Source organism: Choloepus didactylus, chromosome 13 (assembly GCF_015220235.1).
Source record: "Choloepus didactylus isolate mChoDid1 chromosome 13, mChoDid1.pri, whole genome shotgun sequence".
Lineage (NCBI taxonomy): Eukaryota > Metazoa > Chordata > Mammalia > Pilosa > Megalonychidae > Choloepus > Choloepus didactylus.
This window is the reverse complement of record NC_051319.1, coordinates 33,718,579-33,862,757: the sequence shown is the minus strand read 5'-3', so window position 1 is coordinate 33,862,757 and position 144,179 is coordinate 33,718,579. Positions and strand designations below refer to the sequence as shown.

The 144,179-nt window shown below is 39.7% G+C and overlaps 2 protein-coding genes across 4 annotated transcripts; one reads left to right on the top strand and one right to left on the bottom strand.

Moving 5' to 3' along the window:
- The first annotated feature begins 28,120 nt into the window (after positions 1-28,120).
- Positions 28,121-86,120, top strand: GLRX (glutaredoxin). Of its 3 annotated transcripts, none has more exons than XM_037802228.1 (3): positions 28,121-28,463; positions 34,966-35,085; positions 80,530-86,120. In XM_037802228.1, exons 1-2 carry the CDS (start codon positions 28,257-28,259, stop codon positions 35,077-35,079), a joined length of 321 nt encoding a protein of 106 aa, XP_037658156.1. In that variant the 5' UTR covers positions 28,121-28,256; the 3' UTR covers positions 35,080-35,085; positions 80,530-86,120. The 3 variants fall into 3 exon arrangements, with proteins under 3 accessions (XP_037658156.1, XP_037658155.1, XP_037658154.1); XM_037802227.1 differs by lacking the exon at positions 80,530-86,120 and adding an exon at positions 37,351-38,614 and having other exon boundaries at positions 28,125-28,463; XM_037802226.1 differs by lacking the exon at positions 80,530-86,120 and adding an exon at positions 37,354-38,614 and having other exon boundaries at positions 28,127-28,463.
- On the bottom strand, positions 60,748-132,075 carry RHOBTB3 (Rho related BTB domain containing 3). Its single transcript, XM_037802229.1, is given in 15 exon segments — positions 60,748-60,988; positions 68,355-68,451; positions 80,512-80,678; positions 82,644-82,817; positions 91,598-91,718; positions 97,965-98,077; positions 111,137-111,190; positions 111,193-111,442; positions 111,444-111,505; positions 113,264-113,329; positions 113,332-113,371; positions 116,873-117,027; positions 126,206-126,392; positions 131,060-131,285; positions 131,494-132,075. Coding segments are annotated over 15 exon segments (1,830 nt in total). The 5' UTR covers positions 131,496-132,075; the 3' UTR covers positions 60,748-60,872.
- Positions 132,076-144,179: the final 12,104 nt, after the last annotated feature.

The following is a 144,179-nucleotide window of genomic DNA, read 5'->3' as shown; positions in this document are numbered from 1 at the left end:
ACATTACCTCACGTGCCAATCCTTGAACATATTTCTTTGATCCTGATTTGTCAACCTGAATCACATGCTTACCCCTGGCAATGGGATTTGAGAACTTTCAGAGGTCACATGCCAGGAGAACTGAGTCTTTAATGATGGAAACCAAAACAAGGAAAACATGGATTCTGATGCATGAAGAAGGGGTGTCTGGAGCAGGCAAAAGCCACAGCTGTCTATCCTTTCACCTGCCCAGCTCTGTTGCATTCTGGGCTAATCAGATAATGCACACCTGATACCCGTGGAGGACTGTAGAGTAGCTTAATAATAGAAATTATTAGCTAAGCTAGTCTGCCCATTCAATTGTTTATTTATTAAGCAAATATTTATTTGTATTAAGCTACCTTAGACTAGTACATGCAGTGTTATTGTAAACTGACTTCCGGGAGCCACTGTGTTTGAAAGTAGCACAGGCTTCCCCAGAGTCACGTTTTGAGCCATGCTAGTTGTCAACTACTTTTTCTTCCTTCCCACAGGCTCTAGAGTACCAGCATTTCATTTTGTTTCTACTCTGTTCACTGGGAGTTTTCTCTCCCCCTAACTTTGGCTAGGCATAGAACACAGATTTCCAGCTACCTCTGACACTCTTGGAAACAAGGATGATTTCATTATTCATCAGGACTGAAGATACACTGGCAACTGGGGAAAGTCCAGCGATTTGAAAGTCTTATAGTTTTCCTATGGTCATTATTCCTGTTCATAGCCTTTTTCAGGTTTCCAACCTTAGGGGGTTCCTGAACCCACATGGCATTTCAGTTTTCTCTTCTATTCCTGAAGTGGAACCGACAGAAGCTCCTCCCCTCCCCTGCATAATAGCAGTACCAGCTACCATTTATTGAACATTTACTCTGGGCCAGGCCCTATGGAAAGCACTATAGTCTACTGTCTCATATACTCCTCACCTCTCCTCTGAGAAACGTTCTAGTAGCATCACCAAAGGGGGAACTGAGAGCCAAGAGAATTCACTTGCCTGAATTCACACGCAGCGGCAGCCCACAGACTGGCTCTGCCTGACCCTGGAGCCATGCTCGTGGCCACTGCACTCTGTGAACCTCTGCATCAGGAAGCCCTTTTCCAGCACGGAAATCTGAAGTCACACATGTCAAGAGCAAACAAGGGTGAGCTGAAAGACCAATCATAAGCCCCCAAAGACTCAGGAAGTATATTTATACCTCCGATGACCACAAGACTGGATTTCAGTCTCAATTTCTGGCAATCCACCCCCATCCCCAAGCCAAAACATGCAAGAAAGATCAAAATAGGGGCTTTTCTCATGCCTTGCCCCAGCCGATGCTTAACCAGAACCCCTTTATTTTTTGTAGTTGAGTGTCTCTCAACCTTATTTTATCCATGTGTCCTTATGACAAGTGCAAAATTCTTACTACCACCACCCCAAATGGGCATGTTCCCCAGCACTTTCTCCCCTCCCATTCTGTCCTTTTCATTTCCCTACCAGCCTTTAGATTTTGCTGAGCTTCACTCTATACTTCGAATTACAAAAGTAGTTCTCTGTTCTTATTTTCCGTATTTAAAATTATCATGCAATGTTATCAACAGATAAATGTATAAATGAAATGTGGTATATCCATACAATGGACTGTTATTCAGCTGTTATTCACTTTAAAAGAAGTGAAGTGCTGGTACATGCAACAACATGGGTGAACTTCGAAGACATCATGTTGAGTGAAATAAGCCAGACACAAAGGAACATACTGTATGATTTTTCTTAAATGAAATACTTAGAATAAGCAAATTCATAGAGACTGAAAGCAGAATAGTGGTTACCAGAGGTGAAGGGAGCAGAGGATGGGGAATTACTGCTAAATGAGAATGAGTTTTGGTTTAGGATGATGAAAATATCTGGAAACAGTGTAAAACATTATACTGTATTGTCAATGTTCTTAATGTCAAAGAATTGTCCACTTAAAATGGCTAAAATGAGTTTTATGTTATGTACATATTACCATAAAAAAATAAATTTTTTAAATGTCAAAAATGATTTTCAAAATATGCCCAGAGAGGTTTAAAACATTTAACCACTCAAATGGCTTGGGCCCCAACAAAGCAGAACTGCTGCAAATCCTTACAACACACTGGTGACTACAAACAGAAATTAGCCCTGCATACACCCAGCCAGGAGCACTGCAATACTTCCTGTGGGCTCTTCTCCCACCACCATACCTGAGAATAACCTGAAGTAGGCCCTAGTGCTTCTGCTAATGTTGCCACAGAACCCCACAAAGTGAAGAAGAAACACAAGTAGAGATTGCTTAAAACTTTCTCCTCTCTTTTACATAAACCTTCCTCACAACCAACTTCATCATGGTGGGTTGATCCTTCTCTCAACACAAGGGAGATAATTATCAAAGACAAGTGAACAACAGCCAGTGTATTAGCATATGTTAGAATGAGGTCCTACTGTCCATTAACTTGCAATCAGGAAGCATTGCCTACCACTCCTCTCAAAATTCAACTATTAGGAATCTCAGCAGGTCTCTATACAGCAGCCACCCACTTTTTACTCCCAAGGGAATTCCATTCACTGTTCAAGTCATGAGGGGTTGAGGCACTTGGTTTCAAAATCCCTGAACGTCAACCCACTCCTGGAAGAAGTCAACACACAAACTTGAGCATTTGCACTCCTGCATGAGTGGGAAGAGGATTACATCACAGAGGACTGAAAGTACCTGTACTTCTTTTGTGAACCAGTGCTCACAGTATAGAGCCTTAAATCCAACACAGAAAATGAGAAACGATAGTACTCATCCCAGCAAAACAACAGCAGGACCCAAAGAGATGAGGCTGGGTCTAGAGGAAGATAAAAAAAAAAAAAAATTCTAGACATGATTCATTCACTAAAATGATTTATTATTAAGCACATGTGAAACACTCTGTTGACCCCCAGAAATAACTGGAAGATATTTGCAGGGGACTGCAGTTTTCCACTGGAAGATTCAGATACAAAATAGTGAAATACGGGATTATATTTTTGTTTGCAAAATAATAACAATAACAATAATAAGGTATATTCAATTCAATCAGATTTCACTGAGGGCTTGTTTTTATGTGCTACAGGGAATATAAAGGTGAGTCTTTCTCCTCAAGGCCCTAATGCAATTAGGAGAGGTAAACCAAGGTATTTCTGGGATTCCATGGAGGGAGAAAACTGAAATATCAAACAACTGATTTCTCTTTATGATTACCCCAAATCTACAATTCCTTGGCTGGAGAAGCCCCACATTCCCCCAATACTGGAACACTTCCCTGAGGTTTAATCTCTTGTGGTCCCCTGACTTCAAGCTCCTGAGGCCCCTCCTGGTCTGTCCACACAACCTCAGCACCCACCACTCAAATTCTCCAAAATAATACACTCGCTGTAGCATTATTGCCAGACTAGAAACAACCAAAACCTCCAACAAAAGGAAACCAGTTAAATGTATTATGGTACATTAATAAAATGGAATACTAGGTAGCATTTTAAAGAATGAGTTAGAGCAACATATACTCAAGATAAATTGTTAAATGACAAAAGCAAGAGTAGAACGGGGGTAGATAAGTTACTATTTATGAAAAAAAAAAAATGCATAAAGAACATCTCCAGACAGAGGCATAAGAAACTGGTCACAGTGGTAGCATTTAGAGAGGAATTTGAGGCTAAGGGTCAGGAATGAGAGAAAGTATATCTTTTTATATGATTTTTTTTTTTTTTTTTTTTTTTTTTTTTTTGTAACAATGAACCAGAGTTACTTAAACACATTTCTAATGAGAAGGGTTGGGGAGGAGAAGCCACTCACACAAAAGAATTAGGGAGTAAGTTTAAACTGTGTTGAAGATGTCCTGGAGCAAGCAGAAGAGGACCTAATATCCTCCAATTCCCAGCAAACTTCAGTGATTTCTGTCCCCAAAGTCCTTTTTGGAACACCTGCTACGAGAAGCTCCCTTCTTGGCCTCCCCAGCACACATTTGGCTCTGCAGGGTGTCTTCATGCATTCTCATGTCCCCACACAACAAACTTCAATTCTGCCCCTCTCTCTTTTTTTTTTTATCATAATTTTATTGAGATATATTCACATACCACGCAGTCATACAAAACAAATTGTACTTTCGATTGTTTACAGTACCATTACATAGTTGTACATTCATCACCTAAATCAATCCCTGACACCTTCATTAGCACACACACAAAAATAACAAGAATAATAATTAGAGTGAAAAAGAGCAATTGAAGTAAAAAAGAACACTGGGTACCTTTGTCTGTTTGTTTCCTTCCCCTACTTTTCTACACATCCATCCATAAACTAGACAAAGTGGAGTTTGGTCCTTATGGCTTTCCCAATCCCATTGTCACTCCTCATAAGCTACATTTTTATACAACTGTCTTCGAGATTCATGGGTTCTGGGTTGTAGTTTGATAGTTTCAGGTATCCACCACCAGCTACCCCCAATTCTTTAGAACCTAAAAAGGGTTGTCTAAAGTGTGCGTAAGAGTGCCCACCAGAGTGATCTCTCGGCTCGTTTTGGAATCTCTCTGCCACTGAAGCTTATTTCATTTCCTTTCACATCCCCCTTTTGGTCAAGAAGATGTTCTCCGTCCCACGATGCCGGGTCTACATTCCTCCCCGGGAGTCATATTCCACGTTGCCAGGGAGATTCACTCCCCTGGGTGTCTGATCCCACATAGGGGGGAGGGCAGTGATTTCACCTTTCAAGTTGGCTTAGCCAGAGAGAGAGGGCCACATCTGAGCAACAAAGAGGCATTCAGGAGGAGACTCTTAGGCACAAATATAGGGAGGCCTAGCCTCTCCTTTGCAGCAACCGTCTTCCCAAGGGTAAAACTTACGGTAGAGGGCTCAACCCATCAAACCACGAGTCCCCTATGTCTGTGGTCATGTTAGCAACCATCGAGGTGGGGTAGGCGAATACCCCTGCATTCTCCACAGGCTCCTCAAGGGGGCACTACATCTTTTTTTTTTTCCTTGTTTTTCTTTTTTTTTTTTTTTTAACTTTCCCTTCTTTTTTAAATCAACTGTATGAAAAAAAAGTTAAAAAGAAAACAAACATACAATAAAAGAACATTTCAAAGAGACCATAACAAGGGAGTAAGAAAAAGACAACTAACCTAAGATAACTGCTTAACTTCCAACATGTTCCTACTTTACCCCAAGAAAGTTACATAATATAGCAACATTTCTGTGAACTTGTTCCTACTATATCCATCAGAAATTAACAGACCATAGTCATTTCTGGGCATCCCCAGAACGTTAAATAGCTTATCTGTTCTTCTTGGATTATTGTTCCCCCTTCCTTAATTGCTCTCTACTGCTAGTTCCCCTACATTCTACATTATAAACCATTTGTTTTACATTTTTCCAAAGTTCACATTAGTGGTAGCATATAATATTTCTCTTTTTGTGCCTGGCTTATTTCGCTCAGCATTATGTCTTCAAGGTTCATCCATGTTGTCATATGTTTCACCAGATCGTTCCTTCTTACTGCCGCGTAGTATTCCATCGTGTGTATATACCACATTTTATTTATCCACTCATCTGTTGAAGGACATTTGGGTTGTTTCCATCTCTTGGCAATTGTGAATAATGCTGCTATGAACATTGGCGTGCAGATATCTGTTCGTGTCACTGCTTTCCGATCTTCCGGGTATATACCGAGAAGTGCAATCGCTGGATCGAATGGTAGCTCTATATCTAGTTTTCTAAGGAACTGCCAGACTGACTTCCAGAGTGGCTGAACCATTATACAGTCCCACCAACAATGAATAAGAGTTCCAATTTCTCCACATCCCCTCCAGCATTTGTAGTTTCCTGTTTGTTTCATGGCAGCCATTCTAACCGGTGTTAGATGGTATCTCATTGTGGTCTTAATTTGCATCTCTCTAATAGCTAGTGAAGCTGAACATTTTTTCATGTGTTTCTTGGCCATTTGTATTTCCTCTTCAGAGAACTGTCTTTTCATATCTTTTGCCCATTTTATAATTGGGCTGTCTGTACTATTGTCATTGAGTTGTAGGATTTCTTTATATATGCAAGATATCAGTCTTTTGTCACATACATGGTTTCCAAAAATTTTTTCCCATTGAGTTGGCTGCCTCTTTACCTTTTTGAGAAATTCCTTTGAGGTGCAGAAACTTCTAAGCTTGAGGAGTTCCCATTTATCTATTTTCTCTTTTGTTGCTTGTGCTTTGGGTGTAAAGTCTAAGAAGTGGCCGCCTAATACAAGGTCTTGAAGATGTTTTCCTACATTATCTTCTAGGAGTTTTATGGTACTTTCTTTTATATTGAGATCTTTGGTCCATTTTGAGTTAATTTTTGTGTAGGGGGTGAGGTAGGGGTCCTCTTTCATTCTTTTGGATATGGATATCCAACTCTCCCAGCCCCATTTGTTGAAAAGACCATTATGGCTCAGTTCAGTGACTTTGGGGGCCTTATCAAAGATCAGTCGGCCATAGATCTGAGGGTCTATCTCTGAATTCTCAATTCGATTCCATTGATCTATATGTCTATCTTTGTGCCAGTACCATGCTGTTTTGGCAACTGTGGCTTTATAATAAGCTTCAAAGTCAGGGAGTGTAAGTCCTCCCACTTCGTTTTTCTTTTTTAGAGTGTCTTTAGCAATTCGAGGCATCTTCCCTTTCCAAATAAATTTGATAACTAGCTTTTCCAAGTCTGCAAAGTAGGTTGTTGGAATTTTGATTGGGATTGCATTGAATCTGTAGATGAGTTTGGGTAGAATTGACATCTTAATGACATTTAGCCTTCCTATCCATGAACATGGAATATTTTTCCATCTTTTAAGGTCCCCTTCTATTTCTTTTAGTAGAGTTATGTAGTTTTCTTTGTATAGGTCTTTTACATCTTTGGTTAAGTTTATTCCTAGGTACTTGATTTTTTTAGTTGCTATTGAAAATGGTATCTTTTTCTTGAGTGTCTCTTCAGTTTGTTCCTTTCTAGCATATAGAAACATTACTGACTTATGTGCATTAATCTTGTATCCCGCTACTTTGCTAAATTTGTTTATTAGCTCTAGTAGGTGTATCGTCGATTTCTCAGGGTTTTCTAGATATAAGATCATATCATCTGCAAACAATGACAGTTTTACTTCTTCTTTTCCAATTTGGATGCCTTTTATTTCTTTGTCTTGCCAGATTGCCCTGGCTAGCACTTCCAGCACAATGTTGAATAACAGTGGTGACAGCGGGCATCCTTGTCTTGTTCCTGATCTTAGAGGGAAGGCTTTCAGTCTCTCACCATTGAGTACTATGCTGGCTGTGGGTTTTTCATATATGCTCTTTATCATGTTGAGGAAGTTTCCTTCAATTCCTACCTTTTGAAGTGTTTTTATCAAAAAGGGATGTTGGATTTTGTCAAATGCTTTTCAGCATCTATTGAGATGATCAATTGATTTTTCCCTTTTGACTTGTTAATGTGTTGTAATACATTGATTGATTTTCTTATGTTGAACCATCCTTGCATGCCTGGAATGAACCCCACTTGGTCATGGTGTATGATTTTTTTAATGAGTCTTTGGATTCTATTTGCAAGTATTTTGTTGAGGATTTTTGCATCTATATTCATTAGGGAGATTGGCCGGTAGTTTTCCTTTTTTGTAGCATCTTTGCCTGGTTTTGGTATTAGATTGATGTTAGCTTCATAAAATGAGTTAGGTGGTGTTCCATTTTTTTCAATGTTTTGAAAGAGTTTGAGTAAGATTGGTGTCAGTTCTTTCTGGAAAGTTTGGTAGAATTCCCCTGTGAAGCCATCTGGCCGTGGGCATTTATTTGTGGGAAGATTTTTGATGACTGATTGGATCTCTTTGCTTGTGATGGGTTGGTTGAGGTCTTCTATTTCTTCTCTGGTCAGTCTAGGTTGTTCATATGTTTCCAGGAAATTGTCCATTTCTTCTACATTGTCCAGTTTGTTGCCATACAGTTGTTCATAATATCCTCTTATAATTTTTTTAATTTCTTCAGGATCTGCAGTTATGTCACCTTTTTCATTCATTATTTTGTTTATATGGGTCTTCTCTCTTTTTGATTTTGTCAGTCTAGCTAGGGGCTTGTCAATCTTGTTGATCTTCTCAAAGAACCAACTTTTGGTGATATTTATCCTCTCTATTGTTTTTTTGTTCTCTATGTCATTTATTTCTGCTTTAATCCTTGTTATTTCTTTTCTTCTACTTGGTTTAGGATTGGTTTGCTGTTCATTTTCTAGCTTCTTCAGTTGATCCATTAGTTCTTTGATTTTGGCTCTTTCTTCCTTTTTAATACATGCGTTTAGTGCTATAAATTTCCCCCTTAGCACTGCTTTTGCTGCATCCCATAGGTTTTGGTATGTTGTGTTCTCATTTTCATTCATCTCTATATATTTAGCAATTTCTCTTGCTGTTTCTTCTTTAACCCACTGATTGTTTAGGAGTGTGTTGTTTAACCTCCAGGTATTTGTGAATTTTCTAAGTCTCTGATGGTTATTGACTTCTAATTGTATTCCATTGTGGTCAGAGAATGTGCTTTGAATAATTTCAATCTTTTTAAATTTATTGAGGCTTGTTTTATGTCCCAGCATATGATCTATTCTGGAGAAAGTTCCGTGAGCACTAGAAAAGTATGTGTATCCTGGTGATTTGGGATGTAATGTCCTGTATATGTCTGTTAAATCTAATTCATTTATCAGATTGTTTAGGTTTTCAATTTCCTTATTGGTCTTCTGTCTGGTTGATCTATCTATAGGAGAGAGTGATGTGTTGAAGTCTCCCACAATTATTGTGGAAACATCAATTGCTTCCTTTAGTTTTGCCAGTGTTTCTCTCATGTATTTTGTGGCACCTTGATTGGGTGCATAGACATTTACGATTGTTATTTCTTCTTGCTGAATTGCCCCTTTTATTAGTATGTAGTGGCCTTCTTTGTCTCTCAAAACATCCCTGCATTTGAAGTCTATTTTATCTGAGATTAATATTGCTACACCTGCTTTCTTTTGGCTGTAGCTTGCATGAAATATTTTTTTCCATCCTTTCACTTTCAGTTTCTTTGTGTCCCTGTGTCTAAGATGAGTCTCTTGTATGCAACATATTGATGGTTCATTTTTTTTGATCCATTCTACGAATCTATATCTTTTAATTGGGGAGTTTAATCCATTTACATTCAACGTTATAACCGTGAAGGCATTTCTTGAATCGGCCATCTTATCCTTTGGTTTATGTTTGCCATATTTTTCCCTCTCTCTATTAATATCCTTTATTGTACCCATACCGAATCTCTTTAGTACTGAACCTTTCTCCAAGTCTCTCTGTCCTGTCTTTGTTTCTCTGTCTGTAGGGCTCCCTTTAGTATCTCCAGTAGGGCAGGTCTCTTGTTAGCAAATTCTCTCAGCATTTCTTTGTCTGTGAAAAATTTAAGCTCTCCCTCAAATTTGAAGGAGAGCTTTGCTGGATAAAGTATTCTTGGCTGGAAATGTTTCTCACTCAGAATTTTAAATATATCGTGCCACTGCCTTCTTGCCTCCATGGTGGCTGCTGAGTAGTCACTACTTAGTCTTATGCTGTTTCCTTTGTATGTGGTGAATTGCTTTTCTCTTGCTGCTTTCAGAACTTGCTCCTTCTCTTCTGTGTTTGACAGTGTGATCAGTATATGTCTCGGAGTGGGTTTATTTGGATTTATTCTATTTGGAGTTCGCTGAGCATTTATGATTTGTGTATTTATGTTGTTTAGAAGATTTGGGAAGTTTTCCCCAACAATTTCTTTGAATACTCTTCCTAGACCTTTACCCTTTTCTTCCCCTTCTGGGACACCAATGAGTCTTATATTTGGACGTTTCATATTATGTATCATATCCCTGAGGTCCGTTTCGATTTTTTCAATTTTTTTCCCCATTCTTTCTTTTATGCTTTCATTTTCCATTCTGTCATCTTCCAGGTCACTGATTCGTTGTTCAACTTCCTCTAGTCTTGTACTATGAGTGTCCAGAATCTTTTTAATTTGGTCAACAGTTTCTTTAATTTCCATAAGATCATCCATTTTTTTATTTAGTCTTGCAATGTCTTCTTTATGCTCCTCTAGAGTCTTCTTGATTTCCTTCATATCCCGTACTATGGTCTCATTGTTCATCTTTAGTTCTTTGAGTAGCTGCTCTAGGTGCTGTGTCTCTTCTGGTCTTTTGATTTGGGTGCTTGGGCTTGGGTTATCCATATCGTCTGGTTTTTTCATATGCTTTATAATTTTCTGTTGTTTTTGGCCTCGTGGCATTTGCTGAACTTGATAGGGTTCTTTGAGGGTTTGTAGACCTATTGAAGTCCTTATCTCTAATTTATCAGATCTACAGCTTCGTGGAGTACACTTTCTCTAACTAACCAGCAGGTGGCGTCCACGAGCCACCTGTTCTCCACGAGCCAGTTCTCCCCTGCTTAGCCTTTTTGGTGAGTGGGGGAGTGAGTCTTGTGTGGACCAATTGGTGTACCAAGCTTGCGTGTGTAGTTGGTGTTGCCTGCCCTGTATGTGGGGCGTGTTTCTGGGCAGTCGGGGAGGGGGGGTGGCCCTAACAATCAAATCTCCCTGATGATCCTAGAGTTTTAAAGCTGCTGCAATAGTCTAATCCTTCAGTTCAGTCCTGCCACAGTTTGTCTCTGCCACTGACCCACAAGTCTTTGGTATTGGCATATGGCTCCTGAGACTTGCAAGTGGGCCCCTCTTCCAGGCTGTGCACCCCGGGTCCTCTGTTGAGGGATGACTGTGCTATGTCACAGGTGAGTGCCGTCCCCCCAGGGCAGTTCTGGGCTGCTGGGCTGTGTAGGGAGGCTCCCAGTCTGCTCAAATGATGGCTGAATGGGGCTTTGTTAATTCACACTGCTCCGCCTTCCCAGCTCTGGGACAATCAGCTGAGGTTGCAGGGAAGGCTAATGTCCACGCCCAGTTTTGTGGTGTGTGCCAGTTATTTGAAGCACTTCCGTCACACTGGGTTGTCTGGGGCAGCTCTGGGCTATGGGGCTGGCGATGGGCAGGAGTGTTTCCTGTCCACCAGGATGGTGGCTGTGAGCGGACACCCCCCTTTTCCTGGGAAGTTGTGGTGTTTAGTGAATTTTCTCAGCCACTGGATTATTGCCTTTTGTCTCAGAGCTCTCTTATTTCTGCTCTTGACTTGACGTGCCCAAATTGCAATTCTTTGAAGCTTTCTGTATTGGGCTTCTTAGAGTAATTGTTTTAGAAAAAGAAAAAAGGATTAAAAAAAAAAAAAAAAAAAAGGGCCCTCCTCAGAGATCTAATGGGTTATTGAAATGCTAATAGACAAAGCAACCAGGGCCATTAAGGAAAGGTCCACAGGGCAGAGAGATCAGCTTTTCTTCGGGATTTGCATATGCGCCTCAAGGCCTGAGCTCCGCCCTTCCCCTTTCTGTGTTCACCAGAACTCCAAAAATCCTCTGCTTTTATTTTGGAGTTTTTCGTGTTATTTTTTTTTTTCTATGCCTGTCTCCTCTCTGCTGGGCTGGCAGCTCTCAGATTCTCTGGTGTCTGGTCTCAGTCTATCTATGGTTGGAGTCTGGATCAGTAGAATGAGTTTCCGAGAAGGGCTACCACTGCAGTTCTCCCTTCTCCTTCCCGGAGCTGGCAGCCCCTCCTCCCACGGGACTGAGCCTGGCAGGGAGGGGCGCGGGTCCCCTGGCCGCAAAAACTTACAGATTTCGCTGATCTCAGCAGTTCGACATTTTCATGAGTGTTGTATGAAGTATGCCCAAAGACAGATTGCTCTGTAGTGTCCAGTCCACGCAGTTCCTGGCTTTTTACCTACTTTCCTGGAGGAGTAACTAAAACTTACAGCTCACCAGTCCTCCATCTTGCCCCGCCTCTGCCCCTCTCTTTTAAAGCAGTTGGATGGAAATGCTCTCTCTCACTTATCTGCTCTCAACTAAACCAACAAATCTGTATTCCTGGTGTGAGTCGTTCCACTACCCAGAGCATAAGAATTGCCACTTGCCTTAATTTCTCTAAAGACAATTAAAACTGGCTCAGTCCGCAGCCACCCTATCCCACCCCTCCCTGGAGATCATTCAAGAACTCCAGAGTCTGCACGATCCAGGAACATTGTGTGGGGGCCTTTGGTCCATCCTGGTAGCCAGTGAGATGCTTGTGGTCCAGCCCGTGGGCCCCTTCTGAAGGCGCTTCTGGTGGCCTCTGCCACCTCCAGGGCTGGGACTTTCACCTGGCCACCAAGCCCGGAGACACAGGTGCTCATCCCGGGGTATCTATGAGCCTCGGTGCACCACCTCAGGGTGCTGAAAGGCTGAGGAGCACACAAGACCTCGCCTTTCAAGACCTGCCCCCTCCCTCTGCCATTGGAGCCCCCTTCTTCCCTTTGAAGCCCAGTTCCTATCCTTTTCCTCTCTCAGGCAGCTCCTTCCAAGTCAAAACCAACATTTCCATTCCAAAATGCAGAAGAGCTTACTGCTCGTCCATTCTCCACCCAGGACAAGGGAATCCAGAACTCAGAACACAAAGGTCTGTCTGTCCTTCCCATAGTGGGGAAGGGGAGGTTATCTGCCCAACAGAAACTGCACACAGAAATTGTCAGCCACATGCTCTGTCACACCCTCTTTCAAAACATTCCTGTGCTTAATACAGAAGTCACTCCCTGTGAATAACTAGGAATTCTCACAAAGGCAGGCAAGAGCAGATATTAGCCAGGGTACTGCCTCCCAGCTTCCTGGATTTAATGTCTCAGCAGAGCAACTCTCACAGGTAAAACAGCGCTTCATGGGGTAGTAAACTTTCGAAGGTTTGGCAGATGAACCTGAGGGCAAGGTGAATTTCCTGCCTCTGAGCGAGGAAGAAAAGGCATCTCTGGGCAGATCTTCCTCTTAGGGAAGTTTTTTGGGGTGAGCATTAAATCCAAGGGGCACCACCCCCCAGAGGTTCTGATTTAATTGGTTCAGATGGGGCCCAGGCAGGTATTTATTTTTTATTGCAATAAAATTCACATAATATAAAATTCACCATTTTAACCATTTTAAAGAACATAATTCAGTGGTTTTTAGCACATTCACAATGTTGTGCAACCATCACTACTATGTAATTCCAGGACATTTTCATCACCCCAAGAAGAAACAGTCACACGGTCACTCCCCATTCCTCTCCCCTCCAGTCCCTGGCAGCTATGAATCTACTTTCTGTCTCTATGTATCTGCCTCTTCTGGACATTTCATATAAATGGAATCACACAATATGTGGCCTTCTGTGTCCAGAGAGGAAATTTTTTAAAGCTTCTCAGATAGGATTAAAAGTTGCTCACGTAGAGGCCTAAGGATTTACATTTCACCAGTCCAATGGGTTGATCTCCCAGCCCCAATCTCCACACAAACCCATCGTACATGCCTAGATAGACACCCTGCCATGTGTTCTGAGTTTTCATGCTCCCCACTGTCTCCAGGCCCCACACATTTGGATGCTGAAGTCCCTACTCTGTTTAGGGCCCTTTTTCTCCCCAGGCTCTCCCCTGTGATATTCCTCTCAATTCATTTCCTAAACCCTCCTGGTGGCGTTGATCAATAGTTGCTATTAGCTCAGATCTTTATTTTCTAGTTGTAGCTTCTTTTAGTTTTGCCTCAAGCAATTCCAAATGACAGCTCCAGCTACACACATGTCAGTGACTGTTTCTGTTCTAATTAAACATGCTTTGTCCCTGGGTGATTCATTTCCTTTAAGCATCTTGGCTCATATTAAAGGTTTGGGTTTTTCTCTTTTCACAACAAATTTTGCATGAATGTGGTTGTTACTACCTTATAAGACAGGTGCTACATATCTGATGATCTAAAAATATTAATTTAACATTTTGCTGCATTGGCAAAGTTATTGGCCTAGGCTGTTTGCTTTTCCCTGGAAGTACTGCCTCCTTGGTCAAATGGAACTTATTTAGTTGTGTTTCCCGAGAAAGAGTTGAAACTGCTTTGTTTGTTTTGGGTTTTTTTTTGTTGTTTTTTTTTTAACTTTTATTGTTTTGTTTTGTTTCAGCATTTCTGAACTTGTTATTCAAATTTTGTCATGCAGCCAAGCATCCACCAGGTGTTTGAATTTCCTGTCACTGGGCATAACGTCCTTTTTTTTTTCAAAAAAAAAAAAATTCCCTGCCACTGAGCCACTTTTCCATCTTCATTGTGACTTTAACCCCTCCTTGTCCCACTCTTTCATCTTCTCCTGACTCCACTTGCCTCCCCTCTAGTCTGGAACCTATGGTTGGCTGTTCTGGCCATGAGTCCTGAGTCTAGAACCCCTTACCCCCTCGGGCTTTCACAGTGGTCACTTGGCTTGCCCATCCTCAGCCCTGGGAGCCTGGTACTTAACCTGCAACACTTCACTAGGGAAAGTTTTTTAAAAAAATTGGCTTCTGGAACCACAGACATCCCTCCTTTTTAACTTCAACTGGCTACGAAGCTCTCATTCTCACCTTAGGATTCCTTATCTAGTTCCCAAACAGCAACTTATTCAGGCTTCCCAGTCCTTCTTCAGGGCCGGGCCTCACCTGGTCTGCCCAGATGAAGCAGAGTCTTCCTCCTAATCCACTGAGACTCACTTCCTTGACAGGAACTTCTGCAACTCTTTTACCTCAACAGATGTGTCCCTCCTCTTGCCAAGGTTAACCACACCGCCTGGTCCTTTGTCCCTTACCCTCTAACACCGTCTGTGGCTTTTTTCCCTCAAGCGTCTTCCCTCTCACACTCATATTTTGCCCCCTCAACCGGTTGTTCCCATATGCAAACAACAACAACAACAAAAAGAAACAAAAACATACCAAAGTCTCCCTCATAGTAAAAATACTTTTTTCTCAATTCTGCTTGTCCCTTAAGCTATTGCCGTATCTCCTCCCCTTCTCTTGCCAAAGCTCTTTAAAAACTAGTCTGCACTGTTTTTCTCAACTTCCTTATCTCCTGATCACTAATTTGAATTAAAAAAAAATAATAAGCATGCACATGGTAAATATTCAATGGGGAAAGTATAAAATGGAAGATAAAAATCCCCTACCCTATCTAACTGCTAGTCACTTTCCCTAAAGAAGATCACTAATAATAGGTCCTGAGTCTCTTTTCAGAAAAACAATTTACATATGTGTATATATATGCTTTGAAATTTTACACAAAAGCAATCACTCACTGCTTTGACCTTACCGTATTTTTTAATTAAATAATATATCCTAGCACAAGAATCTGGGGACAATGATTGCCCCAGGTGAAAGGATCTGAGTAGCTGAGGTGCAGGGGTGAAAGAGCAACTTGGCTCTTACCATATACCCTTTTGTATGGTTAGATTGTTGTAATATGCTCATATATTGCCTATTAAATACATAAATTACTTAAAAATTATACCTCTTGAAGATTTTTCCATATGAGTGTATACAGATCTAACTCATTATTTTTAACAATTTCAAAGTAGTCAATTACATAGATATACCATGATTTATAAAATTAATTCCCTATTAATGGACAGTTGAGTCATTCTCAGATCTTGGGGTTATTATTATTACTACTGTTATTATTATTACTATTACTATTACAAACAATACCACAAGAAGAATCTTTGTACATACTCTTTGTAGTACTTCAGTGGCATTTCTTCTCTTATTGCTCCCAGAATCCTTTCTCTTGCACTATTTACACATAAATGTCATGCCGGTTCTTTTGATTACTCATCATTAAATCAGACTTTGCAGGAAGTCTGGGTGGGAAGAAGGCCAAGGTCTGTTTCCAAGCCTTCCGGAATGTCCTCATGCCCCAGGATATAGGTGAGTGGAAGTTCCTTTAGCAGGAGGTGGAGGGCTGTGTGCAGGGCAGGCTCCCTTCTGCCCCTGCCAGCAGGACGGGCAGGCTGGGTCCAGTACATGGCTTGTCTGGGAGCGTTCTTCATTCATCCTCACTTCCCCTGCTTTTCAGAACCAAATTGGGTGCAGGTAGCTCCCTACCACCTCTGACCTCCGCTCCTGCTGGGATTTGCTCCACAGCATGAGCCTATTGTCCTAAAGAGGTGAACTTGGCTGGATTTTTCTGAGATCTATAAGTGTCCTGTCCCCACTTCATCCATCATATCTTTTCCATCTCACTGCCTCCGGCGTGCCTTCTGTCTACCTTGTGTAATACATATACTGTATAGGGTGACAAGCAAACAAAAACCAACACACAAAGTACGCACACTAGTCTTCCTCTCAGCCGTGATCTGTGTTCATTTCCCATCATCCCCCAAAAGTCCATCTCTGCTTGTCATACCTGATGTGTCCTACAAGAGACTGTCTACATCTATCCAAATATATGAAGCTGTGAGAAACTAACCTGAAACAGTTTTATTTTTCACTAATCACTACTCACTAATTGTGCTCTGTACAATCTCTCTTCTGCACTGGGTAGGCAGAAAATGGGCAAGTCCCATAGCTTTCCATCCATTTTCAGTTATTACAAGTCATCTCTTCTAGTTTAAAAGTCCACTCTCTCATCAATTCAAAGCTTGCCCCCTGCTCCAGCCTGTGACTGAGGGACCTGCGGTGAGTGGGCAGGGGGCATATCTGCTCTTTCATTCTTGCCCCTACTCCAGCTCATGGACCGGGGGTGGGGGGTGTCATGAGCAGGTTCTACGATACCTCCTCACCCTCCTTTCTCAAGGTGGGGGACTGGGAGGGGCAATGGGAGAGAGGGCAAATGTCTCTTACTGCCCACATTGGTCCTCTCTCTGTCTGTGTGGTCACGGTTTCCCTGGTCCTGGGAAATGCCCTCTGAGGGGCTGGCCTCCTACCATGGGCTCTTTAGGGCTCACAGGTCAGTTCTTCAGTGAGGGTCCCTCCCACACATTTTCCCCAAGATGGGCGATCCAGATATAGATTGACCTCTTCCAACCTCCTCAGCCACTCTCCCATGCACACCCCATGGCCTCCTGCTGCTGGGGTCTCCTTGCCAGTGTCAAGCCACAAGACATTCAAGGCTATCATCACTCTCCATGGGTCCACTTTCCCCATGGGAAACTCACACACCGCTTCCAAGCCAGACCTGCCATGTCTTCCGGTGCTCTTCTTCCCTGCTCAACAGGTACAGGGAAGATCAGTGCATCAACTACCTGAGCAGCTGAGCAACTTGGGAATGAGACAGCATTCCCTCCTTCTTGCCGGTATACCCCAATCTTTAAGAATGTTTTTCTTGGGATCCTTCTGTTCTGGTTTGCTAATGCTGCCATTTGCAAAATACCAGAAAATGGATTGGCTTCACTGAAGGATGGCCAATGGCGTCCAAAAACCTCCGTTAACTCAGAAGGCACGTGGCTGGCATCTGCTTGCTCCCAGGTTGTGTTTCAAAATGGCGTTCTCCAAAATGTTGCTCTTGGGGTGTTTTGTCCTCTCTTAGCTGCAGCTCCTCTTCAAAATGTCACTCTCAGTTGTTCTGAGGTCCTTCTGTCTGTGAACTCCTTTATATGACTCCAGTGATCCAATTAACACCCAACCTGAATAGGCGGGGTAACATCTCCATGGAAATTATCCAATCAAACATTTCACTCACAGTTGATTGAGTCACATCTCCATGGAAACAATCAAAGGATTCCAATCTAATCAACACTAATACATCTGCCCAAACAAGATTACATCAAAGAACATGGCATTTTGAGAGACAGGATACATCCAAACAGGCACACCTTCTCACTTGGCTTGGGGGAGGAAAGGGAAAACCTCAACACCTCTTACCAGGCCAACTGGGGTGGAGGGTGGGGGCAGGGAGTGCTGTGCTGATGGTCATAGAGTCGGCTTTATCACTTTTAGCAAGCCCTAGAAGGGAAGCCTGGCCAGATGGTGGCACTTTGTAGAGATTGTGGTATTTGTCCTTCTTTGCCATAGCTTTGGCCTCCCAATTCTACTACAGCAAGAAAGTCCTAATCAGCATACCATGACAGCATGTGATACCCACTGTGCTGCATCTTACTATCATATCTTAGAGATTGTTCCGTATTAATGAACCCATAGATCTCTTTATAAAAACATTGCATAATGTTCCATCAAATTGATGTATCATCACTAAACTACTGCATCTGTGATGGATGTTTAAGTTGAGCATTTGTCAGTGTTTTATTTTGGGTTTACAACAAGGAAATTAGCAAGAAAGAAAACCAGTTCATAGATTGTTTTGGGGAATGCATGTATGTAGACAAAAAGGGATATCCAGATAAAAGTTAGACTAGGAACTAGATGCTAACAGCAATGTCTAATGATAGTCAAGGGTTAATTTGACACAGGCCTAGTTAAGCTTTGCCTTCACCAGCTGTGAGGAGTGAAACCTAGTTTGAAAGATGGCGCTGTCACTAGGTACACCTGGTAGAAACATAAATGGGGTTGTCCTTCAAACAGAAATATGCTCAGGTGTGTATATGGAAGAGCCTAACAATGTGATTTTATCTTCACTCACATTTGTGACCATTAGTTTTCTTCCTCACAAGCAAGGCTGATGATATTTCATATGATGTCATTACACACATGTGCTGTTCTCTTCCTGATTCTGGAAGTATAAAACTGAAATCGTAAATGAAAGTACAAAAATGTTCCCTCTCATTTGAAAGTCCTTGTTTGCTTTGGGAGTGGGCATTCCGTCCAGGAACAGGCAGTGCCCTCCTGGAGGGACACTTGGTGTTCCTTTTATTGATTTGAATTCCTGCCTGAGGGGTTCAAGGGCAGGCTGAGCAAGCACCCATCAGAAAAAATGTCATCACAGGGATGCAGGCACTAATGGGGATAGAGTAGATGGCCTTTGAGACCCCTTGCAGCCTCTGAGATCTTGGAATTCTGTAGTGCAGTGGAGAGAGCACCTGCTTTGGATTCAGACACACCTGGGTTTGACTCCCACATCTATAGCTTTCTGATTGTGAGGCTCTTGACATGTTTCCTAACCTCCCTGAGTCTAAGTTTTACTGCAATTGGCAGGTATTGCTCCTACTTTATCTTTTGACAATCTTGCCTTGGGAAAAGAGGATGTGACAGCTATAAAACTGCTGAAATATTTAGGTTTAGGAGGCACTGCATTTAAAAAATGGGTAAAACCTTCTACTCCATGGAAGCCGCCATCTTTTGTTTTCATGTTTCCAGCTTTGTTTGACTATTGGTGGCTCACTGCTTCTAAGAAGTGTGTCCTAGGGGTTGCCTATCCTGCATCCATTTCCCTCTTCCTCGTTCCTAACAGAAATCTGGGTTTACTTAGGAATCCATTCCTCTCCAACATAGCCCTTACCCTCAGGAGAAAACCGTATCCTCACCTCAGGGGTGGGCTTGATTTTCTCTAAAAGGGGCCATTCTATTCCTTTTGCTAGTCTTTGGGTCTGGAATGAGCTGTGAGGCAATTTGGACCAATAACACAAGGTGAGGTTTTCTGTGGGAAAACTTCAGAAGGGGACCTATTCTCTCATTTCCTCTGGGCACTATTGTTCAGAGAAATGGGACATCTCGCCCATCTCACCACAAGCAGAGGGTTCTGCTTGTGCCACCCTCTGACTCCTACCTATGAACACAGTTTTGTGGAGACCAGATGCTCAGAGCTGCTGCAGTTAACTTGCAATCATGAGGGGAGGACCAAGAGAACCAATTCAGAGCCCTCGGATCACTGAGCCTCTGAATCAACTTCCTACCTCTGGACTTCCAGATATACAAGGAAAATAAGGAGAGTGAGTGAAATCCACTTTTAGCTGGGTATTCTGTTACTCTCCACCAAAAATTCCCTTGCTGATAAACCTGGTTAGAGGCTGGCCCCACAAAAGCTTGAGTATTATATTCTGCTTGGTCAGATGATGCCCCGAAATCTGAATCTATCTCCTTCCCCCAGACAAGTGCACTCGAATCTGTTGGAGGGGATCCAAGCCACAGTCACTAACCCTCCATCTGTCCCCAGCTACATCCATCTCAAAGGATACAGGGATGAGATCCCGTGAAAGGACCCTTCCTTGGCACCAAGGGCTGGGAAAAGGAAGGAACAGTAATACCACTTTCTTCTTGGGGTCCCTAATAAAGAGATTCTTGCTGTAGAAAGGCCTGGTTTTGTTTGCTCCACATGGTTAGGTTGGGAAAGGGGCAATTGTCTCCCATGTGAGTAAAACTTAAGTGTGACAAACACCTGGAAGGTCAAGGATGCAGAGGCTTGAGTTTAAGTAAGAACAAGAAAACTCACTAGGACCCAGGCTCACCAGTATCAATAGGTGAGACTCCATCCCTAAACTGAGACTGGATCTTAGAAAATGTGGCAACAAGACAAAGATTCACCAGATTTGTGGTGCATCCTGTACACAGCTCATTGGGAAGCAGCCTGTACCCCTGACCTGGGTTGAACTTCAAGTCCTCCAAGTCAAGGACCCTCTCTTTATTCCTCTAGTCACTTTGGGGTCCCAAATCGTTACCTTTCAAAGCTGCTCTGAGGATTGGAGATGACGCATGTAAAGCCCTTAGCACCGAGCCTGGCATGCAGTAGACACATAATTAGTAGCTGTCAGTGTTACAGAGTTCAGCACCAAGCAGCCCCACATAGTGGTGGAAGGTGAGAAAACAGTCCAGCCGTAGGGACAGTCAGGGTGGTCCTCTGTGGTCAAATCTGGTGAGGTTCAGAGAAAGAGCTTCACTCTGAAAACAGGGCACAGTCACAAACCAGAATCATCATGAGTCTGAGGTTGGAAAGCCCTGCTGGGTACACAGCTCACTCTTGGGTCACACCTGAACCCCTAAAGCAGCAAATCCAAAGGGTCAAGGGCAGTGGAGATTAGTCTTGACGGTGGCACAGAGCAGTGGCCCACCACCCGCTGAGCAGCCCCTTTGCACCATTTCAAGCGTCATGGGAGCCAAGAAGGGTCCCAGGTTGAGCTTTGAGGGACCCTGAAAGGCTTGTCTGCCCCAAAGCATTCCTGATGCTCCTTAGAATCCTTCTGCGATTGAGCTACATTTAGGCACTTGTTGTGCTCCTTAGGAGATGTGACACGGCCATTAATTCATCAAACCTTTAATTGCAAATCTATCCATGCTTAAAATTTGGCTATATGGCCCTCACTACCTATGTGCAAAGCTCTCACTCTTTAGCAGGGTAAAGGAGCCCAGGTTCTGCCTGCTTTTCTACTTGCTGTCTCCCCTCACCCCATCTCGAACTCCCAATGCTCTATCCCCACTCAACTGCACTCAACATTGACTGATCACTGTTTATGTTCTTTTGCTTTTCCTGCTCCCTCTGCCTGCAATCCTGTTTCCTACCTTGTAGACCCACGAGCATCTTCTCACCTCTCAAGATTCAGCTTAGCTCACCTCTGTCATGACCCTTTTCCTCAGCACTCCCCAGGTGGGAACGTAACCGAGAAGTTAGGATTTAAGAAATTATTTTGATTACTGAATCTATCATCTATCTATCTATCCATGTATACATAATATATATATTTCTTTTTACTTTCTAGTGTATTAGAATAGCTGGAAGGAAAAGCCTGAAATTGCTGAACTGTAATCCAGTTGCCTTGATCTTCGATAATGATTGTGTAACTATTTAGCCTTTATCCTGTGAACTTGTGAGCGTAAAAACCTTGTAACTTGTACCACCTTTGTCTGGTTTTCTTTTTTTTCAACTTCAGAGTCTTATAATCACAAAGACAACCCCCTAATGTTAATGAAGGAACTTAAACCAGCTCAGAACTAACCACTGACTAGTTCTTGTAATGGTTAGCTTAGTTCTAGCCTATCTCCACTCCTTTACATTTGTAAATTGTTTCTGCTTATACTTGCTATTGAAATGGTAACAACTCCATCTCCCCTCTTTTGAATCCATAAAACCTTGAACTCCTTTGACTCTGGGAGACAGATCAGGCTGTCTGATCTCCTGCTTCCTGCCTAGTAATAAACCCTTTCTTTGAAACCCTGGTGTCATGGATTGGCCATTCTGCAAATCTCTGCCAGTAGAGATCCCACTACTTTTGTCCGGTATCAGGAATTGTAACTGAGAACTTAGGATTTAAGGACTGATTATGATTACTGAATCATTATTTAGATATTTCTATTTTTCATTTCTAATATACCAGAAATATTAGAGTAGATGGAGGGAAACACCTGAAACCTGAACTGTAATCCAGCTGCCCTGATCTCTGATAAGGATTGTATAGCCTTTATCTTGTGCCCTTGTAATTGTAAAAATCTTGTGACTGACTTTCACTCCTACCCATTTATCCAGTTTTTTTACTTCAAAGTTTTATAACCACTGTAGACAGCCACTAATGTTTACTAATGGAGGGTCTTGGGTCAGCCCAGAGCTAACCCACCCCAAGTCCAAAGTTTTCTTGATAACTGAAGCTGTATCTAACTGAAATTGGCCCACCTGACATGTGTAGTAGCTTGGACTTTAACCTGCAAGTCACCTACACCTCATTATAATACTAAAAATCACACCCATCATCAAATCAAGGCCACCGTTTTCTTACATACATTCTGTGACCAAGCATGTAATCAGTCTGCACATGCTCAATAATTAGATCACCTCTAATTACATCATCATCCTAAAACCTGCGCATCTTTTTGTTTAATTCAATTTTATTGAGATATATTCACATACCATACAATCACTCAAAGTGTACAATTGTTCACAGTACCATCATATAGTTGTGCATTCATCACCCCAAACTATTTTTTGAACATTTTCCTTGTACCAGAAAAAGTGAAAATAAGAATAAAAAATAAAAGTAAAAAAAATACCCAAATCACCCCCCCCCAACCCACCCTATTTTTCATTTAGTTTTTTGTCCCCATTTTTCTACTCAGCTATCCATACCCTGGATAAAAGGACTGTGATCCACAAGGCTTTCACAATCACACTGTCACCCCTTGTAAGCTGCATTGCTCTACAATCATCTTCAAGAGTCGAGGCTACTGGGTTGTAGTTTGATAGCTTCAGGTATTTATTTCTAGCTATTCCAATGCAATAAAACCTAAAAAGGTTATCAATATAGTGCATAAGAATGTCCACCAGAGTGACCTCTCAACTCCATTTGGAATCTCTCAGCCACTGAAACTTTATTTCATTTCATTTTGCATCCCCCTTTTGGTCAAGAAGATGTTCTCACTCCCACGGTATCGGGTCCAGATTCATCCCCGCTGCCCATCTTTTAATGCTATAAAACTATCAGAATTATTGCAGTTCGGGGAGACAGATTTTGGACCAATAGGCCATCTGTTTTCCTGCTTCACGCCGAGCGATAAAACTCCTTTTTTCTTTGAAACCAGTGTCTCAGGAATTGGTCATTTGAGTGCATCAGGCCTTGGTCCTGTAACAGAATCACAACTCTCTTTTGGTACCCTAATGCCCATATATACTTCTATTATGTCACCTAAAATACTTTATAATTCTCGTGCCCATTTTCCTGCCTGTATCCCCCACCAGACTATAAACTCCTTGAAAAATGGGGCTGCATGGGCCCAAAGTAGTTGATAAATGTTTGTGGGATGAATACATAGATGGATGGATAAGGGCCCATATGTATTGGTTAATCTGTTGGGCTTTGGTAATACAGAGATGAAAGACGTTTCCCTGCTCTCAAGGAATTCACTGTGGATGACAGAAAAATTGATAAAAAAAGAACAATGAAATGTGATGGGTCAGGGCACAGCACATTGTGTGAGCTCAGAAGATGGACACCTGATCTGGGGGGAAAGAGGTGTGTTCCAGTTTGTTAGTGCTGCCCTTTTGCAAAACACCAGAAATGGATTGGCTTTTATAAAGGAGGTTTATTTGGTTACAAAGTTATAGCCTCAAGGCCATAAAGTGTCCAAGGTAAGGCATCAACAATAGGGTACCTTCACTGAAGGATGGCCAATGGCGTCCAGAAAACCTCTGTTAGCTTGGAAGGCACTTGGCTGGCATCTGCTTGCTCCCAGGTTGTGTTTCAAAATGACGTTCTCCAAAATGTTGCTCTTGGGGCATTTTGTCCTCTCTTAACTGTAGCTCCTCTTCAAAATGTCACTCTAAGTTGCTCCGAGGTCCCTCTGTTTGTGAGCTCTTTTTACAAGACTCCAGTGAACTAATCAAAACCCACCCTGAATGGGCAGGGCCACGTTTCCATGGAACATTCAATCAACAGGTCGCACCCTAATCAAAGGTGTCACTCACAGTTGGGTGGGTCACATCTCCATGGAAACAACTTAATCCAGAGGTTCCAACCTAATCAACACTAATACATCTGCCCCCACAAGATTGCATTAAAGAATATGGCTTTTTCTGGGGGACATAATATATACAAACCAGCACAAGAGGGGTGCTGAGTGGTGCTTCCTACTGGAGCTAATGGTCCCTCAAGATGCCCTTGAAGCAGTAGGAGTCAGCCCCACCCAGACAGGAGGGAGGGACACCCTGGGCAGGGAGAGCAGCAGGAACAAAGGAACGAACACAGGAGCAGAAGAAGTGTCAGAATGGCTCAGGCTCCATGCAGCTGTAGTGAAGAGGCCGTGGGGGAAAGGCAGAGATGTGGCTAGAGAGGCAGGAAGGGGCAAACCATGCCAGGCCACATCCCCGCTAAGGAATCTGGATTTTATTCTGGAGAAACGTGGAAGGATTTTAAGGAAAGGAAAGAACATGATCGGATTTGCATTGAGAAAGTGATGCCAGCAGCAGGTGGAGTGGGACAGTGGGACTGAGGGGAGGCTCAAACAGGGAAGAACCACTGAGGGCTAGACCAAAGTGGAGCGGTTGGGTGTTCTGACAGGGGAGAAAGTTAGGATGCAAATTTGTGAGGGTTTGGCCGAGCTGTGTGAATAAAAGCAGGTTCATGGCGCGCGGGGGGTGGGGGGGGTGGGGGGGGTGGGGGGTGGTAACAAAGGTGCCCCCTGTTTCTGCCTTGGCTGACTCGGTAGAAGATGGGGCATGCAGAAGGGAGAGAAGCTGTGGAAAGGACAGGAGGGTCAATTCAGTTTGGGTCACGTGGAGGCTGAGATGCCTGAGAAGCCCCCAATGGTCTTGCTGGCAGGCAATTAGATATTCATTTCTGAGGCTTAGGAGAGAGACCCAGATGGGAAAAATAAATGCTGTGCTCATTGGCAAAAAGAGAGAGGGCTGCAGCCATGAGTGGAGATAAAATTTTTCGAGGACGGTATATGTACACAGACTGAGAAGAGGGTAAAACCCTGGGGAATACCACGGGTGTAGGAGGGAAAATTCTGGAGAAAGAGGCTGGGTTCGGATACCCGGATATAGAGGAATTTTTAAAAGATCATGTTGCAAATGCTGTTGGGAAAGACCTTCAAGAGGGGGGCAGTGATCCACCAGGTTGAGTCCTACAAAGTGGGCAAGTAAGGAAGAAAGCCTGAAAAATGTACATTTGTGGCCAAATTTCTCCAGCCCTCATTAGCCTATGATGAGGTACAAATGCAATCACATTAATAATTATAGGTCATATTTCACATATAGCATTGGCTTGTTGCCAACAACACAAACAGCAAGACGTCTGCTCCCTGGAAAACACCCCTGCTTCCCACTAAGTTTATCTGGGCTGCCTGGGGTGTCTCCCACAAGCCCAGGAGAGTCCTCCGTGCTGTTCCACCCATACACCCCCTCTTGATGTCCCCTGCCACCTGAAGACAGGACTTCCCTGCAGCCCCACTGGGATCCCCCCTAGAATGCCTATGAGTTCCACGTGGGGTCCATCTCCTGATGTGCCAAAGCTACAAACCTTCATGGTGCCGAAGCAGCATAGTTTTCTATTACCTTAGTTCCTCAGTGAGCTGAAGCCACATCATTCTCTGAAAAATGGAGAGAAAAGCCCTATTTGCTATCTGTTCATGTTCCATGTCTCACAGAGTCCCCTCGTGAAAATACCCACTTCAACTTGTGCCCTGTGGCTGACTGTTCTAAAGCTTCAGGCACCAGCCCTTGGAGCTGAGCCATAGGCAGGGAATAGAGTGCCCTGCACGCCAGCCTCTGCCCCAGGTACACAAACCACCGCCCTCCTCAGTCCCCAGGTAACCCAGTGCAAATGGATCCTTGGGAGATCCATCTCCCCAGTTTACCAAGAACTCCACAATCACACTTCTGTGTCAGGCTCATCAGGACCCCTAGCTACAAGGTGATTTCGCAACTTAGAGGTCATGGCTGACAATGGCTGAGGGAGTTTCAGTACAATGGTGAAAAAGGAGGTCAGATGGCAATGAGATGAGGAGAGAATGGGAGGTGAATAGAGTACAGATAACAAACATAACAGCAAGTTTCCTGAGGCTTGGCTGTTAAGGAACATGTGGAGGCAGGACAGCAGCGTCAAAGGAGATGGAAGGTGGTGGTGGGTGCTGGTAGTAGCAGTGGTGGTTTTTAACATGGGAGAGACTTGAACATAATCAGGTGCTGAGGAAAAAGAGACAGCAGAGAGGGAGAGGTTAGAACCAGACCCTGAGGAGAAAAGGCTCTGAGGGAATAGCTGGGGACAAGACGTGCCAATGAACTATTGGTCACTTGAACCTGAGGTTTTTTGTTTTTGATAAATAACAACATAAGCATTTTATTTATTTATTTTTCATTAAGTATCTTAGTTTCTATCACAATAGAATGATGAGAAGACAAGAACAACAAAACATGAGTCTTTGCAAATCTGACAGAGATTTCAAGGCAATGTGGGGGGTGGGGTGGGAAGAGCCCCCTCAGGGAGGGGACTGGCCACAGGAGTCTGAGCTAAAGGAATAAAAAGAAGAGATGAGACACAGGCTCCGCAGCTGGGCTATTCAGGAGGGAAGAAAAGCTGTGGGTCAGGTAGCCCCAAACCCTGACCAGGACAAGCTGCCACCAGCCTTGCAGCCTAGCACATTCTTTTTGTTGACATAGCTCTCACTTGGTTCCCTCTCTGTGACTCAGAAGCTGGAATTTTTATTTTGCCATTTTAATTTTAGTAACATCAGCGTCACAGCAAGAAGCTGCTTCCAAGAGTCCATTTCCTTCCCTTGTCTTACTCGTTATATGCTTGGGATTCCACCGAGATGACAGGTGGTGTCCAGTGCTGGTCCTGGCTCCACCTCTCTGAGATAATCCAGTTTCACGTAAAACCTCCTGGGGAAATGGATGAGTCATTTTTAAAGGAGATGGTTTTTACTTTCCTCTGATGGTTCACCCCATAGAGAAGGGAGCGAGGACCAGACCTAAGAATAGAAAACTGCTCTATCATTAAAGCGAATGGGCACCATGGGGAAGAACATCAGATTTCCTAGTCCTACTTCGTGGCTCATAAAATTTGAGGTCAATACGGTACCTGAATTATTCTATTACTTCCACTCACAAATGGTGAAAATGGAGGCTCACAAACAGAGGGTCAAACTGAAAAAGACCCTCATTGAAACTATAGTTTGAGATCAGGGTTTACGCTGGAATTTGCTTCTGGACTAAACTGCTGCTCAAGGGTCACAGACTCAAATACTTACAGGGCGAAGCAGGTGTCTCAAAGGCAGGGGCCGGCCAAGTGGGGCATGTGGCAACGGGAGACAACCATGTGCCCTGCGCAAGGCGGGGGCAGGGGCTGCTCCGCCCCAGCACACCGGCTCCGTGTTGTCAGAGCTGCCTTTTCAGGAAGAAGGCGCCCGTTCTCCACCACGGCTGAACAAAGCCTTCTGTTTCTATGTCTAGTTCTCTCCCCCTCTTGTATGGAGAAAGTTAAATAAACAATTAACTCAAATCCAGATTCTTTCAAGAAATCTCCGGATTTTTACACGTAGGGAACTAATTCTGTTAAAACAACAGCAACATCAATAATACCCACTGTAAGGGAACAGAAAGCCATGGTGGGAACAGCCTCAACCCTGGCGCAGGGTCACCATTGCAATCTCACTTCCTCTAAAGAGATTTCAAAGCGTTCTGTTTCTTGAATGATTCTTTGTGTGTTTTTAAAACATTTTGCCCGAGGAGGTCACTGCCCCCTCAGCCCCTTCCCTGAGGCTGGTCTGGGCTCTTTGTGCTTCCCCAGAGGGCAATTTAACTCTGATCTCTGCAAAGGGCAGGCGCTCAGGAAAGGTCTGATTAAATAGCAAGCATGCCTTCTTGGGCATGTCTCACTTGTGACTCAGGGCAGACTGGAATGACTTTGGGGCTGTCCCTTTAAAACTCGAGCACGCTACCAAGCAAACTCCTCCTCCAGGGAGGTTCCTTTAAAAGGGAGCCAACTGTCCCGGCCGCTGCTTTACACCCGGAGCAATAACCCCAGTCGAGGATTCCTCCCGGGAAGACGGCTGCCTGCCAGCATGGCTCAGGAATTTGTGAACAGCAAAATCCACCCCGGGAAGGTGGTTGTGTTCATCAAGCCCACCTGCCCCTACTGCAGAAAGACCCAAGAGATCCTCTGTCAAATGCCCTTCAAACAAGGACTTCTGGAATTCGTCGATATCACAGGTACCAGTGACACAAACGCGATTCAGGATTATTTCCAGCAGCTCACGGGGGCAAGAACGGTGAGTCTGGGGTTTAGCTTTAAAAGACTCTGGGGGAAAAGGCTCCCAGATTCCCTTTTCTTGTCAGGGTCATGAATGGGTGGGCACGCCGGTGCCTTTTTCTAGGACGCTGCTAGTGCTTCATCAGTCAGGGGTCTGGGGGCGGTGGGGGAGGGAGTTTGAGCGAAGACAGAGCTTCCTTGAATGGGCGGCCAGACTGTGGCCACAGTTCCCCTTGAGTCAGGGGAGGGAGCGCAGCTGAGTGTCCTCTGTGCCCAGAGTCATTTCAGGAGTTATCTGGAGTCCTCGTGGTAAGTCCTGCCATACAATGACACTTTTCAGCTTGCAGGGCTGGGAGTGCAAAGTGGAGGTGATGGTCCGGGGGTGATCTGTATATTTCTGTTTTTCAACACGGGAATCATGTATGCTGTTCCTCCGGTTCTCACTTGATTTGCTGTCCTTGAGTCTTTCCTCCAGTTTTCCCTTAACCATAATCTAATTTGCTCATCCTTCCTTATCTTACCTAATTCCTCTCACTGGAGAAATAATGGCCCATTATTTCCCCCTTGTTCTAAATTATGAGATGTCTCCAGGCCTGTCATAGTAGAAAGGGGCACTCTGGGGTCAGAGGCCAGAGTCCCCTCTGCTACAAATGGACCGTGTGACCCCTAAGGACTCTCCTGCATAGGAAGACATCTCTTCTTCAGAGCCTACAGGTCCTTGGATGATGCCAGCAGGATCACCGTATGCCTGGTGGTGATGAATGGGGTGCAAGATGTCCCACCAGCTCACCCAGGATTGACACTCTAAAACATAGTGTTTGCAGAAACACGTATCCTATTACAGCTTCATTTTGACTTAAAGAGTTTTCTCTGGGTTCTGAGTATAAAGCTTGGTGGTTGTTTCTCCCCTCCTCCCCAATCAGAAATCAGCATTGTGGTGCAGACTAAGGCTAAATGCTGTTAGTCCTATTTGCTGTCAGGAACCCAGCTGTGAGCTGAGGAGTCTCATCTCTGGTAGGTCCTGGAACAGAAGACAGTGGTGAGAGAGGCCCCTGCTGCTTAGCAGCCAGGTACCGAGAGAGAAAGGGCAGTGCCATTTTGGGGCCCCGCTCCTGCTGGCACCAGGGATCCCCTCTTAGCAAGTGGTTCCCAAACCTGGCTGCACATCAGAATCACCTACAGAGCCCTTTAAAAATCCTATTGCTGAAGTCACACCCCATACTAATTAAATCAGAATGCCTGGGGGTGGGAGCCAGGCTTAGGTATTTTCAAAGATCCCCAGGTGATTCCAATGTGTAACAAAGTCTGGGAACCGGTGCTCTCAGTCTGGCAGCATTCTGTTCTCTAGGGGGAAAGACAAACCTCTTCATTCATTCATTCAAAAAATATTTCTTAAGTGTCTAGTACCAGGAACTGTTCCAAGCACGGGGAACACAGCCACAAACAAAACAGACAAAACCTCCTGCTGTCATGGAACTTACATTGTAGTGGAGGAGACAATAAATACAATAAATAAAATAATATATTGGAAGGCAGTAAATGATCTGTGGGCAATGGAGAAAAGTAGGAGAGGGATGTAGGGAGCAGGGTATAATTTTAAATGGAGCCATCAGGGCCTCACTGAGAAGGCCATGTCTGGGTAGTTCTCTAAAGGAGAAGGCACACCTGAAGAAATTTAGAGGTAGAGCATTCCAGAAGAGGGAACAGGAGTGCAAAGGCCCGGTGGTACAGTGTGCCTGAGAGGCTCACGGAATGACAAGGAGGCCAGTGTGGCTGGAGCACTGTGAATTAGTGGGAAAGGAGGAGACAATTCTGAGGGACAAAGGGTGATAGACTGGGAAGGGCCTTTCAAGCTATTGTGACTGACTTTTACTCAGGGTGAGATGAGACCCCGTTGGGGATTTTTGAGTAGAGCAGTGATCTGACCTGACTTAACGTTTTGAAAGGGTCACTTTGCTAGCTGTGGGGAGAAGAGAGTGTAGGAGGATGAGGGCAGAAGTAAGAGGGCTATAGCAGTAATTGTAACCGAGAAGTTAGGATTTAACAAATGATGATTATTGAATCATATAGATATGTCCTTTTTTAATATATTTTTTATTGTGAAATATAACATATATACAGAAAGGTGATGATAACTTTCAAGGTATGATTTAACAAGTTACAGAGCCAATTTCAAAAATGTTATGGATTACAGTTCCACAATTTCAGTTATTTCCTTATTGTGAAATATAACATATATACAGAAAAGTGATACATTTCAAATGACAATTTAACAAGTAGTTATAGAGCAAATTTCAAAGAATGTTATGGGTTACAGTTCCATCATTTCAGTTACTTCCTTTTAGTTCTAATACCCTAAAGACTAAAAAAAAATTTATAGAAATATATATAAAGATAATATTTACATAAAGATTCAGTGTTCGTAATCCTTTGTTAAATCCTATCTTGTCTGTTGCTAATCCTCCCTCTCATTTGATCACTGTTTTCAATCTTCAGGGACATCTGGGCAGTGACCACCCTAACTTGTTCATATTGGAAAGGGGTGTCAACATTATGGGGAAGTGGGATGCATCTGGCTGATGTTCTTGAAGAGGCTGTTGCCTCTGGGTTTGGGGACTTACCCGGCATAGGAACACTCTGGAGGATTTAAGTTTCTGAAAAATAAACTTAGTGAATGAAACTTTTATAGAGTCTCAGATAGGGACCTGGGTATTCTTAAGGGTTCCCATGACTACTGTTGATTTGGGCTTGGCATTATAGATATGCCTTTTTTATTTTCTAGTATATTAGAATAGCCAGAGGGAAGTAACTGAAGTTACTGAACTGTAAACCAGCTGCCTTGATTTTATAACTATATAGCCTTTATATTGTGATTGTAAAAACTTTGTGACTAGCCCCCGTTTGTAACCTCTAATTCTGTTTTTCAACTTTTAGAGTCTTACGATCACTAAAGACAGCCCCTAATGTTTATTAATGAAAGAACTTGGGTTAACCCAGAACTAACCCAACCCAATTCCTAAACTATCTGGCTAGACAATGTTGGCTCTAACCAAAATTTGCCTGCCTCACATGTGCAGTAACTTGAACTTTAACCTATAAGTGACTTGTACCTCATTATAATACTAAACATCACGCCTATCATCATATTAAGGCTGCCATTTTCTTACATACGTTCTGTGACTAAGAATGTAGTCAATCTGTGCATGCTCAACAATTAGATCACTTCTAATAACATAATCTGGGGCTATTGTACTCATTACTCTATAATCTGCCCATCTTTTGATACTATGAAACTATCGGAGTTACTGCAGTTCAGGGAGACAGATTTTTAGGCCAATAGGCCTTCTGATGTCCTGCTTTGTGCTTAGCGATATACTCTTGCTCTCTTGGAAACCCCGGTGTCTCAGGAATTGGTCATTTGAGCGCACAGGGCAGAGAACCCACTGCTTTTGGTCGGTATCACAATCCAGGTGAGAGGTGATGGTGCCGGTACCAGGGAGGTAGCTAAGGAGGCATTTGGTGAGAAGTGTTGGGAAATAGCTTCAAGGAACTGCATCTGCGTAATCCTAGGGTGCAGAAGACATTGCCTGGCTGGGAACTGGACACCTCCTGTAGGAGGAGACTAAAGGCCCCAATATTACCACACTTGTCTTCACAGTAACAGTTCTCTTTCCTCTCCTTGACAATAACAGGCTCTCTAGTTCCTCCAGGGAAGGGAGTGGGCCGGGGAGAGCTCTAGAAGGTGCATTTCCTCCTCTTTCCTCAGCAGAATCAACAGTGCCTCTGTGCTTCCTGTTTCACCACAGTTCCCCCACCCCCACCCCCGCACTGTCGAGTGCAGCCTGTACTGCAGCTCCTTTTAGGGGTGATGGTAACCAGTGTGCTTGGCAGGAGGTTTGGCTGTTGTCCAGCCTAGAGGCCGAGGTAAGGGCGAAGGGGACTTTCCTCTCTCGGGTAAATCTGCTTCTTTACTAGATGGTGTACACAAAACTCCGCCCTCGAGACAGCCTGGTCCTGTTTGAGGGCTTGTCTCAGGCAGCTGGGGGCGGCTGTAAGGCTGTGGGTTTTCATCAGCTCCACTACCTTAAGAGGAATAAACGGCTGCTCAGTCTAAACCAGTGGTTTGCAAAGTGTCATTCTGGGACCAGCAATGTCAACATCACCTGGGAGCTTGTTAGAAATGCACATTCTTGGGCCCCAACCTACATCTACTGAATCAGAAATTTGGACAGGGTGGAGGGTGGGGCACAGAAATATGTGTTTTAACAAGCCTGTGGGTCTGATACATGCTCAAATCTGAGAACTACTGGAGTACTCTGCTCCTCAGGGTGTCCTCCCCACCTGATTAAACTCAAACCCCCTCTGCCCAGGCTTAGAGGGTGAACCAACACCCCCACTCAAAGGTGGCGATGCAGCAGTCCTTGGGAAGAGTGACAACTGCTCTATTTTTTAAAATATAGGAGTTCAAGAATGAATAAATGGCATTCTTGTTTAAAGCTCAGATGATTTTTATTTAAATAGACAATGTCTTTGACAGAAGTAGCTGTGCAGTCTAATTGCATTGGAATTACATTAGTATGCTGCTCTGCTTCCTGTTACAACTGGCCAGGGCCAAGTCTTCCTGGGGATATAGAAGCTGAAAGGGCCCAAGAATTTGGGAAGAAACTTTATTTTCTCTCTAATAATGGCCATGAGTTTGGGGAAATTTTAGGTTTCTCACCTCATCTTTCTGCTGCTATTCTTTTCTGTTAATGAAAACAATGTTGCATCGATGGCACTTTGCTTCCCATTTTCCATCATCCCACATAACCCATGGAGCTGACAGTATCTTCTGTGACTGAATGTGACATTACAGGTTTTCTCATTGGATCCTAAATGGCACAGCCAGCTCTGGAACTGGGTCCTTTGTGTTCTTTCCCTCTCTCTGGATATAGGAAATAGCCATGAAAATTTGGTGCAGGATTTCTTTTTAAGTTTTGACCTCTTTTTATTGTGGATATAATATAGCCGCAAAAAATATATATTTTTATATATATAATATATATCCACAAAAATATATATTTTATATAATATATCCAAAAATGTTATCTCTATATAACATTTGCCATTTTAACCAATTCTGTTGTATTGATTACTTTTGTAATGCCATGTCACCATCACCACCTTCCATTGCAAAATCCTTTATCACCCAAAACAGAAGCTCTGTATCTATCTACTCATTAAGCAATACCCTCCATTCCCCACCCATCACCACCTTCCATTGCAAAATCCTTCATCACCCAAAACAGAAGCTCTGTATCTATCTACTCATTAAGCAATACCCTCCATTCCCCACCTCCCCCATCCTCTGGTAACCTCTAATCTACTTTCTGTCTCTATGAATTTGCTTATTCCTGATATTTCATATAAGCTGAATCATACAATATTCATCCTTTTGTGTATGGCTTATTTCATTTGGTTTGGTCTTTATTTTTGAAGTCCATTTCCACCTGGACCTCATTCTTAAAAAAAATACTACAAGAAATTATCTGCAATAATTCAGCCCTTTCTCTCATCTCTCTTGCTTTTAAAGAAACAATCAGTTGAATTTTAAGTCTTCTGAAGAAAATCAAAAGCTTGGAAAGTATTTTTGCTGCTTCTGGCCTCTCACCACCCCCACCCCTTCTGTGCATTCCTAGGGTTGGGAGCGAGACCTGCTGGCTTCTCATCAGTCAGGTGACTATATTGTCACCTGCCAGTCAGCCTGTGTGTCCCACCCTTGGCTTGGAAGTTGCCTGGGCCACAGTGAGGGGGAGTTCCTCTTCCCTCAGGATTCTGAAAGCCTTCTGGAATGTGGCTCTGCCTGGCAGCAGGGAGGGTATAATGACTGTGTCATTCTGGCTTGCCTTGGGTGACCCATCCATGCCAGGTGGGAAGCCAAAGCAGATGAGTGTCTGTGGTTCCAGAGCTGTAGCATTTAAGCATCTTATGATGGGTCGGATTAAAGAATGAGACCCAGATACCATTGCCTCCCCCAGTTGGGGACAGAGCTCATCTGTGTTGTTACAACTGGGAGAGGTGACTATAATAAACTGTGGATCTAAAAATCAGGGACGGAGACCTAATGTAATTACTTTTCCAGCTGTATTTAGGAAAAACTCTTGGTTGCTGTGACTCAGCTTAATAGCTCAGGTGTGGTCACAACTGCAGAGAAACCAGAATTCCATCAGGGTGGTCTCGCTGCAGCCAACCAAAATTCTTTCCCTGAAACTTGTTTCTGTAGAGCGGAATTTTTAAATCATTTTGACAAGGTGAACAATCTCATACACAGTACACTCAATTTGAAAAGTATCCTGGCTTAAACTCATCCTTTAATAAATAATTTTACTCTTATAACAGAAGAAAGTTCTATCCTAAAAGAATTTATGTGTGGAGATTGTAAAATGATTTGAACATATTTGGGTCATGGGAAATAGTTAGAGGAAGGGACATTCTTTCTAATCTAGTAATTAAATTCCTTACCTGGTTTGCTTGCTTTTTAGGTACCTCGGGTCTTTATCGGAAAAGATTGTATAGGTGGATGCTCTGATCTAATAAGCATGCAAAAGAGTGGAGAACTGGAGACCTGGCTACGGGAAATTGAAGCTCTAAAATAATTACAGGTAAGTGACATGTCAGGCCAGGGACATGGGAAGACAGGAGAATTCCACTGTCAATGTTTTAGTATACTCCAGAAAGGTATTCTGGCTAGGAAAAGAATACTTTGAGAAACTGTAACATCAATCATTTATGAATTTCACATTTTACAAAGGGATTCATTGTGTCATTGGGAGAAGTCCTTTCACTCAACCTTCATTTGACAAATATTTATTGAACGTGTACCACGTGTCAGGCATTGTACTAGGCCCTGGAAACATAGTGATGAATAAAAAGATAAGATGGAACTTATGTTCTAGAGAGGTAGATCAAAAACAAGTAAGTAAATAATTCCTGAACCAAATAAATGGAATAATGTGATAGAACATGGCAGAGGCAGGGAGCAAATATAGCCAAGATGGTGAGGAAGGGTTTTTTTTTGTTTTTTTTTTTTACTTCAGTTTTATTGAAATATATTCACATACCATACAATCATCCATGGTATACAATCAACTGTTCACAGTACGATCATATTGTTATGCATTCATCACCACAGTCTATTTCTGAACATTTTCTTTACATCAGAAAGAATCAGAATAAAAAATAGAAGTAAAAAAAGAACACCCAAACCATCCCCCCCATCCCACCCTATTTGTCATTTAGTTTTTATCCCCATTTTTCTATTCATCCATCCATACATTAGATAAAGGGAGTGTGATCCACAAGGTTTTCACAATCACACTGTCACCCTTTGTAATCTACATTATTATATAATCATCTTCAGGAGTCCAGACTACTGGGATAGAGTTTGGTAGTTTCAGGTATTTACTTCTAGCTATTTCAATACATTAAAACCTAAGAGGTGTTATCTATATAGTGCATAAGAATGTCCATCAGAGTGACTTCTCGACTCCATTTGAAATCTCTCAGCCACTGAAACTATTTCGTCTCATTTTGCATCCCCCTTTTGGTCAAGAAGATATTCTCAATCCCACGATGCCAGGTCCAGATTCATCCCCGGGAGTCATATCCTGCGTTGCCAGGGAGATTTACACCCCTGGGAGTCGGGTCCCACGTAGTGGGGAGGGCAGTGAGTTCATCTGCTGAGGTGGCTCAGTTAGAGAGAGAGAGAGGGTCACATCTGAGCAACAAAGAGGCACTCAGAGGGAGACTCTTAGAGGGAGGGTCTTTTACAAGAGATGCTTGTGTGAGGACTTGGTTGACAAGAAGGAGACAGCTGTGTTAAGATGAAACAGAGGCGCTTTCTAGATAAGGGAAATAGAAAGTGCAAAGGTCCTGAGGTGGCAATAAGTATGGGATGTCACATAACAGGAAGAAAGCAAGAGTCGACTGAACAAAGAACAGTGAAAGAAGAGCAGGTAAGAAGGTTGGCAGGGGAACGCACAAGCCATGTTACGTTGTTTTGTTTTGTTTTGTTTTCCAAGTGCAATTGGAAATCCAGGTACCTTTTTATTTACCTGTGTTCATATGCCAGATCAACTCAATCTAATTGGCTTTCCAATGGCAAAACAAAGTTTCCTAAAATTAGTAACCTAAAGGAGATCATTAGTTGAATGGGAAACTGTAGGGTGATGGACTCATTTAAAAAGCTAGCTTCTACACAGGCCAATTCCACTGATATCGTACACAGAGGATCTCAAGTGTTTCTTTAATCAAGTGATACATTTATAGTTCTTTAATCAAAATGTTCTTTGAGAGGTATCTGTTGCCCACTAATTATTAATTACTTGCCTTTTGGGCAATGAGTATACATATCTTGTGATGGTTACTCAGAATAGCAACAGAAGTGGGGGGGAGGAGGGGGATCTGAAAAAAAAAATAACAAATTCCCGTGAAATAAGATAAAGTCAATATTATAAACCTTCTTATCAGAGTTCTACATCATCACACAGTTGGACACTATTTGGGTTAGTTTTTGGCATCACCCCATGCACTAAAACACTTAAAACCTAATTAACTATTGAGCCAGAATTTTCCTACACTGGACCACTTTTAGCAGTTAGGTTTAGATGGAGAATGGAAGAAAACAAATCCATTTCTGAGAAGATAGGAAATACCATTTCCCAACTACCTTTATATTGAGGGTGGCCATTCAAGTCCCCCATATTCACAAGATCTCTTTATTTGCATAGTCCTTTTCCTTCAGAACTATCTCAAGACCACCTGTAATAGGTTGTGTGTAAGTAGCAAAAGTAAGTGTTCTGGTAATGAAGGGGAAAGGAGGGGAAATTAGTTGTCCAAGAAGATCCAATTCTTTGTTTTTTTCCTAGCAGAGCAGACACCACTGATGTCCCCCTTGGGAACTGGATGGCCTCACCAATGAAGACAACACTTCTTGGTGGATGGATATGGGGCCATTCTTATCAGCTATAGCAACTGTTTATTATGAAATACAGTTATCAAAATAATAATAATAATAATGGTAGGGGGAGTGGTGAAGTATGGGCAGGGGGGAAAGCTTGTCTTCTTTTGGATCAGTATTAAAAAGACTAACTTTCCCCACACCATGGGGCTGAAAAGACTGATGGACCATCTTGGGTTTCTTCTGGATTGGCCTTTTGAGTTCCAAAAGACCATGACAAGTTCTGGTTTAGGATTCACCCATTGACCCAAAAGATGTTCTTTTGGACATGTTTTTCTTACTGACTGTTCTCAATGTGCCAGCACTCCTCTACCTCTAAACCAGGGTTTCTCAACAGCAACCATGATTATTCCAAGCCCCCTAGCATGGATCTATATTTGGTTTTTGGTACTACCTATAAGCCAATTATTTTCCTGAGCTTGACTTTCTGGAGTTTGCATTATGAAATCAATAGCTTCTTAAATGTGCTTTTTCAAACTACATACCTATCTCCCTTCACCATCTTTACCCCACCCTATCCATTTTGAGAATCATTGCCCTGAGCCAATGTTCACAACCTTGACAACTTAAGAGTTCTCATGGGAAATATGCAACAATTCCCTGAAACGGCTGAGAGCCCAAGTTGAGAAACTCTGCAGGAAAAGTTAAGCACTGTTAGTCTTCACTTGGTGCCAAAGGGGTCAGAGACACAAGTACAGATGTTGCAATCATGTGGCAATATTTTTATATAAGATGCTTGTCCAGGTAATCCTGAATGAGTGTGTGTTGTTTTGCAGTATCATCAAAATTAAAATGCAAAATTTTAAAATTGTCATAGAAATCTTGTAGCTCCTTCTCCCAAGAATGTGTCTGGGGAAAGAGCTAAATTTGAGAAACACCATCCCAAATGGTTCTCAATGTTTCTTTTTGTTTTTCTTTTTTCTCTCTGAAAATTTAAGAATCCCTTACCATGAAGTTTAATTTTGTATTCTAGAATTGCAAGATTATGTTCATTTCCTTTTGTGATCTCTAGTATGAGTAGACGATGATTCTGTTTTTTGTTAAATTCTTTTCCATGTCTTAAGCCTTTAAGAAATGATATTAGTGTGAAAAACACAGACTTAAAACTATTCATGTTTGTCCCCTACCATTATAAATAAAGGCATGTGTTCTTGTCACCCATTGAGTATAAATAGTTTGTATATTTTTTTAATATCAATATGACAAATAGGTTCTAATATGTCATCACTAGCCAACTGAATAATATTCCATGTTTCCATTTCCTACATGTCTTAGTTTCCCAGGGCTGCATAATAAGGTACCATAAACTGTATGGCTTAAAACAACAGACATTTGTCTCACAGTTCTGGAGGCTGGAAGTCTGGAATCAAGGTGTCAGAAGACCATGCTCCCTCTAGAGTCTGTAGGGAAAAATCTGTTCCATGTCCCTTTACTGGCCTCTAGGTGTGGCTGGCAATCCTTGATAGGCCCTGGCTTGTGGCATAACTTAACCTCTGCCTCTGTCATCACATAGCCATCTTCTCTCTCTGTATGTCTCTTCACATGGCATTCTTCCTTCCTATGTCTGTCTGTGTTCAAATTTCCTCTTCTAATGATACAATTATTTTAGATTGAGGGCTCATCCTATTCCAATAGGACCTCATTTTAACTTAACTAGCTCCATTTGCAATAACCCTATTTCCAAATAAGGTCACATTCACACTTACCAGAATTGGGACTCCAACGTACCTTTTGAGGGGACGCAATTCAACCCATAATACCACCTAACACTCTTGTGCTTTTGGCTTCTTTTCCTTCCCCTTATAGGTTCTAGCCACTCCCTTCAACAAGGATTACTGTGGATGACTGCACAGGTTGTGCACTGAACAGCCCAATGAATGTCCTTGATCTGCTATGGATCACTTACCCGTACTTTCACTCTTCTGTTTGCTTAATCCCTGTGTTTCCTTCTCCTTAGATGCCCTTTCTTCATCATTGTACTATCAAACTCCTCATTCTTCAAGGCCTGACTTACAAAGAACCTCCCCTGTAATTCCCCTCTCCTCTCACTGCCTTTTTTTTTTTTTTTTTTATTAAATTCAGTTTTATTGAAATACATTCACACACCATACAATCGTCCATGGTATACAATCAACTGTCCACAGTATGATAACATAGTTATGCATTCATCACCACAATCTATCTCTGAACATTTTCCTTACATCAGAAAGAACCAGAACAAGAATAAAAAAGAAAAGTGAAAAAAGAACACCCAAACGATCCCCCCCAACCCACCCCATTTGTCCTTTAGTTTTTATCCCCATTTTTCTACTCATCCATACACTAGATAAAGCGGGTGTAATCCACAACGTCTTCACAATCACACTGTCACCCCTTGTAATCTACATTATTATATAATTGTCTTCAGGAGTCCAGACTACCGGGTTGGAGTTTGGTAGTTTCAGGTATTTACTTCTAGCTATTCCAATACATTTAAACCTAAGAGGTGTTATCTATATAGTGCATAAGAATGTCCACCAGTGACCTCTCGACTCCATTTGGAATCTCTCAGCCACTGAAACTATTTCATCTCATTTTGCATCCCCCTTTTGGTCAAGAAGATACTCTCAGTCCCACGATGCCAGGTCCACATTCCTCCCCGGGAGTCATATTCTGCATTGCCAGGGAGATTTACACCCCTGGGAGTCGGGTCCCACGTAGGGGGGAGGGCAGCGTCCTCTCACTGCCTTTTGACTAGAAAAAGTAATTGTTCCTCAGATAAGATATTGAGAATAATCTTAATGATATGGGAATGCTCAGGAATGACTTTGGTTTGTTAATTTTCTTGGGGTATGATAGGAACATCTTTGGAAGCAATGTAGTTATTTTAGGTTATTTGTTTTTCTTATTCCTTTGTTTTGTTTTGTTTTGTTTTTGGCTTTTTATAATTTTTTTATTAAAAAAAGTAATTGTTCCCTCTTCTGTAATCCTGAAGCACTCAGTCTATAGATACTTGACAACTCTCATCAGGCTCTATTAATAGTAGTTAATCGTTCGTATTGGTTTCTTGCCAGATTCAGAAATATCCAGAGACAAGAGCCTTGACTGCTAAGTCATCTCTACATCTCCAGTTTCTAATAGCAATTTAATTTTATCAAAGCAGTAAATGTATGGGGCTTAAAAAGCCAAACAGTACTAAAAGTCTTTTCCTGCTCCACCCCTACCCAAAATCTAGTCCTGGCCACAAATTTATCAGTTTCATGGAATATTTAAGCCTATTTTTAAATATTGTAAAATGTATGAGACATAAAGGAGAGTATACAGAATACCTAAGTTCTATTTAAATTAACACCTATGTATCTACCTCCTAAGATATACATGTTTCTAAGGTACTGATAATATACATTTGAGGCCCCTGCACCCCAGCACAAGGGTATCTCCTTCCTACCCCTGCAAAGGTAATGACTAGCTCATTTTTGTTGTAATCATTCTGATGCATCTCTTTATAGTTTTACTCCCCATAATATCCCTAAACAATACATTTTGGTTTTGGAAAGCAGTAGCAAGCACCCACCTAGCTGTGTACGGAAAGGGCAGTATCATTGCAATTATGTGCAGAATCTCAGGAGAAGATAAGCTGAACGTAGATTCTGAGTCTAGTCGGGCTCCAGCTTCCTGTGAGTTTACCAGAACTCACAAGGTCCTGAAGATATTCCCCTATGTTTTCTTCTAGGAGTTTTATAGTTATAGTTCTTATATTTAGTCTCTGATCCATTTTTAATTAATTTTTGTATATGGTGTGAAGCAGGGGTCCTCTTTATTGTTTTGCATGTGGATTTCCCAGCACATTTATTGAAGAAACTATTCTTTCCTCATTGATTAGACTTGGCTCCCTTGTCAAAAATCAACTGGCCAAAGATACGAATTAATGGTTTTTAATAAATATACCCAATATGCAACCATCCCCATAAATCAGCTTTAGAACATTTCCAGCAAGCAAATATGATCCCTCATGCACATTTACTATTAATCTCCATCTTGTACTCCCAGAAACCACAAACCTACTTTCTGTCTCTATAGATTTGCCTTTTCTGGACACATCATATCAATGGACACACACAATATGTGGCTTCTTGTGTCTGGCTTCTTTCACTTCACATGCTTTTGAGATTCATGTCACAGCATGTATCCATAGCTAATTCATTTTCATTGCTGAATAGTATTCCACTGTATGGATATACCACATTTTATCTTTATATTCACAAGTTGATGGATACTTGAGTTGTTTCCAGTTTTTAACTAGCTTATGAATTATGCCGCTAAGAGCTATTCAAACAGATGTCTTTGTGTGGACGTAGGTTTCCATTTCTCTTGAATAGATACCTACATGTGGAATTACTACTCGTGATTTCTTTGTTTACATAATAGTGCACAAGTTATGTACACTTTTAAAATATCCCAGTTGTTGGCTTTTTCCAATCACTGCTCACTTTATTTTGTGTATGCTTGCACAATTGGCACACCTAAGAACAATCAGCATTTGCTCAGTATCCTTAAAGCCGCCTGGGTGCTCTCTCTTCAGCTGTTGTTGAGCTTTTCTAGGAACATGGACTCAGGACAGAGCTGTTTCATCAGCACTTTACATAAGTAAGGACCAAAATATTCACCATCTACCTTCTGAATAGTCACGCTTAACCTCAATTTAAGTTCCTTATGGAATATTCTAGTTTATTTCATGATCAGCAAACCAGTCAGAGACATACCTTCATATCTCTATTATGGAATCCACTCAATCAGCACATGGTAAATTCTTCATTCCTTTATCCTATGCAGTTTTTGCTATTTTCATCAGTCCTTAGTCATCACTGCTGCTGTAAAATTAAACAATTTGTCCTCTTCTTTCCTTAAGTCTTGTATAGAGCTATTTTCCCATATTGTATTTTTCTCTGAAACACCTGACAGTCCATAAATTTTCACAAGAACTTCATCTACTGTACATAATCTCTTTCTTCTCCTTTTTACCCATATGAGTATTGACCAAGCCTTTTTTTTCTTTTGATCAAGCCCTACTATTCACACGCGCTTACACACTCCCTGCCACATCCTGACCACCTTGAAATTAATCTTGCATCTGTGGAACACTAAAGAAAAACAACTCAGACTGCAGGGGAAAAAAAAAGGAAGCTTCAGACTGTAACTATATCAATGATCATTCTGCCCCTGAACTCTCCCTCCCTTCTCCCTGTCACCCCAGCCCTTACTCATCTCCCTCCTCTCTCCCAGCCCTTACAGACTCCAGGTGGAAAACATTCCTCATCAAATAGTCCTAACCACAAACTTGGTGAATCCCTCACCCATTTAGGTGGAACCAAACCATCCTAATTGCAACCTCAGTAAATCACTCACCCATCCCAGTGATCACCAGCCCGCATATTATTTTCTGGGGCTTTTCCTCCAACTTACTCCCAGCTCTTAAAAAGTTTGCTGCCCATTGTTTTGTTTTGTTTTTTAGAGATTGTTTTTTCTAAATTCAGTTTTATTGAGATATATTCACATACCATACAATCATCCATGGTGTACAATCAACTGTTCACAGTACCATCATGTAGTTGTGCCTTCATCACAACATTTTCTTTACACCATAAAGAATAAAAATATGAATTAAAAACAAAAGTAAAAAAGAACACTGAAATCGTCCCCCTCATCCCATACCAATATTGATTTAGCCCCTGTCCCCATTTTTCTACTCATCCATCCATACACTGGTTAAAGGGAGTGTGATCCACAAGGTTTTCACCATCACACTGTCACCCCTTGTAAGCTACATAATTGTACAATCATCTTCAAGAGTCAAGGCCAATGGGTTGGAGTTTGATAGTTTCAGGTATTAACTTCTAGCTATTCCAATTCACTAAAACCTAGAAAGGCATATCTATATAGTGCATAAGAATGTCCACCAGAGTGACCTCTTGACCACATTTGTAATCCTCAGCCAGTGATACTTCATTTTGTTTCATTTTTCATCCCCCTTTTGGTCAAGATGTTCTTAATCCCACGATGCTGGGTCCAGGTTCATCCCCAGAGTCATATCCCATGTTGCCAGGGAGATTTACACCCCTGGGAGTCAGGTCCATTGTAGTGAGGAGGCTGCCCATTGTTTTGATGGCGTTTCCTCTCCCCTGCTACTGGAGCCCCTGAATAAAGTCATCCTTGCCTGTTTAACGTCTGGTTGTGCAGTTTTTTCTTTGACAGTATCTTTAACTCATTTTCACAGTTTCAGAGTTCAATTAAGCTCAAAGTCTCAGAATAACAATAGCAAATAACAACAAAAAATATCAAGGAACAGCAGAAGAGCTTGTGACTAGAAGTATGGTAGAAACACAAATGAAATCTCTGATCAATACAGGTCAGATTTTTGTCACCAACTGCATTTCAAAGGGAAACTTTCAGTTTTCAGAGCTTTTTGGATTTTGGAGTGGCAGGTACAAGGCTGTGGACCCTGAGCCATGTGCTGCACATATGTTGCCTCATTTAATTCTCACAGTAAGAACCCAAGCTGGAGAGACTGACTCACCTACAGTCACACAGTCAGAAAATAGCTTAGCTAGGGATTTGAATCTAGTGCACATTGCTCCTAAACCATAAAAATCATTCTTGGAGCAACAATATCAGACTTTAGGGACAGTCAGGAGCTGTAGTGCTTAGATGAACATTCTTGGAAAAGAGCAACCTTACTCCTTGGCTGTTGGGGCTAAACGGTCCCTGCAATCAGCTACCTTTTTCTCCCACCATTTCACACCCACAGAGTGCCATGATTTTTTTTTTTTTTCTTGTTGTTTTGTTTTGTTTTGAATATTAGCAGTACTGGGTTACTTACTTCAAATATTAATCACAACTGCAGTGTGTTAACCAGCCATAACAACTGAAGAATCATGATCAGTTAAAAAACAACAACTCGATTCCTGGGTAATAAGAAATTTCTAGAACCAAGTGGCTCTGGACTAGAATTGTTTCCTGAAAGAGTGGTGGGATGGAGATGGGGATGGAGATGGGGATGCGGAAGGGAGTGATGACAGTGATGACTTCTCCAACCTTAGGGGTCAGTCTAGCTCAAAGCACAAAAGGAGTGTGGCTCCCAGCAAAAGATGCCCAGGTTTCATTTGTCTATCCTACATTACACAAAGACAGCAGTGCTGTATCACCTTCACAGGAGAGCATCCATTTCAGTGCTGGCTGGATTATTTTACATTTTTCTTCTACTGAGTACGGAGGCTGTTTGCTAGTTTGTAAAGAACATGGGCTCTGGAGTCAAGTTGGGTTTCTTTCCAGCTCTGCCACTTATTAGCTATGTGGCCTTAGGCAGTTACTCCTTTTAGAATAGAGATAGTGACAGCACCAGGCTCATAGCATTGCAGGGAAGATTCAATATTAATAACTAATAATAGTAATACTACTACTACTTACGGAGTTCTCAATCTGTGCGAGGCACTGGTTTCAGCATTTTGTGTTATGTTACCTCATTTACTCCTCCCAATGACAGTGAGGTTGGTACATTTATTAGCCCCCTTTCATAACTGAGCAAATGAAGTCCCTATAGAGGCCAATTTGCCTGTTCGAGGTCACGCCATACGAGGTGGAGCTGGGATGTGAATCAACCCAGGCAGCCTGGCTTCATCACCCATGTGCTCAACCATTCCACCAGACTCCTTTCTTATGCTATCTTGCCTCTTCTAAATGAAATGATGTATGCAAAATGCCTGACAGTAAAAGCACAATAAATAAGTGGTAATGTTGAAATAATATTTCAATTTCCCAGGCCTCACCAACCTATGGAGTTCAAATGAACAGTAATAAAAATTTCACTCGATTTCACACCTCCCTACATGACACACACCCCAAAGTCTCTCAGTTATTTCTGGGAGTCCCTGGGGTGTTTCATGTGACTCTCTTTTCCCTCCACACTTGCCCCTCCCTGAAGGTCCTGCTCTTGAAGTTCCTCGATGGTGGGGTCTTGCCTGCCTCTGCTATCCGTGTCCCCCGTACTCCTCCCCAGGGCCCAAGCCCTCTGGCCAGGCTCCCTGGGTCCTGAGCAGAAATGGGGTATGTGGACCGTGGCAGTGAACACTGTTGACGTGGAGACCAGTAATTCTTCTGGGTTTTCCATTAACTGTGCTCCGCTATATTCAACAGACATTTCTGGAGGAACTGTCATGTTTCTAAAATGGTGCTCAAAGAGGTACGAAAATGAAATAAAGTACATCCAGACTGGTACCCTATAGCAGCTTAGGAATCCCTGATGTCCACTAATATTAAGATCCTTCACAAGGTCAGTCTTTCTTACCATATTCATTAAAAATAGTGAGTGTTAAAGAAGAGGAAGTTTTTTCGGTGGTCGTAGTGGAAGTCTACAGCTTAGGACCGTGCCCAGGCAATATTTGATAGCACCTACTACTTATTTCAAGGATCATCTTTTTTTTATTTGAATTCTTGCCAAATAAACTGTCTTGACTCTCGCTTCCCACCTAGTCAAGGAAAGCATTTAAACCTTGCCTAGCATTGCAGCATTGCAATCTGCCTTTACTGGGGTCCTCCTGGGCGACCCTCTCAGGGAGTTGGGTATATAGTCACTCCAGACAAAAATGTCCCAGTTGCCTCTGAGCCAATTCAGTTCCTCAGAGGAAGTCGCTATAAATTTAGAAAACCAAGCCTCTGCCTCCTCCAACCAAGGGGACAAAAGCCCCAGGATAATGATGTGTTCAATTACCCAGGCCACAGTGGGGAGAAAATTAGACAGACTTCTAGAAAAATAAAAATTTTCTATGTCAATTTTAATTTTATGAAAATTTAAACTGAGAAAATTATTTTTTCTGCAGCCTTAATTCACTAAAATTTATTAAAAGTAAAAGCAAAAGTAAGATACTTCCCATTGGTAGGCAGAAGGTAAAAGCACTCAGAAGCTCCAAGTGAGCCTAAATAAGCCACACAGAGATTACTTAGTAACTCCGTGGGGCCTGTAATAAAAATTCCCAGGGCTCATAAAACTGGTTTAACCAAACTTTGTCCTGCAATGCCCTTTGGCTTAAAAAGCACATTTATCTTTGTGCGCCACTATTGTTCCCAGTTATTACAGGGTGGCTGAATATTAAAAAACAAAAGAAAATAACAAAAAGGTAGACAATTTTCCATTAAAAAGATATACTTTGAGATAGATGCAAATCTGTCATTGTAAACAAAAAAGATTTGAGTCTCAAATTTCCTTATCAAACCCCTTTAAAAGTGTGTATAGGGCTCTTTTTAAGTCCTTCCATAATTTAATCGCATGTCAATTCTGTGAGAATTTACAGCCCAGGCCATCAACTGGGCAAAGGAGTCAAGGGCCCAGACTGGAAGGTTCACAAGGATGTAAGGGGGAGCCTGCAGGAGGCTTCCTGGGTGACTCAGAGTACTGGGTCCAGCTCCCACTTCCCACCCCCCAACAAAGAGAAATTCTGGGTGGCTCTGGGTGGCTGCTCCACCTGCCCAGGTCTCAGGGGAACGTCTGACCTTTGATCATGCTGTTCTGAAGCAGAATCAGGAAAATGCAGAGAGGCGATAGGGCTATCAATAGAGATAGGAGAGGGACTTGGGTCTAGAGGCCAAGGTCAAACTGACCACAGAGGAGGAGGGGAAGCCCCAGTGAGCTGAGGGAGAGTGTTGTGGGAGAGAAGGCCCAGGAGGAGCTGGGTGGGGCGAGAGTTCCAGGCAGGAGAGAACTGGACCAGCGGCTTCAGCATCACCCAGGAACTTGTCAGAAATACAAATTCTCAGACCCCAGCCCAGGCCAACAGAATCAGAACTCGGAGCCTGGGCCCAGCACTCTGTGTTTCAGCCAGTCCTTCAGGGGATTCTGTTAACTGCTGCAGTTTGAGAACAACTGGTTTAATGAAAGGCTGTGTTCAAGGAATGAAACCCCCTCTTACATGATATTGGGAATGAAGCATATAATTCATGCCACCTTTAAGTAGAAAAGAGGTATATTAGTTTCCAGTAAGTGCTGTAACAAGTGATTACACACTTAGTGGATTAAAACAACACAGATATATTATCTTAACAGTTCTGGAGGTCAGAAGTCCAAAATCAGCCTGACTGGTTGAAAGTCCAGCCGCTGGTAGGCCTGGATCCTTCTGAAGGCTCTGAGGGGAGAATCTGTTTCCTCACCTTTTCCAGCTTCCAGAGACTGTCATTCCTTGGCGTGTGGCCTCTTCCTCCATCTTCTAAGTGTAGCATCTTCAACTCTCTCTCGGTCATCACTATGCTTCCTCCCCTAACTCTAACTCTGCTGCCTCCCTCTTCTAAGGACCCTTGTGATTACATTGTGCCTATCTCCCCATCTCAAGAACCTTAACTTAATCTCATCTGCAAAGTCTCTTTTGCCATCAAAGTTAACAAATTCACAGGTTCTGATGAGTAAGATGTGGACATCTTGGGGACATTATTCTGTCCACTACGGGGGGATGAAAAGAATATGCATTTTCATTTGCTTATATTTGCATGAATACCATAATGATGGACAAGAAACTAATAAAAGTGATTATCTATGGGAAATGGAGTGAAGGGAAACAGGGATAGAAGCAAGGATTCTCCTCCTAAAGTAACTTTATGTTATTTTGAGTTTCGAAGTAGGCAAATATATATTACCTGTTACAAAATTTCAACACCAAAATAAAATAAAAAGAATGAGATACACTTTTAATAATTTTTGGCTGTAGAACTGTTCTTTTTCTGCTTGCTTGAACATGACCTACTAGAAACTAAACTACTGGGGCCTTTGGAGTCATAGGAGTTGCAAGTATTAAGAGCAAAAGAGTTTCAGTGGTGATGCAGAGTAGTAGGGGAAGAAGAAATAGGATAAAAAGACATTCCAAGGACACCCATTTCACTGGAGTGGGCAAAACAAGAGAGGTGCTAAATCACAGATGACGGACTAAGCTCAATCTGTAAGGACAAGTTCATGTTTTGGTTTTTGTTAGTTTTTGAATCAAGGTTTCCACAGATCGTCCAGTCCAAGTTCCCAACAAAGAAATAGGGGCTGAGATCCCATCTCTTTTCCTAATTTTTAAAGTAATATACAGTGGCCACTAAATTGCATACGATTTTTTTTAAATAGGAGTAAGTAAAAGAGCCTTTTTCTCTGAACAAGCTAAGAGAATGTTACACACTCTTATACTAATGCTGATCATTAGCTTGTTGTTGAACACTAAGCTCTAAGAGCAGAGCAAGACAACTATGATTCTGAGAACATAGCCTGCTATTGCCAGGGAAATCATTTACATGCAATTTAAGGATCCTTTGCATATAGCCAAATGCTATGTATAATACCGGGAGGGTTTCCGTCTTCACTGTGCCTATTTCCCCTTCACTGTGCCCAACAGGAACTCTTCCATCCCTCCTCCCGTCTTAATGTCCTGTCTCCAATGAAGAATTCCAGGTAGAGGTATCTCCAAGGATCATTTTGCACACCTAGGGACCCCCTCGATATTCCATCACATTTCTATTCTATATGTTCATCAACTGCCCAGACAACTGGTCACCCTAGACACCGCAGACCCCCCTCCCCCCACATGTCAGCTGATTCTGACTACTCCTGCCACAGGGCAAACAAAACTTCAAATGTGAGCATGCTTTTCATTTGACTTTGCAAGTTTTCAATTACTGTGCCAGCTGAAGCAATCTGGGCTTTTCAATGCCATGTCTTATTCAGTCTAATGCCAGGTCCTGTGCTTGGTGGAAGGCTAGGGACAAGGTCCCTGTCCTTGAATTACAGCCAGTCACAGACCACCAAAATATAAATACATGGAAATGCAATAAATGCCATAAGAAAGGTATGCACAAGCAATTAATTCTTCCTGGGAGAGTCACAGAAAGCAAAGCAAAGATGACATAAAAGTTGGGATTTATAGGACACTTAGGATTTTGCAATGTAGACAGCGATGGCAACACAATCCAAGCTGCAGGAAAGTATAAGGGATGTGAGTACAAAGACAATCTGGATGGACAGTTCAGTGCCTCAAGATAAAGGGGTTGGGAAGAAGTGTGGGAGTGCACAGACTGAAAAGACAGGGCCAAGTTATAAAAGGCCCTGCAGCCAATGAGGGCTGGGGATTTTCTTCTATAGGGACAGAGGTCTTTCTAAACAGGTGTGTGCCTAGATCAGATCTGAGTTAGGAATATAACTCCAATGGAACTGTGGAGTCCTTTATGAGTTTAGTAGACACTGGTAACTTGGGAACCTTCCCAAGACAGGTTGCATTAGTAGTGCAGAATGCATCCTCATATGATGGGCTGCCTTGCCTCTCTCCCCTCCTATGTGGGCTCCTGAGCCTTGGGAAGTTCCAAATTCTTAACCCCAAATTATACAGAGCAGCTTCTCCACTTCTCAAAAGTCTTGTTCCCAGCCAATGCTCAAGCTTGCAGGGGGCTCACCTCCATGATAAACAATTATCAAATCATCTTTCTGAATAAAGGCAATTATCTTGCTAGGAGTAATTCTAGTACCAGCTGTTGAAGGCAATATAAATTTCTTTATCTCATCACACATTTATGAGTCATCGATATAACCAGTAACATTTTAAATATCTGACACATAATGGAAGTCATCTGAGGAACTTAATTATGCCTGAGAAACAAAAAGCAGTATGCCCCAAATTCATTTCAGCATTTCAGTATACAAGGTAAAATAACTACAGTACACCACATTAAACTTCTTAAAAAAAAAAAAAAAAGGTTTATTTGTTACAAAATGTTAAATACTAAAGCTAAAAACATATAAATTCAGGTCAGGCTATATTAAAATACACACATACCCTTCTTTTCCTTGCAAAATTATTAAAGATTAAGTTAAACAGAGGCTTTAAATAAAATAAAGTATTCTTTGAAGACATTGTTACCTAACTATATCAATGTAGTGTAGTTTTTTTTTTTTTTTTTTTTTTTTTTTTTTTTTTTTTTTTTTTTTTTAAATCATCATTTTATTGAGATATATTCACATACCACGCAGTCATACAAAACAAATTGTACTTTCGATTGTTTACAGTACCATTACATAGTTGTACATTCATCACCTAAATCAATCCCTGACACCTTCATTAGCACACACACAAAAATAACAAGAATAATAATTAGAGTGAAAAAGAGCAATTGAAGTAAAAAAGAACACTGGGTACCTTTGTCTGTTTGTTTCCTTCCCCTACTTTTCTACACATCCATCCATAAACTAGACAAAGTGGTGTTTGGTCCTTATGGCTTTCCCAATCCCATTGTCACCCCTCATAAGCTACGTTTTTATACAACTGTCTTCGAGATTCATGGGTTCTGGGTTGTAGTTTGATAGTTTCAGGTATCCACCACCAGCTACCCCAATTCTTTAGAACCTAAAAAGGGTTGTCTAAAGTGTGCATAAGAGTGCCCACCAGAGTGACCTCTCGGCTCCTTTTGGAATCTCTCTGCCACTGAAGCTTATTTCATTTCCTTTCACATCCCCCTTTTGGTCAAGAAGATGTTCTCCGTCCCACGGTGCCAGGTCTACATTCCTCCCTGGGAGTCATATTCCACGTTGCCAGGGAGATTCACTTCCCTGGGTGTCTGATCCCACGTAGGGGGGAGGGCAGTGATTTCACCTTTCAAGTTGGCTTAGCCAGAGAGAGAGGGCCACATCTGAGCAACAAAGAGGCATTCAGGAGGAGACTCTTAGGCACAAATACAGGGAGGCCTAGCCTCTCCTTTGCAGCAACCGTCTTCCCAAGGGTAAAACTTATGGTAGAGGGCTCAACCCATCAAACCACCAGTCCCCTATGTCTGTGGTCATGTTAGCAACCATGGAGGTGGGGTAGGCGAATACCCCTGCATTCTCCACAGGCTCCTCAAGGGGGCACTACATCTTTTTTTTTTTTTTTTTTTCCCCTTGTTTGTCTTTTTTCTTTTTTTTTTTTTTTTTTTTTTTTTTTTTTTTTTTTTAACTTTCCCTTCTTTTTTCAAATCACCTGTATGAAAAAAAAAGTTAAAAAGAAAACAAACATACAATAAAAGAGCATTTCAAAGAGACCATAGCAAGGGAGTAAGAAAAAGACAACTAACCTAAGATAACTGCTTAACTTCCAACATGTTCCTACTTTACCCCAAGAAAGTTACATAATATAGCAACATTTCAGTGAACTTGTTCCTACTACAACCATCAGAAATTAACAGACCATAGTCATTTCTGGGCATCCCCAGAACGTTAAATAGCTTATCTGTTCTTCCTGGATTATTGTTCCCCCTTCCTTAATTGCTCTCTACTGCTAGTTCCCCTACATTCTACATTATAAACCATTTGTTTTACATTTTTCAAAGTTCACATTAGTGGTAGCATATAATATTTCTCTTTTTGTGCCTGGCTTATTTCGCTCAGCATTATGTCTTCAAGGTTCATCCATGTTGTCATATGTTTCACCAGATCGTTCCTTCTTACTGCCGCGTAGTATTCCATCGTGTGTATATACCACATTTTATTTATCCACTCATCTGTTGAAGGACATTTGGGTTGTTTCCATCTCTTGGCAATTGTGAATAATGCTGCTATGAACATTGGCGTGCAGATATCTGTTCGTGTCACTGCTTTCCGATCTTCCGGGTATATACCGAGGAGTGCAATCGCTGGATCGAATGGTAGCTCTATATCTAGTTTTCTAAGGAACTGCCAGACTGACTTCCAGAGTGGCTGAACCATTATACAGTCCCACCAACAATGAATAAGAGTTCCAATTTCTCCACATCCCCTCCAGCATTTGTAGTTTCCTGTTTGTTTAATGGCAGCCATTCTAACCGGTGTTAGATGGTATCTCATTGTGGTCTTAATTTGCATCTCTCTAATAGCTAGTGAAGCTGAACATTTTTTCATGTGTTTCTTGGTCATTTGTATTTCCTCTTCAGAGAACTGTCTTTTCATATCTTTTGCCCATTTTATAATTGGGCTGTCTGTACTATTGTCATTGAGTTGTAGGATTTCTTTGTATATGCAAGATATCAGTCTTTTGTCAGATACATGGTTTCCAAAAATTTTTTCCCATTGAGTTGGCTGCCTCTTTACCTTTTTGAGAAATTCCTTTGAGGTGCAGAAACTTCTAAGCTTGAGGAGTTCCCATTTATCTATTTTCTCTTTTGTTGCTTGTGCTTTGGGTGTAAAGTCTAGGAAGTGGCCTCCTAATACAAGGTCTTGAAGATGTTTTCCTACATTATCTTCTAGGAGTTTTATGGTACTTTCTTTTATATTGAGATCTTTGGTCCATTTTGAGTTAATTTTTGTGTAGGGGGTGAGGTAGGGGTCCTCTTTCATTCTTTTGGATATGGATATCCAACTCTCCCAGCCCCATTTGTTGAAAAGACCATTATGGCTCAGTTCGGTGACTTTGGGGGCCTTATCAAAGATCAGTCGGCCATAGATCTGAGGGTCTATCTCTGAATTCTCAATTCGATTCCATTGATCTATATGTCTATCTTTGTGCCAGTACCATGCTGTCTTGGCAACTGTGGCTTTATAATAAGCTTCAAAGTCAGGGAGTGTAAGTCCTCCCACTTCGTTTTTCTTTTTTAGAGTGTCTTTAGCAATTCGAGGCATCTTCCCTTTCCAAATAAATTTGATAACTAGCTTTTCCAAGTCTGCAAAGTAGGTTGTTGGAATTTTGATTGGGATTGCATTGAATCTGTAGATGAGTTTGGGTAGAATTGACATCTTAATGACATTTAGCCTTCCTATCCATGAACATGGAATATTTTTCCATCTTTTAAGGTCCCCTTCTATTTCTTTTAGTAGAGTTATGTAGTTTTCTTTGTATAGGTCTTTTACATCTTTGGTTAAGTTGATTCCTAGGTACTTGATTTTTTTAGTTGCTATTGAAAATGGTATCTTTTTCTTGAGTGTCTCTTCAGTTTGTTCATTTCTAGCATATAGAAACATTACTGACTTATGTGCATTAATCTTGTATCCCGCTACTTTGCTAAATTTGTTTATTAGCTCTAGTAGGTGTATCGTTGATTTCTCAGGGTTTTCTAGATATAAGATCATATCATCTGCAAACAATGACAGTTTTACTTCTTCTTTTCCAATTTGGATGCCTTTTATTTCTTTGTCTTGCCGGATTGCCCTGGCTAGCACTTCCAGCACAATGTTGAATAACAGTGGTGACAGCGGGCATCCTTGTCTTGTTCCTGATCTTAGAGGGAAGGCTTTCAGTCTCTCACCATTGAGTACTATGCTGGCTGTGGGTTTTTCATATATGCTCTTTATCATGTTGAGGAAGTTTCCTTCAATTCCTACCTTTTGAAGTGTTTTTATCAAAAAGGGATGTTGGATTTTGTCAAATGCTTTTTCAGCATCTATTGAGATGATCAATTGATTTTTCCCTTTCGAGTTTTTAATGTGTTGTAATACATTGATTGTTTTTCTGATGTTGAACCATCCTTGCATGCCTGGAATGAACCCCACTTGGTCATGGTGTATGATTTTTTTAATGTGTCTTTGGATTCGATTTGCAAGTATTTTGTTGAGGATTTTTGCATCTATATTCATTAGGGAGATTGGCCGGTAGTTTTCCTTTTTTGTAGCATCTTTGCCTGGTTTTGGTATTAGATTGATGTTAGCTTCATAAAATGAGTTAGGTAGTGTTCCATTTTTTTCAATGTTTTGAAAGAGTTTGAGTAAGATTGGTGTCAGTTCTTTCTGGAAAGTTTGGTAGAATTCCCCTGTGAAGCCATCTGGCCCTGGGCATTTATTTGTGGGAAGATTTTTGATGACTGATTGGATCTCTTTGCTTGTGATGGGTTGGTTGAGGTCTTCTATTTCTTCTCTGGTCAGTCTAGGTTGTTCATATGTTTCCAGGAAATTGTCCATTTCTTCTACATTATCCAGTTTGTTGCCATACAGTTGTTCATAATATCCTCTTATAATTTTTTTAATTTCTTCAGGATCTGCAGTTATGTCACCTTTTTCATTCATTATTTTGTTTATATGGGTCTTCTCTCTTTTTGATTTTGTCAGTCTAGCTAGGGGCTTGTCAATCTTGTTGATCTTCTCAAAGAACCAACTTTTGGTGATATTTATCCTTTCTATTGTTTTTTTTGTTCTCTATGTCATTTATTTCTGCTTTAATCCTTGTTATTTCTTTTCTTCTACTTGGTTTAGGATTGGTTTGCTGTTCATTTTCTAGCTTCTTCAGTTGATCCATTAGTTCTTTGATTTTGGCTCTTTCTTCCTTTTTAATATATGCGTTTAGTGCTATAAATTTCCCCCTTAGCACTGCTTTTGCTGCATCCCATAGGTTTTGGTATGTTGTGTTCTCATTTTCATTCGTCTCTATATATTTAGCAATTTCTCTTGCTATTTCTTCTTTAACCCACTGATTGTTTAGGAGTGTGTTGTTTAACCTCCAGGTATTTGTGAATTTTCTAAGTCTCTGATGGTTATTGACTTCTAATTGTATTCCATTGTGGTCAGAGAATGTGCTTTGAATGATTTCAATCTTTTTAAATTTATTGAGGCTTGTTTTATGTCCCAGCATATGATCTATTCTGGAGAAAGTTCCGTGAGCACTAGAAAAGTATGTGTATCCTGGTGATTTGGGATGTAATGTCCTGTAGATGTCTGTTAAATCTAATTCATTTATCAGATTGTTTAGGTTTTCAATTTCCTTATTGGTCTTCTGTCTGGTTGATCTATCTATAGGAGAGAGTGATGTGTTGAAGTCTCCCACAATTATTGTGGAAACATCAATTGCTTCCTTTAGTTTTGCCAATGTTTCTCTCATGTATTTTGTGGCACCTTGATTGGGTGCATAGACATTTACGATTGTTATTTCTTCTTGCTGAATTGCCCCTTTTATTAGTATGTAGTGGCCTTCTTTGTCTCTCAAAACATCCCTGCATTTGAAGCCTATTTTATCTGAGATTAATATTGCTACACCTGCTTTCTTTTGGCTGTAGCTTGCATGAAATATTTTTTTCCATCCTTTCACTTTCAATTTCTTTGTGTCCCTGTGTCTAAGATGAGTCTCTTGTATGCAACATATTGATGGTTCATTTTTTTTGATCCATTCTGCGAATCTATATCTTTTAATTGGGGAGTTTAATCCATTTACATTCAACGTTAAAACCGTGAAGGCATTTCTTGAATCGGCCATCTTATCCTTTGGATTATGTTTGCCATATTTTTCCCTCTCTCTATTAATATCCTTTATTGTACCCATACCGAATCTCTTTAGTACTCAACCTTTCTCCAAGTCTCTCTGTCCTGTCTTTGTTTCTCTGTCTGTAGGGCTCCCTTTAGTATCTCCAGTAGGGCAGGTCTCTTGTTAGCAAATTCTCTCAGCATTTGTTTGTCTGTGAAAAATTTAAGCTCTCCCTCAAATTTGAAGGAGAGCTTTGCTGGATAAAGTATTCTTGGCTGGAAATTCCTCTCTCTCAGAATTTTAAATATATCGTGCCATTGCCTTCTCGCCTCCATGGTGGCTGCTGAGTAGTCACTACTTAGTCTTATGCTGTTTCCTTTGTATGTGGTGAATTGCTTTTCTCTTGCTGCTTTCAGAACTTGCTCCTTCTCTTCTATGTTTGACAGTGTGATCAGTATATGTCTCGGAGTGGGTTTTTTTGGATTTATTCTATTTGGAGTTCGCTGAGCATTTATGATTTGTGTATTTATGTTGTTTAGAAGATTTGGGAAGTTTTCCCCAACAATTTCTTTGAATACTCTTCCTAGACCTTTACCCTTTTCTTCCCCTTCTGGGACACCAATGAGTCTTATATTCGGACGCTTCATATTATCTATCATATCCCTGAGGTCCATTTCGAGTTTTTCAATTTTTTTCCCCATTCTTTCTTTTATGCTTTCATTTTCCATTCTGTCATCTTCCAGGTCACTGATTCGTTGTTCAACTTCCTCTAGTCTTGTACTATGAGTGTCGAGAATCTTTTTAATTTGGTCAACAGTTTCTTTAATTTCCATAAGATCATCCATTTTTTTATTTAGTCTTGCAATGTCTTCTTTATGCTCTTCTAGGGTCTTCTTGATTTCCTTCATATCCCGTACTAGGGTCTCATTGTTCATCTTTAGTTCTTTGAGTAGCTGCTCTAGGTGTGTCTCTTCTGGTCTTTTGATTTGGGTGCTTGGGCTTGGGTTATCCATATCGTCTGGTTTTTTCATATGCTTTATAATTTTCTGTTGTTTTTGGCCTCGTGGCATTTGCTGTCCTTGATAGGGTTCTTTTAGGGTTTGTAGACCAGTTGAAGTCCTTATCTCTAATTTATCAGATCTACAGCTTCGTGGAGTACACTTTCTCTAACTAACCAGCAGGTGGCGTCCACGAGCCACCTGTTCTCCACAAGCCAGATCTCCCCTGCTTAGCCTTTTTGGTGAGTGGGGGAGTGAGTCTTGTGGGGCCCAATTGGTGTCCCAAGCTTGCGTGTGTAGTTGGTGTTGCCTGCCCTGTATGTGGGGCGTGTTTCTGGGCAGTCGGGGAGGGGGGGTGGCCCTAACAATCAAATCTCCCTGATGATCCTAGAGTTTTAAAGCTACTGCAATAGTCTAATCCTTCAGTTCAGTCCTGCCACAGTTTGTCTCTGCCACTGACCCACAAGTCTTTGGTATTGGCGTATGGCTCCTGAGACTTGCAAGTGGGCCCCTCTTCCAGGCTGTGCACCCCGGGTCCTCTGTTGAGGGATGACTGTGCTATGTCACAGGTGAGTGCCGTCCCCCCAGGGCAGTTCTGGGCTGCTGGGCTGTGTTGGGAGGCTCCCAGTCTGCTCAAATGATGGCTGAATGGGGCTCTGTTAATTCACACTGCTCCCCCTTCCCAGCTCTGGGACATTCAGCTGAGGTTGCAGGGAAGGCTAATGTCCACGCCCAGTTTTGTGGTGTGTGCCTGTTATTTGAAGCACTTCCGTCACACTGGGTTGTCTGGGGCAGCTCTGGGCTATGGGGCTGGCGATGGGCAGGAGTGTTTCCTGTCCACCAGGATGGTGGCTGTGAGCGGACACCCCCCTTTTCTTGGGAAGTTGTGTTGTTTAGTGAATTTTCTCAGCCACTGGATTATTGCCTTTTGTCTCAGAGCTCTCTTATTTTTGCTCTTGACTTGACGTGCCCAAATTTCAATTCTTTGAAGCTTTCTGTATTGAGCTTCTTAGAGTAATTGTTTTAGAAAAAGCAAAAAGGATTTAAAAAAAAAAAAAAAAAAAAACGGCCCTCCTCAGAGATCTAATGGGTTATTGAAATGCTAATAGACAAAGCAACCAGGGCCATTAAGGAAAGGTGCCCTGGGCAGAGAGATCAGCCTTGCTTCGGGATTTGCATATGCGCCTCAAGGCCTGATCTCCGCCCTTCCCCTTTCTGTGTTCACCAGAACTCCAAAAATCCTCTGCTTTTACTTTGGAGCTTCTCGTGTTGTTTTCCTTCTATGCCCGTCTCCTCTCTGCTGGGCTGGCTGCTCTCAGAGTCTCTGGTGTCTGGCCTCAGTCTATCTATGGTTGGAGTTTGAATCAGTAGAATGAGTTTCCGATGAGAGCAGCCACTGCAATTCTCCCTTCTCCTTCCTGGAGCTGACAGCCCCTCCTCCCCCGGGACTGAGCCTGGCAGGGAGGGGCGCGGGTCCCCTGGCCGCAAAAACTTACAGATTTCGCTGATCTCAGCAGTTCCACGTTTTCATGAGTGTTGTATGAAGTATGCCCAAAGACAGATTGCTCTGTGGTGTCCAGTCCACGCAGTTCCTGGCTTTTTACCTACTTTCCTGGAGGAGTAACTAAAACATACAGCTCACCAGTCTGCCATCTTGCCCCGTCTCCTCTAGTTTTTTAAATTACATCTGAAAAGTTTAGCTGTGTTCAAAGTCAAATTTATCAAATTCTTCAGTCTTCTGCTACTACACAATACAAAGCCACAGTGCTGGCTTGGACCAATGTGAATTTCAATCATTTTAGTGAAAGTTCTTACAGGTCTAGCTCCTATAATATGAACACAGAGTAGTCAGAAATATACAAAGAGTTAAATAGGGTGAAAATCTCCCAGGAAAAAAAGGTCTTAGTTCTACCATATAGTATCTTCTCTAAATAAAATGATTGATAAATATATTGAAGCAGAGATCAACACATAGTATACATCCATCTAGAAACAATCTTTCAAATTAAAAAAACTCAAAATGAGCACTCAGTTCTCTAAGATAGCTTATAAATATTTTAAAATTTCTTGTTATTTTAAATTGAGTTAATTTAAACGTATTTGAAGAGTCTATATCCAAACTGGCTTAAACACTAATTTTATTACTGACTAGCTCCTGACAGTTGTGTCATCTGGGTGGGTATTTGAGTCACTGATACAAAGTGGTAAATAACTTTCGTAACACAAACCACATGCTCAACACTAAAAGAGCACCAGCTTTCAAACCCAACTCCTAGTCAGGTCAAACAATCTAAAAGAACTATTTGTGGTCTACTTCAATGTTAAATAAGATGTTCAAGAAAATACTTTATTTGCTTTAGAACTTAAATTTTTCAATTTCCTAGGTTAAAAGTTACTGATTTAGAGTTTTAAATGTAGTAATTCATACAGGGGTAAGAATATGCTATGAAGAACAAAGGCTATCACTGTGTTTTGCAAGTTCTTCAATGTGATTGAATTTCTAGAAATTTACTACAGTATCTACTCTTTGCAGTGCTAATTCTTGTTAAATTGGATTTGTCAATGGTTTATTAACTCAAGTGATTAAAATTTTTAAAAACACATTCCAATAATATTCATCAATACAGTCTGGTTAAAATCAGGTTTCTTGGAAGACATCTGTGGAGAGTTTTTACTGTTTTTACTATTTTACTCTGACAGTGTTGATATTTGTCCAAGGGCTAACTACATGTGAATCTAATCTTATGTTAAAAAAACAGCTCAGTCAAACCTTTGAACGGGTGGAAAAAACTATGCATATTCTAAAGCCACCAGAAATCAAAAGAAAAATATATTTCAACAATGAATTACTGATGAAAATGATGCTAACAATAAATAGTAACCTGGTTTCCTACCTCTAGGCCCGTAAGCTTCTGATGTAATTATTTCTGTGGACATGTAATACAGAGAAACTAGCTCTGTCCTCTGTCCTAGTACCATTTTCTCTACACATACCAAGTCTTTGATTTATATACTTTCTTTTAACTTACTGGGTTATCTTGAAGACAAGATTCATGCTACTTCACATCAAATAAATTCGGGGTCCTCAGAAAGAATTCAAACAATTCTGACATCCTAATCAATCTTAGTAAATACTTTAAAACAAAAAAAGTCTTAAGCCTTCCATTGCGAATTCTCTAAAAAGGATCTTTTCCCGTGAGCATCTTTCTAATGTGTATGAAGGCCACGCTTGTCATTCTTACCAACATCTGGGCCTTACAGAACGATCAAGAAAGTTTTGCTTCTCTGTGATGGCGCAAGAACTTGGGAGTGTTCTAGAGCTGAGACAACACTCAGTGAGCTTCTCCCTTGCCTGCCAAGGGGGCAGTGGAAGCCCCGGATGGCAAAGACTTCTGCAAAGGGAAGCCCACATGCAGGCTTTTCTCCAGGGTGCCTCCTTCCCTTCCCTGGGTATCAGCGCCTCTTTTCTGCTTCCAGAGGGAATGATGTTTGGGCAACACATTACATTTCCTGGCACTGTGCAAAGTGAAAACATGGGGCCCCTTGTTTAAACACTATTAGAATGTCAAGATGGCAACAGCAGGGCACTGAACCAAGTGCAGGACCCTTCAAAGCCCATCCAGAAAGCCAGCCCTACTTGGGTTCCTGCCGAGTCAGAATCCCAGGGAGGAGACAAGGTGGCTCGGTTGGGTTGCCAAGGTGAAAAACAGTTGTGTGTGTGTGTGTGTGTTATTTTTCAATGAAGGTTCAAATACTGTCACTGATTTGGACCCAGGTAGCATTTCACTTTCAAAATCTCAGGCAAATTTCTATTCCTAAAATCTCATATTAAACTGATCAATCTTCCCCTAGACTTCTCATGATAGAAATAGTCACACTGGGTCTTTAAATGTCCTTCATCTTCATAGAGCAATTAGACATGATGAAATTTCTGTGTTAATCCTATGTGATCTTTTTTTAATTTAAATATTTCTTAACTGGGATGTTTAATATCGTTGAAGCAACATAACATCTTAAAGGGGAAAAGTAGTTATTCAACAGCTTTATACACAAGGTTAAGTATTAATTGTAGCCTACAGCATATTTTGTTCCCTTTTAAGACTAAAAAAGTAGTTTTTTCTCAAAGAGAACTAATAAACACAATAAGCTGTATGGTCATTTTTTTTTTTTTTTTTTTAACGTCCATAATTGGTTTCTTTCACAAGGTTTTTACTGGAACCCAGAGGAATCTCATTCTTAATAATTTTTTAAAAACTGTATATATGTAAAAGCTCCAGTTACATTACTAAGCAACGACATTTCCGGGAGTGAATATACTTCCTGTATTCTGCAAGCTGTTTCAAGTACATATTCGATGGCCATCTGTGCTTTTCAACAAAACTGCGTTCTTCCACTAAAATTAAAAAAAAAATGTTAATTGAATACGTTTTATTTTGATTATTTAACATTAATATCAAAGTAACATACACTCATAATTTGAAAAACTCAAACAGAACTAAAGGCTCAAATCCAAACCAAGAAGACCCTGCCAACCCTCTCCAATTCTCCCTGCTCCCCTCCCACTCCCCCCTCCCACTCATCAGAGGCAATTACTCTCCGCTCTTAGCTTCTTGCTGGACTTTGCCTTCAAATTTCTAGATATCTTTTGATGGATCAAATTTAGACATTAACAACTAATTTCCTATTTAACAGATGAGAACCAAGCTCTGTTACACTCTTACCCTTCCCTCAAATCTTCAAAATCATCATAATGCTGTTTTGGTTAAATCAATAATCAGGATTTATGTCATTATGTGAATCACAATTATATACATCTTGTCTACTGCTTCATCAAGTAATACTCTTATTATATTTGTTTTCTTTTTTAATAAAATTTTTTTTTCTGGAGATGATAACTGACTAGTCTTTCCATTTAGTTAGCTTTCTTTGTAGCTACCTTGACCTTCTAAAACTCTGTAAAATCCTCTCGATTCTAGTTCCCACCCAGTGACAGTCATCAGGAGAATCTACCCACTCCTGTGGCTGCTGCAGCCCGGAGGCCTGCTTCCAGCAGAGCCCTGCCCCCGTGCTCTCTAGGTGAGCTGCACACGCTTGGGTTGCATCCTCCTCTCTAGGACTCCAGGTCCTTCACTTTCTTCATTTATTCCCTAGTTCTGGTGAAGTACAACCTTTATCAGGTTTCTGAAAAGGGGTATAAAAAGTATTCTGAGACCTTGCTTGTGCTGAAAATGTCTTTAGTCTAGCCTCACATGCAGCTGACGATCTGGTTTGGTGTAGAATTCTAGGCTGAAGATGTCCTTCAGCATGTACGAGACAGAACTCCACTGCTTTCTAATTTGCAAGGTTGATAAGGACTCCACTGCCATTCAGATTTGTAGTCCTCGGCAGGAGACCTGCATGGCTTTTCTCCTGGAAATTTTTAGATTATTTCCATTTTTACTCAGTGTTCTGACATGTCCCAGTGGTGTACCCTGCACATGAGCTGAGCACTGAGCAAATCCTTTCACTCCGTTGACTTAGGTCCTTCAGTTCTGGGATAATTTCTTCTATTATTTCTGTGATAATTTTGTCCCCATTACTTTTTCTGTATGAACTTCTATTAGTCAGACATTGTGCCTCCTGGATTGAAACTCCAATTTTAAAAAAAATTTCTCTCTCCTGGTCTCTTTATCTTTTTGTCCTATTCTCTGGCAGACTTTCTTACCTTTATCTTTGAACTCTTTTACTTAGTTGTGTTTGCATGTTTATTTGTTTACTGTCATATTTTTAATTTCCAAGAACAATTTCTTGTTTTCTTATTGTTTCATTTTTAATACTATTCCATTCCTACATTTCGGATGTATATCTCTTATCTTTTGAGAATATTAATTTTAAGGTTTCTCTTTTTAAGGTTTTCTCCTACTCTTTGTGTCTCTCTGTTCCTCTATATTCCTTCTCTCCTCTTATTCATTTTACTTTGCTTTTGGTACTTATCTTTCCTGTTGGAGACTGGCTCAACTATCTGTTAATCCTCAATTATCTCTTTATATTTAAGAGTGAGTTCCTGGAAAGCTGTTTGGAAACCTTCTGACCATTGGTGGGACTTGCTGACTGGTGGAATATACTGTAGCATGATTGAGCAGATATCTATTGGCAGAGAGAATTCTCAAAGATGTGTACCTATAATTTTTTTCTCTGAGGCCAGAGAAAGAAGCTTTGATTTCATGCCTAGAGTATGGGGTGGGGACGGCAAACACCTGGCTGCCAGATTCTAGAAGTTGGATATAGGAAGAAGGCTGGAGGCCTCAGTATACAATCTGCACATTTAAAAATAACCTCCATGTTTTTGTCCAGCTCCTTATGTCCTTGCCTTACTGGTTATGGTATTTTTTATTTTTTTATTTATTTAATTTTTGGTTTTATTTTTTGGTTTAATTTCTCCAGAAAATAAATCGCCCATCTCCTATGAAATGGTGGAGAAGCAGTTGCCTGGCTGGGTGGGGGGGCGGGGGAGGAGTGGTATGCAGAGTATGACAAAAGCTTCTTAACCCACATTTAACTAATTCCACTGTTTTTTAGTCCAAAGCTTCATTCTGCTTTCAGAAATACCTGGCAACTTCAAACTTCTAAGACCATCTGGTCTTCTGTTGGGTGAATCAGCTTGTCTCTCACCAGCACTCTCCTTCCCCCTTCTCTAGGCACTTAGGTTTCCTTCTGCTAAATCAGTCTCCACTTCTCTGTGTACTGTTTAACCTCAGCTACTCTAACATGGATAGATCCAGTCTTGATCCAGGCCGTGGGACCCGGGATAAAAGAAAACAGCTAGCTGCTCAGGGAATTAGTTCTAAGTTTCACCAGGAGGCAAAAGGACATGAGACTGCTCCTTCAGTTAAGATAAAAAACAAAACCAAACAGAGAAAAGTAATCATGGATGAGCTCTGGCAGCCAGCAAAAAAAAAAAAAGACTATAATATATAATATAAAATTGAGCTAAATTAAACTAACCCAGAGGATAAGGAATCCTTATATGCCAAGGGTTACTTATATTCCTATGCACTACTGTTTGTTTTAATAATCCATGACTCCAGTATACACAGTTCTAATATCTCATGAACCATTTGAGTTCTGATGTATCAGTACCTGCACTAATATGTGATCTCTCCCTAAACAATCACTAAAGAAATATTCTGCATTAAAACAATTCTTAAATTTCCAATAATAAATTCATAAGTTTTGAATCTGAAAATGGGCAACTCTACAAGGAAGCTATAAAACGATCTAGACAAGGATCTCTGCAGAAGAACCTGACAACATCATGGCTGCCAATATCACAAAAAGAAAAATAACCAAACATCGTGTTTCTTCTAATGGAAGTATATGATATCACCTAGGAAAAATCTTTTCAAAGAAACCGAACCTGAATCTGATCAAGCCTCTAGATTGAGTTACAAATTCATAGAAAATACAGAGAATAGAGAAGCATTTTCACTCTATCACAGGGATGCAATAAACAAACTCTATAGGACAAACAGGGCAGTTCTTCAACAAATAAAAAGTGGAATAAAAGCCTATAGATTAAAAGATTCTTAGAAGGTATATCAACCACTTGCAATGTGGTCCTTATTTGGAGTCCAATTCAAACAAACTCTTTCAAAAATTATGACATTTATGAGACAACTAGAAATGTGAACACTTGTAGATAGATGATGATTTAAGAATTTAACGTTAGTTTATTATGGGTGTAATAATGATATTGAGGTAATGTAAAAAAAATCTCTAATTTTTATATATGTGCACCAAAATATTTATGGATAAAATGAATAAGGTGTTTGGGATTTGCTTCACAATAACATAAGAAGAGAAAGCAGCTGAATTGGCTGAAATAAGCCAATGAGTTTCTCATGAGCTGATGACTGAGTGATGGGAACAGGGTTCACTATACTATTCTGTTTATTTTGGGAAATGTTTGAAATTCTCCATTAGCAAAAGTTAATATGAAAACACTTTTTAAAAATAAAGAATTCTAAGCAATCAGGGTTGGAGTCAAAAGTTGTGGCTGAAGTTACCAAAAGCCAAAGTGCTACCTAAGTGCAGCCCTGCTAAGGACATAGAAGGCCTGATTTTGGCTTTAACCTAATGTGGATTTAACTGCATGTTAGTCTAGAATTTCATGGTCTTCTGATCCAGAAAAAAATAGCACTTCCACCCCAACTAATGCAACAGCTCTCTCTGCATCATCCCCAGTTGCTCATTGAGGCTCTGCTTGTACCCTAACCTCATGGTGATAAAGAAATTTGAAGTTTTTGATGGAAATCATTTGCTATGACAATGCTATAACAAAAGCAATCAGTATAATCATTTATTTCCTTGCTTCCCTGACATGGTACATATTATCGATACAGAGAAATTCTTCTTAGTAAAACCAAGGTTCCTTTCATTACTTAGGTTCACCCTACATGTACTTGTAGCTGTTAAATAAAGAGTATGGAAGTTTCCATTATTCATGTATTTATTTATTCATTAAACAAATACTTATTAAAGGTCTGCTATGTTTCAGGCACTGTTCAATGCATTGGAGAGACAGGCATGAATGAAAATAAAGCCCCTCCCCTCTAGGGCCTTACATATTAGTGGCAGGATCAGAAAAACTGATAATAAAAGAAATTAAATAATGCAATATCAGGTGGTCATAAATGCTCTGAAAACAAGCAAAAAAAACAAAAATGCAGCAGGGAAGAGCCTGCTGGGAAGGGGAAGGAGTTGTTGATGTTTTGGGTCATGTGGTCAGGGAAGGCTGCTCTGAGCAAGGGACAACTGAGCAGAGATCTGAATAAGGCAAGGGAGGGAGGCTGGCCGAGGTCCCGGGGAGAACATTCCAGGCAGAGCTGGGAATACACCTGACCAGTGTGGCTGGGGCACAGCAGGGGGCGGGGGGGGTGGGTGGGACGTGAGAGGGGTAGGAATTAAGATCAGAATGGAGCATAAAGAGTGGAGGAGTGGAGACAGGCTTGGGAAAGGGTTAAATAATGGCCCTGAGGTATCTGATTTTTCAAAGAGCACATGCCAATAAAGGCTGATGAAAAGATGAAGGTGATATGCAAAAGAAACATAATTTAAAAAAATCAGAATAAGGAACAAAAGCATGAGATCATGAACGTTCTGTGTGTGTGTATGTAAGAGAGAAAGAGAGCTAGGTTTTTTTCATTTTATTATAAGGATTTCTAATGATAATATTCCAAGTTTGAATGAGGCATTTTGGGGCTTCAAATCAGTAATGGCTGAAATGGTGACAAGACTGAAAATGAACAAATGCTAAGATCATAAATAGGACTGCTGTTCATTTCCCTCTACTACTTCTATCTAACAAAGCTCTTTAATAAATAGAACCTTTTCAGCAACACAAAAGAAAAAATCTATGGAATGAAGAGTGGTTGCCAAAAATTAATACTGGGTATGAAATATGGTGTCAAGTTAGTCAATGCATAGCAAAAGCACTAGGAGCACAAACAAAAAGGCGGGAGGGGGCTCCAAGTGAAAAATATTTCATCCACTTCCTCAAAAAGATCTCCAGCAGATCTGCTTTCTTTAATGAGCTCCCATTCCAGAAGGGCCCTGAAGTGTCTTCCTCATAGCGTAAAAAGCAAGCTCTTAGGTCCAGGGTCACTAGCTCAAATGCCTCCAGCGTTCAGCTTGATAAAGCACCCACAAGAAGTGGGCCAGGGGAAGTCAGCAGGGAGGAGAGACGGCTGTGGGCTGCTGAAGAGTGTGAGTGGCTTGTGAATGAGCAGCCACAGCTCAGCACCAGGTCATTGCAGCCATGCGGGAAGATGGGTCCAGACAGCCAGTGCACCCCAATTTCCCAAGAGAAGACAGACATTTATGTTTTTTAAATGTGACATGTCACAGTGTTAAGATGTTGGCACTAAATTAAAAAAACATATACAGTGTTATCCAAATAAAACCTCTTAGCAGGCTACATGAGCCCACGGCCTGCAGTTTGTGACCTGTGATTTCAATTTTCACGTGCTCTCTTGCCCAGAAGGGGCCTTCCTTCTCTGCTCAAGAAGGCAGCAGGTTCCTGGCATGAAGAGGTCCTGCTGATTCCAAGCACTCATATCTTTCAACTCCCATCACAGAAATATACAATAATCACTGACAGAGCCTCAGCTCTTTACTCTGCCTTCTAAAAGTACGTCCTCAAACCCTGCTTTTCATTACACTAGGTGGTTTGTACCATCTTTTATAGACAACATTATCAGTAACAGAGTGTAATAAAAATTAATAAAGAATTTATAGAGCATCTTTCTACATCTATATAAGATAATTAAGTGGAAAATAATCTTACTCTTCTTTTATAAACGAAGATGACATAATGTGGCATAATGAAGGTGGATCTATGACCAAAATGCAGTTCATTTAATTTTTATTTGAATAACATCATCAGAATGTCCCTACTATACCGACAGCAGATAGACGCACACCTTATCTTTGAGAATGGATTTTGTTTGTTCTTGAACACAGTAGATGGTTAATAAATATTTGTTTTGCTTTTGTATGATTATGTTAATGCACTGCATTAATAGTTGAGGTCTATGTAAGGAGGCACCAAAGTCTAGAATAGTCCCTGCTCCCAACAGGCACACAATATTCATTGATTGGCTGAATATATCTGTTAAAAACTGACAATATGTCCCCTGGTTTCCTTAACTGTACAATGGGTAGCTGAACAAAACCAAGAGACATGTACGTCTTTTAACAGCAGAATCCTTTTCATAAATAAAATCTTATGTAGAATTCTAAGATATCAAACAGATAAAAGTGGTCCTACTCTGGTTAAAGGAGGGAGGGACGAGTACAAGAAGTAGAAATTTTAATCTTCTCTTCCCCTTTTCCTATTCCCTCCCTCTCTTTCTCTCGTTCTTACTCCACTCTCTGCCTCCAACCCCAGGACACCTTAAGGCACATCCCAGGAGAATCCTCTGTCCAGAGGGTGAGAACTTCTTGACTAGGTCATCTTTAATTCCCCTTAATTCTTAGTTCTAACATTCTTTGAGTCTATTCCAGGTAATGACATGAGCAAACCTCTGTATCTAAACTGATTGTGTATTCTGATGGCTGTTCTATTTTCATTTTCTTTCCTCTTATGCAGCACTTAGAAGCCCACCTTTTGATTAGCTTTGATCTTTATAATTAACCTGAAAAGTCACATTAAATATTCTTTGCTCAGTTTTGTAAACCCTTTGGAGCAATAAAAAATTGTCTTTTTCTAAAATAATATAATTGATTCCTATATAAATTTAATCAACCATATGCATAATAGAACTACATGTTATAAGTAATAAATGATAATTACAATTCTTTGGCAAGAAAATCTTTAAAAACCTGTACTGTTTACATCTTACTTGTGACTTAGGTGGTTAAAACCCAAATCTTGTTTATTAGCACCAAATACCAGCTGAGGATATTTCTCCACCTTATCTTTCAAGTTTAGAAAACACAACAATGATGTATTTAGAAATGGTTGGGGACTATCAATAGATAGACAATAATCAGTAGAAAACTTCTTGAGTAACACAGGTCAGGCTGCTTATGTGACACAGGTCACCATAAATTAAAGGTTCCTCAGTTTACCACACTGCATACTTAAAAGAAATATATTACATTGACTATTACTATTATTTTTTTTTTACAAAAACTACTATGTCTGCTAATTATGTCTCAAATCTAAATACAAAGATCAAAACAAAGTTTTGTTTTTAAAATATAAATCAGCAATCTACCTGAAAGATCCTGAAATTCGGGCTTTTGACTGAAGATGAGGTAGTTAGTGGCAATGAAATGAAGTAGCCAGGTTGAAAGGCAATCAGAGTGATGAAACTGCAAGAAAAATGGAAAGTGAAACAATATTGAACACAAACGATCATCAATAGGAATGAACAGATTGAGGGAATGGTGTGGGAGAAATCAGGGAGAGCCCATATCCATGTTTAAGGTGTCATTTTATGATGCAGCCTTCAGCCTATTCTGGTACCAGAAAGGAAAAGGGAGTATTATTGACTAATAAAGCAGGATCTTGTTTTACAAGACCCTTCGTGTAAGTTGAAAATCATGAATAGCGAACCCCATTACTTAACAAGTATTTCTTACCACACATTTTTTTATAAATAAGGTAAATAAACACTCTAGCAACAGTAAGTAAACAAAATTAATCACAGAAATAATTTTTAAATAATTTTTTCAATTTTTAAAACTTTTAATTCTCTCTCTCTGCCTTTATTTTTTTCTGATTGCCAATCATGTATACCCGAATTTGTGGATGCTGAGTTTGTGTAAAACAATGGTCTTTAAATGGAAAAAAAAAAAAAAAATGCATCATTTAATGAGGAAACTAAAGAAACTTCCACCCCAAAAAAGGGAATGAGAACACGAGAAAATCAACAGTGGATAACAAGCTACTACTGCTAGAGCAGCAAAATGTCTTTAAGCATTGCTGCATCTGTGGTTAGACTTAATACAGACTATTTCAGTTTCTTGAGGATTTAATTTAAGCTTTTAATCTAATCTCATGGACTTCACTAACTGCACTTGGATTTGCATAGCAAAGATAAAATTATTAACTGCAATATACTGTTTTGTTTTGTTTTTTGGCTTTTATAAAAGGGGGTTTATTTGGTTATACAGTTACAGTCTTAAATTCATAATGTGTCCAAGGTAATGCATCAGCAATCGGGTACCTTCACTGGAGGATGGCCAATGGCATCTGGAAAACCTCTGTTAGCTGGGAAGGCACGTGGCTGATGTCTGCTCCAAAGTTCTGGGTTCAAAATGGCTTTCTCCCAGGATGTTCCTCTATAGCCTGCAGTTCCTCAAAAACGTCACTCAGTTGCTCTTGGGGCGTCTGTCCTCTCTTAGCTTCTCTGGAGCAAAAGTCTGCTTTCAATGGCTGTCTTCAAACTGTCTCTCATCTGCAGCTACTCTCTCAACTTCTACACATTCTTCAAAGTGTCCCTCTTGGCTGTAGCTCCTCTTCAGTTGCTCTTCAAAATGTCACTCACAGCTGCACTGAGTTCCTTCTGTTTGTCAGCTCATTTATATGGCTCCAGTGATTTAATTTAGACCCACCCTAAATGGGTGGGTTAACACCTCCATGGAAATTATCCAATCAGAATCAAATGTGAGGCACATTTCCATGGAAACACTCAAAGAGTTACAATCTAATCAATACTGATACCTCTTGCGCTGTTGCATCAAGCAGGAATTTCCAGCACAGGTCTCATTCTGAGTTTCGATAGCTGCTAACAGAAGGGAAACTCAGAGCAACCTGGCCGTGACATCATTGCCTTGGAGGCAATCCAGAGACACTGATCCATCCAACCACCCAATTCAGATTACAGTCACTTCCTGGCACATGGCTCTCCTATGAGAGTATACCAGTTAACAGCAACTGTTCAGATGAAAGTCTTTCCTAGGAATACTTGTACATTGAAACCCACATCCTTAGGTTGATGTTTCCTGTGAGAATAAGATTAAGTTTAGCTTTCACACAGGGTGGGGGCAGCTCAGGGGGGATGGCAGAGAGTTAAGAAGCCAAGCCACAGTCAGCGGCTGGTCCTTCGTTTATCTGCCCACTGTCCTTGCAAGGTGAAGACTCAGCGGTGGAGGCTTCTAAAATAGCCTCATAATTTGTTACCAACTAGCTCTGCAGTTAAGGAGCAAAGGAAAGAGGCCACTAAGCATAGGAGTGGTGTCAGTGCCTTGTATGGGCATAACCTTTACAGTCAGGGGTGGCGACTTGTTTCAAATGTTTCTTGTTTCAAATGTTTCAAATTTCCTCAAGTTAGTTAGGCTGTCAAATAGACTGTAACCTCTGGAGAATCCACCCAATGGAGAAACAGGGGAGGGACTTGCGTGTTAGGGAATAAATAGTGCTGTGTTCTAGTGTTCAGTGTGCCAACCACCCCATCTTGGTTGTGTGCCCGTTCTTGAAAGATCATGAATAAATTCTTTCCTTCTCCACAATTGGATGAGCATTTATTCCTTTTTAGATATGGTGCTTGTTTCTCACATTTCCTCCTCAAAATGTTTTTTGGTTTCCTCCACAGGTGAACTTATTTAGATATTGCCAAGGGTATGCCTTTGCAAGCCATAATCTTATCTCTGCTACACAGATCCAAGTGCAGTTAGTGAAGTCCATGAGTTTAGATTAAAAGCTTACACTAAATCCTGAAGCACCTTCAATAGTCTGTGTCTAACCATAGATGCAGCCATGCCTCTGCTTATTAAATAATCAACATGTAATGCTAAAGAAAGGGAGATTTGTGATCTCGAATCTTAAAGAAACTCAAGGATTTGCTCTTTTAAAAAGTTATAATGTGGGGCTATTTTAACACTAAAATTCACAGATCCCTCTTGTTTTCATTACATACAAAATAAGAATTTTTGAATTGGAAAGGACATTACAGTTCATCTAATGTTACATCACATTTTTTTTTTTAATTAAATTCAGTTTTATTGAAATACATTCACACACCATACAATCATCCATGATATACAATCCACTGTCCACAGTATGATAACATGGTTATGCGTTCATCACCACAATCTATCTCTGAACATTTTCCTTACGTCAGAAAGAACCAGAACAAGAATAAAAAATAAAAGTGAAAAAAAAAACCACCCAAATCATCCCTCCATCCCACCCCATTTGTCCTTTAGTTTTTTTTTTTTTTTTTTTTTAATCATTTTATTGAGATATATTCACATACCACGCAGTCATACAAAACAAATTGTACTTTCGATTGTTTACAGTACCATTACATAGTTGTACATTCATCACCTAAATCAATCCCTGACACCTTCATTAGCACACACACAAAAATAACAAGAATAATAATTAGAGTGAAAAAGAGCAATTGAAGTAAAAAAGAACACTGGGTACCTTTGTCTGTTTGTTTCCTTCCCCTACTTTTCTACACATCCATCCATAAACTAGACAAAGTGGAGTTTGGTCCTTATGGCTTTCCCAATCCCATTGTCACCCCTCATAAGCTACATTTTTATACAACTGTCTTCGAGATTCATGGGTTCTGGGTTGTAGTTTGATAGTTTCAGGTATCCACCACCAGCTACCCCAATTCTTTAGAACCTAAAAAGGGTTGTCTAAAGTGTGCATAAGAGTGCCCACCAGAGTGACCTCTCGGCTCCTTTTGGAATCTCTCTGCCACTGAAGCTTATTTCATTTCCTTTCACACCCCCCTTTTGGTCAAGAAGATGTTCTCCGTCCCACGGTGCCAGGTCTACGTTCCTCCCTGGGAGTCATATTCCACGTTGCCAGGGAGATTCACTTCCCTGGGTGTCTGATCCCACGTAGGGGGGAGGGCAGTGATTTCACCTTTCAAGTTGGCTTAGCCAGAGAGAGAGGGCCACATCTGAGCAACAAAGAGGCATTCAGGAGGAGACTCTTAGGCACAAATACAGGGAGGCCTAGCCTCTCCTTTGCAGCAACCGTCTTCCCAAGGGTAAAACTTATGGTAGAGGGCTCAACCCATCAAACCACCAGTCCCCTATGTCTGTGGTCATGTTAGCAACCATGGAGGTGGGGTAGGCGAATACCCCTGCATTCTCCACAGGCTCCTCAAGGGGGCACTACATCCTTTTTTTTTTTTTTTTTTTCCCCTTGTTTGTCTTTTTTCTTTTTTCTTTTTTTTTTTTTTTTTTTTTAAATTTCCCTTCTTTTTTCAAATCACCTGTATGAAAAAAAAAGTTAAAAAGAAAACAAACATACAATAAAAGAGCATTTCAAAGAGACCATAGCAAGGGAGTAAGAAAAAGACAACTAACCTAAGATAACTGCTTAACTTCCAACATGTTCCTACTTTACCCCAAGAAAGTTACATAATATAGCAACATTTCAGTGAACTTGTTCCTACTACAACCATCAGAAATTAACAGACCATAGTCATTTCTGGGCATCCCCAGAACGTTAAATAGCTTATCTGTTCTTCTTGGATTATTGTTCCCCCTTCCTTAATTGCTCTCTACTGCTAGTTCCCCTACATTCTACATTATAAACCATTTGTTTTACATTTTTCAAAGTTCACATTAGTGGTAGCATATAATATTTCTCTTTTTGTGCCTGGCTTATTTCGCTCAGCATTATGTCTTCAAGGTTCATCCATGTTGTCATATGTTTCACCAGATCGTTCCTTCTTACTGCCGCGTAGTATTCCATCGTGTGTATATACCACATTTTATTTATCCACTCATCTGTTGAAGGACATTTGGGTTGTTTCCATCTCTTGGCAATTGTGAATAATGCTGCTATGAACATTGGCGTGCAGATATCTGTTCGTGTCACTGCTTTCCGATCTTCCGGGTATATACCGAGGAGTGCAATCGCTGGATCGAATGGTAGCTCTATATCTAGTTTTCTAAGGAACTGCCAGACTGACTTCCAGAGTGGCTGAACCATTATACAGTCCCACCAACAATGAATAAGAGTTCCAATTTCTCCACATCCCCTCCAGCATTTGTAGTTTCCTGTTTGTTTAATGGCAGCCATTCTAACCGGTGTTAGATGGTATCTCATTGTGGTCTTAATTTGCATCTCTCTAATAGCTAGTGAAGCTGAACATTTTTTCATGTGTTTCTTGGCCATTTGTATTTCCTCTTCAGAGAACTGTCTTTTCATATCTTTTGCCCATTTTATAATTGGGCTGTCTGTACTATTGTCATTGAGTTGTAGGATTTCTTTGTATATGCAAGATATCAGTCTTTTGTCAGATACATGGTTTCCAAAAATTTTTTCCCATTGAGTTGGCTGCCTCTTTACCTTTTTGAGAAATTCCTTTGAGGTGCAGAAACTTCTAAGCTTGAGGAGTTCCCATTTATCTATTTTCTCTTTTGTTGCTTGTGCTTTGGGTGTAAAGTCTAGGAAGTGGCCGCCTAATACAAGGTCTTGAAGATGTTTTCCTACATTATCTTCTAGGAGTTTTATGGTACTTTCTTTTATATTGAGATCTTTGGTCCATTTTGAGTTAATTTTTGTGTAGGGGGTGAGGTAGGGGTCCTCTTTCATTCTTTTGGATATGGATATCCAACTCTCCCAGCCCCATTTGTTGAAAAGACCATTATGGCTCAGTTCGGTGACTTTGGGGGCCTTATCAAAGATCAGTCGGCCATAGATCTGAGGGTCTATCTCTGAATTCTCAATTCGATTCCATTGATCTATATGTCTATCTTTGTGCCAGTACCATGCTGTTTTGGCAACTGTGGCTTTATAATAAGCTTCAAAGTCAGGGAGTGTAAGTCCTCCCACTTCGTTTTTCTTTTTTAGAGTGTCTTTAGCAATTCGAGGCATCTTCCCTTTCCAAATAAATTTGATAACTAGCTTTTCCAAGTCTGCAAAGTAGGTTCTTGGAATTTTGATTGGGATTGCATTGAATCTGTAGATGAGTTTGGGTAGAATTGACATCTTAATGACATTTAGACTTCCTATCCATGAACATGGAATATTTTTCCATCTTTTAAGGTCCCCTTCTATTTCTTTTAGTAGAGTTATGTAGTTTTCTTTGTATAGGTCTTTTACATCTTTGGTTAAGTTGATTCCTAGGTACTTGATTTTTTTAGTTGCTATTGAAAATGGTATCTTTTTCTTGAGTGTCTCTTCAGTTTGTTCATTTCTAGCATATAGAAACATTTTTGACTTATGTGCATTAATCTTGTATCCCGCTACTTTGCTAAATTTGTTTATTAGCTCTAGTAGGTGTATCGTTGATTTCTCAGGGTTTTCTAGATATAAGATCATATCATCTGCAAACAATGACAGTTTTACTTCTTCTTTTCCAATTTGGATGCCTTTTATTTCTTTGTCTTGCCGGATTGCCCTGGCTAGCACTTCCAGCACAATGTTGAATAACAGTGGTGACAGCGGGCATCCTTGTCTTGTTCCTGATCTTAGAGGGAAGGCTTTCAGTCTCTCACCATTGAGTACTATGCTGGCTGTGGGTTTTTCATATATGCTCTTTATCATGTTGAGGAAGTTTCCTTCAATTCCTACCTTTTGAAGTGTTTTTATCAAAAAGGGATGTTGGATTTTGTCAAATGCTTTTTCAGCATCTATTGAGATGATCAATTGATTTTTCCCTTTCGAGTTTTTAATGTGTTGTAATACATTGATTGTTTTTCTGATGTTGAACCATCCTTGCATGCCTGGAATGAACCCCACTTGGTCATGGTGTATGATTTTTTTAATGTGTCTTTGGATTCGATTTGCAAGTATTTTGTTGAGGATTTTTGCATCTATATTCATTAGGGAGATTGGCCGGTAGTTTTCCTTTTTTGTAGCATCTTTGCCTGGTTTTGGTATTAGATTGATGTTAGCTTCATAAAATGAGTTAGGTAGTGTTCCATTTTTTTCAATGTTTTGAAAGAGTTTGAGTAAGATTGGTGTCAGTTCTTTCTGGAAAGTTTGGTAGAATTCCCCTGTGAAGCCATCTGGCCCTGGGCATTTATTTGTGGGAAGATTTTTGATGACTGATTGGATCTCTTTGCTTGTGATGGGTTGGTTGAGGTCTTCTATTTCTTCTCTGGTCAGTCTAGGTTGTTCATATGTTTCCAGGAAATTGTCCATTTCTTCTACATTATCCAGTTTGTTGCCATACAGTTGTTCATAATATCCTCTTATAATTTTTTTAATTTCTTCAGGAGCTGCAGTTATGTCACCTTTTTCATTCATTATTTTGTTTATATGGGTCTTCTCTCTTTTTGATTTTGTCAGTCTAGCTAGGGGCTTGTCAATCTTGTTGATCTTCTCAAAGAACCAACTTTTGGTGATATTTATCCTTTCTATTGTTTTTTTGTTCTCTATGTCATTTATTTCTGCTTTAATCCTTGTTATTTCTTTTCTTCTACTTGGTTTAGGATTGGTTTGCTGTTCATTTTCTAGCTTCTTCAGTTGATCCATTAGTTCTTTGATTTTGGCTCTTTCTTCCTTTTTAATATATGCGTTTAGTGCTATAAATTTCCCCCTTAGCACTGCTTTTGCTGCATCCCATAGGTTTTGGTATGTTGTGTTCTCATTTTCATTCATCTCTATATATTTAGCAATTTCTCTTGCTATTTCTTCTTTAACCCACTGATTGTTTAGGAGTGTGTTGTTTAACCTCCAGGTATTTGTGAATTTTCTAAGTCTCTGATGGTTATTGACTTCTAATTGTATTCCATTGTGGTCAGAGAATGTGCTTTGAATAATTTCAATCTTTTTAAATTTATTGAGGCTTGTTTTATGTCCCAGCATATGATCTATTCTGGAGAAAGTTCCGTGAGCACTAGAAAAGTATGTGTATCCTGGTGATTTGGGATGTAATGTCCTGTATATGTCTGTTAAATCTAATTCATTTATCAGATTGTTTAGGTTTTCAATTTCCTTATTGGTCTTCTGTCTGGTTGATCTATCTATAGGAGAGAGTGATGTGTTGAAGTCTCCCACAATTATTGTGGAAACATCAATTGCTTCCTTTAGTTTTGCCAATGTTTCTCTCATGTATTTTGTGGCACCTTGATTGGGTGCATAGACATTTACGATTGTTATTTCTTCTTGCTGAATTGCCCCTTTTATTAGTATGTAGTGGCCTTCTTTGTCTCTCAAAACATCCCTGCATTTGAAGTCTATTTTATCTGAGATTAATATTGCTACACCTGCTTTCTTTTGGCTGTAGCTTGCATGAAATATTTTTTTCCATCCATTCACTTTCAATTTCTTTGTGTCCCTGTGTCTAAGATGAGTCTCTTGTATGCAACATATTGATGGTTCATTTTTTTTGATCCATTCTGCGAATCTATATCTTTTAATTGGGGAGTTTAATCCATTTACATTCAACGTTAAAACCGTGAAGGCATTTCTTGAATCGGCCAACTTATCCTTTGGATTATGTTTGCCATATTTTTCCCTCTCTCTATTAATATCCTTTATTGTACCCATACCGAATCTCTTTAGTACTGAACCTTTCTCCAAGTCTCTCTGTCCTGTCTTTGTTTCTCTGTCTGTAGGGCTCCCTTTAGTATCTCCAGTAGGGCAGGTCTCTTGTTAGCAAATTCTCTCAGCATTTCTTTGTCTGTGAAAAATTTAAGCTCTCCCTCAAATTTGAAGGAGAGCTTTGCTGGATAAAGTATTCTTGGCTGGAAATTCCTCTCTCTCAGAATTTTAAATATATCGTGCCACTGCCTTCTCGCCTCCATGGTGGCTGCTGAGTAGTCACTACTTAGTCTTATGCTGTTTCCTTTGTATGTGGTGAATTGCTTTTCTCTTGCTGCTTTCAGAACTTGCTCCTTCTCTTCTATGTTTGACAGTGTGATCAGTATATGTCTCGGAGTGGGTTTTTTTGGATTTATTCTATTTGGAGTTCGCTGAGCATTTATGATTTGTGTATTTATGTTGTTTAGAAGATTTGGGAAGTTTTCCCCAACAATTTCTTTGAATACTCTTCCTAGACCTTTACCCTTTTCTTCCCCTTCTGGGACACCAATGAGTCTTATATTTGGACGTTTCATATTATCTATCATATCCCTGAGGTCCATTTCGAGTTTTTCAATTTTTTTCCCCATTCTTTCTTTTATGCTTTCATTTTCCATTCTGTCATCTTCCAGGTCACTGATTCGTTGTTCAACTTCCTCTAGTCTTGTACTATGAGTGTCCAGAATCTTTTTAATTTGGTCAACAGTTTCTTTAATTTCCATAAGATCATCCATTTTTTTATTTAGTCTTCCAATGTCTTCTTTATGCTCTTCTAGGGTCTTCTTGATTTCCTTCATATCCCGTACTAGGGTCTCATTGTTCATCTTTAGTTCTTTGAGTAGCTGCTCTAGGTGTGTCTCTTCTGGTCTTTTGATTTGGGTGCTTGGGCTTGGGTTATCCATATCGTCTGGTTTTTTCATATGCTTTATAATTTTCTGTTGTTTTTGGCCTCGTGGCATTTGCTGACCTTGATAGGGTTCTTTTAGGGTTTGTAGACCAGTTGAAGTCCTTATCTCTAATTTATCAGATCTACAGCTTCGTGGAGTACACTTTCTCTAACTAACCAGCAGGTGGCGTCCACGAGCCACCTGTTCTCCACAAGCCAGATCTCCCCTGCTTAGCCTTTTTGGTGAGTGGGGGAGTGAGTCTTGTGGGGCCCAATTGGTGTCCCAAGCTTGCGTGTGTAGTTGGTGTTGCCTGCCCTGTATGTGGGGCGTGTTTCTGGGCAGTCGGGGAGGGGGGGTGGCCCTAACAATCAAATCTCCCTGATCCTAGAGTTTTAAAGCTACTGCAATAGTCTAATCCTTCAGTTCAGTCCTGCCACAGTTTGTCTCTGCCACTGACCCACAAGTCTTTGGTATTGGCGTATGGCTCCTGAGACTTGCAAGTGGGCCCCTCTTCCAGGCTGTGCACCCCGGGTCCTCTGTTGAGGGATGACTGTGCTATGTCACAGGTGAGTGCCGTCCCCCCAGGGCAGTTCTGGGCTGCTGGGCTGTGTTGGGAGGCTCCCAGTCTGCTCAAATGATGGCTGAATGGGGCTCTGTTAATTCACACTGCTCCCCCTTCCCAGCTCTGGGACATTCAGCTGAGGTTGCAGGGAAGGCTAATGACCACGCCCAGTTTTGTGGTGTGTGCCTGTTATTTGAAGCACTTCCGTCACACTGGGTTGTCTGGGGCAGCTCTGGGCTATGGGGCTGGCGATGGGCAGGAGTGTTTCCTGTCCACCAGGATGGTGGCTGTGAGCGGACACCCCCCTTTTCTTGGGAAGTTGTGTTGTTTAGTGAATTTTCTCAGCCACTGGATTATTGCCTTTTGTCTCAGAGCTCTCTTAGTTCTGCTCTTGACTTGACGTGCTCAAATTTCAATTCTTTGAAGCTTTCTGTATTGAGCTTCTTAGAGTAATTGTTTTAGAAAAAGCAAAAAGGATTTAAAAAAAAAAAAAAAAAAAAAAAAGATAAAAAAAAAGGCCCTCCTCAGAGATCTAATGGGTTATTGAAATGCTAATAGACAAAGCAACCAGGGCCATTAAGGAAAGGTGCCCAGGGCAGAGAGATCAGCCTTGCTTCGGGATTTGCATATGCGCCTCAAGGCCTGATCTCCGCCCTTCCCCTTTCTGTGTTCACCAGAACTCCAAAAATCCTCTGCTTTTACTTTGGAGCTTCTCGTGTTGTTTTCCTTCTATGCCCGTCTCCTCTCTGCTGGGCTGGCTGCTCTCAGAGTCTCTGGTGTCTGGCCTCAGTCTATCTATGGTTGGAGTTTGAATCAGTAGAATGAGTTTCCTATAAGAGCAGCCACTGCAATTCTCCCTTCTCCTTCCTGGAGCTGACAGCCCCTCCTCCCCCGGGACTGAGCCTGGCAGGGAGGGGCGCGGGTCCCCTGGCCGCAAAAACTTACAGATTTCGCTGATCTCAGCAGTTCCACGTTTTCATGAGTGTTGTATGAAGTATGCCCAAAGACAGATTGCTCTGTGGTGTCCAGTCCACGCAGTTCCTGGCTTTTTACCTACTTTCCTGGAGGAGTAACTAAAACATACAGCTCACCAGTCTGCCATCTTGCCCCGCCTCCTACATCACATTTTAACAATCTTTTTTCCCCTTAGCCTTTAGCAGATAAATGTGAGTAACCTCAAGGGAATAGGGCCAGAGTGTATAGCATTTTAAAAGAAATCACCACCACTCTTAGATGATTAACCCAGAGCAGATAACCTAGCAACAGAAGGTCAGGCTATTGCCTAAGGGCTGTGACTTGGAAGAGAAGAGATCAGCAATAGCTTGTTATTCACCATTGATTCTCTTATGTTCTCACTCCCTTTTTGGCTTCCTCATTAAATGATGCTATTTAATTTTTATAGTAGGACTTTGTTTTACACAAACTCATCAAGCACGAATTCAGGTATAAGTGATTGGCAATCGAAAAAAATAAAAGCAGCAGGTTCAGTACAACGTCCATGGTGAGCCATGACTGCTGCAGGGAGCCCTACCACTGCCTGGAGGCAGGGAAAGCAATGACAGAATAACACAGGGTAGGGTGACCCATCTGGATAAACTTTCTACTCCAACAAATAAAAGAGGGTGGGAATGAGGAGATGGTACATTTTTCACGGCGGATCACATACGGGAGTTTGGGAAGATTTCAAGAAAGCAGACCTAGCTTCCTTACAGACCTAGCCCAGCCCTCAGCCAGATTCACGTTGTGGGGTCTTTGTTACAGCAGTTACTCGCACTTGAGGCAACTCCATCTGTTCCCTAGAATGAGTGGCAACACAATTCTTAAAAATAAATAGGGTCTGTATGCTTAGAAGAGGCCCAGAAGAAGCATAGCGTACTGCAGTGATTCTCAACCTCTAAATTCTACACGACTATGTCCCTGACACAGTGAAACATACCAAGAAAGGCATTTTGGAAGAATTAATGATGTGCACTGATATCTCCTAATACAACTTTGTACTTAGAACATGTTCATGAAATGAATGAATGAATGAATGAATGAGTGAACAAATGAGTTTAGCCTAATCATCTCTATTGGTATAGATGGATTCCTGCCATTTGTTCCTTTTAGGATCCCTAAGATGTGATCATTTTGGAAAAAGTCAGTGCAAATTATATTTTCTATAAATGCCTATGTGCCAAAATATAGCACCACACACAAGTGACTCTGCTAAGGGCCACCATTTAGTTGACAAAATTCCATATCCACAAATTTCACCTCCTCTTAGAAAGGAATTGCACAAAAACCCTAATGCTTCAAAATTACCTAGCTACAGAAACTGTTATGAAGCCACTTTAACATTACTCAGCCAAACTTCCAGATTGAGACCAGTACTAACATATCTCTTAATAAACAGAAATGTTATAAGAATAGCATAATTTTTTTACAAGATTAAAAAAAAAAAACAAACAAAAAGAAAAAATCCCACCAATTACCTTGGCTTTTTTGAGCAGGTCAACGATATCGAGATTCATGGATGCCAGCTCCCTGCTGGGCATGCTCTGCAGCTGTGTAATGATGAAAAGCTCACAGATGTGCTGCAGTCTGGATACCTGGTACATCTCTGCACAGATGAGGAGACACATGGCTTGGAAAATGCCAGCTGATGCAAGAAGGGAAATAAGATAAAATGGACAATAAAATGATTTCTTTTATGACCTAAAAAAAAAGCAAACAACGTAAAGCAAACAGAAAAAAATATGCTGACTGTAATTATCAAATGTAGAAGAGAATGCCTGGGAAAAGTCTTGAAGGAGTCAGCATTCTAAACTATTACTGCATTTTCAGAAATAACCAATTTTAGCCTTCACATTCAGAAGTGCATCTGTTCTTTTTTTTTTTTAATTCTCCATAGAAAATTATTCTATAATTACCCTTAATAATCAGTTCCAGGGATATTGGGTAAATCTTCCTGCTAGCCTAAATCTTTCCAGTTTTTCTTTTACTGGCTTTAGTTCCCAATTTGCTTTTTTTAACAATTCCCTATAGTTCTGATTTTTTGTGTAATTTTCTATCATATTCCTTTTAAGTTCCTCACATTTTTTTTGTAGCTGGAGTTCCTTACATTCTTTTGTAGTTGTGGAACCAGGAACCCTGTGTGTGATACATATTTAGCATAACGAATAGATTATCTTTCTGTGATTTTCCCACTGCATATATTCCAGTATCTGGCTTAAGTTTCTGATTATTCATTTTGACCCATTTCTCCCCCTTCCATCACCCTTTTACCAGTGTTTAAAGTATTTTGTACGATAGTCACTGTTGCTTTTGTGAACATTTTTCTAGTAAGCAAGGTGAAACCTAAAATTAGCAGCTTTAATTCTTTAATGAGAGGATGACTGAGAAACTGTATTTTCCTATTATTTCAAATCTGTTCAAATTTTAAATTTAAGACACAAATTTTCCAGGATTAAAATAATAAAATAAACAATAACACATTTTCAACAAGAATCAATGCTTTCATCGTTTTTTTTTTTTTTTAAGCAAAAATGAGAAGCCAGTCTTATCACGGACAGTAAAAACCGTACGTGATTCCAAAATACTCTATACCTAGCTGCAAGACCAGAAATGATTCAATTAAAAATAATTTTCTGTTTGGGGAACTTCTAAAACCTTCCAGGAGCTCATGACTTGTTTATAACTCAGGAGATTTCAATAACAAGCACAGACAATCTTCTAAATCTAAAAATAAAGCAGTGAGCCTGAAGAGAGAGACAGCTCTCTTTTGTGCTTTGCCTGGTTCTGTAATCAAGGTCTCAGTACCTGGGACTAAGCCACATGGGGCTATTTCTAGTTGTATTCAAGGTGAGCGCCATCTGGTGGCCACAGGGTGAAGGCTGCTCAAAGGGGGCCTCCTCCATGCCTGCATCCTCCAGCTCCAGAGCTGCTGAAAAGATTGTGCTATTTCTCCAAGGTGCCTGTAGCTTGAGGAAACTTTCCAACCTGCAGCTACCATAGAGGCGGGCTCCTGGTCAAAGACAGTTCTAGGTCAGCACATAAATCCTACCATCCGTGGGGCATTCTAAGCAACTTAGGAAAAGTTTTTAGGAGAGGCCAAACTGAGGGGAGCCATGAAAAATCCCACATCCTCTGGGTGCGAGAGAAGTCCAAGGGAGTCTCTGAATATCCAAATTATTCTTTAAAAGTGCCTCAATCATAAGTCAGCACCATAAAGGCAGCTGCCCAACCTTCCTCCTGTCAGGGAAGGGCTAGTGCTCCAGGAAGCTCCCTGCCCCAATCTGCAGAATTAGGCCAGCCTCTGGGTCCTACAAGACACCTCCATTTCCAGGTGCCTATGGCAGTCACCATGCTGTTGATGTGGCCAGAACATGTGCAATTATGCCAGAATCTGAGCCCATAAGGGGCACCCAAGCTCTCTGCTCTTCCACTTGAACTGACTGAAAATTCACTGTTGTCTCAGCACCTCCTCCAACTGCTTAGCACATTCCATGATGTCTACTGTGACAAACCTTAAATGAAAACAGAGTTCACAGAAGCAATCGATCAAAATAGGTGAAAAGAAAAGAAAGAATTGTCAGATATGATCTAGTACGTATACTGTGCTCACCTGGGCAACAGGAGTCTGTGTATAGGTATTCTAAAAATGATAGAAAAGTCTCTTTAGAAACACCATAAACTGGAACGAGAACACTCTTTGCTTCCATGTAATTCCCATTAAACATGGCTGCCATCACTTCACAACGGGCCACCAGGATGGCCCTGTGGGCTGGCACCGTTGCACCTGCAGAGTTCAAAGAGAAGAAAGACGTTAACTGGGTGAGGTAAACTTGCAGAGTTATTTTAGCAACCACCATTCTAAGTAGAGTGGTATTGCATGAGGCACCGCTGAATGTGCAGAAAGCAAATTTTGGATAGCATGAATCCAGAAACTTTTCAGTTTTTAATTTGAAAATAAAGAGTTCAAAAGTGAACTTTTAAACAAACAATTTGCAAGTAAGGCAGCTATTTATTACTTAGTTTACATTTCCTAAAATTTTAAACACTGATATGAAATATTTTGCTTCATATTTTTATAATCAAACATTGTTCCTTTCCAGTTGGCTTAAAATAATACCATCACCCCTGCCCTTGTGTCTCCCTCCAAAAATACTATTAACCTTCTTAGCCAAACTCAAAGCATAGTCCTAGCCAGACTTCCCCTTATCAGAAACAGAAAAACTGTAAGAAGTAACCATCCTAGGCCTAAACAGTCCATGGATCACAGAAGGAATTGCAAGGGGGTCTCTTGTGTAGTCAAGGAAAGCATTTCAGACCTAATGGGAAATTTGGAAGGAGACAACCTTAGTACCCCTGCTGTCTCCCCAGCATCCTACCTCTTCTCTTTCCTAACTGAACCATGCCTTTTCTGGGAGGGCCAGAGCTACTTTAAATTGTAAAGGCCCCTCAACCCATATTCCTCACCAAAGCTCATTCAACTAGACTGGCCCTCTAGTTACAACTTGCTAAGCTACCCAGGTCCTGCTCCAATGCATGAAGGCAGCACCAGAACACAGCACGTGTAGCTCGTGGCTCAGGGGTGGTGAAGCAGTTCTCATCACTCCTACCACCTTAGGAAACCATGCATCCACACTGCCGGCCTTCGGTTCAGTCTAGATCACTTCAACAGATCATTACTGAGCACCCACCAGGTGCCAATCACTGCGACTGATACTGAAGAGACAACGATGAGGAACACAGAGCTACCCCTGCTTTGTCAAGCTTTTAGTTTGACAGAAGACCCCACAGCCAGTGTGAGGGACAAAGCTGCCACCCTTCCAGAAAGTAAGTCTATGAACCAAACCACTCTGCTCCACCCAAGAATCTTCACCAATGCATCCCTAAAATCTCATATTTATTGGGGTCATGTATTCTTCCCTGAAATATTTACAGTTATTAGATTATCCATCCCCTTTAAATCCAAGCAAAACATCTGCTAGATCAGGAAGGAAGAAAAAGAGTTGCACCTAAGCCCAGTGGCTTTCTATAAAGCCAATCAATAAGCCCTCAGGATTAACACGCAACACCTGGCATTGCCATTTCTCGGCCCACTGTTTGGCACTGTGAGTAGCCCATCGCCACCCCCATGCCCACTCCCACCCTGGGAGCAGTGGGAAGCAGCCAAGGTGAGCACTCCCCCCAGGCCACCACACTCCCGCCAGCTTCTTCCCCTAGCTGTCCCCCTAATCCCTTCCCCCTACCCATCCTTGGCTTTAGGCTGCTGGGGGATACCCTCAATGTTACAGTATCCATCTAAGAGGAGGACCAGTTTCCATAGTAAGAGCATGTCGGATATCCCAGAACTTCTCTGTATTATTTGCATACAGCAATTAACAAAGAGTGCAAACAGATAATGCAATTGGGCATGTCATTTTAAGGTTTCAAAATCTTAAAGTTAAGTGGGGCACCATAAAAAAAAAGGAGAGGAAAATTGGAAGCATGCTTTAAACAAACTAAATAACCTATCATTTGGGTTAAGGAGAGGGATTTAAGACTGGTCAAAAATGCCAAGTAGAGAGCAGATGAAGGTGGAATTTGATAAGTAACCTTGAAATTTTAACATTTTCCGTTGATAATATGGTTACAAAGGAGTCACAAAACCAGCAACAAATCACCCTGTAAAATAAGCCCTTAAAGTATTTCCAAGTCAATTTCAAACTTAGAACTTAGTTTTGAAACCTTTATACTGCCAATTAAGACATCAACTTGTTTTATCCCTTTTTAAACTATTATTTCAGTGTTATAAATTGTTCTACTGTGATACTGTAATACAATACCCCAGAATAGTCACATTTTTTTAACATTGTAAAAAAGAAAAACCTGAATGAACATAATGCAGTGTTTATATTCCAACCAGCAATAGGATACAGCTGAATGATTACTTAGGCGAGGAAAAAAAAATCAATGTTCTAGTTAAAAGATAAACATGTTTTCGAAAATGTCAAGGCTCAAAGTATCTTTACTTTGTATTATTTATTTGATATTACAGTTTTAAGAACCTTTTAATAAAGAAATTTCCTAGGCACTTTGCACAGATGATTCAAGATCTTTTGTTTTTACTGTATACTAAAATAAAATACTACATTTGTCACACTTTCTTCATACTACAGTCCAGGTTTCAAAATGAAATTTTTAGAATTGTTTCTTTTTACTTTAATCTGAAAATAGGATACCTGTCTAGCTCAAGAGAGATTTGGAATATGTACTACACAAGTAAACAAGGAAGGAAAGTAATTTTGTAAAAGTATTTTTCATGTGACACAGATTCGAATGTCAAAAGAAACTCACTTTTTTTTTTTGTATCAGGTCTAAATGTTTACCAAGACTAAATTTAGAACTGCCAGCTGCCAGAGTAGCTTTAAAAAAAGAAAGAAAGAAAGAAAAAGATATAAACACAAGATACCAAAAAAAACAAGTTATGGGTAGTAGTAATTATATACATACATATAGTTGAACACCTATTACAGGGATAGTAAATAGGTTTTAGATTCCATGGCAACTCCAGCCAGTTGATGGTGGTGGCCTGGAATATTTTAAGGCAGGATTTAATGCTGTACTTGGGTTTGGCAGTGAAAGTGCAGTTGACCCCCCAGTGTTAGCTGTAGCCGTGTGGGAAGGAGAGTGGACTCCACGAGCCAGGCCTGGTAGCTGGCTCTTTTAGCTCTTTATATGCATGATCTCAATCCTGTGACAACTCCACAAGGTAGAAATTAGTACCCCCATATTAGGGCGAGGAAATCAAGGACCAGAAACCTAAAATAGCACAGCCAAACCAATATGATAAATATGCATCAAAGCAAGGATTCCAGCCAGGTTTTTCCAGCCCCAAACCCATGTCACTGCCACCCCATCATGCTGGTGTTTCGAGGTCTCAGTTCCAGTCTAAATTGTTCCCTAGATTCTATACTCATTCTGGTTTCATTAAACTTCTCATGAGGTTGAGTGATACGCTTAAAACTGGGAAACCGAAGAGTTACTTACATGTAACTTCAAATTTATTATTATTGCATGAGGAGAAAACATTACATTTAAGTGGGTAGTTATTTAATTTTAAGTTATCCTTCTCATTACTTCACATAACTTTATATTAAGCACACTAAGGTTATATCTGAATGTGAATTATTTTACAAATACGAATCTTTCTAAATGTGCATTTTGCATTATAAATATTTGAGGTAAAGTATTTAGAGAAAACTGCAGGCTAATCTGAAGATTTCACTATAATCAAAAAAAAAATTTATAATTAAGATTTGAGGCAGGTTATCATCCAACCATTATCCTTGGGATCTGTCTTAAGTTCAATATAAATAAATTTAAAATATAAGAATACTTTCCCTTCTCATTTCTGATGTAAAATATTTAAATTAAAAAGTCAATCACAAAGTTAGAGGTGCATTCACAGCTCAAACAGCTATCTCCATTTACACCAAGTTGGACAGAATAACACTGATTATTTAGCTGCCTGTTAACAATTTAACTACAACTAAAAAACACAGGCCCAAATGTCAAACTGAAAGGCATTAACATGACTTAAAAAGCAAACCTCCATCCTCCAGGCCTGGTATGAATTTTCTGAGAATGACGAAAATATAGGATATGTGAGAAAATGCACTTTGATTTTGAATTAAATAGAGCTATGACTAAATCATTCTGAAAATCTGATTTTTCTAGTAGTACTAACCAGATGTTTAAAATTCACTCTCCACCACCAACCCTGAAGTTAGAAAGGTCTGGGGGGCAAATCTCTGCCTCACCATCACTAGGAGGCCAGTGCTGTAATACTAACCAGTCACTTTACCTCTCTGCATCTCAGTGGCAAGTGCTGGAGTAACAGTACCAACATACAGGGCTGTTCTGAGACTTGCACGTTACATATTTAATCTCTAGTACACTCATTTGCTGCCAGAGAGTCAGCACTATTATCATTGTTAACATAAGAATGTCTTGATACTAAATGGTTCAATGGACCAGAACAGATTTGGCTTTTAATTTGTACAACCTGGGCTTCATGAGTCTAAAAATAGAACATTAAAAATACAGTCATATCACATTTGCTAGAAAAATTGAGACATAAACATACTTATAATTGAGATCTAAGCATACTTAATAAAATAGAAGCACATTTAATGCTGACAAAGATATGGTAAAACAAACACACTCATGGACTGCCAATGGAAATGTAAATTGGTACAACTTTTCTGGACATATACAATTTAAACAGCACATATAAAGTTTTACAGACGTTCATATCCTTTGACTAAGAATCTATCCCAAGGAAGCAATTCTAATTTAAGAATAAGGTCTTTATACTAATTCTTCAATGCAGCTATTATTCCTAATACTGAAAAAGTGGTAAATACCTTAAATTTACAACAATATATACCATATAATGGCATTAAAAATAATGTTAACATTATAAGTAATGCTTATGACACAAGTCTAAAAATAAAGGATATAAACTGGATAAATAGTATTTATTACACAGTTCCTTCTACTAAGCAGAGGAGAAAATGACTGGAGGGAAATATGTCAAAATGTCAACAGTGATTGTCATTGGGGAGTAAGATTATAGGTTATTGTTCTGCATCTTTCTATATTACTTGACTATCCTATAATGAGCAATTATAACATTTTTCTGATCGCAATCATCCCCATCTCATTCTCTAAAGATAACCACTGTTCACAATGTGGTGTATATCCTTCCAGAACTTTTCCTTTTTATAGATTTATAAACATAACAGACATACTTTCCATACATGGGATCATTCTGTACACACTGTTCTGTAACAGTCATATATGTCTTTCATAATCAGGAAAAAGGTTTATTTATAAATATATATTCAACTGTTAGTTAAGGAGAACTATCAATTAGATTAATGATTCTCTAAGTTCTCTGCTTCTTCCTTCATTTAGAATCCTTCTGATTTTTCCACCTTCCCCTATACATTTTGGAAGAATTCCAGGAGTACTTCAGGGAACTGGTCCTGGCAAATTGAGCATGCTGTGAGAATGACCACACTGAAGTGAATTCAAAAATCTGCTCCACTCCATTCAGCAGGACTATGGACACATATCTTAACCCACAAAAGGTGGTTAGACTTCAGTGAACTTCCTCAAACTTAAAATTTCTCCTTAGTATTCTCAGGAGAATGGAAGGAGGGTGGCAATTAGTGAGTTATATATATCTTAATACTAAAAGGGACCTTAAAATCCACATGGTTCGCCCCCCTCACTTCACAAATGAGAAGACGTAAAGGCTAGAGATATTAAGTGACTTGCCCAAGGACAAACACTGGTCAGAATGCAAACTGAAGGCTGAAAGAGACAACACCCTTCCATCCTACAGCTTCTTTCCCCTTCCCCATGCTCTGCAGAAGCTAGATTAACCTTGATGTCATTTATATTGAACTTACTCGGGAAAGGTTACTCTCAGACTTTGCTACATCAACATCCTAGCAGAGATGGACCCTCTCTTCTTTTATGGATTCGTAACAATACAAAGACTTCTTGGAGAATACTTACACTTCAGTTGCTGATTCTCAAGTTCAGAATCATTAACCTCATTAACAACAATCATTTATTAAGAGTCTGTTAAAGGTAGGTCACTGTTTTAGGGACTGTGGGGAACACAGAGCTGTAATGACACAGATCCTTTCTTAGCTGACGACAGAGAAGCTGCTGCCAGATCCTGCTGCCAGATCTTGCTTCTATCTACTCCGGACACCCAGGGAAGGCTTCGTTTTTGAGCTGGGGAGTCTACACAGAGCACCACAGCAGGCATTACTAGTCATCAGCACAGGCATATAACCAGCTCCCCTTGACTCCAGCCTCCTTCATAGGTTGGGGAACTTGCCTGCAAAATGTTCACTAGGTGGAATGATAACAGGGAAAATGAGATTAAGAGGAGAAAGGATTCTCCAGTCACTGCTTATCTCTTTTCTCTTAGTAAGGCATGTATTTCATGTGTTGCACATTCCCTTTGAAAATCTTCTCAGTGGGTAACAACAACATTTAGTGTTAATTCTTCCTATGAAAATTATAAGCAAATTTGGTAGCTATATTATAGCACAACAAGAGAAAAGGGGGGGATGGGAGACATTCCCTAAATTCATTAACCTTGGTAGGTTAAATTTACATTATATTGAACTTACTTGAGAAAAGTTACTCTCAGACTTTGCTACATCATCAACATCCCTAGAAGAGATGGACCCTCTCTTCTTTTATGGATTCATAGAATACAAAGATTTCTTGGAGAACAGTTATGCTTCAGTTGTTGATTCTCAAGTTCAGAATCATTAGCCTCATTAACAACAATCATTTATTAAGAGTCTGTTAAAGGTAAATCACTGTTTTAGGGACTGTAGACAACAGAGATGTAATGACAGATCCTTTCTTACAACTAAGACCAGGAACGAAGGCTTCCCTCTCACAGTTAAACTTCTAAAATATACACAGAAAGGATGAGATTAATCATCTGGGGAATAACCCCTGAGTCTGTCTCTAAGTGTATGACCGAGAAGTTTGGGAACATCCAAAACTCCAATCAAAGTGACTCAGGTAAAGCGACATTTAAAGAACTAGAATATGTTTATGATTTAGAAAGTGAATACTTAATTGATTATATCATACCTCATTTATAGAAAATACTGTGTGAATGATGAGATTGGTCAATAGCTGGCAGTAATTATTCTTGGCATCACCCAGGGAGGTAAGACACGACATAATCTGATTAAGTTGTATTAATACATTATACTCTATAATACTAAATTCTTTTATAAGACAGAGGACATTCATGAGAAGTCACCATGGCCCAGAAGGAACACCCTTGTATGTTCACCATGTTACCTTCAGAGTTCTAAATCTTTTCCTGGTTATAAAAGCATTGCCCTAGGCTGTCATATGGTCACTGGAAAGGTGTGCCCCTACCCTATCCCCACATTTCTGAGTCTACTCAACCTGAATCCAGTCAACCTTAAAATATAAGTATGGCTGAAGGACAGACCTCAGTCCCCCAGTAAGTTATTAGAAGAGCAGCATTCAGCCATCTTCTGTGGCATCGGTCATCTTTGCAGAACACAGAAAATATGATTCCATTTTTCTAAACTGAACTTTTTTTTTTTTTTTTCAGATTAATTTTGGGAAGATTGAAACACACTTTTACTTACCAATCATAGTTTCTCAAAGTGGATGAGTTCTTTTCTATTGGAAGGTGAAGCTTCTCAGATGATGTGCACAAAATTTTCTCTCTCTCTGTTTGTTTTGTATGGATAGAGTATATCAAGAACTTTTACCAAACACCTTCATCAACAGAGATATTACCAAAAGCTAACGAGGAAATTCTGTAATTAGCAGGAGCTTTATCCCTGACAATGCTTGTTCTACTTATAATGAATAATTTAATTTATGAGAGCTAGCTTTAGAGAAAATCTGGATTTTTACTCTGCAAATAAAAAATCAGATGTGAGAATATTAGGGTCTTAAAACCAGTTGTAGTTTCCCCTAAAATGAGGAAAGGGTTATATAAAGTCTGTGGTCTCTTGTTAATTTTTTTAAAAATCATGTTCATTTATTTCATGGTCATTCTTCTCGTCCCATCCTCAGTGTCCCAGGCTCATAGCACATACAGTGCTGACAGCAGCTTGGCAGAGGGCACTTTGGAAAGTTTCCAATTCACTCTGCCTTGACAAGTGACCAAAGTTAAAACAAATATTTGTGGGAAAGACTTTAAAAAGTAAATGACTATGTTAGCTGCCATACATTTCTACCAAAAAAAAAAAATTGGAATTATATTTCCCTGTTAGTGATAGCCCACCTGAAATTCCACTTCATTAGTTTGGAAACAACTCCTTCTATCCTTGTATAATTGAAGGTATCTGGCAACTCATTTTTAGAGAATGCTTTTAATCTCCCAACATGACAGAATTATCTAAGAGAATAATTAATAACAGACTTTTAAACAGTTGATTTTTGTTAAAATTAGGTAGCATTAGTTTCCCACAGAGATAAGAAGTAGCTTTCAGCTGCTCTCAGAGTGCCAGGAGGAATAAAAGTAGCAGTGTCTATAGGTGCTACAGGTAAGCAGGTGTGGAGTCACTGCACATAATCCCTGTACCAGTGAGACCCTCAACCCATGGGTAGTTCCTTTTGCACACATAAAAAGAAAGCTGAATAAAACAGGCTAACAGTAATGTAATTTTAAGGCTGTTTTCATATGAGTTGAAAACTAGGTTCTTAAAGAAATACACAATCAAAAATAGACAATAGCATATTTCAGATGGCGCCATCCCTTGCTGGTCCCTAAAAGTTAATGAAGCACAGGGTAAAGTGGGGTGGGGGCCACTTAGGAAAATGTACATTTCTTGTCTTATTTTAGTAAAATACTTCATTTCCCTGGACTATTTTGTTGAAATTCAGTCCGTGTTAATCTATGATCTACAAGAGAGAATAGCCATTCCTTCCCCTAAAACATTCAGAGCTGAAATAGAAAAAATAAAAATAACAGACTTTGTAAAAGTTGAACTGTACCTTGAATTTCGAAGACAACATCAGCAAGCATAGGTTTATTAAGGAAAAACTTGAGGGAAGTGTTATAAAACCATAGAGGTTTTCTGGCTTGATAGGTTTTACAATTCCTTAGGCAATTAATCTATAAGGAAAAAACACAAAGACAAAGGGAAATGTTGTATGACATGTTTTGTTAATGAGCATGGGCTGAAAACTGTGCTAAATTTCTGAAGAAATAATCATCACCCACTCTATGGTTTCTCTGACCACAGCTTTCAAGGGAGCTCGCCCTCAAGAACTAGATCTGCCACTTGCCAATAAACTATAATAATAATCATCAGCATTCACAGTAGTAAATGAATTAGTTAAGTTAAAAACCCAACTCGACAGCTAATATATTGTATGGTTCTGAATCCTCACGGGTCTTTGTTATCTGGGAAACAAACAACAGCAGTTCAACCTCATATGAATGCTTAGTAAAATATGTTTTCACATATAATCTGCTATTTTGGTCTGTAACTAACAAACCACATATATAAAAATTTAATTTTGTAATTACGAAAAATACTTACATATAACTTGTTATTTTTCCCTTATGGAACCATATCCTGCTATTGCTTACTAGCTCAACATTTTCTCCTAAGAAATATTTAAAAATACCTGGTTTATCCCCATTTTGATTTATAATCTTATAACCTTAAATATCTTTCCCACCCACCACAGAGACTGGACTCGATAAAAGGGTGCCTGGATCTCTGACCTGGAGCTTCAGAGAATCTCTTCCCAAGATAACACTTATCTGTCCTCTCAACTTGCTCGCTCTCACTGGCAGCCTCCAGTTAACAGTGCCTCTGTCTGAGCTGATGGTCTCCAGCCCTGCTCCACTCCCCACACAGGATTTGGTGCTTTGTTTATCCTTTCCGTGGCCCTCAATCCCACCTTCACCCCCAAATGCCGTCTATTCAGACATCTTTTCATTCCAACCCCAGAAGTCAATGCCGGCCCCTCTTCCCTCACCCTCTACCCCAATCCTCTGCTGACTCCCAGGACCTCAGCTCAGCTCAGAACACTGATATTCTGCTTGCTCAAAAAGCAAGCAAAAAGCGTTCTCCCTGAGAAATAATCTAACACACACATTTAGCAATAATAATAAATGACACCTTCGCCCCTCTCTGGATTTATCTACTGTGGACACGGAGAAATTTTAAGTTTCTGGTGAGGGATTAACAAAATGGTATTTTCCCTCCTCACAAGGAAGAACAACACACCCCAGAATTGTATCCATGAGCAAGACAGAGAAGCAAAACAGGAGCATACAAGTCCTGGTCCTATAAAGTATATTCTCGGATCCTATGCACAATATATCATGATATACATTGAAGGATTTGGGGGATAAGATTCAGGCAACTGTCACATAAAGGAAAGTAACAGCCAAAAAGCATCACAGAATTTGAGAGCTAGCAGGGTTGGAAATCATCCAGTTATCCCCTCATTTTACAGGAAACCCTAAGAAGTTAATGGACTTCTCAAAGCCACAGAGATAATCTGTGGCCGACTCACAATTTAAATGTACTCCCAATTACTAATTCAGTGTTACATCCCCATGTCATACTCAATGAATCAGAAACCCTTATCCAGGAAAGTACAGGAAGAAGGGGTGGGCAGAAGAACTCTTCTCTCTTTCTGTGAAAGGAGGGAATTTAGTTTAATTTCAAGGAATCATATAAGCCCCAGTCTCCCTCTTCATCAACAAGAAATTCATTTTATTGTCAGTAGTCAAAGGAATAACTGTTCAGAATCAGACCTAAGGAAAGGCTCAGGTTCAAAACAAACTTTCATTTAAAGATGTTGAATTTTTACAGTCTGAATATTATGTAGATATATTATTATGTATGGATATATATCCACACACACATATATATAAAGAGAATCAGACCTAAGGAAAGGCTCAGGTTCAAAAAAAACTTTCATTTAAAGATGTTGAATTTTTACAGTCTGAATATTATGTAGATATATTATTATGTATGGATATATATCCACACACACATATATATAAAGATTATTAACCTGTATAAACAGATCACCTTGTCACCTATGTCTCAAATTTGGAAAAAAAAATGGGAAAGCAGAAGTTTGATGAGAATCCAGAAGTACATTTTACTGGTCCATAAAATTAATCTAGCAAACTTTTGAAAAACGGAATGCAAGAGTAGAAAGGCCTTGTGCTATAATTCAATGTTACTTTGTTAAAAAAAAAAAGCCCATTTTCCCAATGAAAGAACAGTTGGAAATCTTTAAAAGTACATTTTTACATTTTTAAAATATTAACATAAAAGTGTTAATAACTTAGGTTGTAGAACTGATAAGTAATCTGTAAAAAAATTGAAGGAATAATCATTTTTTCTTATAATTATATAAGTCTGCATTCTGCTAGGCATTGCCCACAACTTACCTTCTCATCTACTGTAGCCAATTTGTTTATCACAGAATCTGAAATAAGAATACACTGGCGAGGAAAGTAAGATGGCAGTTAGGTGAGACAGGGCAAAAAAACACCTCGGTGAAAAACACTAGATAGAAACCAGAAAGTGACCCAGAATTAAGCGATGCGCCAGCTGGACGAGGTCTGCTAGTTTCAAAGGGGCCGTATACTTGGTGAAACCAGGAGTCTGCATTCTGAAACGAGTGAGTAAGCTGGCTGGAAGACCCGCAGCCATGCAGCAGTCTGGGGAAGCCAGGGTTTGGCGTTTGGAGACCGATGGGCTCTTTGAAAAAAAAAAAAAGGGAAAAACCCAGGAGCGGCTGCAGCTGCCATAATTGGAACCATGCAGTAAAACACAGCAAGAGGGGGCTGGGCCAGCCTCTCGGTGTCTGGCCTGGAAGAAAGCCGGCTGCAGATACCCTTGGGGCCGGGGAACGGAGGGGAGAGCCGGAAGCAGAAGGAAACCCCACGCCTAGCAGCTGGCTCTCTGGAGGGCTGGATAAACTCCTGCCTGGGGCCGTGCCTACAGCCCAGAGCCCTGCCAGTTGTCCCAGAGCTGGGAAGGAGGAACTGTGAGAGGAGGTGGGTGTGGAGACGCCCCGTTCAGCCATTCTTGCATCAGGCTGAGAGTGCTCCGGCATGGCCCGGCGGCCTGGGGCTTCCCTTGAGGGACGGTGCACACTGGTGACATAGCACAGCATTCCCTCAGCAGAGGTCCTGGAGGATCGGAGAACCCAGGGACACTACGCCAAGTCTGGTGGTCTGTGAGACAGTGAGAGAGAGAGGGTCTGGGGCTAAAATGAAATGAAGGCTTAGACTCTTGAGGCGGCCTTGAATCTCCAGGAACCTGGGGGATTTGAATATTAAAGCTGTCCTTCCTTCCTGGCCACCAGTATACATGCCACACAATCCGGGCGGATGGCTCCAGCAACACACCCAAACTGAGTTCTCCAACTGAACCCCACAAGAATCATTTCCCCACACACCGTGGGGACAAGGTGGAGAACTGACTTGAGGAGTACAGGTGACTCACAGACGCCATCTGCTGGTTAGTTACAGAAAGTGTACGCCACCAAACTGTGTTTCTGAAAAATTAGATAGGTACTTTTTTTTACAACTTAAAAGAACCCTATCAAGCAAAGCAAATGCCAAGAGGCCAAAAACAACAGAAAATCTTAATGCATATGAAAAAAACAGACGATATGGAGACTCCAACTCCAAACACACAAATCAAGATATCGGAAGAGACACAGTACCTCGCACAATTAATCAAAGAACTACAATCGAGGAATGAAAACATGGCAAAGGATTTAAAGGACATCAAGAAGACCATGGCCCAGGATATAAGTGACATAAAGAAGGCCCTAGAAGAGCATAAAGAAGAAATTGCAAGAGTAAATAAAAAAATAGAAGATCTTATGGAAATAAAAGAAACTGTTGGCCAAATTAAAAAGACTCTGGATATTCACAATACAAGACTAGAGGAAGCTGAACAATATCTCAGTGTCCTAGAAGCCCACAGAACAGAAAATGAAAGAACAAAAGAAAGAATGGAGAAAAAAATAAAAAAAAATAAAAATGGATCTCAAGGATATGACAGATAAAATAAAACGTCCAAACTTAAGACTTATTGGTGTCCCAGAAGGGGAAGAGAAGGGTAAAGGTCTAGAAAGAGTATTCGAAGAAATTGTTGGGGAAAACTTCCCAAACCTTCTACACAATATAAATACACAAAGCATAAATGCCCAGTGAACTCCAAATAGAATAAATCCGAATAAACCCACTCCAAGACATATTCTGATCAGACTGTCAAATACTGAAGAGAAAGAGCAAGTTCTGAAAGCAGCAAGAGAAAAGCAATTCACCACATACAAAGGAAACAACATAAGACTAAGTTGTGACTACTCAGCGGCCACCACAGAGGTGAGAAGGCAGTGGCATGACATATTTAAAATTCTGAGAGAGAAAAATTTCTAACCAAGAATACTTTATCCAGCAAAATTCTCCTTCAAATTTGAGGGAGAGCTTAAATTTTTCACAGACAAACAAATGCTGAGTTTGCCAATAAAAGACCTGCCCTACTTTAGATACTAAAGGGAGCCCTACCAACAGAGAAACAAAGAAAGGAGAAAGAGATATAGGGAATTTTAACTGACATATATACTACCTTACATCCCAAATCACCAGAACACTCATTTTTCTCCAGTGATCACGGATCTTTCTCCAGAAGGGACCATAAGCTGGGACATAAAACAAGCCTCAAGAAATTAAAAAAATAAATAAATAAAACATTGAATATACTCAAAGCACATTCTCCCACCACAATGGAATACAAATAGAAGTCAATAATTTTTGAACTGTAACTCCACTATTTACTTCCTACATACACTCTAATGAGTGGTTTTGAACTCAAGGTAAAATATGTAATTTCAGACAACTATATAAAGTTGGGGAAATGAAGGAGTATAGGAACATAGTTTATGTGCCCTATTGAAGTGAAGGTGGTATCAAAGAAAAACAAGATTGTTATGGATTTAAGAGGTTAATTTTAAGCCCCATAGTAAACACAAAGAAATTATCAGAGAATATAACCATAGAGATGAAAAGTAGAGTTTGGGTTAAGAGAAATGGGGGAAGGGGCAATGGGGAGTTAAGAAATGAGTGTAGGGTTGCTGTTTGAGGTGAAGGGAAATTTCTAGTAATGGATGGTGGGAAAGAGCATTACAACATTCTAAATGTGATTAATCCCACTAATGGAAGGCTAGGGAGGGGGTGGAAGGGAAGATTTAGGCTGTATGTATGTTTCCACAATTGAAAAAAAAAAAAAAAGACAGTCTAACTAGACGACAATTGAATGCCAAGGATGAACCTGGATGGAATTGGAGGATGGAGGACAGGAGGCCCAAAGGGTCACAGTTGAGACATAAGGAAAAGGAAATATAGAATGTAAGCTTTGTATCATTGTTGAATCTCTTGTACTTCTTAGCTGCACTTAATGGGACTGCATAAAAGAATGTTCTTATTCATGGGAAGGGTATATGTGAATTATAGTGTTTGTTCAAGGGTGTGAGCAGCTAGCTCTCATATGTTCAGAAGACAGAGCAATAGACGACAGATGATAGATAGGGAGGGAAAGAAATAGTGATGTAGTGATGTGACAGTATGTTCAAGTTGGTGGATTGGGCTATCAGGGGAGGGGGGTCAGGGTATGATGGAATTCTGTGTATGGGGTTAGTATTGTTTTTGCAACTGTTCCTATAACTTTGAATTTATTTCAAAATAAAAAAAAATACACTGGCTAAATTGTGTAATGTAGCTGCCTTAGGATTTAACAATTGTGCAATGTAGTTGTCTCAAAATTCAAAGCCCTTACAGACTGCAATCTAAGTTACTAGAGTTTATAACCATTTACAAAGTCTACTTTTTATAACCTTTGAGCCTAATTTATAACTTTAAATCTAGACTTGATTAGAGAAAAATCCTTAACTGTCCACCTGGCTAAATACATCATTTCCTACAATTCTTAAAAAATAGCACACACAGAAACTGCCTTGCTCCTGAAAACTATTTAGACTCAAATTCCAAGAAGAAAGCACCCCCTCCAATAAAGCTTAATTATATCTGTACAAATTAAACAGTCTTTTTTCTTGGCATAGACTGCCTATTCCCAGAACTTGAGGACAATGTTTCAGAGAACAGGATTCACAAAGGAACATATTTTAATTCTTGCATGAATTAAAAATCTAAGGTAGTAAGAAATAACATATTTACTTAAAATATTTAAATGAAAAAATATATTTAAGGAAAGCATGTGCATTTATGTTATCTGACTTCTCATGACTCAGTATTATATGCATCATGGCATATCAGTTATAGTTCAGAGAAAATCAATGTAAACCAATTTACCTTTCCTGGTGTTTTCAAAATGCATTTAACTTTCTCAATTACATCTGAAACATCCCCAGAATCCTTCAACTTCTTCCTGATATCATCTTCCAATTCTTTCCACTGAAAAGCACCTGTAAATGAATTAATATATGTTGGATTTTTTTTTCTGTTAAGCAGGAGTTAAGACAAAGAAATATTTTATTAGATACCAATGTTCCTTTTTAAAGTATTTTCTTTTAATGTTTCTTTACCAAATATATCTATCTCCTTGTAATTAAGCTAAAACATTTAATCAGCTCCCACACTTAAAAAAAAATCAGTTTGCCTTACCCTAAATTATTTCTCAAAACCTGAAGTCTCCTGCCCGAAGAGCCACCACCTCTCGGTTAATGGTGGTCAACTATTGGTAACAGCGATTGCTCTGTGAACAGGAGTTCACATCACACGTGGCCCAATACCTAAATTATTTACTTGCCCTGGATAAGAAGGTAGATATGATCTTTTCAAGGCTGAATTAAAGCGTACTAATCACGGAAGACAACGAGTACCATCAGGTAGAGGAATATGCAGTAGGAAAAGAATGTGTTCAGAAGATCTCATGCATCGTCAGGGTCAGATTGGGCTGCTCAGTAGCCAAATCTAAGGAACCAACCCGAAGACGGGAGCTTGATAATTTTCTGGTGAGCCTCATGATCAAAACATTAGAGCAAAACCAGCACACCCGGACCCTCCTTCCTGGTCTATTCTTCCAACCCACTTCAAAGCCATCTCTTCCTAGGCTCACTTAACTTCTGTCTCCCACTCTGTTAGCTACTTTTCCTCTGTGTCTTATGGAACTTCTATTTTATGGTCTAAACATTCACATTTTCCCAAGCATCCTGGCACCTGGCCAAAGCAGCCCCTGAGCCTTCCTGCTTCTGGACTTATCCCCATAAAATCTATCCCCTGTACTCAATGCCAGCAATTGTCCAAATGTAACATTGGGATCACGATACTCCCAGAGATTACCACCCACCCATCCCATGGCTTATAGGGAGTCTTAATTCCTACAACTATAATTCAAAACAGTGTAGTGTGGAAGGATATTGGTAGGAGACCAGGTTCTAGTTCTATTTATGCCATTAATTACTGGTGTGATTTTAAGCAAGTCACTCACTTCTCTGGGTAATTCAAGATCCTCTTCTATCTGCTCCCAATCAAGGAGACTAAGAAGTAGGGAGAGCACATTAACATTTATGAAACCAATGCAATCAGGCAGTTGCAGCCAGCCTGACAGAGTGGACTCCAAAGCTCATCAAGAGTCAGACTGGTAATTCAGTGGCTTCTAGGCTTCATTACCACTGGTCCCCTGTGGCACTTGGCACTCTTGTGTGTTTTAAACTTCCCCTCTCCTGGTCTTTGTGAAAACCACACCAATCTATTCAGTGTGTGCTAAGCATGTGGAGCCCTAATTTTTAGCATTTGCTATTTCTGTGGTATAAGTGCTGCCACCATGGCCAAATTCAAGCTACCAATGTGACACCCCAGAACATAGAACTTGGAAGAGATGAGTACAATAGGCTCTCACAAGCCAGTGTCAGCTGGCTCTAGCACACCACTGCTGCTTCTTACCTTTGTTAGCTCTTTTTTCTGACTTCACTGTTAGCTCCCCTTCCTCCTCAGACTTTCAAGGTGTGCAGCCTAGAAAAGCTCTATGCCTTTTGTTTTCCTCTTCCTGCACTAATGATTTTTAACTGTGGGGTGACACACTCTTTTCAGAATCTGGTAAATTCTTCAGATCTTCCCTTCAGAAAGCTTCACATGCAAATATAGACATTAAAGTCTGTATAAAATGTCTGGAGTATGTAAAAGAACTCCTCAGAGGCCAATGAAATCCAGATGAACAAAATTTACTCTATACCAGTGATTCTCAATCCTAGCTGTGCATTGTATTTACCTGTAGATGTTTTATAAAATACTTTTGGAGGTAGTTAATTAAAAAAGAAAAGAAAAGAAAAGAAAAGAAAAAATATGCAGAGCCCCCTTGAGGAGCTGGTGGAGAATGCAGGGGTATTGGGCTTCCCCATCTCGATGGTTGCTAATGTGCTCACAGACATAGGGGACTGGTGGTTTGATGGGTTGAGCCCTCTACCACAGGACTTGCCCTTGGGAAGACTGTTGCTACAAAGGAGAGGCTGGGCCTCCCTATAATTGTGCCTAAGAGCCTCCTCCTGAATGCCTCTTTGTTGCTCAGATGTGGCCCTCTCTCTCTAGCTAAGCCAACTTGGCAGGTGAAATCACTGCCCTCTCCCCTACGTGGGATCAGACACCCAGGGGAGGGAATCTCCCTGGCAACATGGAATATGACTCCAAGGGAGGAATGTAGACCTGGCATCATGGGATGGAGAACATCTTCTTGACCAAAACAGGGATGTGAAAGGAAATTAAATAAGCTTCAGTGGCAGAGAGATTCCAAAAAGAGCTGAGAGGTCACTCTGGTGGGCACTCTTACACACAATATAGACAATCGTTTTTAGGTTCTAGTGAATTGGAGTAGCTAGCAGTAAATACCTGAAACTATCAAACTACAACCCAGAACCCATGAATCTTGAAGATGATTGTATAAAAATGTAGCTCATGAAGGGTGACAATGTGATTGGGAAAGCCATAAGGACCACACTCCCCTTCTTCTAGTTTATGGATGGATGAGTAGAAAAATGGGAGAAGGAAACAAACCAACAAATAAACAAACAAAGGCAACCAGTGTTCTTTTTTACTGTAATTGCTCTTTTTCACCTTAATTATTATTCTTGTTATTTTTGTGTGTGTGGTAATGAAGGTGTCAGGGATTGATTTTGGTGATGAATGCACAACTATGTAATTGTACTGTGAACAATCGAGTGTACGCTTTGTTTTGTATGACTGCATGGTATGTAAATATATCTCAATAAATGAATTAAAAAAAAATACTTTTGGAGGCGGTCTCACCCCATACCAATTTAATTAGAATTTCTGGGATTGTGGCCCAGGCATCAGTACTTTCTAAAAGCTTCCCAGGTGATAATAATTGAGTACTGACGACTACTGCTCACGCTTTAGAAATCTCAGGGTTAGTGAGAAGCAGCAGTGAGTGTGAAGTATTTTTGACTGTCATACACTCATGCATGCTAACAGAGAACACAGATATTCTCTTAAAAGTAAAAATATTAACTAAAGAACACCTACACAATATCCCCATTCAGGAGATTATCTGAAAGCAAGTAAGCAGCAAATAACCTAAACATATGGAATTAGTGGCAGCTAAATCCCAAGGGCCACTGATTTGTTAGAGGAAAGACACAGAAAAATCTAAAAACTGAAAATGAAAGTAAGACTATTTCCTCAAGGGTACTCAAATGGTTGGGCTGTTTTCATAATTAGAAATGCTAAACCAGTCACCTGTAACATTTATAGGTCCTAATAAAGCAATAATCCTTGCACTGGGATTCTCTTTAGTTAACTTCTCAGAGAGTTTATTTAATTTACTTAGACTCATAGAGCATGGTATACCCATGTGTACTAGACTGCGCTTTTATGCAGTGCAGAAAAGAACGTGTCACAGAATGATTCCAAGAACTGGAGAATACGACACAAAAAGAAGAGGAAAGCTCGTTTTCACATATTCATCTACTCTACCAGCATTTCAGCAAGTGATGTGAAATTCCACAGGCCATCTGTGGCAGGAAGAGCTCAAAGCTAAATTCTTGAGACTCTTGCAAATATTTAAATTCCTAAACATTTGGAACCATGTAACTCAGGAACTTGTGAGCATATAGGACCTATCAAATATTGTAAGAATGTTACAATTGTATGCCATTTAAGGATTACTCCATGAAGATCAGAAAATAGCTAGCCTCACCTTTCAGATTACTCCTCCTCCTCTAGGGTTAGTCAATAAGTACTTATACATTATGTACTGTTGGTTGCTATCCAATAGAGAATTAATACATACAAAACAGATACATCTTTACTGTGCTATTTATTCACAAATTAAAATAGAAAAATAAACTGAAACCTTATATGTAAGTAGAAAGTGTTAGCCAGACTAGCAAACAGCCTCTTCCTAAATATAGGATCAAATATTCATGGCAGTACAATATATACAAAATTTCAAATTCCTAAAGGACATTCATTGTAATCTGATTGATTTTTAAAAAAGGCTAGAGATAGGATTAATATGGTTCTTCAGGCCCAAGTTTGCTCAGGGCAAATATTCCTAAGCATGCAGATCATGGAGTTCTATCTCTGCGTTGCCAGCCTAACTGATGGAGGCCCAAATCACCAGCTCTTGCTTCTTCAACAGTTCCCTAACCTAACCCGTGGGTAGGCCCATCCTTCTCTGTTCTTCTTGTGTTTGTTCAAAAATTTTCAATAAAAAATGACGAGTTCTGGCCCCTTTACTTGATGTCTCTAAGAAAATGTAGGGGTAAATTTTGCTTGACTTGATAAAAGCACTTTAAAAAAACAGCAACCTAGTCACAGAAAAACAAAGACTGGAGGGTAAAAAAATCAGTGTTTAGAAACTTCCTTCTTTAGAGGGAATCTGGGTGATTCTTTTTTCCTTTCAACATTTCCGGTTTTTTGTTTTGTTTTTCAAAATTGTCTTTATTGTGTAAATACAGCTTTACAATCTTTTTAAAAAACCACAAACATAACATAGCTTTTTCTGAGTCAGAAGTTACCTGTAAATAATTAAAGAATAATTAGCAGGTACCTGCAGAACTAGTTATCTTCCCTTCTCCTCAACCAGCATCAGGGTTTCCCTGCAGCCTCCTTCTCATCCCCCCTGCCCCTGCTGATCCCTGACACCACCTCCTGCCTTGGGCTTGACATTAAAGAGAGACTGGGATAGACATGCTTGAGCTCAGTGTCAGATTATGAGGTCGGTGCTCTGAACCAGCTGAGAACCAGGAGTTCAACAAGTTCTCCATGCCATCAGGCCCCTCTGCCCTCCAATCCCCGTTCCCAGGCTCAGGCCCACTGAAGTTTCCACCCAGCCCCTAAGCATTCACTTTCCCCCTCCTCAAACACAGGCTCGGACCAGCTCAGCATCAGTCAGCCTTGCAAGGTGACTCCTTTTTGACTTTGTGCCCTAAGACTGAACTGGTTTACTCTCCTAGGCCTCTGGGCTGAATTCTAGGCTTTAATTCCCTGGCTGGTGTACCCAGTTCTCCTAAGAGCAGGTGTTCTGGCTGCTTCTTGGGGTCCAGAGTATCAGCATCACCTGAGAAATTACTGGAACTACAGAAACTCTGGCTCTACGCTGACTTACTGAGTCAGAATCTGCATAGTAACAAGATCCCCAGGTGAGAGGTTTGCACTTTAGTTTGAGAAGCACTGATCCCGACCATGAAGGATAAGCGCCAACTCCAATCACCTGTTGTCACAATGCTGGCCTTCCTGAGGCTGATTTCCGGAGTGGTGGGAGTCTCTTAACTGGATTACCGTGTTTCCTGCTCTATTCCATTCCCCACCATCACCAGAATGAGCTTTAGAAAGCTCATTCTGATCATGCTTAGAATCTGGACTGGCTTCTAAGAATGGCAGGAACAGCCTCACCAACCTTGCCAGCCTCATCTCCCGCCAGCCATGACCTCCCACTGCAAGCTCCAGCCAGGGGAAACTGTCTGCGGGTCCCAGGAAATCACAGAAAACGTTTCCAAAGGTTACATTTTTATTAACTCAAGTTTCCCCAGTATATTAATCTTTTCCCCAAATTAGAGTAAATACATTAAAAATGTTTAATAGGTAACTGACTTTTGAGAAGGGGATTGGGGAATCTGGGGTTTGTGATATGAGGACAACTTCTTTTCTTTCTCCCTTTTATTCCCATCTGCATGCATTACTTTAGCAACTGAGAAAAAAAATCACTTCCCAGGAGAAAAAGTTAACCAGAGTCAGTAACTGGAGAAATATCTAGTTATTTCACTGCTACCATATTTAAGAGGATATAGCTGACTTCACAATATTCATGTGCTGTTGAAAAGTATTCAGTGGCTATTGTAGGAAACGTGAAGTCATATAATTTCAACGTAAAATCATAGAAAAGCCAAACACTTCCTTAATAAGTCTTTTAAAAACATTCCATTAAAAATAGTTTTTCTTTTCTTTTAACATTTAAATATTTTGGTTTTTCAAAATGTGAGGCTCTAAGTTTAATGTCCTACTAAGACAACATAAAAATCTAAAACCAAATGAGGTCCATAACTACTCTGGCTTATTCATATGACAACTCACAGTTACTAGAGCCTATTCATTAATTCAACTGAAAGTTAGAGAAAACCTGCCAAGTTGAAGGCACTATGCTGGGTGTGCCCAGCGAGTGGTTCCTTATACCTTTTACAAGACATTGAACAATGGATCTAAGACCTACCACTTTCTATTCCAATATATATTTTTTAATCCACCAAAATCTTCATGCTGCAACTGTAAGTTTCAAAACCATAGTTTATTTTAACTTATAAAATTATATAACCACAACTCAAAGGCAAAAAATCAAATCTTATTTTTAACATTAATTATCTGAACTGAAAGCCATTCCAAAACTTTCTTACTTGCATGATTACTTACTTGTATTGTTTTTTTTATTTGAAAACCTTTACAAACTTCTCATCTGTTTCCAATTTTAAACCAAAGTCTAAAAATAGATTATAAACATTTCCCTCAGACACATTCCAGAGAAGAAATGGTCTTACTCTAATAGCTCTTAAGTGGAAAAAGAAAACAAAAAAAGAGATAAGTCCTCAGAAAATTCATATTTAGATGCATACTTTAAAACTCATTTATATCTATTCTTTTCCATTCTTATTTGGGACATCTAGATGTGAGATCTTCTATTCATTTGCTAAAATGACTCATAAACTCTTATTCTTTAGAATATATAAGTTCTGCTGACTTTTTAAAAGATGAGGGATAGTATAGGCAGGAATGAGAAGAAAAATAATTGATAAGCTGAGTCTTAAAAAGATAAAGGGGTGGGCCCTGCCCTGATCAAGATGACAAAAAGAGGCGTTCCTGGACTCTGCCCCCCGTAGAAATTTTAACCAAGAAACAGGAACTGGCAGAGCCATCTTTCTCAAAGCTCTGGAAAACAGCCAAAGGGTTACAGTAGCAGGGCGAGTGTTGACTCTAGAAAAAGACAGCTTAAAAAATGGTAGATATCGTGGTGCCCCTTGCTGGAAACATGTCCCATCCCATCACCAGTTTGCTGTGAGGCTAGCCCTTTGCTCCCAGTGTGGGTCTCTGGTCCCAGTTCAGGATGGGAGCAGAGTAAACCTCATGCAAACTAGGTGTATGTATGTCTGTTCTAATCTGTCTGGGGGCAGCTTGAAGGACAAAGCCATAACATGTCTCAGGCCTGTCAATCCAGACCTTGCCCAGAGCCTAGCAGCAGCTCACAGAGCTTTCCTATGAACTCTGTAGACAAACACTCATATTTTAACAGCCTGGGACAAAAGATTGCTGGTTTGGGGACATAATGGGTTAGCACCCAGGACTATAAGGAATCAATGTCCTAGGGCAGTGGAGACATTTATGTCTATGTAAATGGAGGGAATTCCTAGAGCCATGCACACATGCCCAGGACAAGACATACTGTCTGCCTCAAGCTGTTCTATAAACTCATTATTAGGACAAATAAACTCTGAAGGAGAGTCTTTGCACAAGCCAATCTGTAAAGACTGGGAAACAGTGTTTCTTTCTAATTTTGTTTGTTAGCTCCTGCCATTTAAAGAATTAAACACCAGCTGGATACAAGTTTAAGGAACAGACACCTTGATGTCTGAATTCCAGAGATAACACATTAAATATCAAAATGCCCAGACTGCACAGCTTACAAACATACAATGAAACAGGAAACAGTGGCCCATGAAAAGGAGCAGAATAAAGCTTAAAAACCATCAGTGGGAGGACCAGACCGGGGACACAGCAAAGACATTTTAAATGGTCCAAAATACGCTCTGAGAGCAAAGGAAAACATGGACAAAGAACTAAAGAAAATCAGAAAAATGACAGATAAACACTAAGAGAATATCAATAAAGAGACAGAAATCATGAAAAGGAAACAAATGGAGCTGAAGACACCAGTAACAGAAATAAAACATTCCCTAGATGTGTTCAACAGCAGATTGGAGCTGGCAGAGAAAAAAAAATCAATGAACTTAAAGACAAGACTATTGAAACATTCAGTCTAAAGAAGAGAAATTAAAAACAATGAAGACATCAATTGAACAGAGCCTGAAAGACGTGTGGGACAATGCCAAGCATACCAATATATGCATTATGGGAGTCCCACAAAAACAAGAGAGAAAGGGAAAGAAAGAATATTCAAAGAAATAATGGCTGAAAACTTCCCAAATTTAAAGGAAGACAAGAATATACATATCTAAGACGCTCAACGAACTCCAAAAAGGATAAACCCAAACAGACCCACACCAAAACATAAGCAAACTATTAAATGCCAAAGATAAAGAGAGAATTCTGGAAGTTGCAAGAGAGAAGCAATTTGCCATGTATAAGGGAGCCTCAATAAAATTGTATCAATTTCTCATCAGAAACTACAGAAGCAAGAAGGCAATGGGGTGATACATTTAAAGTGCTGAAAGGAAAAAAATTTGCCAAACCAAGACTATATCCAGTAAAACTGTCTTTCAAAAAACGAAGGAGAGATTAAAACATTCCCAGATAAACAAAAGACAAGGGAGTTCATTACCACTAGGCCAGCCTAAAGAAAGGCTAAAGGGAATTCTTCAGGTTGAACAAGATGGACACTAGACAATAGATCAAAGTAGCAGGAAGAAATAAAGATCTCTCATAAAGATAATGACATGAGCAAATATAAATGCCAGTACTATTATATATTTGGTTTGTAACTCTACTTTTTACTTCCTACAAGATCTAAAGTGCAAATGTATAAAAAAGTAATGATAAATTAATGGTTTTGGATTCATAATGTATAAATACGTAATTTTTGACAAAAACTAAATTAAGGTGGGGGACTAAGGATACAGGAACATAGTTTGTGTATGCTATTAAAGGTGGCATCAAACCAAACAAGACTGGTAGAGACTTGGGATATTAAATTTAAGCCCTGTGGAAACAAAAAAGAAAAATCAGAAAAATATGCACAGAAGGAATTGAGAAAACATTCTAAAGGGTCCACTAAAAAAGGATCAACTAAATACAAAAAAAAAGAGCAGTAATGGGAGAGTTAAGGGACAAAAAGTTATTTAAAAGACTTGTAAAAACCAAATATTAACATGACAGAAGAAAATCCTGCATTATCACTAGTGACTTTAAATATAAACTTTTAAATCCACACATTATGGCAATCTGATTTTTGACCACTCAATAGGGAAAGAACAGTCTCTTCAACAAATAGTGCTGCATTCATGCAAAAGAAAGAAAGTAGACTCCTACATTACACCATATATAAAAATAATTGGAAACCAGGTATCTGATAAGGGTTTAATACCTAGAATCTATAAAGAACTCCTATAACAACAAAAAGACAAACAACCCAATTAAAAAATGGGTAAAAGACTTGAATAGACATTCTCCAAAGAAGATATACAAATGGCCAATAAACATATGAAGAGATACTCAACATAATTAGCTATTAGGAAAATGCAAATCAAAACCACAATGAGAACTGAAGGTAGGGACAAGAATAGACATTTGCACACCAATGTTTTTGGCAGCATTCTTCATGATTGCCAATGCATGGAGGCAGCCCAAGGGTCTATCAACTGAGGAGTGGAAGGGTGTGTACTGTGGTGTATACATACGATAAAATATTGTGTGGCTGCAGAAATGAATGAAGTCGTGATATATGCAAGGACATGAATGAATAGTGAGGACATTAGGCTGAGCAAAATAAGCCAGGAACAAAACGACAAACACTGTATGGTCTCACTAATACCAACTAATTATAATGAGCAAACTCTGAGAGTTAAATTTGAGAGCAGAAGGTATCAGGAGATAAAAAGAAGGCAGAGATTGGGCAATTGATGCTTAAGGAGTACAGAATGGTTAATATGGTGGATTGTAAAGGTTCAGAAATGGATAGCACAATACTGTGTGATAGTAACACAATATTGTAAGCGTAATTAACAAAGCTGAGTGTGAGTATGGCAGAAAGAGGAATATCAGGGTCATGTATATCACCAGAAAAAAAGCTAGAGGATAAAAACTGGGACTGAATAACTTAGTGAAACCTAGAATGGACGATGACGGTGGGTAATTGTTCAAATGTAAGAAAGTTTTTTACACTGAACTAGAAAAAATGTATGTCAGTATTACAAGGTGTTAATAATGGGGTGGTATATGGGAAAAATACAATTAATGCAAACTAAGTCTACAGTTAACAGTAACATTGTAATATTCTTTCATTAATTATAACAAATACACTATACCAAAGCTAAACGTCAATAATAGGGGAATATAAGGGAGGGGCATGGGATTTTTTTTTCCTTTCATTTCAGAAGAAATGGGAATTTTCTCATATAGATTGTGGTGGTGAATGTATAACTATGTGATTATACCAGGAGCCATTGATTATACACTTAGGATGGATTGCATGGTATGTGAATAAAATTGTTAAACAGAAACTCAAAGAACTATACCAAAGAGTGAACCTTACTGTAAACTATGAACTTCAGTTAATAATATAAGATCACTATTGGTTCATTAATTACAGCAAATGTACCACATTAATGCAAGATATTAATAACAGGAGAAACTGTGAGGCATGGGGATATATTGGGACACTGTACTATCTGCTCGGCTTTTCTGTAAATTTTACAGATTTTACAGATTTACAGATTTCTGTAAATTTTACAGATTTTTCTGTAAATCTAAAACTGTTCTAAAAACAGTTAATTAAAGAAATAGAACCATTCATTCGAAGAAAAAGAAACCATAAGATACCACTTCACACACACTACAATGGGTATTATTTAAAAAACTGAAAATAACAAGTGTTGGACATGATGTGGAGAAATGGAAACTTTCATACACTGTTGGTGGGAATGTAAAATGGTACAGCCACTGTGGAAAAACACTGGCAGTTCCTCAAGAAGTCAAACATAGAACTACCATATGACCCAGTAATCCTACTTCTAGGTAAACACCCAAAGGAACTGAAAACAGGAACTCAGACTGATATTTGTACACAAATATTCATAGCAGCATTATTCACAATAGCCAAGAGGTGGAAGAAACCCAAGTGTCCATCAACAGATGAATGGATAAACAAATGTGGTATATACCTATACTGGAATACTGTTCAATTGTAAAAAGGAATAAAATTCTGAAATAAAATTCTGAAATATGCTACAACATGGATGAACCCTGAAGACATCATGTTATATAAAATAATTCAGACACAAAGGGACAGATATTGCATGATTACACTTATACTAAACAGCTAGAACATGCAAATTCAGAGGTAGAAAGTAGAGTACAGGTTGCAGGAGTCGGGGGGATTAATGTATAATGGGTATAAGGTTTCTGTTTAGGGTCATGGGAAAGTTCTGGTGATGGATGGTGGTAAAGGTAGCATATCACTATAAATGTGATTAATTCCACTTAATGGTATGCTTGGGATGGTATGCTTGGAAACATTTATGTTGTTTATGTGTTTCCATAATTTTAGAAAAAAAAAGTGACTAAAGAGACAATAAAAATTAAATGCAATATACAATCCTGGACTGGATCTAATAACAGATGAGGAAAGGCCCAATAGGACATTATTGGGATATACAAAAAAAACTGGAATATAGACTGTGTGGTGGATTGAACTGAGTACCCCAAATTGGGCATGTTCTTGGTCTTGGTCTGCATTCTGGTGGGTGTGGAACCATTGTAAATAGGATCTCTTGGAGATATTACTTTAATTAAGGTGTGGCCTAAGTGAATCATGTTGGGCTTTAATCTGGATTACCAGAGTCCTTTATAAGTAGAATGAAATTCAGAAAGAGAAGAAGCCAGGGGAAGAAGCCAGTAGTCAACAGAACCCAAAGGAGAGAGGAGAAGACATCACCATGTGCATTACCATGCGACAGAAAAGCCAAAGACCAAGGTTCAACCCGCAGCCAGCCCCAGAAAACAACAGTCTTCAGTGAAGCACTGACTTGCTGACACCTTGATTTTGGACTTCTAGCCACAAAACCATGAGACAATAAATTTCTGTTTTTTAGCCAACCTATTGTATGGTACTTGTTTTAGTAGCCAGGAAATAAGTCAGACTGGAAGCTTGATATCGATCTTAAATTTCTTGAACTTGATAACTGACTTGAGGTGGTTACAGATGTTAAAATCCTTATTCTTAGGAAATGTACATATTAATTGATCAAGAAGCATGATGTATACAACCTACTCTCAGATGTTTAGAAAATAGATTTAAAAAAATAGGCAGACAGATAAACAGATGAATAGATACCTGGATAGACAGAATGATTCAGCAAATGTGGCAAAATGTTAAAGGGTGACAGCTCTGGGTATCTGGGTTAGGGGTATGTTGGAATTCTCTATATGGATTTTATATTAGTTTTACAGCTGTCCTAGAAGTTTGAAATTATTTCAAACTAAGAAGTTAAAAAAAAAAAAAAGATGCGGGCACAGTAATAAAGATTAAGAGAATCATAGCCAAGGTTAAACGGATCTCAGCCTGAACTAACTCTAGTTACTGATTTCCAGTCCTAAACTGAACACAATGACTCTGATAATTTCTCTCCTAGGTTCCAAACCTCTAACATCTAAAGAGCCCAACAGAATAATGACTGACTAGGCGTTAAGACGTAGAAACTTGGTTTCATATACACTTGGAAATATTTTTTCTTTAAAGTTAAACAGGACAATAAATAGAACCTTGTGTTTCACATTTTGGGTAATTTTTTAAAAAGTAAAAATACTGACACACCTGCTCAGTAGGAAAAGAGATTGTTGTTTTCTCAGGTAGATTTAAAACCAAAGCAATTAAACATGTTAGGAAGACAGAAAGCTTGGACCAATTTCTATATATACAGCAAACAATATTTCATGTATAATTTTTTACCTCAGATGGCAGGAAGAAAATAAATTTTTAAAATAACCAATATTCTTGAGGACAACAGGTATATTTCATTTCAAAAACTTAAGAGAATGTAAGTAACCAGAATCATCTGACAAGATACCTGAATAAATGAAGCGCAGGATGTCTGATAAACAGGAACAGAAGAGTATATCTTAACGATGACTCGTAATGGTGGGTTGCCTGGAGAATCCTGGCCAGCACCTGGAAATGCAGCATCTCTATTTATAACAAAGAGATCCTGAGTGGTTCGGATGATGCTAGAATCCTGAATGTCAGCGGGACTCTTCACATTGAAAAGCAGCATGAAAACATGGCTTACAGCGCAGAGAACAATCTTGTGGGCCTCCACGACGTCCCTTATATCTGGGTTGTAAAACACCACATCCACACACTGGCAGCAGAACAGCCAAATTATTCAAATCAGAGTTATAATGTGATGCTTCAGCCTTTAAGACAGGCATTTTTTCTGTTTCAAAAAGAAAATAAAAGAATAAACTACTCTTTAGGTCTATAGATCTAATAATATTAAGTTTTCTTTAAACACAAAAAACAATTTTTAAAAATATTATTAAGTTAAACATACGAAATTGCCAATAACAGTATTTGACCATTTTTGACCTAAAAAAACAGCAACTTTGTATTGTTTAACCTAATTATAAACATGTCTAAGCTAACGATTCAGAGATTGAAGAATTTCATAATACAGACACACATCTGAATGCTGCATTACATTTTATAGTGCAAATCAAAAACCTACAAATGACATAAAAGGCAATAAATGACAGTTCTCATTATTTGTGGGTCTTCAAAATTAATATTCCTTCAAATACTGAGTTTTAGTAGTCATCATTCTTTACTTTCACCTGGTAACAAATTCAATTATTGAATGAGTTCCAAAGAACATGACCTCACATCTGAAGTCATCTTCTAGGACTGGAAGTGGAGGTAGAGGGCTGAGCTGTTAAAATTCTGCAACTTCTCAAAGTCAGGACTCAGTGTTTTGGACTCTATTTTTTTAATCCATCTTAACCATTTTATTTTGATCTTAAATTAGTGGGTTTTTTTTTTTTTTTTCCATTATGCTTCCCCAGAACCAGCTCTTTCTAAAGCCAAGCTAGAAAAGTTCGACACAAAACATTGTAAAATTAGGGTCTCTGATGGGGGCCTAGAACATAGAAATTCTGATTGATTGACGGCCAATCTCTATTTGTTAGTGATTGTGCCAGTTTGAATATATGTGGTCCCCAAATGCCATTATCTTTGATGTAATCTTGTGTGGGCAGACGTTATCAGTGTTGATTAGACTGTAATTCTTTGAGTGTTTCTTTGGAATGTGCCCCAGCCAACTGTGGGTGATGACTCTGATTGGATAATTTCCATGGAGGTGTTGCTCCGTCCATTCGGGGTGTGTCTAACCTTGATCAGTGGAGCCAGAAGGAACTCAGTGCAGCTGTGAGCGACATTTTTGAAGAGGCGCTACAGCCAAGAGGAACACTTTAAAGAATGCACTGGAACTGCAAGAGGAGCTGCAGATGAGAGACATTTTGAAGATGGCTGTTGAAGCAGACTCTTGCTCTGGAGAAGCTAAGAGAGGGACAGATACCCCAAGTGCAACTAAGAGTGACATTTTTGAGTCACTGCAGCCTAGAGAGGGACCGTCCTGGCAGAAAGCCATTTTGAAAACAGAACTTTGGAGCAGACGCCAGCCACATGCCTTCCCAGCTAACACAGGTTTTCTAGACACCACTGGCCATCCTCCAGGGAAGGTACCCGATTACTGATGTGTTACCTTGGACACTTTATGGCCTTAAGACTGTAACTGTGTAATGTAAATAAACCCCCTTTTATAAAAGCCAATCCATCTCTGGTGTTTGGCATTCCAGCAGCATTAGCAAACTAGAACAGTGATAAAACTAGTAAATGGAAGGTAATCCTCTTTTGGAAATTAGGGAACCTCATCAACCCTCTCACTGAGGTATGCTGAGGGAAAGAGAATCTATAAACTCGAGTTTTTAAAACTCTTTCTCTAAGTGTGGTCCAAGTACCACCTGCTTCAGAATCATCTGGGAAGCTTATTAAAAAGCAGATTCCTGGCCTCATCCCAGACTTGGTGAATCAGAATGTCAGATGGTTCCTCAGCATACTCAAATTAGAAAACATTTGCTCTTAAGATATATAAGAAATTATCTATAACAAATAGCGACTGATTGTCTAGATAAATGCACCTGGTGTTCAAGCTGAGGTGGTCTAAGTCCATGAAATGAGCTGCTCATTTTCCTTTTCTTCATTTTTCACTTGTTTTCTGATTTAAGGCTTGAATCATAAAATACTCCAACTAAAACATGAAACGAATTTTAATTAAAGCTCCAACAAAATTATGTATCTGACAACATATCACATTTACTAAATGCTTTTAACATCAGTTCCTCTACATGGATGCATTACCAAACACTTCTAAAAATTAATTTACATATTTAATCAAGTGGAACATGTAAATCAGTTTTTTTAATTACAAAAAATACCAGGTGGAAGAAATTGTGCCTTGCTAAACAAATCCACTCAAGGATGGAACTGTTTATTCTCCCGAGTAATCAAGAAAGCCAAGCACTACTACTGCGTGCTGTCAATCTCAGCTGGCAACCACAGTGGTAAGACCCGTGAGATTCAAGGCAAGAACAGATCTGACTCTCTGCCTACAGATGCTCATATCATCCAGGGAACTTCAAATGTGCTCTAACTTTTTTTCTTGAACAAATTACTTTGAAGTCTGTCCTCTATTTTACAAATTAAAAATCTATACACACACATGTACACAGATGCAGGCCTGTGTCTTACATGGTGAGGCCTGGGTCAAAAGTACACACAGAGGTCCACACACCACAGATCTGAATATTTAAAGGGCAAATTAGAAAACAAATTTTTAGAATATATTCTAAAATAATATAAATCCTATTCTATCCTCCTGCTTTGACATATGTATCATCATGAAAGCCAGTAAGGCCAATTCAGATTTAAATTTTCAGACTCCTTGGAGTTTGAAGCAGCAGGGAAAGCTGACTCCTAGACCCCAAGATCCCCACTTCTCTTCTCACCCCTTGCTCCATCACACTCCTGAGGGGCTTTGTGCACACAGGTGAACATCTAGCCCGCACATTCTAAGCTCCATCCACTTTCCCCTCTACCACCTCCAAAGGTCACCCCCTGCTACTCAGGCCTGGGGGTAAATACACCAGCAGTACAGTTCATCTTCAGTAGACAGACCACGGAGGAACAGGCCAGGACCCCTGGAAACAGACTCAGGGCCAGCTGGTCAGAGAACTCTGGGGTCCTGGGTTCTGGTGTATGGGCACAGTCCTGTCCAATAGAGCTTTCTTGCTGATGCAAATGTTCTATAATATTGTTTTAACCATAACGTGTCACTAGTCACATGTAGCTATTAAGCACCAGAAATGTGGCTAGTGCATCTGAGGAACTGAATTTTTTATTTTAATTAATATAAATATAAATAGCCACACATGTGGCTAGTGGCTACCATACTGGACACCATATTTTCTAGAAGGGGGTACCAGCTCCAGGTGGACACGTCCCCATGGTCCCACACACTCATGCACTCTGGAGAAGGATGCAACTGAAGGAGGGCCAGGTGAGGCCCTCTAAAGCTAGGGGCCAGGGCCCCCCTCTTGCCCAGGTCTGAAGGTAATACTGCAAAGCTCTTCATCCCTGACTCTTTACGCAAGATTCTAAATGCTCTTTTCACTCTAACATTATCATCTTCTTCCATGATTCTTGCAAATGCCATTATTTCTTATATCCAAGATTTTAGTCATTCTTTGTTATTCAAGAAAAAAAAGAGATTACTTGAATCATTCCCATATTCTTATCAAGCCTTGAGTCAAGGTAAAAGAACCGCTATATTTTTCTCCCAACATTGACCACATCTTCAAGCCTTATCATGCTTCCAACCCTAGGTGTTACACTAGGCTTTAGGAACAAAGAGAAACAAGGGAATGTAGAGGAGAAGAAAAAAAGCAGGAATTTGAAGGTGGGAAGAGTGACCCTAAGGATTAAAACCAAAATGAAGATTTTTTTAAAACAGTCAATACAATATAATCTGCTTGGCAGGAAAATTAGATTTTGCCCCTCTCTCCTTTTCTAACCACTGCTTATCATTATAAATAAATAAAGCAAGCATCTCTCACTGTCACTGATAATACCACTACTGTGGGTATATCTTCCTAAATGCTGTTATTATTGATGTTTCTTTACATTATTAGGTAAATAACAGCCATTTATATCTGATAGGAATCAGTGCCATTTATATTTGGAACTTACTTACCCAGTCTAGTGACTCCAGAATAAAGGGAATTTCTATTTCATTGTTGAAACCTCAACATTTCAACATATTCAGTCATGAATTTACATAATGAATTTTCTGACATATTGGAAAGCTGGGGGACTTGCTGTTTGGCGTGATGGAAAGGTTGTGGAGGTGGTGGTAGCACAACATTATGAATGGAATTAACACCACTGAATTGTATACTTGAAAGCAGTTAAAATGGAAAACTTTATGTTACATATGTTACCACAATATTTTTTTTTTTAATTAGAAACAAAAAAAGAACCAGGGAACTCATAACTGGAGAATTCCAAAATGTTCCTCCTTAACACAGTGTTTACTTTAGTTTAAACCTCTTGTCTATGTCTATCGGATTTGTCTGTTGAGAGGAGTCACTGCTTGGAGGGTTGGAAAAATAGTTCCAAAATTAGTAAATATTTAAATGATACAACTCCACAGTATTTCCCAATGATCTTGCAGTCCTAATAATCTACGATATGTGCTGTATGCTAAAATGAGCCTCAAAATTCCTGCAAGAACCAACAAATGCCTCTACAACTGAATGAGCAAACCCTTCCTCTCCACATATCTGACAAGAAGCTATTTATATAAGTAGTTTCCCTGTATAGTTTTGAGCTACCACAAGATCAGGAAGATATGAAATTTTGCCAAAGCACACACAGAGGAAGAAAAACTATTCTTTTCAAGGAGTGGATGGAAATGAAGAACTTTCAGGATCTACTGCTTCAGGTTGCCAGACTCTCTCAGCTAGATAAGGTTTCTATTAAAACTGACATCAGATGTTTGTGTAAGTAAACATGCTTTTGATATATAAAACAAAGAACAATTTGGTGTCAACAAACAGAAAATTCCAAAATATCATATTAAACATTAAAAAAACTTTCCTATGAAGAGAAAATAAAATTATAATCTTACTCTGACAAAACCTTTTCTACTGACTCTCATTTTATTTCTCAAGATTAGGACTAATCATGCTTGTATTTATTTTTTAATACATTTTTATTGTGAAATTTAACATATATACAGAACAGTGATAACTTTCAATAATTTCAAAGTACAATTTACAACATTAGAGGGCCAATTTCAAAAAACGTTATGGGTTACAGTTCCACAATTTCAGTTATTTCCTTATTGTGATATATAAGATATATACAGAAAGGTGATAACCTTCAAAGTACAACTCAACAAGTGGTTAATATAGGTAATCTCAAAGACTGTTACAGGTTACATTTCCACAGTTTCAGTCATCTCCTTATTGTGAAATATAAGATATACACAAAAAGATGATAACTTTCAAAGTACAATTCAATGAGTAGCTACAGAGCAAATTTCAAAGAATGTTATGGGTTACAGTTATTTCCTTCTAGCTATCCTAATAATCATGCTTTTAAAACTAAAGTTCTAATCGATGGCTTGGACAATGGCTCTTTAGCCAACCTGACAAATGACTTTAACTATGTAACAAGAATTTCCACTTACCACTCCTCCAAAATATTTTCCTATATAGAAGTCATCGAGGCTGTGTAGTTCAAGATAGGTAGCCCCTAGTTCTTTAGCAAGTTGGATCCCTTCAGTTGTGCTAACGCAGCTCCCTCTGTCTGAGGTACATAGTGGGCATGTACAAGGTAATTCTTCTGAAAAATATGAATTTTAAAAACAAAGAGTTTTGAAATTAAACAAAAAAAGTACAATTTGAGGATATTCAGTAAATCCACTATCCACTATTCTCAATAAAAAATGTCAGTGATAATCAAAAGGTCCCTAAACAACTTTAACTGCAAAAATAATAAACATTTCAGAAATTAAAAGAATTTAGAAGTAGGTGAATGGATAATACCAAGGCTAGTATAGTGATTAGACCAATCAGCCAGAAACAACAGGCCTGCTCCCTTACAACCTTAACATCTGAGAATCAATATTTCCAGGTAAGTATAAAAGAATACAAATTTAAAACCTTAATTATCCATATAAAACATGGAAAACAGTGGGTTAGTGCTTTTTTTTGGGAAATAAACTTTAAATATTTATTAGTTTGAATAAACTTATACTTTTATTTAATTTAAATTTGATTATTTTAATTATTTAATTTGATCATTTAAATAAAATCCTCAATTGAACACAAATCTTCAACGGTCACAAGTGCCACTCTCTTTGTAAGTTTCCTATAAAGTACATTCTTATTAATCCAGACACTTCAATCATTAGATTCTATTCTATTCTTTCCTATTAGATTCCTATTAGATTCTATTCTATTCTTTCATATAAAGTACATTCCTATTAATCCAGATCTTCAATCATTAGGTTCTATTCTATTCTTTCCTATTAGATTCCTATTAGATTCTATTCTATTCTTTCCTATAAAGTACATTCTTATTAATCTAAACACGTCAATCATTAGATACTAAAGCATTCAACTGCAGAGAACAAATTCAATCACTCTTTATCTTTTTCCTCAACATTAAAAAATAAAAATCAGAAGGTATAAAAAGTACTCACTCAAAATTTGAACTGTCCCAAGATTCATGTATAGACCTGTGGCGGGGATGGTGGTACAATTAACCTATCTACAAGAATACTCTCTAATGAGGCTAAAAATGTGCACTCAACTCCATACATGCCAGTTAGCTTTGTGTTGTTTCATGACCACAGCACCAAGTGTTCAAAAGGTAGCCAAGTCAAAAGAGGGTAAAACCATTCCTAGAAATGCATGTTGATAGAGGTTGGCTTCTCTAGGACGTAGACTCTGAGATGGAGATTTGTGTGTGGGAGGTTTCTTGGGGAATAACTCCTCAGGGATGCAGGAAGCAGGATGGGCAGAGAAAAAAGGAAAACTGCAATGCAGTTGCAACAGAGACCTCAGCCTATCCTACCCGGGATTCTGAAGCTCAGATGGCCCTTTATAGATAGGCTCCATTTAGGGAATGAGGGTTGGGCTTTGTACCCTAAATCGACCAGTAATTGGATGACAGCTGCCCTGTGGAGGAGGCATAACCTTGGGCAAGACAGTTTCCTACAGCAGAGGGCAACACCTGTAAAGGGACTCAGCTGTGAGCTGTCAGCAGCCAACAGACGAGCCACTGAGGGAGTAAGTGCCAGTGGCCTTGAAGGGACATCTGGACAGCTCCCCACAGCATACACCACATATTTCCTACCAATGAATGTCGTATAGATGGAGCACATACATGTACATATGGGGTGTATGCTAAGACTAGTGCATGCACATGCTATACATGTAAAAAGGTACATACATGCACACACACACACACGCACACTCACACATGACTTACATAACATATCCACATCCTTATTTCCCAGAGGAGGAGACTGAGGACCAGAGAGGTTAAGTGCCCTGCTTTGTCCAAATAACACCATGAGTTACAGAATGAGAGACGATAATAAAACTGTCTTTTGCTATGCCTGACATATAAAAGTGACATCAATAGAGAAGATAAAAATTTAGTCTGAGTAAAGACTTATTGATGCAAATGATATAAGTAAGACTTCAAGAAACTAAGTTTGGGTTCTCTAAATTATGCCATAGAGTCTAATCTGCATTGTTGCTTTTACTTTTTCTAAGATCAATTTTAGGTTTGGAGCAAATAAAATTTTCATACAGAGTTTAGTCTATCTTGAAAAAAATAACACATTGGTATTTTACATTCTTTACAAAGCCTCCATCAACAGTGCCCTTGATTTCCAGAAGACAGAGGCCTACTTATGTCTACAAAGCTCCCCTTATATGTTGATGGAATGGGGTGGGTAGGCCACTCATCTTATTAAACTTTATTTCTGGACAAAAATAAATAAATGGCAGGGTTTCAAGTGAAAAAGTAAGTGAATATAATGTAAAATAATATTTTAACTTTTTATTTTGTAATCATTTCAGACTTACAGAAAACTTACTAGAATAGTACAGAGTTGCTATATACCGTTCACATACTGATACTTTTTTTTTTTGTTTCCCATATATCCACACCCAGGCACACAGTTTTCCCTATTACTTTAACATTCCGCATTCGTGTGGTACCTTTGCTAAAATTGATGAAACGTAATAATTTTGATTTGAGGGAAAACACAACTAATTTCAGGTTTAAGTCAGCTGAGTGGAGTTTTCCATTGCAGGCAGCTGAAAGCATCTTACCAACACACTACTCTAAAAGTGCCTCCTTGTATCTAATTTGTATCACTGAAGACATTTCTTCTTTGTTCACACTCACCAAAGAGGAAAAATACCTAGCCATTATGCACTCTATTATCCTTTAATTAGTTGCCACTTAGCTACCTTTTGTCTGGATTCTAAAATACTATTTCTTAAAACTTTCTTGACAGGGTTTTGTTCCTAATTAGTTATTTTGTGATTCTCTTAACATTCCTATATTCTTCCATATCAATAAACATTATAGTCTAAGATCCTAAGTAAAAGTCTGGCTTGGGTTACAGCAGGAGAATCAACAAAATGGATTAAATAAACCTACATTGAGCATTTTATCAGGATCAGAGGACCCAAAATAATTTTAAAGTGTGGTGCCTTCTTTAGCGGCTCACATCTAAACCTCTCTCTCACCGTCATATTGACTTTGTGAATGAGAGTGCCAGACTTCTAGCTAACACTGAGTCTTTTTTTCTGGTATGTTCTTTTAAGGTGTTATCCCCAAATCCCTATTTTTTTGAAACGAACAAAATGTAACTCTGGCATACATGTCTTTCAAACGAGCCGCTTTGAAAACCTATAGAGTGATCCTTACAATGTTGCCAAGGCTTTAAAACAGTTTTAGAAATCCTTTTCAAGAATTGTCTTCCTAGCAATGTACTAGAATGTATTAGAGCTTCCAGAAGAACTAAAAGAGATGACCCCAGCTTTCAGGAGCTCAATGAATAAACCCAGGCATGTTCTGAAAAAAAAAAAAAATTCCTCCTTTAAAAATAGATTCAATATTTAGTAAAAACCAAAAATTTATTCAGAGCCAAGTCTAATGAAGAAGGCACACATGCAGTCAAGCTTGTCAAAAACAATGTGTAACAAAGGAAAATGATGAGAATGATCTCCCATGTTTGCTGAAGTAATTTTAAAAAGAGTTATGAGAAAGTTACAAGGAGATAACCAGCAGTTTCAAGTATCACAAGGGGTAGGGGTGAGGTGTAAATAAATACCCAAATTGAACAGCCAGATTTAGCTTTGTAATTACTTTGTAATCACATCTTACATGGCAAATTAATTTCATGTTGTTGGGAAACTGATTTTTTTCACTTATTTAGATCATTCATAAAACCATTCATTCTCTCAATGAACAAATGTTTGTTGGGCACCTACCACATGTCAAGCATTAGGGATATAAAGATACAAAGATAAAAGAAATTCATATTCAGCTGAGCAGATAGACATGACAGCAAACAATTTGAACATACTATAGTAAGTACTAAATAAAGATGTACAAAGTTCCCATGGGAGCAGAGGGACTGTCAAGGGGAATTATGGAAGATCTTACAGAAAAGGTCATGACTTAAAGAGTAAGTCTGAATTTGCTATGCAGATATTATTGATATGCAAAGGGCACTTCAGTTCAAGGGCACAGCATATGTAGGGTCTGAGTGTGAGAAAGAAGGAAATGTATTCACTTCTCAGTTTCAAGATGGCAGGATAAGAAAGAAATGAAGGTAGGGAAAGGAGAAGGGAAAGGAACGGAAGGGAAAGGGGGGAAACGGAAGAGAAGGGAGGAAGGAAAAGAGGAAGGAAGGAAGGAGGGAGGGAAGGAAAGAATGTAGAGGAAGAGAGTGGGGGAGAGTGAAGGGACAAGGGGAAGGGAGGAACGGAAGGAGAAAGGAAGAAAATGTGAATCTATAGCAACACTCAAGAATTAGAAGGGAAATTCTCATCAACCCAGAGACTAGGAGAACCTGAGAGACTGAAAGCAGACAGCATAGGACCAAAGAGGAAAGATGAAGGTCCGAGTACAGCTGGAACCACAGGGGAGGTTGACCTCACGTACTGCAGCAAAATCAGGAGTGCGCATTGCCTAAGGCTGGGGAGAGCAAGAAGTAGGAGCAGTACCAAGGTCAAAGTAGAACCAAGATTAGCTGTAGTGCCCCAGGGGAAGCAATGAGGCCACTGATCTTATGTGTATTCCCATCCCCACCCCCCAAACAGTAGTTGGGCAGAAGAGGAGGGCATCAATCCAACATGAAATTTAAACTACAAGACTAAACAAATAAAAAATTACCCAATATTTGAGAAACAGCCACACCATGAAATAAAATCTCATCACATGGAAAGACTTAGAACCTACTCCCTCCCCCCCAAAAAACAAAACAGACTAAATACAGGAATCAAAACAGGATTTTAAAATAAGTACTATTAATTTCCTGAAAGATTTTTTTAAGTATTTGTATCCTTGAAACATGAATAAGAAGTTATGAAAAAGAACCAATTAGAGATTTCAGATATGAAAAACTATTGAAATAAAAATTTCATGAAGGGGAATAGCAGAATGGACCCAGCAGAAGAACAAATATATAAAAAAGGTCAAGGAATTCTCCCAACACAAAGGAATAAAGGGATAGGGAAATGGAGGAGAGAGTCAGAAGTTTCAACATTGGTCTAATAAGAGTTCCAGGAGGATAGTAGAGAGAAAACACAGGGAAGGTGACATCTGAAGAAGTATTAGTGGAGACTTTCTCAGACCTAAGGAAAGTCAGTACGTTTTTTTAGTAGTTCATGTGACTAGTGCATAAAACACAGGATTGTGCCCTATAAGTTTTAAGAAGTAGGCAGGGGCCAGATCAGAAGGGATCTTGTGTTTCAGGTAAGAATTTTGCAAAAGAAAAGTATTGATGTAAGAGTCAATTATTGGATTGGAATAGGGTATTAGTGTGAACCCATGGTTTTTAAGGAAAATATAATCCCTAGCTCTATCCAATGAATGGGCCTAGAGGCAATGACACCTAAGGTAATGAGCACCCACAGAGCCCAGATCTTGGTTTCTAAATATCATTACCCTCTAAAAGAAATCAGAGCTCTCTGAAGAAATGGCTGGGACAGGCAAAGACTAACGTGAGCAGAGAACATATTGGGACAGAAAATAAGAAAGGGCTCAAAAACTGATTGGAGCTAAATTGAAGACGCCACCCCTAGCCAAATTTGGGGCACTCTGCACATCAGAAAAAATAATTAGAAGAATGGATTATAAAATACTGAATTTAAAAAAATAAATAATTAAATCCATAATGACTCAAGGGAAAAAAAAGACATGGAAGTAAAGACAAGGGAAACTCATATACAGAACACCATCTAATAAGTATAGAAGAAATACTAGGAAATCACTATTTTGCAACCACCATTATAATAACTGAAATAATTATGCAAAATAACAGGCATGGATTATTTTAAAAAGTCAGTATATGGTGGTTAGATAGGTAAGTAGGTAGGTAGGTAGATAGAACGAGATAGCCAATGTGGCAAAATGTTAAAAGTTGGTGGGTCTGGGTATCTGGGTGGGGGGTATGCTGGAGTTCTTTGTATGGGTTTCTGTATTATTTTTGCAACTGTCCAGTAGGTTTGAAATTACTTCAAAACAAAAAGTTAAAAAAAAAAGGTCAATATCATTTCAGACACTTTCCTTCCCCTGCCCACCCCCACCTCCCAAACAAACAACAAACAAACAACAAAACAGGCTGAGGAATGCTTCCAGATTAAGAGAAGCAAGAGAAATGTAACAAAATGCAATGTGTGATTTTTAATTGCAACCTGGATTAAAAAAAAATAAAACACAACTATAAATTATTATTGGAACAACAGGAACATTGAGAATACAGACTACAATAATAGTAAAACAAAACAGTATTTTAAATTTCCTGAGTGATGACTGTATTGTAGGTAATAAGAAAATGGCCTTGTTCTTAGAAGATACATGCTAAAATAATTAGGGGTGAAGAAATCCCATGTTTACAACTTACTCTCAGAATGATTCAGAAAATAAAAAGTGTGAGTGTGTGTGTGTGTGTAAATGCTGGAGTTCACTGTTCTTGCACATTTTCTTAGGTTTGAAATTTTGCAAAGTAAAAGTTAGGGGAAAAGAAGGTTCCTGAAGTGTTTAAAGCATTGAGTGTCATTACCTGACTTGCATTCGATGATGATTATTCCGAGAGGACTTATTTCAGAAGCAGGCAAACTAGCTAGACATAGGAGACGAGAGACCAATTTATCACAAGGCTGATGAGGCTTAGCTTCAAGACCCTTTCTTATGGATCTCTTCCAAAGACATGAGAGAGAACCTGAGCAATATATCATTTACACGGTCAAATGCTTTTGTAAAATTTGCAAAAGTAAGATATTTTAACTACATTTGGTTAATATCACCATCTCTTTCCACTCCAACTCACTGTACCTTGAGTTCAGTGGCTCTGGAATAATCACAGGCATTTTTAGGATCCTGCTATGGGGACTTTAAATTAAGGTTTAGTGATATATATTTTTGAGATCTGAAGTCACTTCCTCATACAGTTAAGTGATAACTAGTGCAGAAATGGCTTCCAGGAATACTCCTGCCTCCCACTGAGGTGAAATATAAACACAAACTGTCATGGCCAGAACCAGATCATACTAAAGACGGACTCATTCATTCTAGTTTCTCTATAGAAAATTTCGAAAAAAGGTTAGTAAATGAAGAGGTGATCAAAGAGTATGCAGACAAAAAAATATAAGAAGAAAAGTTAAAGAGGTGTTAGGCTGTTAAATAATAAAAATATCGCATTTTTTAAAATGTTTGTGGTATTTGACAATGTTTTGTGCTTTCTTTTCTAATTCTAACTAAATATTCACTTTTGCGCATACGAGTATTTGTAATTTTGTGGGGTTTTTCCCTTACAAAGGACTTCACAGATGAACTGCAGACCCCACAAAATCAGGAGCTTCCCCTTTAGGAAACCAAATAAGGCTACTATGACAGATAATTAAATGACTAGGACCAGAAGTCCAGGGAAGATGAAGACAAAGTGATAACTTGGAAATTTAGTTAACATGTCAAATCAAAAGAGCTTCTTAGTCAACTTAATATGGGGAATGGGAGAGAAAGTGGCATCTAGAATGGCCCCACCTTGGGTGACTGGGTAGGTTTGGCATCAATCACCAAAATAGGGAAATTGGTAGAAAGAGGAGAAAGATGTCTGTGAGGCTATAGGGCCGAGAGGGCTAGAGCCAGAGAAACAGAAGGGCAATCATCAGTGTATGCACAGGGAAACTAGGGCAAGAGAGTAGAGGACTCCTGGTCAGGGTAAAGAGCACGAAGAGGTGAAGTCAAAGGATGGAACCCTGGAAAACAACATGATGTGTTGGCAAGGGGTGGGAGGAGAGGACAAGTGAAGAAGTGAGAGGATTAGAAAAATCAGAAAAGAAAGTAGCTTTGTTAAGTGAAGAGAGAGAGAGGTGTGTATGAATAATTTTAGAGAGAGAATTGATGTTAAAGTATATTAATTTTGGCAATATGTATGTAATTGGTGACCTAAGTAAGAACAATCTCAGTGTAATTGTGAAAGTAGAAGTCAGACAGCAGTGGACTGAACAATGAATGGGAAGTCAGAAAGTGGACTCAGGAAGTGTGGATGACTCTCAATAATAATGGCCAGAAATTAAAAAAAAAAAAAAGGAAGAAATGGGGATGTGGGGTCAAGGAAGGGCCAAGTCTGATGTATTTGTATCTATAAATGGTAAACATACGTCTACCCTATGACCCAATAATCCCACTCCTAGGTAACAACCCAAACATCCATCAAAAGGAGAATGGATAAATATATTGTGGCATATTCATACAATGGAATATCACACAGCAATAAAAAAAAAAAAAAAAAACTATGGTACCATACAACATGGATGAATTCTAAAGCATTATGCTAAGGAAAATTAGCCAGACATTAAGACACCACATATTACGTAACTCCATTTATATGAAGTTCTAGAACAGGTAAAACTAATCTATGGTGTTAGAAGTCAGAATAGCGGTTACCTCTGAGGAGAGGAGTTACTAACTGGGAAGAAGGATGAGGGAGCCTTCTGGGGTGCTGGAAATGTTTGCACCTTGATCTGGATGACAGTCGCAGAGACATACACATATGTAAAAATGCACAAAGTAAACTCTGATATTAGTGAACTTTATGTACTTTGCTATACCTCAATAAAAAAGGTAGAAAAATAAATGAATAAAAATAAAATTTTAAAGACAGCTTTACTGAGGAAAATACCACTAGGAAGATCTGTAACATACCACCAAATCAAAGTGAATCCTGAGTTGACACTGAGATATTTCACAATAATATACATAGCAGCAAATAATGAAATGGACTGAACCAAATGAATCCATTGGCCATGGAGTAAACAATCCTCAGGTGGGAACTGTCAGTGTATTCAACTCACCAATAGCTATCTACCCAAAAGTCCTGCCCCCAAGCCTGCATCCTTATGTGTACAATCTATCCTTCCCATGTGGATAGATCTTAAGACTGTCAGAAATAGTCTTCAGGCTCAGCATGAGCCTAATACCTCTCATATGTCAAGGAATACAATTACTAACTTCCATCACTACTGAAGAAAAGCAGTTTAGAAGACAGATTTGTAACCATCGGAATCACAGCAGAGGTCTGCCCAAATCTCCTTTGATGTTGCATTATCATATCAAATGAAGAACAGATAACAGCTGGCATTTGAGCACACAGCCATCTTAGTTTTGTTTTTTTAAAACCATATGAATTATTAATAAACTTAGTTCTACTTAAAAGTAATAGAGTACCTCACTTTCATTATAAAACAGAAAATTATAGACTTACCATTTTGTCTAGTGCCAACAGCAGCAATGATTACTGGAACTGAATTTAATGCTCTTTTTATCACTGGGATATAATTATCCTTTACTTCGTGGAATGAAAACTTGTCATTTACGTTGTATTTGATCACAATGATGTCGGCGCCCCCAATTAGATTTCGAGAGGTGTACCAATCACTGTCAAAAATGTCCTACACCAAAATGCAAAGAGCAATCTTTAGTCTACTTGTCTTTCAACCAACCATGAAATAAACTGTAAAATATTAATTTAACACTTTTGCTACATTTTAATTTTGGGAATGCACAAAGAACTTTATGCTTAAATAAGTAACTACATAAAATTTAAAATGTTTAAAATCTATTTTCTAATTTCTTCATTTAGCCTAGACAACCATGCGATGGTAAAACAGAAGAGCTAGAGAATTCTTGAGAATCTAAAGAAATAAGTGACCTGTCTCAAAATTTGTTCTACAAAATAAGCATTTGTTTTAAAATTATACTATGTTTTATCACCTAATACTTTTAAAATGTAACAGTAGGCCGTTAGACGAAATAGCAACAGTATGAGCACAAAAGCTTCAAAGCATTTTATGTGACTCAATTAGGTGCTCCAGGAATTTTCAGTGTTTAGATACTACAAATCCACTGTGAATTCTGTGGCATTCCATACATTTTACCCCTATTTTCAAAACTAATATATACCTTTCAACTTTATTCATCCTTTGGATAGTACCGTATGTACATAGCGTGTACAGTGGGGGTGTGTATGTGTGTGTGTGTGTGTGTGTGTGTGTGTGTATGTGTGTGGTGGGAAAAGGTTATACCTCCATAAAAAGATACTGTGTATTTGTTATTTATGTGCTAGCACATAAGGAATGCATTTGCAATTCATGTATCTTGCTCATATAAATGATAATTTCAGTATAAACCTTCCAACTTTTGAAAAACTTTTGGACTTCATTTAATAATAGTCATATTTAAAACTGGCATCAATATAATTTATTATGGATTCTATTCTTCAAATTTAGAGCTTCGATATTTTACATGTACATTTAAAAAGAATTTTTCAAAATGTTTGTGTGAAAAGTGCTATAACAAAAAATCATTATGTACTTTAATACCACTGCCAAATGTGAACAAATAACTTCCTTCCGATATTCTAGTTAACTTTTAATCCTTATCTGTCACTTCATGTGGCCCTTAGTATGCATTTCCAGGATGTAATAAAGCTAGATAAGGAGACAACAACTAGATATGGCTAACAGGTCTAAAAACTACTGGTCAAAGACTGTGCTTTGAAATGTGAGTTCAAAACAGGGTTACAGGGTTAACAGTGTTTGAATCAATCAAGATCTGTCTGACAGAACTTTTATCCGATGATGGAAAATTCTGGAGGAGTGTTAACATAGCAATGACCTTTTGCAGAGAGAGCTTCTTTTCACCAGTGCCTTCCCTGCCCCCCAAGCAAAACCTTTCCCAATTCTCTATACCCTCCCCAACCTGCCCATCTCCCACAAGTACACTCAGATAATGAGGACTGCAGAAATTTTAGATATGAATACTCTATTGAAAGTGGATGGATACAGTATTTTTGAATACAGATTAAAACAACTCTGAAAAATAATTAACTATAGAATAAAAATACCAAAGGCAAAGATTTGAACTGGTGGGAGAGGGGAGTGTAAGAGGGGGGAGAAGTGAAGTGGGACACAGCACAAGAAAAGGTGAAAACTTCCTAGCTGGACTCTACACTAATTTCCAAAGCCCAAACCACAAAATCTATTTCATTACAATTGTATCTGTTATTCAAGTTCAAAGTATGCAAGTATAGCAAAGTAAATGAGTATAACAAAGAGAGAGGACAAAGTCAGAAGAATGGGATAAAAACTAAATAGAAGCAGGACCAATATTAAACAATAGCCACTTATCTCTGAGAGAAAAAATCAAAAGTTACAGCTCTTGGAATTGAGAGAAAAAAAAAATCAAAAGTAACTGCTCTTTACATTCCAGGTAACTAAAATTCCAGAGTTACTGGAGAGGTATATGGGGGAAAAGGAGGCATTTAAGCGGAAAATCATGAGAAAATGTGTTTGGGCATCATAACACTGTGATATTGAGGATTGAAAGACCGCAGATAATTTTATTGGTAATCTATATCAGAGCTTCAAACACTGCACAAGAAAACTGTGAATGTTTAACTTCACTGCTTCTTATGGAATATTTTTGGTAAACAGGAAAAGATTAGAAATGTGAAATGAAATAATAATGTAATGACAGAAAAAGGGGATGGGTGGGAGAGAGACATGCTAAAAAATGAGCTACATCTAAAGAATTTGAAACACATTTATTTAAAAAGTGCCAAGTATATATGGCAAGGATCCAGAGCAAAACTACAGAAGATCTACAGAAGAGAACCAGGGAAGAAAAGCACAACTAAATCATTCCAACTCCAAGGCAATAACAACACATTTCTTCTCAAACTATGTTAAGAGAAAGTCCTCTAGAGGTTTCTAGAATTATGAAGGAAATAAAATTCTCCCATCCCTTATAAATCAGCTCCAGGATTTCCTCTAGGGGATTATGCAACACAAGACTTGAAACCATATTTGAAGAACTGAACTCATCTTGTTAAAAAAAAATCTGAATTTTTATAATGAAACAACAATTTTATTCTACGTGATAAGGGGCTGGAAAAACAGCACCTACTAAGTATTAACATCACAGGCTCAATGTATTTGCCTAAGTCATGAATGATGTGTTGGGAAACTTTTGCTTAAGTGATATATGGCTATAATAAAGTTTGTTAATATAATTGTTATTATAGTAGCTACCACTTCTTAAGCACCTACTATAAGCCAGCCTCTGTGCTAAGAACTTTACCTATACTATCTCATTTAATCCTCAACACAGGTCTAGGAAGCAGAGATTATGGTTATTTTACAGACGGAGACAATAAAGCTGAGAGAGGATCTGTGACTTATCAAGGACACACAGACATTAAGTGACAGCAGGTCCTGTTGATATCAAAACTTGTGCTACTTTTGCTCTGCTCTGCTATATTTAATAATCTGATTCTGATTCAGTACATAATCAAACATCAGCTGATGAATACGATCAACTTTACTATCCCTGATGGACTTTACTTACCACCAGGAAAAGAAAGGCATTTTATAACAAGTAACTCTACAAATGTATACTACTTTGTCTGTAGACCATTATAACCTCGAAAACCGAACCTGCTTAACAAACTCGGAGCCTTAAACAGGGCCAGATTCTAACTAAACAAAAGGTGATTAGCATAACAAACCTTAACAATCGGTATAAGGCAAAAATTCAGATTACATAGGCCTATTTTAATCCATTTGGAAGATTTCATTTACTACACACAGTACATGAGATCACAAGCATGGCTTTTTGCTAAATTATCAACATAAACAGGAAAAGGTTAGCAGCTCAGTGAAAAAACAGGAAAGGCAATGCTAACATCTTAATTCAGTTTTATTCTCCCTGCACTTATTTACTCTATCCACTGAACATTTTTTCATCTGCATGTTGAACCAGTAAATTTTTAAGTTCTAAGATCCTTTACAAGAAAGGGCTGAAGTAAAAGAAGTGTTTCATTTGTTTGTAACATGGGCTCTAGCAGATAAGTTTTCTATCAAAGAGTCTCATGATTAGCATTATCACTATTATAACTAGGGACTTAATAGCATCCTTGGTATTGAAAAGCCTGGTTTTCACTTATTTTAGCCTCTTGGCGTAACTTTTCTCTAAATAAAACTTATTACGGATAAGTGATCTTCTCTTTCTGTAATACAGAAACTTGCATAAGAAATTTTTCTATGCACACTCTATACATTTCTTTAGTATAAAATGTGTTAATTCCTTATGGCCCCTGATTCAGTTTAAAAAAAAAAATGATGTTTGAATATGAAATCTCAAATGATAATTTGTGTATTGTTTTTCAGACATCGAATTTTCTTATTATTAAATGCAAACTTTAATTGCAATATAACTCCAATATCATTAAAGAATCAGAAATTTTCAAATAAGACTAAATGAAAACACTCCAAATTTAATATTATTGTGTCCTGAAAACATTTTATGTGTCAGGGAGTAGACAGTCATTTTACCAAACACTCAAGAATTATTCTAGAATTGATCTGGTTCACTATAATTTCTTTCAATTATCCCAAATTTTAAAGATTCAAATTTTTCCAAGCAAAATTATTCCATTAGTAACAATATTTCTGATTTGAGTCACCAAAAACGAATTCCTAAGTATCAAGAGTATCTGCATTATTAAGAATAAAAAACACTAATATTTTTCAGAGTTGGACAGTGTTACAAATTAGTTGTTTGAAATATATTCTTGGCCCTTATCTGATTCCCCCTTTCCAGGGGTCCCATTTCTGAACTGCCCCAGTGAGGTCCTATTTCTGAACCGTCCTAGCAAAAGTATTTTTTGCCTGTGAATTTTATTTTTAGAATGCTAATATTACATTATCACCCATCGGGTAGGCATAAAAAGACACTGGACTCTGCTGGTGAAACTTAGTGACCCCGTCCCTTGGGGTTGGCACATTCAACTGTCTAATAAGAGCCAACCCAGAGCCACTTCGTGAAGTGTGCAAGTATACATTCCACATTCCCATCGGGGCTTTTTGCCTTCCAAGAGCGTTGTGTGGCTGTGCTGCCCCTGCCCAATGAAAAAAAGAGGCAAAATTTCCCCAAATATTTGAAAATTCTAGCCGAGTAACCCGAACAGCCCAGATTTTGGAAGGGAAAAATGGACAGGAGGAAAAAAAAAAAAGAAAAGCTCCTTCTGCCTCGACACAGAGCAGATGCTGCCCCTTACCCAGACGGGACAGTCGTGGACCACCAGCTTGACATTCCCAAACGCGCTGGCCTGATACTCGGTGAACACGGGACGCGCCACCGTGCTGGTCGCGTTCAGCAACAAGCTGCTTTCGTCCCCAGAGACCAGAGGGCTCCTCCCCAGGTAAGTGCGGATGAGCCCCGACGGCCGATTGTCCTGGTGAAAGGCGTCCCCCTCGTTCCCCAGCGCCACGATGTGAATGGACCTGCACGGACAGAGACGAGGGCGAGGGATTAAAAAAAAAAAAAAAGACCCCGGTCAGCGTGATCATACACTTTAATCGGAACAGGAAGTGCGGGGGTGGGGGAGACAGGCGCGCGGCAAGGATGGGCACGAGCCCCTCGCGTCTCGCGCCGGGGCGCACGACCCGCGCTCAGGGTACAGACAATGGCAGGTCGGCGGCGCGTACATACATGATCTCAAATCCAAGGGCAAGGCGGCCACTCGGAGAAAAAGCGGCTCCTCACTGCCTCTCCCGGCCCGTCCGCGGCGTGTTTACCCGCAATTCGCTCATCCCCGGCCGCGTCCCCCTCGCGCGCCTCCACCGCGCCGCGGCCGACGCAGAGCGGGGTCGCGCGAGCCAGAGAGCCGGCTAGCCAGCGAGCGAGCCAAGGGGGACAGGGTGTGCGAGTCGGGCCGCGTGCGCGCTGCCAGCTAGTCAGGAAGTGCCCGGGAACGTCCCGGGCGGCCGCGCCGCTCTCCGCCTCCCTGGCGGCCGACGCGAGTCGCGGGGCGCGGGGCGGCTCTGCAGCCGGGAGTGGATTCCGCTGACCGCAGCCCTCTCTCCGCTGCGCCTCCGCGGCCGGGCAGCAGTCGCCTTCTGCTCCGCCTCCTCCTCCTCCTGGCAGGGAGGGGGTGAAAGAAGAGCCCAGGCCTCCGCCCCCTCCGCGGACGGGCCGAGAGGGCACAGCACGTGCCGGCCTCGGGGGACTGGAGAACGCCGGGGGAGCGCTCCTGGCCTCGGAGCCCGGGCGGCGACCGGATACAAAGAATGGCCCGCGCGGGGTTTGGGGGCGTGGGGAGGGAGCGCGGTGGAAAGTAAATTAATAAATAGAACGCACAATCCGGAGAGATCCCGTACACCAATCCGCCTGCATCTAGTTTGTTCTACTCCAGAGACTGAAACCGAAGCCAGGGAAATGGGGGTGGGGCGGCGAGGTCCCCAACTCAGTAACCACGGAGTGGTTTTTGCTGCTCCAGCAACCCTGTTTTTTTTTCTCCTCTGGGCTTTGACCGAAAGTGTTTTACCCCTATGCTGCTTTGTCATTTGTCAACATGCAATACAGCTGTTTTCTAAAATCATACTTGTGAGAAAAAAATAAAGGCAACATTCACGCTGGTGCAGAAAGGGTTCTTTGTTCACATACCAATTAATTTGCTAATGTCGCTTTGGAGGGGATTATTTGCTATTTCAAGCTAAATTTGGCATATTCTACCAAAATTGTAGTACCCGCAGGATTTTTTTTTAAGTGCTGGGAGAATTATTGTGAGTTTTATTGTGATAGTTTTTAAAAGAAGTTACGTGTGAGGTATTTAACGTGTTTACAGACTAAATACTTGTTTACTTGGGGATGTTCAGTAAACATTATGGCTACATGTTTAATAATTCCTCAGACCAACTGGAAAAAAAACAATTATGCTAATACAAGGATACTTTAAATTCTTTTATGATAACGCACTGAAGTAAAGGTTATAAATGTCCCCAAAGGGCCTCAAACTACCTCAATGCAAAGGAACACGGAAATCCACTACTTATACCAAGAAGTGCCAGGGGTTACTTGGGGCTACGGCTTCTCCATAAACTTTAAAATTCTTTGAAGTGTTCTGTGTTGATATAGTTTTTATTTGCCCATTTATTTATTAGGCTCCACTTTAAAATTTGCTCTTTCTTTTTTTAAAAGGATTATTGTGAGGGAATGAAATGCTAGGTTCTTAGTGGGGCAGTGCAAGGCCTAGGGTAAGAAGCCTACTGGAATGCTAAAACTTTTTCTTGTGGGTGCTATTGCTGAGTTGAAAGTAGTTTCATAGCTCAGAGAGGGTATTATAGGAGGCGTTCTTTTGTGGTTACTGGTGGTTGTTTTTTTTAAATCTAATTTCCCTTTGCACTCAGTAAAATTTCTCTTTTAGACTCTACAACCTAAACCATCCTGAAAAAAATCAAGGGTACAGGATTACCTTTTCTCATGGGTCATTAGGAATTTATTTCCTCCTCAGTCACTTCCAGTAACCCACAAGTCAAAAACAAAGACGCTAGAGCGCTAGAGATGTGGCAACTGGAAGGTGGCAGAAATGTAGAAGGTTGTTTTCTTTCTTTCTTTCTTTCTTTTTTTTTTTTTTTCTTTTTTTGTTTCTCTTTCTTTTCCCTGTTTTTGAGTATGTAAGCCAGTGGTGATTAGGCATGGTGGATATTGAGATACTCAATTCCCAGTCTTTGCCCTTGAGAAGCTCAGGCTATAACTGGTCACTAGATGGTAAATATTAGTGTACCTGATCCTTTTGAAAACATGCTGCTTCCTGAAATAATTATAATACTGGCTTATGCATGGAGTAATAGAGGTAGGTACAAAATACAAGGATAAAGTTCACTGAGCATTAAGAAGAGATTTGTATCTTCTGTGTCATCAGAGAAACATTCATAAAGGATTTAACCATTGCCTTAGGCTGCATAGTTAGGACTTTGGCTTCCAAAAAGAGGTCTGGCCTCTGTCCCAGCTATGGGGAAGTAACCTCTAAATGATTGGAATTTCCAGTGATAGGAGTATCTTTTTTACTCCTGGTGGGTCTGAGACTACCTCTGATGGTTTGTATGCTAAGGAGGTGACTCAGTAGGGCCAGCCACACTGCATCTTAGGGAGGGGGCTGGACACATCAGAAAGACCAACCATATGACTAGATGATGGGACTTTGAGCTACATTGTGTCAGCCAGCCCTACCTCCCCCACCTCCGAGAAGGGGACAAGAGCTGGAAATTGAGTTCTATCACTGGGCATTGATTCCATCTAACCATGCCTACATGATGAAACCACATATAAACGCTGGACACTCTGAGCTCAAGAGAGCTTCCTTGATTAAGAAGATACATCAGTGGGCTAGGAGGGTGTTCTGACTCCATCTGGGAGAGGATACCAAAACTTGAAGTTTGAGACCTCCCCAGCCCTATACCTCTCTTCTTTTAATTTCTTTTTTGTATCCATTTCACCAGAAGAAAACGATAATCATAAGTATAGCACTTTCAGTGAGTTCTGCAAGTTGTTTCAGCAAATTATCGCCCCTGAGAGTGTGGTGGGAACACCTGAATTCATAGTCTCTTGGTCAGAAGTGTGGGTGGCCTGGGCTCCTGAACTTGCAACAGGTACCTGCAAAATTTTCTACAAGCCAGAATTGCATTGTAGTTGGTCACAGAAGTGACTGAAGTTATGGAAGTTTTATGCAGTCTGTATATAAGCCTTATAAGATGAGAAAGAGTTTGCTAGATTTGGAGAAAGAGGAGGTTGGAAGTGACGGAGTATTGGGCAGAGGAAACAAATGTCACATGCAAGGGTGTGGAGACACAGAACATCATGACTGGTTCAGGGAACAACAAAAGTTGAAGTAAGTGTTGCAGGCAGATTCTCATATTAAAACAGGTAGAAAAGATGGTGATAGAGACTTACCAAAAGATTAAAAAAATCAGACCTGGTGATGCTCAAGTTACAGGGTCAGAATCCCAGACCTAGACCAGTGTCTGTGTGTACATATGATAAAACCTAGCTAGATGCTCCCTGTGCCAGTCTGGATGTATTATGTCCCCCAAAACACCATGTTCTTTGATGTAATCTTGTGGGGGCAAATGTATTAGTGTTGATTAGATTGGCATTTTTTGATTGTTTCCATGGAGATGTGACTCAATCAACTGTGAGTGAAACATTTGATTGGATAATTTCCAGGGAGCTGTTGCCCGACCATTCAGGGTGGGTGTTAGTTGGATCACTGGAGTAGTATAAAGGAGTTCACAGACAGAAGGAACTCAGAGCAGCTGTGAGTGACATTTTAGAGAGCAACTGAGAGTGACATTTTAAAGAGGAGCTGCAGTTAAGAGAGAACAAAGTACCCCAAGAGCAACATTTTGGAGAACATCATTTTGAAACACAACCTGGGAGCCAGCGGATGCCAGCCACGTGCCTTCCAAGCTAACAGAGGTTTTCCGGATGCCAGTGGCCTTTCTCCAATGAAGGTACCCTTTGTTGATGCCTTAAGACACTTTATGGCCTTAAAACTGTAACTTTGTAACCAAATAAACCCCCCTTTATAAAATCAATCCGTTTCTGGTGTTTTGTGAAAGGTCACCATTAGCAAACCGGAACACACCCTAAACCCATTTTTTCTTCCAGGACCCATAGCTAAATTACACCTCCCAATATTTTTGTATGTAGTAGGCCTGCCTGATTAGTTCTCACACCAGTGCAATATGATCCCTGCTGAGGCAGTTAAGAAAAGGTATGCCTTCTCTATGCCAACTGGATGAAGCCTGGTCACCCTTGAAGCAGTGTGTTTGAAGATGTTGGAACTGCAGCATGGAGGAAGCCTGGGTTCGTAAGTGACTGGTTATAGCAGAGCCTCATCTCATTATGGTACTGTGACTTGGGTGAGAAGTAAAACTTTATTGAGTTAAGCCAGACATTTGGGGGTCACTTATTGCAGCAGCTAGTGTTAACTTACCTTAGCTAATACAATATCACAGATGGCCCATTTTTTTGATATCTTAAAAATCCTTTTCATATTTACTTTATGACTACTTTTTATAGTTGTTTCATTTTAGATTTTTAGTTTATAAATCTGTAGTTTCCCTCATTAGCAGCATTTTAAAAAATTATTACCTTTACCAGAGGGTAACAAATTGTCTTATCATATGTCCTCCAACCTCAAGGTCATTGGAGAACACACAGGAAGGGCCTGCAGCCCAAATAATATTCTTTCCAATTTTAGTGGCTGAAATGTTACCATTTCATTTTCATTCTGTTAGATATTCTTATCCCCAGATAAAATGAAGCTACATGTGAGTGAGGTAACTCAGTGAGCTATTATTGGTCCCCAGATCATGAATATTAATATGCCAACCTTTGAAAAATATGCTTGTTCCCTAATGGCTAGAAAGGAAACCAGTGTTGATAAGGGCAGGCCTGGAGAGCTAGGGTTGGCACAAGATTTGTGCAACTATGTTTCAAGGAAACTAGGTTTCCACAGAAGAACCTCCTTTTGCCTGAGGAAGTGGGGGAGAATGCCTAGTGGGCAGAAAAGTCTTGTGCCCCTCTTCCCCTTGCCTCCAAACCCAAAGTCTGAGTAGCCTTATTGCATTCTTTCTCTCTTTTTTTTTTAATATTAGAATTTCATGTTCATTTTTATTAAAAAAAAAAGAAAGGGTTTCTAAGGATAAAAATGATCAAAAATTTAAAACTACTTATCTAGAGCAAGGGTCTCCAAAGTAGGGTGCAGAAGATGACCTCTGAAATTCCAAAATAACGTATAAAGTATTTGAACTTCTATTTATGTGTGTGTGTGTGTGTGTGTATAGTCAAAAAAAAAAAAGGAAATAAATTAAGCTGTACTAGGATTTAATGTGAGGATCAGTGGCAGCCCCTACTTGATCCATAACTGATCACATGGGGTGTTCTAGCAGGAGGGCTGGAGCATCATGGCACAGAGCCAGGTGGGGGCAGGGCGGGGGAGGACCTTCCTCTTTTGTTCGCTTTCGACATATTGTCACATATTGCAGTTTCTGTATGTAGGTGGGTGGATTTGTAGATGATATTTAAGTAAACTGTTAGAGCATGGACCAGTGGAGATAGTGTTAATAATGCAAGAACAGGCAAACACAATGGGCAGGCTGGCATTGCTGACATCCTTCGGCCACCACATCACAAGGTAAAAAATGAGATGATTAATGAGATCTGACAAGAAGTTGGCCAAAATAACTGAAATTATAAAGAACACTGTTTTAAGTATGAATGTACATCCACTCTGGCTAACAATGAACCTCACCCTAAGTGCACATTGTGGCTTGAGCTATTAGATAAGCTGAAAAGATCACAATTAAGAAGCCATTTAAAAAGTAAATATCCAAAGAGGAAGGCAAAACTCAACGATGTTTTCAGCATGCTTAAGTAATTTAAACTAATATTTTAAAGAGAAGTTGCCAATTATAAATGCTGAAAAGCCTCTTTTGAGCTGTCTTAAAAACGAAAATCAAAACACAACATACCATGGAGGAAATAGCTTTTCTTCTTGCCAAGATAAAAATGTCTGAAATAACACATGGAACACAAGTGGAAAAAAATAACTGCATTCCTTTGTCAGCAAATACCTTCAGAATATGCATAAAAACATTGCTAAAGACCCAAAAGAAACAAGTATTAGAACAAGTTACATAACGTGAGAAGTTTACTATAAGGTTAAATTGAAAGCACAAATGTTTTGAATATACCCTGCTTTATGGTATGTGATACATTGTGTTTCAAAATGGTATTTGCTAGATTGTGTTTCAATAATGAAATACATTTTTAAATTACTTTACTTTGGGATGTGTTGCTATTTCACTCTAACCTATACAGACCTACCATATCTCACTTCCTATTCAAAGTTCCATGCAATTGTGATATTTGAATAAACTGCCCAGTCTATTTTTGAACATTTTCCTTACACCAGAAGGAATAAAAATAGGAATAAAAAAAAAAAAGTGAAAAGAACACCCAACTCATCTCCCCCATCCAACCCTATTTTTCATTCAGTTTTTGTCCCCATTTTTCTACTCATCCATCCATATACTAGATAAAGGGAGTGTGATCCACAGGGTTTTCACAATCACACTCTCACCCCATGTAAGCTACATAGTTCTACAATCGTCTTCAAGAGTCAAGGCTACTGGGTTGCAGTGTGATAGTTTCAGGTATTTACTTCTAGCTATTCCAATACACTAAAACCTAAAAAGGGGTATCTATATAGTGCCTAAGAATGCCCACCAGGGTGACCTCTTGACTCCATTTGGAATCTCTCAGCCACTGAAACTTTATTTTGTTTCATTTTGCTTCCCCCTTTTTGTCAAGAACATGTTCTCAATTCCACAATGCCACGTCCGGATTCATCCCTGGGAGTCATATCCTGTGTTGCCAGGGGGATTTACAACCCTCGGAGTCAGGTCCCTCATGTGTGGGGAGTGGGCAGTGAGTTCACCTGATGAGTTGGCTTAGCTAGAGAGAAAGGGCCAGATCTGAGCAACAAAGAGGTACTCAGGGGGAGAATCTTAGGCACAATTATAAGCAGGTTTAGCCTCTTCTTTGCAGCAATGAGCCCCACAAGGGTAAGCTCCAAGATAGCGGGCTCAGCACATCAAACCGCCAATCCTCAATGTTTGTGAGAACATCAGCCACAACCCAGGTGGGGAAATCCAACACTTCCATATTTTCCCCCAGCTCCTCAGGGGGGCCCTACATTTATATTTTTATTCCCTGTCCAAATTACTTTGGGATGTGTTGCTATTTCACACCAACCCATACAAACCTACCAGATCACACTTCCTGTTCAAAGTTCCATGTAATTATGATGTTTGAACAAGCTGACTGTACAAGTTAAATTGTTTAGTGTACAACAGAAAATATAGATCCTGCACCAAATAAACATCTTGTCCCTTGGTCTCACATGGAAGATGAAGTTTGAAAGCACAGTCAGTATTGTCCTCTATTCTTTGGCCTGATTTGCCTTGGGACTAACCAGATCTGCTTCATTCATATCTCTAATTGAAGTCTGGACTCTTTTTCAGCTTTTTAAAAAGTTGCTGTATGCACTAATACTGATGTTCATATCTGCTGAGCTCTAGCTCTGAGTTTCTGGTGTCACACAGATACCCAAAGTTTCAGAGACTGAACAGGTTATACACAAAGGGATCAGCATCTCAGAATTTGGAGATAACCATTACAACTCAGCAATAGATGTGACTGCTTTAAGAGCTTACAATCTAGGGACCATTACAGTAAGTGTTCCCCTGGTAAGCTGTGCTCTAAGATTCAATTCTGAATTTACACATTGTAGTTAGTCCATATTGCTGAGGTATTATAATGTTTGTCTTTTCGTTTCTGGTGTAGTTCACTCAAAATGCTGTCTACAGAATCCATTCACCTCATTGTGTATCTGACAGCATCACTCCTCGCAGTATAGAATTGCTCAATATTCCATTGTATGTATACACCACAGTTCACCATTCTGTTCACCAGTCGATTCTTTACTTCATCTTTATTTCATCTGTTGAAATTTTTCTATTATGCTTTATTGCATTCATAATATATTAACACAGTAATATGCACATATAATTAATAAAAGGCAGAGCTCAAAATTTTTTCTGATGGCGTGCTCAATCAAAAAAGTGTGGAGATCACAGGTCTGATTCCTAGGGCTGGGTGCTGGAGGAAAGCTTTAGAAGCACACCTTGGCAGAGCCCTGGGCTATCAGAGAGCAGAACAGGGAATTGGAACTTGCTGTTGGGGCCAGGGAGGCTTGTGAGATAGGAAGTGAAGATGAGATAGGGGAAGGCAACAAAGATAAACTGCAAACCTACTTCCTAGCAATCAGTCAGGTGAAAAACCTATTTGTGTTGTTTTAACTAATCTGTTGAGAGATAAAGTTTGCAAATTTACATACAAATCATAAAATTCAAGATTAGCATTCTTTTTACAAGAGCTTGACTGTACTTTACATAGAGTAACCTAAGCAAAGTCACGTACCAGGGTCAGTAGCAATTCAGTCAAAAGGAAAGTTTACTCGCTGTTACCTGGGTGATACTTTCCAGAGAAGGAGTGAACAGGTTTCTACCAAATTGTGATTTCTTTCAAAATACAAGGCTGCTATATCAACAATTCTGTGTGAAGAAGCCAAAGAAAGAATTCAGGAAGTTATTCATATGCAAAATCCAACCATCCTGAGCTCTTTCAACAAAGTCTAAAATGTTTGTTTCTTTGAATGTCTTCTACTATCCACTACCTCTACCGTTGTGTGCAGTGGTGTTTTTCAAGCAACTGTCTGTTTTCCAATTAAAATGTTACTTTAAAAATACAAGAATATATATTCTTTTGAACTAAGATTGTCTGCTTCAACTAGCATTTTTCAAAGGGTTGAACTTCAAAGAAAACTGATTGTTTGGCCTTTAATAGGCCTGCTCTGTTATTTAGTCCTTGAAAAGCTTTAAATCTTTAAAGCTTTAAAGCAAAAAAAAAAAGACCCCGGGATTTTCTATATAAATAAATACAAGTTTCATTATTAAACACTAATGATTATGTCATTTATTTAAGCATACTATTTTTGTGAAGTTTTCCTTTTCTAGCCATATAAACATATAGAGTATTAGCTATAAATGGTGTAATACCTTGCTGACCCACCTTCTTTTCCAAGAACTTTAATGCATTACAAGAATAGATTTTTTTTTTCAAATATTAGATAATCTGGCTCTTGTTTAAGCTGTACTAAAAGTTATGCCATTTACAATGATAAATTCCTCTTAAGAGTTCCACTTCTCTCACTCATTTTTCTTGCTGTATTTGGGTCCATGCATTTTTTCTCTGACCATGCACAGGTATCCTTTGAGATGTTCTTTTTCTTTCAAAGGCTATTACAAGCCATTTTACCTGACCTCTTCTTCCTGTCCTCACACAATACTTCTGCTTCTTATTTTTCTTAACTTGCCTTTTACTTTTCACTTGAGTCTACAATTCTGCAGTTACAAATTCTATTTCACAGTGACCAGCAATTTAAATTTTCTTAGAGATCTTTGTTACCAAAGAAAATCCAGCTGATACCATTAAATACTAAGTTGGCAGTTTGTATCCTTGGTGAATAGTCCTTTTGGTATTCTAACAGATCTCCTCATTGAGGCATTAAATTTTTCTGCTTATCTTCAGGATATTTTTTTCACTTCGTTTTTTCCTGCTCACCTTTTCCAGAGATCCCCCAGGGTACTGGGGTACATTCTTACTGCCCCAGATCTTCAAGTTCCTCTTTAGAGCCCCAACATATACATTTTTTTATTAGAGTAGTTGTAGGCTTACAGAAAAATCATGAAGAAAGTAAAGAGTTCCCATATGTCCCCCAATCACACACACAGTTTTCCTAGTATTAACATTTTGTATTAGTGTGGTAATTTTATAACAAGAGGTGAAACAATATCATTATAATTATGCTATAAACTTTAGCCCACTGTTTACAATAGAGTTCACTCTTTGTGTTGTACAGTTCTATGGGTTTTGTATGTGTGTGTAGTAGTTTACATACAACCTAAAATTTCCCTTTTTATCCCTTTTCAAATATACAATTCAGAAGTGTTAATTACATTTACAAAGTTTTGCCTCCATCACCATCATCCATTGACAAAACTTTTCCATCACCCCAAACAGAAACTCCACACCAATTAAACATAAACTCCCCCCTTTCCTTCCCCATCCAGCCCCTGGTAACCTGCATTCTAGCTTCTGACTTTATTAATTTGCATATTCAGAGCCCCCTCATCATATATTTTAAATTTTAAGTTGGGACTTGAGTATTGTTTTCAGTCAATGTTCTTACCTTTCTTACTTTCAGATTAAGATATCTGGACTTGCATAATTATTGTGATCTCTCCTGCTATATTAACAGTTCCTTTCCCCATGGTAGTCAGATCCAAATCCCTTTTCCAACCAATAAATTCCACAACTCCCACAGGGCCAGAACTCCTTCTGCTAATGAAGAGGCTTGTTCAATGTTCTTCCTCAAGATGTTCTAGTGTTGTAAGTGCCTTCCAATTTGAGGACCAGGGTAGGACAAGGGAAGTCTCAAAATACACTAAAAGGCATTCAGATCTTCCTCCGTAAAATGATAGAGACAGCATAGCAAAGGTGTCTCAGCACTAATCCCAATGTCAAGCAGAGCTTTTCAAACTTTTCCACTGAAATATCCCCCAAAAGAGGCGTATCTGAGCAACCCTGTCCAACATTCCCTTCCCTAAACTCTTACCCAGATTGTAGTGTAAGTAGCCACTGCAAGCCCAGGATTTCTTTGAAGTCTTCTTAAGTTTTGCCCTTAAGCCATAGTACATCTTTGTTAATTTAATATAAAAGTAAGGATTAAATTACGTACCATCAGATAAAATTAAAGGATATGCCATGGTTAAACTGTGACTTTCCTTTCACATGCTTTGGTTCACTACGATGGAAACTGGCAAATCGTGAGAAGAACTTTTCAAATTCTGAGGGGCCTGAAAACTTTTCTTTCGTGAAATCTGGCAAGGAATGACATTTTGCTGAACTGATTAGTAAGAAACCTTTTGTAGGGGAACATAAACCAAAGAATAATCAGTAATGTTTATTAGAGTGTTTGACATGTTGGAAAAAATCCTGCTTTTACTGGTCATTGTATCTTAACTCACCAGAATTGTAGGAAAAGTCTATAGACAAAAATAATGAGACACTCAGAAATGTATAACCAAATTGCTCTGGTGTAACACAAGAAGCAATGACGTATAATACAATAAAACAAAACAAGCCAACAAAGAAAAAAGCAGAGTTTATTTTGCTCTGTTTTGCTTTGTTACAAGCATTTTAATACTCATTAACTGTAGCCTTGAAATGGAACACTCTGTTACTAGATTGCTATCCACGAACAGCTGCAAATTGTACACTATTAGTAACTCTGCATGCTAAATTCTAGAATTAGGAGGCATTTTCAGCCAGTGTATTTTGTTAACTCAATATGATTTTTAATAAATTACTTAGTCCTTTTGCATTAACTATGATTATAACAATTTTATGCAAAAGACTCCATCATGGTCTCAAAACTGTTTATTGCAGAAGATCAAATTGGTCTAAATACAGTGGCAATTCTAAACAGGCAAGTTAGAAATGTCACAGGGAGAGGCCAGCAGGGCTGCCCATGCTGACTTCACAGATAGCATTGCTTCAGTGCCTCAGTAAATCATGATATCCATAGCTCATTCCTCAGTTTTGCAAGTCCAGAAACTTTATTTCTGTCTGAGTGCTCAGAATTGATCACACTCAGGGGACTAGGTTTGTGCTAATCCAATACACAAGAGGCCTGTGTGACAACTAAAACACAATTTGCTCATTTAAAATGAGAAGGTAACTATCAAAGGGACTAGAAACCTATGCTATATGGCCAACACCTTCTTTCACCTCTAGGAAAGTCTACATGAGAAACCCATTATTATTCTTTTTAATTCAACAAATATTCTTAAGCACCTAGGTACAGGTCATTTTGATTCCGAGGATGTTGCACATATATAAACACTTTAATCAGAATTATGTCAGCAATGAATTGTCAAACAGAAATCACTTTCCAGAGCAAACTGCATTGAGTCAATTTATTCCTTGATCAATTGTCTAAATAGTTTTCTGATTGGCAGGTTCAGCCATTAAGAGAGACTGATGATCTATCTGTGTGATGGCATTCACCACTAAGATAATCCAATAACCACATTCACAAAGCCATACTCTGCGTACGGTTCATAACCTGGAGCTTCAAAGGAATCTGACAACTTTCTGAACAGGTAGGCAAATAATTGCACGTATATGAATACGTGTATTTTCCTACTAATTTCTCAAATCAGGGTGTAACCTAAAAATTTTAGTCTTCCAAAGCCTGGGCATCTAGGCCATGCTGCTGCCCATGCCTCAAACTCAGGGCATTTCTAGGGTTAATTCAACTTGAAAATTTAATAGCCCGTTTAACTTACATGTGAATAGCGTATCTCTGGAAGGATACATGAGGACTGATAATATATAAGAACTGGATGCCTAAAGGAACAGGGTTCTGTGGGAGGATTTTAAACATATTCCCTTTTATATCTTTGAATTATGAACCATGTGAATATACTGGTTTTATTTATTCAATAATAAATATTTATTATTTATTATAAATAAATGAGTGACTATATATTTTAAAAATTCTATACCAGGAAAAAAGCACCTTTGATCCATCATTATCTCTGCCCGCTAAACCCCTCCTCCTCCTATGTTCCCTAGCCCAATTATTGGCTCAATCATCCTGTTATAGAAATCTGGACATCTGCATTTCCTCCTCATTCTTCCCT

What these genes read in the sequence shown, in the direction of transcription:
- GLRX (XM_037802228.1), top strand. Translation starts at nt 28,257, where the DNA reads ATGGCTCAGGAATTTGTGAACAGCAAAATCCACCCCGGGAAGGTGGTT. An exon ending in AGCTCACGGGGGCAAGAACG is followed by an intron (nt 28,464 to 34,965) that starts GTGAGTCTGGGG and finishes CTTGCTTTTTAG; the next exon opens with GTACCTCGGGTCTTTATCGG.